The following is a 142,738-nucleotide window of genomic DNA, read 5'->3' as shown; positions in this document are numbered from 1 at the left end:
CCAATCTTCTGCTTTCCCACTGTTCTTAGCCACTTTATAGGATCTCTCTTTTTCTTTAATACATTTCCTGACTTCCTTTGTCAGCCAAGGTTGTCTAATCCCTCCCCGTTTAATCTTTCTTTTCTTGGGAATGAATCTCTGTACAGTGTCCTCAATTATACCTATAAACTCCTGCCATTTTTGCTCTACTGTCTTCCCGGTTAGCCTCTGCTTCCAGTCTATTTTCGTCAGTTCCTCTCTCATGCTCTCATAATTACCTTTATTCAACTGTAACACCATTACATCCGATTTTGCCTTCTCCCTTTCAAACTCCAGACTGAACTCTACCATATTGTGGTCGCTACTTCCTAAGGGTTCCCTTATTTTAAGATCTTTTATAGAGTCTGGTTCATTGCAAAGCACTCGGTCCAGAATAGCCTGCTCTCTTGTGGGCTCCATGACAAGCTGTTCCAAAAAGCCATCCTGTAAGCATTCCATGAATTCCCTTTCTTTAGATCCACTAGCAACATTATTTACCCAGTCCACCTGCATATTGAAGTCTCCCATGATCAATGTAACCTTGCCTTTCTGACATGCCTTGCACAACCATTGCACTTCAGAGTGTGAGCACGAACTCTGATGCCTAGCCCCCATCTCTGTACACAAACATGATTTTAATATTTATGTGGAGGTGCCAGTGTTGGACTGAGATGGACAAAGTTAAAAATCACACAAAGCCAAGTTAGAGTCCAACAAGTTTATTTGAAATTACAAGCTTTCGGAATGCTGCTCCTTTGCCAGATAGCTATTGGGCGGGATCATAGGACATAGAATTTATAGTAAAAGATCGAGGTGTCATATAACTGATACTATGAACTGAATAAATCTAGATTGCTGTTAATCACTGAGAATGGGGGTGCAGGTTTCGATTGATTAATATAATCAGGTAAAGCGACGCTGCTTCTCAAAACTTTCATGACACATTTCTCACCTTGTTGAGGTGTACTGTTGTACCATGGATAATGATTGAAAATCACTGGACTGCCAAACTGATATGTCTCCTCATAAAGTTCAACGATTATGACTATGAACTTAGGTACAGCCAGGATGGTCACATAAGTTGCACCTAGCAGGCTTCCCAATCTGGTGAAAACAGAAGATATACCCTTAAACATGTAAACTAACATTATTGACATCAAACTTGCAGATGTTCTCTAAATTGACCTGATATATTTTCTACAGCACATATTCCAGGAAATCAAGAAGAAACCGTAGAAGTTTCTATCGTGGAAGGAAAAGAATAATAATTGCAAGTTAACATTTTGATCTTACATTTGAAGCATGCAAGCTGAGTCAGACCAGTTTGCCATTTTTACCAGTTCAACTCTTTCTTTCTTTCTGAGATGCTACAGAAACTATGGAAAAACATTGCTGAAGGACGGTTTAATTCAACTTAGTATATCCACGTGAGATCATATTGTTCTTTCTGGGATGAGCTCGGCATCTCCTGAGGAGTCACTTATTTTTATAGGTATTTTTATAGAAAAAGAAGATTTTTGAGATTTTTTACAAAATTACAAAAGTAGTACAAACTAGTGTATTCCACTTTACCATATAATAACAACACCAGTATAGAATTTTTAAAAAACTACTAATCTATTCTACAGACAACCATAACATAAACTAGGATATCATACGTTACTAACAATAAACAAAAGGAGAAAAGAAAACAAACAAGTAAATAATTAACTAAATACGTATTCAAAATAAATTTATATCAAATCATAACAAGACCCGTATTTATACGGGATTCCTCCTCCTGGGAGCCCCCAATAAAGCTAGAACCATTACCACGGCTAAGCAAAGCCCCTGAATAATATGGCCGAAATATCTGTGTCAATGTAGTTCAGAAAGGGCTGCCCTTTTTTTGGTGCACCATATTCATAAGGAAGTCAAGGGGGATATATTCCATGACTATTTTATGCCAATTTGAAAGTCCTGGGGGACCCAATTCACGAAAATATTTTTCCTCGCACAAAAGGAAAGGATAGTGAATAATTTCCTCCCGTATACATCCAAAGAGGGGAAGTTTGGGGAGCCCAAGAGTAAAGACATTGGATCCAACCCAATCTCTGTCCCCAAAATCTTTGCCAAAGCAATCACTACTCTGTCCCAGTACCTGCAAATCTTATGGCATGTCCACAGACAATGCATGAGAGTACCAACTTCTATTTTGCACTTAGGACACATTGGAGATGCTCCTGCCTTGAACTTTGCAAGTCGCTCAGGTGCCTGTGAGCCCTGCGAAGTATCTTCAATTGAGTAGCCTGAGTTCTGTTACAGATAGAGATCTTCCTGGTGTTTTCCCAGACACCCTCCCACATCTCTAAGGAGATTTCCATCCCCAATTCTTAACTCCAGGTTTTATATAACTGTTCTATGTCCTTTGTCACCTTATTACATAGTAAGTGATAGAGAGTACTGACAGAGGGCAGACCCATCGACCGAAGCACTCTCCTTTCCCTATCCAATTTATAAGGATTAATTATCAATGTGGTCTTCTTTTGTATAAAGTCTCATATTTGAAAATATCAAAAAAGGTCCTTGCCATGCAGCCCAAATTTGTGACGCAGCTGCTCGAAGGACATCATGACCTCCCCATCGAACAGATCTCCCAAACAGGAGATACCTCTGGACTTCCAGATTTTGAATACAGCACCAGTCAGCCCTGGCTGGAATCCCAACGTTCCCACTTATAGGAGGAGTATAAGGGGAGGTTTTTTGTAGGTTACCCTCATCAAGTCACATTATCCTCCAGGCTTTGATTGTATTTAATACAATAGGGTTTTTGCAATAATCTGTAATAACTCTCACCTTGTCCATAAATAGTAGTTTGATGAGGGGACATCTTGCTTGGGAGTCCTGAATATCTAACCAGACTGATTGTGGGTCACAAGAGACCCAATCAGCTACATATGATAACAGGGAACTCAATTGATACCTCCTGAAATCCAGAAGGTCCAGCCCACCCCTTATTTGTGGAAGCTGCAGTTTTTCTAATTTAACAAGGGGCCGTCTATGACTCCAAATAAAGGAGCCGAGCCAACCATAAAGCTTACACAGTGCCTGTCTCGGCAGCATCAAGGGGAGCATTCTCATCGAGTATAAAAGAACGAGGTAGAATATTCATCTTAACTAAAGCTATTCTACCTAGCAAGGATATTGGGAGATCTTTCCAGCATTGAAGGTCCTGTCTTATTTTCTCTAGTAAGTGTGTATAATTGGCTTTTTATAGCTGACCAAATGTCGGAGTAATAAAAATATCTAAGTAAAGAAAACCTCCTAGTGACCACCAAAAGGGGAAACAGGATCAATCCGGTAAATTCGATACACTGGCAAAACCACCCAGCAGCATGGCCTCCGACTTCGTAAAATTGATTTTGTAACCTGAAAACATACCAAATAGGTTAACCACTTGAATTAAGCGGGGCACAGATGTCAATGGATCATTTAAGAAAAGGAGGACATCATCCACATAGAGAGTAATTTTGTGCTTGCCCGATCCAACCTCTGGAGCTGTTGTATTAGGGACAGCTCGTATAGCTTCCGCCAGTGGCTCAATCACTAGCATAAATAATAATGGTGATAGAGGACATCCCTGACGACAGCCTCTGCCAATGCTAAAACGATCCAAACTTAAACCGTTGGTAATCACCGCTGCTTTGGGATCATTATATAATACTGCAACTCATTTAATAAAGACCTCTCCAAAACCAAACCGTTCCAGCGTATAAAAGAGATATGGCCATTCTACCCAATCGAATGCCTTCTCTGCATTTAGGGAGACAACTAATCCTGGTATCGCTCTCTGCTGGGAGGCTTGTACCATATTTAGGACTCTTCTAACATTATTAGTTGATCTGCAACCATTTATAAACCCCGTCTGGTCCTCTTTTATAATGAATGGTAAAACCCTCTCCAGTCTTAATGCCAACATTTTTGCGAGAATTTTAAAATCCACATTTAACAAGGATATGGGTCTGTACGAAGAGCAGTCATCTGGGACTTTTCTCTTCTTAAGAATGAGAGGAATATTTGCTTCTCTCTGAGAAGGCAGGAGGCAGGCCTGACTATGTGGGTAATTGTGCATATTTATAAGTGGCCTGACCAATTCCCCTATAAATTCTTTACAGAACTCAGCCTGGAATCCATCTGGTTCAGGCACTTTGCCACTTTGACACTGCCTCACCACCTCCTGTACATCCTGGGTTGCCAGGGTCATTCAAAAATGACACCTGCTCCGAGATTAGGCCCAGGAGGGCCAGATTGTTTTAGAAAGACTCCATCTTTCTCGTTCTATCCTCACAATCCTGCGACTTACACAATTCGAAATAGAACTTTCTAAGGGCTGCATTGATCTTTTTACGACCACAAGTCAGGATACCAGCACTCTCTCTAATAGACATAATGGCTTGAGGAGCCTTTTTCTTTCTGGCAAGGTATGCTAGAATCTTGCCAGGCTTGTCACCGTATTCAAGTAGTCTCTGCTTCGCGAATAATATCTCCCTCTTTGCTGTTTGAGTAAGTGCAGTATTCAAAGTTGCCCTAGTAATGGAGGGCCTATCAACATACGCTGTTTCAGCTGCCTTCAGGCGAACCTCGAGCAGACGCTGTTGTTATCACTTTTGTCTTTTCCAGTCGCAGGATATGAGATAACCAAGCTCGTGCGTATGCCTTAGCAGTCTCCCACATTATCAAAGGGTTACTGGGCATACCTGAGTTGATATCCCAGAAGGTTTTAAATTCCTGCAAAAAATATTTTATGAACTTACTTTCTTTCAATAGAAAAGGGTCCATACACTAATGTCGGGAACCTATCTCATCATCACTAGTCTTAACCTCCATATATACTGCAGCATGGTCAGAAATAGTTATATTACCTATTTTACAAAACAATATCAAGTTCAAAAGGGTCGAGTAGCCAAAAAACATACCGATTCTGGTATGGCGCTTGTGTGGATTAGAATAGAAAGTAAAGTCTCTCCCCTCAGGATGAAGACACCTCCACACATCTACCAGCCCCAACTCCCTATTCAGATCCGCCAACTGCCTAGATCTCAAAGATATGCCTGCAGAGCTCCTAGGTATCCTGTCCATCTCTGGGTCAATGATACAATTAGAATTTCCACCTGTGGTTGTATGGCGCACCCCAAGAGCCATCAACATGGAGAATGCTTCCGTTACAAATTTAACAGGGTGCACTGGGGGCAATAAAGATTCAAAATTCTGTATTCCTCTCCATGTATTAGGGCTTTAATTAATATATACTGTCCAGACTCATCTTTTATCTGGCTTAGCATTTGGAAGGGAAGATTCTTCCAAATAAGAATGGCTACTCCCTTACTTTTTGAGCTGAAAGATGAAAAGAACACCTGGCCAAACCCACCCTGTTGCAGCTTCAAATGATCCTTATCAAGTAGATGTGTCTCCTGTAGAAGGTCTACATCGACCCTTTCTTTTTTAAGACTTGATAATATATTTCTCCTTTTGATTGGTGAGTGGCTCCCCTTGACATTCCAGGTGCACCACCTAAACCGAATGACTAGCCATGATCATCCAAGCAAGGCCGAGACCTCCCAAGAGGAAGAACCTTGCCCAAAAGACATTGAATAAAAACCAAAAATGATTCACGTATAATAACACTCCTTAAATCGGCTAAATCAAACAGCTAAGAACTACTCCTAAATACAAATAACATAAGGCATATTTAAAAGGAGACTTTCCCCCTTGCTCACAGGAGGCACTACTACCTTCCAATAATCCCGCCATAACACCTCCCAGCTAAGGCCATGCCCTCAGCCCAGGCATTACAAAGTAGAGTAAATAAATTCCAATATTTTATAAAACAGGAGTTAAAAGTGGGCGACACCTCCCCCCACCCCCACACTATCACCTAGATATACTTGACAAAGCAATACAAGATAAAAATACCTAAGGTTACAAAATTATAATCCCAGCAAGTATTAAACAACCTTCTGCAGCATGACCGAGATCGAATTCCCGGGTCTCTTCGATGGACTCATCAATCTTCTTTCGGAGTTTAACGAACTCCGAGATCAGGCTCGCCTCCGCAGGTAAGTCCCCGGGGCAGCCGCGGATGTCTCTGTTGCTTCAGGGTGGTGGGGAAGGGGTGCCTGTCTGCTGCGAACTGCGAGAGTCTTTGCCTTTGGTCTTTTTAGAAAGCATCAAACTGTTAAAGTTTGATGCAGAATGGCCAACGGTTCTGGGCAAAAACTATTTTTAGCAATTTAGCAGGTGAGGTGAGGGTGGGCACCCCACTTTGCCTAAGTCTTGGGCAGAGCTCTGCAGACTCAGACCTACTGGGTCACTGCCATCTTAGATCTCAAGGAGTCACTTTTGAAGATAATGTCAGGTATCAGACCGGGCCTCCCCAAAATAAAGTAATGAGAAATCCTAGATCCTAACTTTTACATTTATTTATCGGCAAGTGTAAGGTGCTGTGATTCAATTGGACCACCACTAGGCTTTAATCCAATCACACTTCATTCTTACACACAGTTAAAATACAAACAAAAAATGTATTGACATAACTTTAACTCTATTGAAATACTTAATAAAATAATATATTATTTAACTACTAATCATCAATTATTCCAATATAACAGCATCTCATAAACACACCTTTGGCAAAGGCAAATTCAGCAAAACAGATTTTCTTCACATGTTATCTCCCTTCTGGTCCAGAGAAAAGGAATACCAAAAGAAATAATCTTGCAACAGAGGGAGAACTCAAGTTTTTTGCTGCAGCAGAGGGAGAGCTATATCTACCAGCTTCAATAGCCAAACACCCTAAATGAAAGCACAACCAAAAGTCTGGGTCTTTGTGAATCTGAATCCACCTACGCATGCTTCTTTTATCTAATTAACTAAAAAATCTCAAGGAGCTCAAAGCTATTTACTCACTGCTTCTGAAGTAGACATTCTGGCACTACTGCAGCAACACCTCTCTGCAAGAGAAACATCACAGAACAAATCTCTCTTAAAGGCACAGTACCATCACAAAACACACATCATCAAGCCAGAACTTTTTGCGAATTGATGTTCTCCAATAACTTAAATCATTCACGCAGGAGCATTGATCAGACAAGAAGATTCACAATAGAGGTAAAATATTGGTTGGATATTAACACTGATATTAAAATCCATATTAAGAACTGCAAGATATGTCAAGAGCATGTTTCAAGTTATTATAAGGAATTACTGATGCTGCATGAAGTTCCTGTCAATCCTTGATCCAAAATTGCATGTGACCTTTTTGCCAAGTTCCTTGTCACTTGTTTTTCTAATCAACCTGTTCAGGCATGTTTATCCAAACCTCTGGAGGACATGGGACTTGAACCAGGCCTCCCAATCCAGGGATAGGGACACTATCACTGTCCCATAAGTGAGACCATTAAGAATAACAGTCCACAATTTATTGGCATGTCATTCCAGGGCATGTGTGAGAAGCATGTGTGGAGCATTAATGACATAATTTCTTTTCTACATTATCTGATATTCAATAGTTTGGCTGGTTGCAGAAATCAGTCAGAAATCTAATCCTGAGATGTAGATAGATCAACTAAGACTTACAAATTACAATATTACATTTGAGGACAGCGTCTCTGAGCACAACTGTTCCTCAAGCAGCAGGCTCATGTTTGGCAGACAGTAAGACTTATGAGTAAAAGTAGGCCAGTCAGCCCATTGAGTCTGCTCCGCCATTCAATGGGATCGTGGCTGATTGGATAAGCCTGAACACCACTAAGCTGTCTTTTCATCATAACTCGATTCTCTGACTGATTACGATTACGAGTGTATATCAATTTATTGACTCATACACAAAATACTCCTTTTGAGACTTAGCTTGTAAATTTACATGAGAAGTTGATGAACATGTACAATGAGGATATGGAAATGGAATTGCCAAAGTTACAAGTGAAATAAAAAGTTTGCATCAACGACCACATAGAAGATATACGACAAAGAGTCAAGATGAGAAGAATGTACTCAGGACCAAGAAGCCAAGAGGCCCATGCACATGATGGCACAATGCTGAAACAGAACTTACAGCAAATCAGATCTGTTTCAATTTCCCATCTGCTCCCAATATTATTGCATTGTGTCCAAGATGCCAAACACAAACCGGCAATATTATAAATTGCTGTGGGAAATTAACAGCACCTTCAGGCAAAATCACCATCATGAGATGTGAATGTATCAGCAAACTATTGTGTCTTATAAACACTCACAGACTCACAAGTTAACGTAAATAACTGAACAATCTTTTGAAAATAATTTTGTATGTATACCTTTCCTTTAAGAGAATTTACCCTTAAGGACTCCATATGTTGCATGGAGACAATAGTGAGATTCTGCTTGGCAGTTAGATGGCTGTGATCTGCAAGCTGATCATGCATAGAAATCAGTTGGTTGTATAATATCTGCTTCATAACCATAAGGTGTTTTCCTGTATTAAATACAGTTACATTGCAGGGAGTTAATCAATCTCTTTTAAATGATTAAGACAATTAATGCATGTAGTATATTAGAAATGTTAACAGCTTTCGTCATGGATGTTGTTGTATGTTTATAGTTTACAGTTTTTGTTTCAGTGTCCTTGGATTCCAACTTTTGAAGTTCTTTTTCAGGAATGTAGCTGTTCATGCATAATAAATAAGGAATGCTAAAATTAGTTTTATTGCATATTATCCAAATTTTGGTTACATTCTTGTATTAGACAGAGAAAAATATCAGTGGGAAAAAGTGGACCTAAAAACCAGGGGAAATTAGGCAAAAATCATAAACCACTTTTTGATATTTTGAATACCAACAAAACTAAATGAACCAGCAAAAGACTTCAAAATGATACAGTGAAGATAACTGACAATCCTCAATTATTTACATCAGCCATGCACAACACAGGGTTCACAACTGAATCCTTCACTGATAGTACTCTCACTTCCCCCACCCAATATGCATTTTTCCAGTTGTGGCTGTGCCAGTCAGACAATTCTTGTCAAGATAAGTGATCAGTGGACTCAGAAAATGGCAACCAGAAATTCAGGACAGACACATTATTATTGAGAAATTACTTAAAAATACAAATGGGTTTCCAGGTGTGAAATCACTGTCTGCACGAGCTCAATGGAATAGAAATAACTGCAAGATCTATTGGGGCCTGACCATGGAACATCCAACACGGTCTCTCCATAAGTTAATCATGACTGGCATAATTGATGGAATATTAATCATCCTCCCCAATACATCAATCACATTGGCTTAAATCCATTATGTGGACAATGGGAGGTACCAAAATTTACCTACAAACGATCAGAACGAGCCAAAGGGAATTCAAGACCATATTAATTTACTGGGGAATGCAGATGGCAGGCAAGGACTAATTAAGACATAGGGATCATCACTTCACCAGCAAGAAGGAATGAACCCTCTCCAAAGAAACACTCAATTCAAGTAGTGAGCAGATGGGGTAATTTGTTTTCATTTGTAAGATTATATTTCTTTTCTACAGAGGCATTGCCAAAATGTTTTTGGAAACTTGAAAATGTGCAACTGTCAATTATATTTTAAAGGACGAGGTGAAAAAAAAACCTACAGGCTGCAACATTTTAATCTTAAAAAACTGATTGAGGACACGTGATATGTTTCTTTTTACTCCAATTACTCTATTAATACCTAAGTTCATGTATCATCTCTCAAACTCATTTTTTCTCATGCGTGTGTATGTTTAAGGGAGTCAGTGTTTTGTTGCATTTACATTTTGGATTTTGGGTAATAAATGTTTATATTATCCTTTGACTTAAACCTATTAGAAATACTATCCTATCCTTGAATTGTCACAGCACTCAAAAGGTTGGAAACTCTACTTCCTAAAAAATATACCTTATTGCGAACAAGAGGCACAGAAAAAGGTGAAGAATTCTCTCACTACCTCATTCCATTGTAACATGCCTCTTTTTATAAAGCCCCAGCTAATGTATGGCAGGAAAGCAATTACATCTTGTTCTATCTCAAATTAAACATGATATCAATTTTCACAGATCCACGGCCACTAATAAAATTATGGAATTTATCAGTCAACAAAGCAATAAAAAGTCTTGAATTATTTCTAAATATTAACTGTAACATTTATTGATACCTACTTAGGAAACATTTTGTCATGCATTTTGTAAAGATATGATATGCATAAGAGTATGGGAGAGAAAATGGGATGGAAGATTCATAGAGTTGTTACAACAAAGAAAGAGACTACTTGAACCACCAAGTCAGTTCTCTGCATGAATAATATAACCAGTTCCACTTCTCTGTGTTTTTAACTGCATTTTGTTTCTCTTCGATCTAATTCCCTTTTGAAAGCCATGATTGTATCTGCTTGCACCATTTTCTCAGGTAGTACCACCTGTGATGTGAAAAAACGTTTTTCTTCTTTTACCTTTGGCTCTTTTGCCAAGAAATCAATTTCTCTGGTTCTAGACATTTTTGCCAATGGGAACAGTTTCTCTCAATTTACTATGTCCAGATCTCTCCTGATTTTGTACACTTCAAACAAATCTCCTCTCAACTTGAAGAATGACCCAGCTTCTCCCAAACTGCCACATAAGTCTCTCATCCCTGGAATCATGTTGGTAAATAATTTCTACACCTTTCCAATTTAGGAGGCAATTATTTAATGATATTGTCACTGGACTAGTGATCCATAACTCCAGGTCAATGCTCTGGGACATGGGTTTAAATCCCACGATGGCAGATGGTGAAATTTGAATCAATGACAATCTGGAATTAAAAGTTAGTCTAATTGTAACATTGGCATGAAACATTTGGCACAGAAAGAAATCTGCTGCCTTCACCTGGTCTCGTCTCAAGAACCATAGCAATGTGATTGACACTTAACTGCTTTCTAGATAATTAGGGATGAGAAATAAATGCTGGCCGAGACATTCATGTACATTAAAAAAAACTTTCATAAAATGCAGTACCCAAAATTGGACACAATGCTTTGAGGCTGATTGTAATTTTCATGTTTTTTTTAGTTGATGACCCCTATTTACCGATTTTTGTGGAGGACCAAACACCAGAGAGATTTGGGGCTCAGTTGCAAGCACAGACAGGTGGTAGAACCCTTTTTTATTCATTTGGGAAAGTGGGTTTCACTTGTTGGGCCAGCATTATCCTTTCCAGTTATCCTTGAGAAGGTTGTAGTGAGCCGCTTTCTTGATCTGCTGCAAGATAATGCTGGCGTATTTAGACCCAAAATGTCATTAGGGAGGGCATTTCCTGATTGTATGAGTAAGGACTGATACGGAGCCAACAGGGTAGGGAGCTTGCCAACTAAAAGTGTATTGGTCCAAGTGCCTACTTCTTGCACTTTTAAAGGAAGATGTGCAAATTCATACATATCATAGATATAGACAAAAAAGTGGTGGCTATCAACAACACAAGAAGTGGAGAAATGTTTTTTAAATGATAAAGGGGTAGCACAGTGGCTTAATGGTCAGTACTGCTGCCTCACAGCACCAAGGACCCGGATTCAATTCCAGCCTCAGCACATTCTCCCCATGTCTGCATGGGTATCCTCTGGGTGCTCTGGCTTCCTCCCATAATTCAAAGATGTGCAGGTTAGGTGAATTGACCATACTAAATTGCCTGTAGTGTTCAGGGATGTGCAGGTTACATGCATTCATCAAGGGTAAATGTAGGATAAAAGGGGAGGGGAATGGGTCTGGTTGGGCTACTCTTTGGAGGGGTTGGTGTGGACTTGTTGGGCTGAAGGGTCTGTTTCCACAATGTAGGAATTTTTTAAAAAATAGGCTTACTTCACAATTCACCAAAGCCATTTTTTTTAAATCATCAGAGAAGTAAGAGGTGACTTGCTTCAACAGAAAGAAGGGAGGAATGGCTGGAGGTAGAAGACATTGTAAGCAGATGAGTAATTTCGACAAGAACCTGCATCCAGTACAGGAGGAGATTTAATGACTTCCTGCTTGAGGAGAGATCAAGAGTTGCAAACTGGAAGCCCAGCCTGGATTAGAAGGCACATGTGAAATGTGAGGCCTGCTAGCCGATCTATGCTTGGAACACATGCTTCGATCATAGTACACCAAAATTCCATGCTCAGTGAAGAGTGAAGGCTGACTTCCTTTCAGCATCTCAGAATGCCTGTGTAGATAGAACATAGAATATTACAGCGCAGTACAGGCCCTTCTGCCCTCGATGTTGTGCCACCCTGTCATACTAATCTGAAGCCCATCTCACCTATATTATTCCATGTACGTCCATAAGGCTTGTGTGAAACTGCACTTGTCTGTTCCTGCATATGTGGATGCTTTTCAGCACCGTACTGTCAGTGAAAGACGATGAGGAGGCCATGGACAGCAAATGAATTGCCGGAAGATAGCCTGACACTAAGCAGTGTGGAAGCAATGGAGAGTAAGTACAGCGATGGTTATGTCCATCGTTCCTTTGATCATGTTTAGCCTGTAAGGGCCTTCAGCACCACTAGAAGTCCTTGACCAAGGGAACATACCTCATTGATTGAAGGATCAACTATTTTATTTAACTGATTTCTCTCCAGCAGGAACAGGAGCAGATGATATCAAACAGAGAAACTTACAGAAAATAGACCATGACTCCAACTACACTGGAAAGCTCAGAAGCTGGAAAATCATCTTGATTCTGCATGACTTTATTCCAGCATGCCATTCACCTGAATGGTTATTAATGGATTTTGTTGTGTCACCCATTCTATGTTCAATAGGTAGATGCACAGGACGGGGTAACAGAGGAAATGATAACTTGAAGGAGTGAGGATCGGCTGACCGATGCTCAACTTCATGCAGATGTGTCTTCAGCAGAGAGGCAGATATTTCACAGTACCACCAAATGTCTGTCAGTTTCTGCCCTTGCATTAACAATGGAAGAGTTTATCCATGCCATATTTGGTGTCATTTCTCTGGCATGTTGGCATTTAGTGACCTTTCTTGGGAAATCACAGAGTTTTGTGGAGAGTCAGGTGGAGTGGAGCATCAAGTGGATGCAGGGTGCCATAACTCTGGGACAGATCTATTCCAATTCATCTAAAATTGACCACTCTTCAAAAATCTACATTTTACTATAGAATGCTCATTAATCTTTTGTATAGCTATGTTGAACCTTATGATGCATTGGTCAATGTTCTCTAAGTGATATTCTGCTGATAGTTGATCCCCCCACGTTATTTGCTAGATCCAAATACCGTAATGATTGGGCCAGAAACACTGGTCTGGTACAGACTTTCCTTAAAGATGGGCCCTGCAGGGACAGGAGTGCATTGACATGTTGGCAAATAATATTTCATTTTAATTTAATTTTGATAAGTTTCCTTTGTAAAGATATGATGATGTATAATCAGACGTGGTTAAATGATGCCAGAGTAAATGATCCCGTTGGAAACAGAAACATGTTGAAATTTAGCATTCAGTTTGAGAGAGAGGAAAGTGAGTCAGAAGCAACTGTCCTAAGCATTAATAAGAGTAATTGTAAAAGAATGAGGGCAGAGCTGGCCAGATTTAAATGGGGAAGAAGGTTAGCAACAAAGACAGTTGAGGATCAATGGCAGATGTTAAAGAGAGTAATTTGTGGCTCACAGGAAAGACATGTTCAAGTGGGGAAGAAGGATTCTGGGAAGAAGATAAGTCAACCATGGTTAAGCAGGGAAGTTGAGGACAGCATCAAATTGAAAGAAAAACTTACAATGTGAAAAAGGTTAGTGATAAGCCAGAGGATTGGGTAAGTTTTAAAAACCAATAATATATGATCATACAAAAAGGGAGAAAATAAAATGTGAGGGTAAGTATACAAGAATCTGCATCAAGGCAGACAGGAAGCTCTTCTTTAAATGTGTAAAGAGAGAGAAGACAAAGTGAACACAAGTCCCTTAGAGGATGAGGCTGGGGAAATCAGAGGCGTAGCAGACAGTGAAAAAGGTTACCTCAGAGCACAACAGAATCTTGATCAGATGGGCCAATGGGCCGAGGAGAGGCAAGTGGAGTTTAATTTAGATAAATGTGAGGTGTTGCATTTTTGAAAGTCAAATCAGGGCAGGATTTATACTCTTACTGGTAAGCTGATTGGGACTGTTGCTGAACAAAGAGACCTTGGAGTGCAGATTCATAATTTCTTGAAAGCGGAGTCACAGGTAGATAGGATAGTGAAGGCGGCGTTTGGTATGCTTTCCTTTATTGGTCAGAGTATTGAGTACAGGGGTTGGGAGGCCATGTGCGACTGTATAGGACATCGGTTAGGCCACTTTTGGAATACTGCATTCAATTCTGGTCTCCCTGCTATAGGAAGAATGTTGTGGAACTTGAAAGGGTTCAGAAAAGATTTACAAGAATGTTACCAGGGTTGAGGGTTTGAGCTATAGGGAGAGACTGAATAGACTGGGGCTATATTCCCTGGAGAGTCAGAGGCTGAGGGGTGACCTTATAGAGGTTTATAAAATCATGAGGTGCATGGATAGGGTAATTAGATGTCTTTTCCCTTGGTGGGGAGTCCAAAACTAGAAAGCGTAGGTTTAAGGTGAGATGGGAAAGATTTAAAAGGAACCTAAGGGATAACTTTTTCACACAGAGAGTGGTGTGTGTATGGAATGAGCTGCCAGAGGAAGTGGTGGAGGCTGGTACAATTACAACATTTAAAAGGCACCTGGATGAGTACAAATAGGAAGGGTTTAAAGGAATATAGGCCAAATGGTGGCAAATGGGACTAGATTTATTTTGGATATTTGGTCAGCATAAACGGGTTGGACCTAAAAGTCTGTTTCTGTGCGGTTTATCTCTATGACTCTAAATAATGATGGAGAATTGGGAAATGGCAGAGCAGTTGAATCAGGAGTTAAATCTTCATCAGTAGAAGACTCTGATAGCATCTCAAATTTACTAAATTCAAGGGGCAAAAGGAGGAGAGGAAAATAGTTTCATAACCATCAATGGAGAAATAGTGTTAGGGAAATTACTTGAACTCAAGTCTGATAAATCCCTCGGACCTGATGGGATGCATCCCAGGATACTAACCGAAGTAGCTACAGAGATAATGGATATATTGTTAGTGAATTTTCTGGAATCCTAAGGTTCCGGAAAAGTCGCAGAGAATTGGAAAACTGCCAATGTAACACCTTTATTTCAAAAGGGGAGAGAACACATTGGTAACAATAGGCCAGTTAGAATATCTGTTGTTGGGAAAATGTTCAAGTCTATTTCAAAGGATGTAATAGGATAGCATTTATAAATGCATAATAGGGCAGACTCAGCATGGTCTCATGACAAATTTATTAGAATTATTTGAGGAGTTAAAAAGCAGGAAAGATAAAGAGGAAGCAGCGGATGTGATATGTTTGGATTTTCAGCAGTTTTGGATAAGCCACCACACATACTGAATTAAAGTCATAGAATCATAGAGATGTACAACATGGAAACAGACCCTTCGGTCCAACCATGCCGACCAGATATCCCAACCCAATCTAGTCCCATCTGCCAGCACCTGGCCCATATCCCTTCAAACCCTTCCGATTCATATTCCCAGCCAAATGTCTATTAAATGTTGCAATTGTACCAGCCTCCACCACTTCCTATGGCAGCTCATTCCATACACATACCACCCTCTGCGTGAAAACGTTGCCCCTTAGGTCTCTTTTATATCTTTCCCCTCTCACCCTAAACCTATGCCCTCTAGTTTTGGACTCCCCGACCCCAGGGAAAAGACTTGCCTATTTATCCTATCCATGCCCCTCCTAATTTTGTAAACCTCTATAAGGTCACCGCTCAGCCTCCGATGCTTCAGGGAAAACAGCCCCAGCCTGTTTAGCCTCTCCCTATAGCTCAAATCCTCCAACTCTGGCAACATCCTTATAAATCTTTTCTGAACCCTTTAAAGTTTCACAACAGCTTTCCGATCGGAAGGAGACCAGAATTGCATGCAGTATTTCAACAGTGGCCTAACCGATGTCCTGACCAATACTCTGACCAATAAAGGAAAGCATACCAAACGCTTTCTTCACTATCCTATCTACCTGTGACTCCACTTTCAAGGAGCTATGAACCTGCACTCCAAGGTCTCTTTGTTCAGCAACACTCCCTATTGAATTGAATTTATTACTCTTCACAACTGTTATTATTGACTTCTTTCATTGATATCTCCCAAGACCTTTCCCAGCATGGAGCCAGTTGATTAAGGCGCTTGTGTATCTATAGGACAGGATCTGTGGTTTGCAAACTAAATCTGCAGATGTTCCAAACATCATTGGGTAAACTTAGTTATGTGATAGTGAGCTGTGTATCTGTCAAACTCACAACTTCAGCCCTGGACGGAACTCGGAGGGTCAACCTTGGTACCCCCTCCTGCTTATGAAAGCTGGTTTGACTGGATGTAACAACAGTCCCTCTTCTCTCACTCACGCTCTGTGCAATTGTCCTGTGAGTGCAATCACTTCAAATCCCAATGACTGGCAGATAGAATGTCCTAATGTTGACTACCTCAGTATTGATATAATCATCGTAGAGGTGTTTATTAAAAGAATAAATCTGAAATACCAATTCTTACTAAAAGAGTTAAACCACAAGATCTACAGTTTAACCAAAATAGTGTTAATGAGTCCAAAACTTAGAATCTTCAGAAATTAAACATGAATTAACAGGTGAATTGCGATTGATTGTAAACTATAAATTACATATTGAGTTGGCTTGACAGTTCACTCAGCATTTATATCATCAATCTCAATCACAAAGTCTCCCTAATGTTATCATCCTTGTGAATTTCACTCTTCCCTTTCTAAGATTTAGTCTAATTCCCAGCTGATAGCAGCAACAGCCAACACCACATTTCCTAGGTGCACTCTTCTGTAAGGGCATGTTCTGTGTTCTTTCAACCAGTTTGAGACCCCAGAAATTTTGATTTCCAATCTTTTAGCTTCCTTATAAAAAGAACATAGAATAGTGCAGCTGAGGAACAGGCCCTTCAGCCCAATGTGTCTGCACTGACCACGATGCCATTCTAAATTAATCCCATCTGCCTGCGTGTGGTCTATCCCTTGTATTCTCTACCTTTTCATGTGTCTGACTAAATGCCTGCCAGAGAAGGTAGCAGAAGCAGATATAATTAGCTAATTGTATCTGCTTCTGCTACCTTCTCTGGCAGTGTTTTACAGGTACCTATTGCCCTCTGTAAAAATAAACTTGCCTTGTGTATCTCCTTTAGACATGCCCTCTCTCTCTTTAAATCTATGCTCCCGAGTATTTGACTTTCACCCTGGGGGATAAAGCTCTGACTATCCATTCCTTTCATTTTATATTCTTCTATCGGGTCGCCCATCAGCCTTCGATACTCTAGCAAAAGCAATCAAGTTTATCCAACACTCCTTGTAGCTAATACCCTCCAATCCAGGCACCTTCCTGGTAAACCTCTTTTGCACCCCATCCAAAGCCTCCATGTCATTCCTATCGTGTAGTAACCAGAACTGCACCTAATACTCCAAATGTGACTTGATTGACGTATACAGCTGCAACATGATTTACCAAATTGTATACTCAGTGCCTGACCGATAAAGTCTAACATGCCATTTGCTGCCTTTACCACCTCATCCACTTGTGTTGCCACTGTCAGCTCTATGGACTTGCATTACAAATCCTTTCGTGTATTAATGTCCCTAAGGATCTTGCCATATACTATACTTTCCTCTTGCATTTGACCTTCCAGAAAACACCACTTTTTCACGCAGAGGGCGGTGTCTGTATGAATGAGCTGCCAGAGGAAGTGGGGGAGGCTCATACAATTACAGCATATATCTGGGCGGCATGGATGAGTTGGACTGAAGGGTCTGTTTCTGTACTGTACATCTGACTCTATGAAATCACACTTGTCTAGGTTAAACTCTTGAGTGGACTTCCTTTCTCTGTTTAACTTTTCAATTAGGGTCTGTCTCAAAACAAGTTTTGAAACCATAAATTCCATCCTGGAATATTGTGAAAATAACTTTTATTTGAGGGATGCAGCATTGCAGGCAAGTTGACGGTTACCACATCTCTAAATGGCCTGGCAAAGATAGTATTGAAAAGTTATCTTGGATAGCTGCTGTCCATAATGTGTAGGTACAGCCAGAGTCCTGTTCCAGGATTTTGACCTAATGACAGTGATGAAATGACAAGATAACTTCAAGTCTGGGTGAAGGTGGTGTTGTTCCCATGCGTGTGCTGCCCTTGTCCTTCTGGATAGTAAAGATTGTAGGATTGGAAGGTGCTGTAGAAGGAACTCTTAGTTGTTACAGTGCATCTTGTGGGTGTTGCCATTGTGGTGGAGAAGGAAGTGAATGTTGAAGGTGATGGAGAGGGCACCAATCAGTTGGACTGCTTTGTCCTGGGTGGTGGTGTTTCTTGTTTTTTTCAGCAGTACTCATCCAGTCAAATGGAGAATGTTCCATCATGCTCCTGACATGGAAGTGATTGATTTTATATTCAGTTTGAGGGAGAAAAGATTGTTTTTAAACTTAAATAAGGGAAATATGAAGGCAAGAAAACAGCTGAATTGAACTTGAAAATTAGGTTAAGGTGTCACTAAAGATGTTGTGGCAAATATCAGAAAGGATGTTGCAGAATACACAAAATCAATACGATGAGAGGACACATCATCTGTGGTCAACTAAAGTTTCAAAACAGTATCAAACACATGGAACTGTGAACTTGTTAGGAAAAATAAAAATAAAAGTAACAAGGTCTAAAGAGTTCTGAGATGCAGAGGGATCTGGGTCTTTGGACACATGAATCACCAAAAGGTTAGTATGCAGGCACAGCAAAGTTTTAGGAAACTTCATCGAATGTAATTTATTGCAAGAGAGTTAAATAGAAAAGTAGGGAGATCATGCACCAGGTGCACGAGGCACTGCTGAGACCAGATTTGGAGTACATCCCAATGAAGAAGAAACATTCTAAAGGGAGGATGAAGCAGCCATGGCTGACCAAGGAAGTCAGGGACAGCATAAAAACAAAAGAGAAAGCAAACAATGTCATAGAGTCACAGAGATGTACAGCATGGAAACAGACCCTTCGGTCCAACCTGTCCATGCCGACCAGATATCCCAACCCAGTCTAGTCCCACCTGCCAGCACCCGGCCCATATCCCTCCAAACCCTTCCTATTCATATACCCAGCCAAATGCCTCTTAAATGTTGCAATTGTACCAGCCTCCATCACTTCCTCTGGCAGGTCATTCCATACATGTACCACCCTCTGCGTGAAAACGTTGCCCCTTAGGTCTCTTTTATATCTTTCCCCTCTCACCCTAAACCTATGCCCTCTAGTTTTGGACTCCCTGACCCCAGGAAGAAGACTTTGCCTATTTACCCTATCCATGCCCCTCATAATTTTGTAAACTTCTATAAGGTCTGGGGGATTGGGAAACATTTAAACACCAGAGGATAGTTTTTTAAAAAAGCAATAAGCAGAGCGGTGGGGGAGAGATAAAATTAGAGTAATATCAAAAGAATATTAAAAGTAACTTGCAAGAGTATTTTTTGATAGCTAAAAGGTAAGAGAGAGACAAGAGTAGACATTCCACATTGGAAAATATGGCTAGAGAAGTAGTAATGGGAACTGAGGAAATGAATCGGTACTTTGCATCAGTTTTCACAGTGGAAGACACAAGCAATGTACAAAACTTTGAGAGTGTAGTGCCAATCGCGAAGGAAAAGGTACTGGGGAAGCTGAAAGTCTGAAGGTGGATAAATCACCCCAGCTAGGTGGACTGCACCGAGTTTTGAAGGAGATAGCTGAGGAGATTGTAAAGACATTGGTGGTGATCTTTCAGCAAACGCTGGAGTCAGGAAGGGACCCAGAAGAGTAGAAAATAGCTAAAGTAGCATCCCTGTTTAAGAAGGGAGGGAGGCAGGAACCTATAGGTTGGTAACTTGACTGTGGTCCATAGAACCGTAGAAATGATACAGCAGAGAAGGAGGATATTCATCCCATTTTATTCATGCTGTCCCAAAGACAGCAAAATGCCTTTTCTAATCCCATCTTTCCTATGGAACACAACTTGAAACAGCTTTCCAAGGGCAGCTATTGGATCCATTTGGCATATTACTCTGTATCCCATGGGCTTTTACTTTTTTGACAGGCAAACTTCACTCATTCATTTAATGAATCAAACTGCATTCATTCATTCATTGAATCAGACTTAATTCATTAATTCAAGGAATCAAATTTCACTCTTTCTTTAATGATGCAAACTTCATACATTAATTCAGTGAATCAAACTGCATTCATTAATTCAGTGAGTCAAACTTCATTCATTCAATAAATCAACCTTCATTCTTTCAAGTCAATGAATCAGGCACAACTCATTCGTCAATGGATCAAACTTTATTCATTCAATCATTGAATGCAAATGCTTTTGTTCATTCATTGAATCAAAGTTCATTCATTCATTCAATGAATCAAACTTCTCAAACTGCATTAGTTAATTCAGTGAATCAAACTGCATTAATTAATTCAGTGAATCAAATTTCACTCATTCAGTGATGCAATCTTCATAATTTCATTCAATCAACCAAACCTTATACTTTTAATGTATAAAACTGCATTCATTCATACAATGAATCATACTTCATTCGTTCATTCAATGAATCAAACTTGGCCCATTCGTTCATTCAAGGAAGCAATCCTGATTTTTTTTTCCATTAATAATCTGACATGCCTCATTCATTCTCTGAATCAAACTGTATTCATTAATTCAGACTGTGGGATCTTATCAAAAGCTTCACTAAAATCCATGTTGACAATATCCACTGCATCATCGATCCTCTTGTCACTTCCTCAAAAAATTCTGTCAAATGCATAAGGCATGATCTTTCTTAACAAAGCCGTGCTGACAATCCCCAACTAGTTCATGCCTTTCTAAGTGACAGTTTATCCATTTTCTCAGGATTGATTCTAACGATTTGCCCACCACCAAAGTAAGACTAACTGGTCTATTACTGTTTGGCATTTCCTTTGGACTTTGTTTAACCAACAGAACTCATTTGATTGGAAATTAATCCTGAAAGCAACTGCTATTCCCTTCCAGACCACCTTCAACATGTGGGGAGTAATCCACCCCGATTACTCTACTTGCATGAATTCAAATGAGGGGCATGGATAGAATAGACAAATTCTTTTCCCTGGGGTTGAGGAGTCCAAAACTGGGGGCATAGGTTTAGGATGAGAGGGGAAAGATATAAAGGAGACGTAATGGGCAACATTTTCACACAGAGGGTGGTACGTGTATGGAATGAGCTGCCTGAGGAAGTGGTGGAGGCTGGTACGGTTGCAACATTTGAAAGGCATTTGGATTGGTATGTGAATGGGAAGAGTTTGGAGGGATATGGGCTGGGTGCTGGCAGGTGGGACTAGATTGGGTTGGGATATCTGGTCGGTATGGATGGGTTGGACCGAAGGGTCTGTCTCCATGCTGTATATCTCTATGACTGTATGACGTGTACCGAGGCACAGTGAAAAGCTTTGTTTTGCGAGCAATACAGGCAGATCGCATAGTTAAATAGCATAGCTAAGAAAATAATAGGCAAACAGTGGCAAAAACTAAAACACAAGTACAGGCGAATGCTAAGAGTTTGTGAGTCCATTCAGTATTCTAACAACAGTAGAGTAGAAACTGTTTCGAAACCAGCTGGTGCGTGTGTTCAGGCTTCTGTACCATCTCCCTGATGGTAGAAATTACAGAAAAAATTGCCAGGGTGAGATGGATTTTTGAGAATGCTGGCAGCCTTTCCTTGACAGCGGGCCTGGTAGATGGATTCTACAGATGGGAGGTTGGCCATTGTGATTGTCCGCACCAAGTTCACCGCTCTCTGTAACCATCTCCGATCTTGAATGGTATAGATGCAACACCAGGTAGTGATACATCCAGACAAAATGCTCTCGATGGTGCACCGATAAAAGTTGGCAAGGGTATTTGCTGTCATGCCAAATTTTCTCAGCTGCCTGAGGAAGCAGAGACATTGTTGGACCTTTGTAACCAGTGCATCCACATGAAGAGTCCAAGAAAGCTTATTGTTGATGACAACTCCCAGGAGTTTGACATTCTCCACTCGTTCCACCTTTGTGCTGTTAATGTGTAGGGGGGCATGAGTAACATCCTGCCGAAAATCAATAATGAGTTCCTTGGTTTTGCCGGCACTGAGAGCTACTTATTCAGTTTAAAGCTTATGGTGCAGAATAGAGGGTAGGCTAAACAATAGCAGACGGAGAATTGGGATGAGGAGGGCCATTTAGAGGATGGCAACTAGTGGCGTGCCACAAGGATCCATGCTGGGTCCACAGTTATTGACAATACATTCTAATGACAGTAATGATGAAAGTGAATGTCCTCCAATTGAGTCTGTGAATGACACACCAGACAACTAGTGAGACAAAGAGTCTGCAGAATGATATATTATGAGGTTAAGCAAATGGGTAAAACCTTGGTAGGTTGAATATCATCTTTCCAGACAGCATAGATGTAACATCATTTTATACTTTTTAAAGCTGAATTAAATAGATTCTTAAACATAAGGGGGTCAAAATATACAGGAGTAGTCAGGAAAGTAGAGGTCATGATCAGACAGCCATGTTCTTGTTAAATAGTAGAGCAGACTCTGGGGGCCAAATGGCCTCCTCTTGCTCTTAATTTTGTATGTTTGATTACTTTGTTGTCTCAGATTGCTTTGCAGCCACTCAGTGACATCCTGGATCCCAGAATCATATCTTTGGCTGCAGAAGCGATTGCTGTTCCCCTACGTATAGAATCCCCGTCTGTATTGCTTTCCAAATCTTCCTATTTCAACATAAACCTGTAAAGCTGTGCCAAGTGTGATAACATTGGCTATAACTGTATCTCATTGGAGAGGCATCAGAAAAATGTGAAATCAGCAACTTAAGTGTCAGAGACATTCTGTTTTGAGAGTTGGAAGGCAATTGGAGTGCTTGTGAAAATAGTGATCTTGAATCACTTTTGTTGCAAAATATAGCTGAGGTACAATATGGGATCGATAACCTACCACCCAGCACACTGTGGTCCTCGCATGCGCACCTTTCATACCCTTGCCCCTCTTTCGGATCGAAGCTCACGGTTGCCGGCCTCCGCGTGCGCACTAAGTTTCCCCTCCGCGGCTCTTGCCGGTGTCCGCATGCACACGAAGCTTCCCTGCACGACGGTTGCCGGTGTCCGCATGCGCACAGTGCGCCTTCCCCATTGCAGGATGCAGACGGTTGCTGGCCTCCGCATGCGCATGGAGCGCCTTCCCCTTGCCTGAGAGCAGACGGTTGCCGGGCGCCACTGGCAGATCTATTCCCAGCAGACAGTGCGGCGATGTTGTGCAGCCGCCGCCATGTTGACTGAGGCGCGTGTGAAGCAGCTTTGGAGGTGAGAGCCGGGACGGGACGAGACGAGACGAACCGAATCGCGCCGCAGGAACCCGGTTAGGGCCGCAGCCGGAGCTTGGACCTCTGACAGAGCAGAGTGAGCACGGTGACCCTTCCCCCCCTTCCCTCCCCCGGCACCGGCAGCATGGAAGCCGTCAACGCCTTTAACGATGAGGTGAGTGCGAGCAGGAGCCGCTCGGCTGGCCTTTATCTCTCGTCTCCTCCCCGCCGCTGGATGGGAGCAGGGAAAATGTCAGCCGAAACCGAGCTTTATTCTCCTTCTCCCCTACTCTTCCCCCCTCCCCTTCCTCTCTCAGTAGGCCGTCACATTATTGTCTGAGTGGAGGAGCTGGGTGGGAATAGGCCCGGTGTTGGTGAACAATCAGAAGATGGAGGCGGCGGGCTGAGCGCGGTGCGCCATGGCGGCGGGCCCGCTCTGCGGCGGATACGTTTATTTCGATTGAAGCAGCCATATCACCCTCAAGGGCGGCAGCCCGGCCTCTTATTTTGGGCTGGGGAGCGGGGCGAGGCAGGAGTGTCGGCCAGACATTCAATCCTGTCCCCATCTCTCTCTCTCTCTGTGTCTCTTCCTCCGCTTTGCGGTGCGGCATTGCAGCCGATCGCTGTTGCCAGGTCAAGCAGGGCGACAGGCGGTTGGTTGCTATTGTGTTGTCCTATTTGTGTGTGTGTGTGTGTGTGTTTTAGCGAAAGGTGGAGTCCTGTCAGGCCCGAGAACTGAGTGAGGACAATGTCTCCCTCCGCTCCCTCGACCTGGGCTCAGTTCGCGGTTCGAGGAAGCTGGATCGCGGCCTACACAGCGCCGCGCCAAACCATTCCGTCGACCCTTTTTGGCACCCTTCAGTTTTTCTCAAAAAGTTAGCTTATTTTTATAATTGGTTTGGACTTTCTACCATTCGTGTCGTTTGTTACTTCAAACGCGACATCGTTTGAAGTCTGATTTACTGCAGTAACGCATTTTGATCTCTCATGGTCATCAGTCGATAGTATTTACCAGGATTGAACAAAACACCTCAACCAGTACTTGTCAATTTTTGAATTTTAGCTTATTGTGTAATTTTTCGATGTTCATGGAAGACAGGCTATTTAGTTTTAAATAGCATGTATAAGTTGACGATAAGTCCGCTTCTTTAGCACCTCTTTCTTTGGTTTGGAAAACACAATTATCGAGATTTCTTTTGTTTGCAGTGTCTCAAATTATTAGGTGATATGGGGGGGGGGGGGGTTTCTATTATTTCTCAGTGGCTTGATCATTTGGTCAGAAGCTGGTGTTATAAAATGGAGGGACTAATACATTAAATCAGTCCTTGTTTTCCAAATGTATTAGAAGACTTTTATTTTACCGTTAAAATCATTAAAACAAAGTTTACTTGTGTTTGTTTCAATATGCCATATTTCAGATCTGACATTTGTCCCCATTCCAAAACAATAATTTGACTGTGAGCATGAAAGCAATACACAGATAGAATTTGTAGGATATCCAGTACTGCTAAATACTGATTTCTTTTTTAGCTGCACCCCCTACTATGTTTGGATTAAAGGAGCAGTGATCATCATTGGTATTTGCTTCTGGTATGTCCTGGATGCAAATTAATATAAGCAGGAGATGGAGATTAAATATTAGGCAGAAAGGTGTAGATTGTGGAAGTGGCAAATAAATACTAAGAATGAGTAGAGTTGAGAAATCACAAGATTTGAGTTATTATTGTCACATACCTAGGTACAGCGAAATGTTTTGATTTGTGTGCAGTACAGGCAGGTCACACCATACAAATGCTTTTAGGGTAATAGAATAGAGCAAAGAATACAATGTTATGGTTGCAGAGAAGGTGCACATTAAATTTAAAATTTGAGGTCCATTCAGAAGTCTAATAACAGGGAAGCAGCCGTTCTTGAATCTGTTTTTACCTGTATGTAAACTATTATATCTTATGCCGGAAGGAAGAGAGTGGAAGTGAATATAACCGGGTTAGGAGTGGTCTTTGATTAAGTTGGCTGACTTCATGAAGCAACGAGAAGTGTAGATGGAATCAACAGGTGGAAGGTTGGTTTGTGGATGGATGAGGCTGCATTCACAATTCTATTTTTTTTAATGGGTCTGGGCAAAGCAGTTGCCATACCAAGCTGTGGTGCATCTGGATGGAACTCTTTCTATTGTGCATCTACAAAAATTGGTAAGAGTCTTTAATAGATATGCTGAATTTCCTTAGCCTCCTGAGGAAGTAGAGGCATTGTTGTGTTTTCTTGACTGTTACATTGACGTGGGTGGACCAGGAGTGATTGGTGATCATCACTCCTAGGAACTTGGCACTCCTGACCACCTCCATCTCAGCACCATTGATGTAGACACTCCATCTTCCTGAAGTCAATGACCAGCTCTTTTGTTTTGCTGATGTTGAGGGAGAGGTTATCTTTGCACCATATCACCAAGAACTCTCGCTTACAAATGTGGTGTTGTCAGCAAACTGAGTTAGGATGAAATTTGGCGACAGCCGTGTATATATGGAATATAATAAGGAGCTGAGTATGCAGCCTTGCAGGGCATTAGCTTTGCGGATTATTATGGAGGAAATGTTGCCTATTCTTACTGTTTACCTTCTGTGGGCCAAGCAGTCAATGATTCAGTTGCAGAGGGCAGAGCAGAGACCTAGATCTTGAAGTTTGGAAAGAAGTTTGGTTGGAATTATATTTTAGGTGGAACTGTTGTCAGTAAGTAGGGAGTCTGACTTTGGTATTCTTGTTATCCAGATGTTCCAGGAATGAGTGGAAGGAGAGAGTGGAAGAAAGTTTGATGGGAACCTAAGGTGAATGTGGATAGGCAGGCTGAAAGCTTCAGGATAGGAATGGAGAGAGTTGGTGTTGAGGTACAGCTGGATATACTCATTTGACTTAAAACTGAGTGTTTTCACATGTTACTGGTGGTATCATGTGCAATAGAATTCAAGGATGGAACCTTGCAGGATGCCAGAGGTAAAAATGCTGGATTGAGAAGAGAAGCCTTGAAGATTTCTAAGTGTGAATACTGGAGAACTTCTGAAAGGAAACATCGTGCAAATAATCTTATAAAGGTTATTGAGATCCCAATAGAGATCTCTAATGATTAGAGAAAATAAAAATCCACGTTCATTATTCAAAGAATAAATCCACAAGGTTACATATTTTTCAGTAAACTTTATATTCAATGCATTAATAAAGTAAATGTTATAACTTAACACTCTAGTTAAAGAGGAAAAGGCCACTTGCTCCCTTGAGCTAACCCTGTCATTCAATAAGAACATATTTGATTCTTCCACATTACTGCCTGCTGTGAAAACCTTTCATTGTCTTGCTTACCAATAACTTATCTACTTGATTTATTTATTGTCACACGTACCGAGGTACAGTGAAAAGCTTTGTTTGCGAGCAGTACAAGCATATCATAGTAAGCAAGAATGTACAGATCGAAAGACTTAGACAGAGGCATACAGATTACATTGAGCAGATTGTGTGCTAGGCGAGATCAGCTTTGTCAAGGTCAGCATTATGTGATGCTAGAGTGTCCATTCATCAGTTGACTAACAGCTGGGAAGAAGCTGTTCCTGAACCTGTTGGCGTGTGTTCAGACTTCTGTCTTCTGCCTACGATGGGGTCTTTGATGATAGTAGCCTTTCCGCAACAGCGAAGCATGTCAATGGAGTCCGTGATCTTTGCCCACCTACTTAACCCATGGAGTCAATTTCGTACTCGTGACCTTCACACTTGCTTTCCTGACTTTCTTGGTATGATCACCAAATTTAGCAGCCATACCGTTAGTTAGTTCTTCCAAGCTATTTGTGTAAGTTATTAAATGTTTAGGTTGCACCTTTTATTCCTTTTGGCGCACCACTTATTATATTAGCCAACCAGAAAATAATCCATTTATGCTACTGTTTCCTATTATCTAGCGAATCTTCTATCCATGCCAATATGCTAACCCCTACTACACGAAGTATTGTTTTCTGCAATCAACTTTAACTTCCCAGTTTAAAAAAAAACACATTGTAAATACACTGGTACCCTTGTCCACAGCACACATTATGCCTACTTTAAAGAATAATGGTGAGAGTGGAGATAAAAGGGTCTTTTCTGAATGGAAGCCAGTCATAAGTAGTACTCCACAAGGACCACAGCTTTTCCCTTTGTACATGAATGATCTGGATGAAGGAAATGATGGCATTCGGCCTACGTTTGCAGATGACACAAAGATAGGTGGAGGGGCATGTAGTATTAAGGAGGCAGGAAGGCTGCAGAAAGATTTCGACAGGTTAGGAGAATGGGCTAAGAAGTGACATGAAATACAATGTCGGAAAGTGTTTGATCATGCACTTTGGTCGGAAGAATAGAGGCCAGGAATGTACTATTTTCTAAACGGGGAGAAAATTCAGAAATCTGAAGTATAAAGGGACTTTATATAGTCTAAGCATCTGTTAAAGTAAACTTGCAGGTAGAGTCAGTAATTAGGAAGCCAAATACAATGTTGTCATTCATCTCGAGAGGGCTAGAATGTAAAAGCAGGGATGTACTTCTGAGGCTTATAAGGCTCTGGTCAGGCCAGATTTAGAGCAACTTTGCACCCATGTCTCAGGAAGGATGTATTGGCCCTGGAGCAGGTTCACGAGAATGATCTCTGGAATGAAATGTTTAACATATGAACCTTGCGACCATACTCAGTGGAGTTTAGAAGGATGAGGGGGGGATTGAAATGAAACTTACGGAATTCCTATTTGGCCTGGACAGAGTGGATGTTGGGAAGATTTTTTACCGGCAAGAGAGAATAGGACCTGAGGGCACAGCCTGAGAGTAAAGAGAATACCCTTCAGAACAGAGATAAGAAGAAACCTCTTTAGTGAAAGAGTTGTGAATCTGTGGAATTTATTGCCGCAGAAGTCAGTGAGGTCAGGTCATTAAGTATATTTAAGGCAGAGATAAATATGTTCTTGATTACCATGGGGATCAAAGGTTATGGGGAGAAAGCAGCAAAATGGTATTGAAAATCCTATTAGCCATGATCGAATGGTAGAGCAGACTCAGTGGGCCGAATAACACAATTTCTGCTCCAGTGGTCTTGTGAACAATTCCAAAATATTCACCTCTCTTTTTGGAAGTATTTTCTGGAATTGACTTTTCATCCATTTTCCAACTATTCTCCAATGCAGCAAGGTCATGGTGATCATCAGTTATCGTTTCAGGTTTCACTTGGCTAAGAGAACCTCCAACTTTCCTTCAACACATTGTGACTATGGGCTTGGGTTTGACTACATTTGTGGTTTGAAAATCAGGGACATCTCTGATTATTTATTGTCTGTTTTCTTTGTCCCAACTAGGCACAGCTCCTAACAGACACTGTTTGTTCCCCGCCCAATCTCTCTCCCTCTTTCTATTTCCTCCCCCCCCCCCAACTTCTGAAAGCTCATGATGGTTACTGTAGAAATTTTCTTCTAGTAACAACCTTTGAATTCTTTGAAAAGGTGACGAAGGAGGTTGATGAGGGGAAAGCGGTAGATGTGGTATATATGGATTTTAGTAAGGCGTTTGATAAGGTTCCCCATGGTAGGCTACTTCAAAAAATACGGAGGTATGGCATTGAGGGTGAGTTGGAGGTTTGGATTAGGAATTGGCTGGATGGAAGAAGACAGAGGGTAGTAGTTGATGGCAAAGTTTCTTCATGGAGTGCCGTCACTAGCGGTGTTCCGCAAGGATCTGTTTTGGGACCATTGCTGTTTGTCATTTTTATAAATGACCTGGAAGAGGGGCTAGAAGGTTGGGTGAGCAAGTTTGCGGATGATACGAAAGTCGAAGGAGTTGTGACTGCCAGACTCGTCCCACGCAGACACACACAGATATACACACACACACTGATACAGAGATTTAGAGAAACTCATTAATACGCAGAAACTAATACAGACATGGAATGTCTGTCGGTATTTCTCTTGCTCCAGGGTGACCTTGTCAGCATTTCACTTGCTTTGTCTGGTGGGTGTCAGTATTTAAGTCTGTCCTCAGGGAGTGTGTGAATAGTGCACTTCCTCACAATAGTGAGTGAATCGGTATTTCTGTGTGGTGTGTGACTGTAGGACAATTTCAAAATATGCAGATACTAAACCTGGAAGAATTATAATGTTTGTGATGGACAGTGTGGAACTCCAACAGGACAGTGACACATTGGTGTAGTTTTCAGGTTTATGGCAGATGAGGATTAATGCAGAGCAGTGTGAGGTGATGCACTTCGGTAGGAAGGACATTGAAATACAGTATAAAACAGGCTGTAAGGTTAGCAGTGGTGGACTCTCCCTCTTTATGGGCATTTAAGCGGGCATTGGATAGGTATATGGAGGATAGTGGGTTAGTATAGGTTAGGTGGGCTTGGATCGGCGCAACATCGAGGGCAAAGGGCCTGTACTGCGCTGTATTCTTCTATGTTCTATGTAACCTAGGTAAATCTTTGTCTCCTTTTCCTTCATGAACATGAAACTTGAGTTCCCACCTGCATTCTAGTGTTAACACTGTTAGTAATTTTTTCTGCTTAAGGTGCAGGATTGGCTAACATGTATCCTTTTTGTCCCTTGGCGCAAAAAGCTGCAACTATCTCTGTTCCTAAACTGAACTACTGACCGTCTTTTTCGGAGGTGCTAACACATAAATTCAAAATTGAAAACTCGCTAACCCTGGCAACCCATTGCATTGCAATATGGCATGCATTGCATGTTCCAAATAAATGTAAACCATCTGTTGCTTTCAAAATCTAGCCTTCAAACTCTGGGCCATTCAATAATTTACATTTCTAATGATGTCAGGACAATTCTTCTGACTATTACTGATTGTACCCTTATTTACAAGATTGCTTTTAATTTTTTAGCTGTGAGCTTCATTTTAAATTTTTCTTGAGGTAAATGTAGGCCACCTGGCTCATCACAAGACTTGAAATGTCATTTATCAGTGAAGTTGTTTTTTCTAATTCTAAGCTCATCAAATACTCTGAACTGTAAAGTCTGATGAGAGTACCTCAGCCAAGTCTCCAGTTAACGATAATCCCAACTTTCTTTAATGCAAAACTATTGACTTAGAATAAAACAACATTTATTAAATCAAGATGTAGAACTGGTTAGCACGTAGTTTGCATTATGAAAGTATAAATGCTTATCCCTCTAAAGAACCGAAAGCAGACATACGTAAGGCAAACAGCAATAAAAAATGATTTCTCTATGTTGTGATTCATTTCGGAGGACAAAACCTTATTGATCATTTGTGGTTCATTCTGTTAAGGAGCGGAAGAGGTAAAGTCTGATCTATTCAGGTGGTTGTCAATCTGGTGTTTTGGCATACACAGGTCACGAGGTGCATGCAGTTGACTGTGGTCTTGGCAGGTGCAGCTTGTAGAAGAACAGCCATCACCAAGTCTTCTACATATCCTTTAATGAGGACTATCTGGATTCACATTGGCCACAATAGGGGTGTTTCAGAAACATAGCAGAGATGAGCCTTTCCTCAATAGCTCACTTTTCAGCTGGGGAAAGCCTATCTGCAGGTAAAACACTTGAAGAAAGGCCATCATAAAATCCAAAAGATGATTTCTAAGAAGTGAGTGCAAGCAATTAGCTGAAGTCAGGCAATTTCCCATTTTTAAAATAAAATGTTCTAATATGTTGTTTAATTGATCTCTGAAAGCGTCACCTCCATTGAACGTGATATGAATAAGATTTTCCATAAACTCAAAATTTGTTTTCAAAGATTTAAATGTGAAGTCTGCTGCATCGCAGATGTTTTTGCCATTAGATATTAAGGGCCTAGGTGGTTATTTAGTATTTGAGTTTTCTGATACTTTGCAATACAGCTGGAGCATTTCAAAATTTTGATTGTTTAATGACATATACAGGTTTGGACGCTGGTTATTACTCCATAAAGTTCTGACTTCTGCATGATTGAAATGATATTCATACTTGTAGCTTATAGACAGAATGGAGTTATTTCAGAGTCATTGAGCTAGCAAAAAAAAGTAACATAAATGTACGAATATCGCTATTGCTGGAAGAACAAAGAGGAATGATAGAAGGTATTTTAAACTATGGAATATATTATCACAACAGGCCATAACAGTCACTATTATATTCAAAAAGGAAATTTGATAAATATTCAAAGAAAGAATTGAATGAGTTGTGAAGAAAAGGCAAGGGATGATACTAGAACAAGCATGAGCTGTGTGTGTGCATGATGGACCAAATTGGTGTGTTCTGTTTATTGGGAAAAAAAACTACTTGAAGTGTACACAAATCCTAGACTTGTGGATCACAATCCTTGGTACGAAAGGTTTGCAATGATTGATAAATGTTGCTAAGGAATGTTTATAATATTGTGATATGTTTTTAAAAACAATTCCTGGGGTGGGGCTGATTCTAGCAATACTACATTTCTTGTCCATCTAGAGTTTCCTTGAGAGTTGAAAAGATGCTTCACCATTTATCATTGTGATCCTTCCCTATGAAACATTCTGATCTGTCTGCGTGAGCTGCTTTTGACATCAGTGAAGGAATGTAGTTCTGTTATGTTGCAATATATGTTACAGGGTGGTACTTGCTTTGAACAGTTGTATCCCGAAGGTCATACATGCCACAACGCACCACTGACAAAGAGTTGATATTGAATTTGACTACATGGTGGTTTAAAAAAAATGGATCTGTTCTGTTCTGGTGTGTTGTAGCTTGAATTTTATTACATTCCTGACTTGGATCATCTTGGTTGCGGAGTCTTGCAGGATTGGGACATAAACCATTGGTGCAAAATACACTGCCTCTGGTACTCCTGTAGCTGTGATGATATGGCCAGATCAGTTAATCTTCTTGTGAACAATTACCTGTGCGATGTTGAGGCATTAGGCAATAATATTGCTGTTCATGATTGTGAAAGATTGTTTAGCCACTGTGGGTCATTTTGTCTGCCTGTCTGTGAATGGAGCTGAACAGTGGAGCCACCTTAAAACAACCTGATGTGATGCTATGGTGAAGGAAAGATCTCAACCATCTTCAGGTATTTCAGAAATGGGGTGTGAATTCCAGACATCAACATTAATATACAAACTCCTGATCACCACTCTTGCATTGTAGTGGTATTGAGATGAGGTAAAACACTGCAAGGAGAGATCACCATTACAACTCACTGACATCCCAACATATCTTCACTATTTTAGCCTCTTGTGGATAAAGGGCAGCCATTCCATTAGCTTTGATTGCTTTGGTACCTGTTCCCATCCCGTCCTTTACAAACTTGGTTGGGCAATTGTTACTTTATTGACAGTTGTTTTCTGAAGCTCTAGTTCACAATGTTTCTTTGAATTTGAAAATGTTTTATTGATTATCTTATTTTCCTCCAAGCAACCGATTACAATGCCCTGTCACACAGCCTCCTCCAATTCCATGCCCTTTCATCATTGATTCCTTGTATGGCATCTTAGCAATTTTTAAAAATTAAAGTCCACGTATACAACATCCACAAGACTTGCCTGATACAGAGTGCTTCTTTCTCAAAAAATGCAGTTTGATTAATCAGACATGACCGATTTAGATAATCATTTGAGTTCTCATTCCCTCAATTTGGAATCATTTTTAACAATCCTTTGAAATTGTATAGTTCCTGCTGTTGGGAAAATTAGGATTAATGCATTTTCAGTTTCTTCCTTTTTTTTAAATACTGAAATGAAATTAGTTGTTCATTAATTCACCTGCCTCAAATTGAATCCTCTTTAAAATTTTGCAGTGGAAACCTAAGTTCTAGGATGCATGTGCATCATTGTTTATGATACTCTTGCATATACTGTATTTCTAATTAACTAACGCAAATAGACAACATTTTAAGAGTGCTCACAACGAATTTCCCAAGATGAGTAGGTGTCAATGAGCAAGATGGTTTTTTGAAAGTAAGCAACAGACTGAAATGGCTTTTTTTAACCATTACAGCATACCATGGAAATGTTAACAGCTTTTTAAGGTCTCAAAGCATTGTGCATCCTAATGTGGTCCATGGGTGCCATAATGCCAGTATGAGAAATAAAATGGAGTTGCATTTGAGGTGTTAATTTTATCAAAACAACTGTAGTTGTATTTTCTAACTTCATTTTTAATCTTTGTATGTTTCCGCAGGTTTTCTTGTCTTGCCCTTTTCCTGGAGGTAGGGATTCACGATGGGTGAAATTTCATCAGGGTAGTGTTTACCCAGGTGCCTTATTAATTTGTCATATTACTTGTGTTTAAGTCAGGAGTGAGCTTGGTGGGTTGATTCATTGAATTTTTGGAGGCTGAGCATGACTCTCTTTCCTATAACACACAATGATGTGTCGTTCGAGGAAGTAATCTGAACACTGAGGAACTGAGAGGCTGTGTGCCAATGACTGAGAGTTGGATTGTACCATGCATTTATCCATGGGATTTTGGGGGGGAAAACACCAAGTTGACTTAATTATCCAATGTAAAGATTTACATTGGAGTCTAATTAAAATTTTATTTTACAACAGGCTGTCGAAAATAATTGGGCACAATGTTCCATTTAAGTCTCATTTTGTGTTTCCATTACTTCTATACACATAATTCGAACTTTCTCAAGTAGAGGAACAGAATCTACACTTGATGCAAGTTTGTTTTAAACCTGCGTTATAGTTGAGTTGTATAGATCACTTATAAACGACTAGTGGCGCATCGTGTGTTAAAATAGAATGATTAACAGCTCATGGCCAGACATGGTTCAGTCTATGGTATGAAATTTTTTAATGTTCAATTTGTATCAGTGATTTGTTTTGGTCAGCATAACCTGGGAGCTGCCATATTGTTTCCAGTTCCTGGCTCCAGCTGGCTTGCTGAACTTCAAACCTTGCTGTTTCTGGTTTGTTTGGTGGGTATAAGTAGGGAGATAGCACAGAGGAGAATTAAAACATGAAGGGGGAGGCATACGACTTGGTCTATATAGATTATTCTTGTTCTTGACTTGGAGAGCAACTCTAGAAAGAGTTTGTTTTGACTTGTGGGTACATCCAGCTATTGCACAGATTAAACTTTAGGTCTGCTTGCTCCTTTGTGGAGTGTGGTAGTTATTTTTTCCTCCTTTCAGTCTCATCTTTAATCCCATCTCTTAAATAACGAGATGAAGGCTTAGTTTCTTCCCCCACTAGGATTTTGTCAAAGGCATGAATGTTCAAGTTTAATTCTGTGAATTGACATTCTATGGGAAATCAGTATGGTTAGATCAGGAGTGATTATGTTTTTGAGTGCCATAGAGCTGCAAGTAATGGTTAAATGAATATCTGTGTTATTTTTCATTATTTGAAACGGTAGATAACAAAATTCGGTGCTCTGATTTAGGATTTATGCACTAATTAAGACCTCTTTTCAAATCTTTGAAGATCCTAATGTTCAGTTAGGACAATCTGGCAATATAAACGGAGTTGTCTACTTTTGTGGGCTGATTTGGTAGGATTTGTGGAGGACAACGTGATCAACAAGCAGCAATTTGGTCATGAGTTAAATTGGATTTGATTTTCACATGCAATGTCTGGCTTAAGTATTCTGAACACACAGGTGAGGTAATTGTGACTACAAATCTATTGCTTAGTGAACTTGTTGCAATGTTATTTGAAGTTAACAAGTTTTAAGTATGTGTGATATTTTGTTTAAAATCCATACCCAATACTAAAATTGAAAACAATAGTAAAATTACCAGAAAGATATTTTAGTTAACCATAATTTAATGAGGAATATCTTCAAACTTGACGTTTCAACATGGAAAGTGCCTTTCAAGTATCTAAAACTGATGATGGGGGAAATAGTGATTTTGTGTGGTTTCTTAAATGTTTACAATGACTTGATATAAGAGTTATTTAGTGCTTGATATAATTATGGCAGCAATGAGTAATCGATTAATGGCAAATAATGAAGGCTGCAATATGTTTGTACATTAATTTGGTTAAATTTTAAGGGAGGTGGGAAGACCAAGAAATAGAGGTATGATGTAGTAATGCTTTTAATACTTGGAGAATGATAGATATTCCAGACTAGTTTTCTTATTGTTTTAGCTGAACGTTTGGGTCAAGTGTCATAATGTGCTGGAGTTTTGTTCTTATTTTTGATTTCAGTTATGATTAATAACATTGCAGTACAGCTAGCTACATGTTGCTTTAAATAATAATTGGTCTCCTGTGAATCAGATGTCACATTGTTTGCTGTGTATGGAAGTAGAAAGATGCATCCTGAGACAATGTCTTTGTATTTGGAAACTAAGTGCTTACTGGCAGTGAAAGAAGTGAGCTTTGATTTGCTGGAAAATATTTTCTGCTTCATTTGACTATTGTTTTCTACCTATTTTGCACTCCCTTTCAACGGGGCTCTTTGGTGATCACTTTATCCACTGCAGGTAGATATATAGCTGTGGCAGAGAAATTAAAAGAATATGAGCATTTATATGGAGCTTTTCAAACCCATTGGAGATTTCAAATTAGCTGACAGCCACTGAGGTAGTTTTGAATTGTAATCACTTGTAGAAACTTTGCAGACAGCTAGCTACCAAAAACAGCAAAGTGGTAATGACTAGATAAATGGTTTTACTCTAAGATAAATATTAGACAATGCAGGTATTAACTCCCTTCCTGTCCTTCAAAATAGTGCCACAATATCTTTTATGTCAATGAGAGATGAGATTGGACCATGGTTTATTATCTATAACCCCTCCAGCAACAGAGCTTACCCCCACTGGATGTCAGCCTTGATCTTTGAATAGTACTTGAAACCAGAACCTTGTGACTTAAACAAGAGTAATACTAATTCAGACACTGGTGAAATCAATTCCAAAAATAAATCTGTCATTTTGAACCAAAGATATCAGGTGTACATTCTTAAAAACGTACATCTCATAAGTACCAAGAATTAAAATTCTTGAAAATTAAGCTATTTTGCACCTCCGCTAAGTTAACAACTGTATTTAAGTGTCACAACATTGCAAAGCTTGTAAGAGAAGTCCACCATTGCGCACTGAAAGCCTGTGTTGTCATAATATGTCTATTTGTCTACCTCACCTCAACTTTCCTACCCCATGATACCCATATTGTCCAAACATTTCAGTCTTGAAATTCCTCAAATTCTGAATGTATTACTCCCTAGTCCTGGATGTCAACAAGCTGGTGAACCAACAATATAAGCTGAAGTATTCCCCTGGGACCGTACCAGGTAGAAAAATATAATGCTCTCATATTACACGTCACCAAAGAAGGATTGACATTGTGATATAGAATTAAGGATCGGATTGAAATTTAAGTTTTCAGATAACATTTTGGAATTTCTTGTGAAGTTGAGGAATTTAAAAATGAAAATCAGTTTTTCAGAAGCAAGGTGATTGTTCAGCAAATGTGAACTTAGTAAACCATTTTAAAAGCTCATCAGTACTTCATTGAACAAACTAGTTTTTTCTGTGTGTTTTGGACAAAAGGATTAAAATTGAAAATTCTTGACAGTTCATGGATTTCACATTGTGACTACCTGGAAGTACCAAGAGGGCAAATCTATGGAGGAACTGAACAGATATGATCACTGACAGTAAATTTTGGACGTCTGCATTTAACTCTGCATGTGCAACTCCAGAAGGTGTTGTCAGTTTGAGAAATATTGGCAATTTTAGCAAATCTGCCTCCGCAAAATCTGAACTATGACAATTTCCAGCAGTAAGTCCATGGATAACAATTCGAATCCAACGGACATTAAACATACTTTTGCAATACCTGGAATAGCTTACTTTCCATTTAATTTTTACTATAATTTGTTGACTACCTGTTTTAGATTTAAACCTCTTCAGTTTTTACCTGTTTCACATTCCTTTTTACCGTCCCTGTTCATTGTTTTGTTTCCTTAGTGCAGTTCTACCACATACATCGGGCATGTTTGTGCCAACATGCTTTTCCCATGATTATAGGGTCATAAAACCAAATCAGTGAATCTACTTGAAATCTTCACTTTCTGAATGACTTTCATAATCAATAATACAAATCATAATTTGAGCTATCTTAAAATTTTCACTTACACTACATACAAACATGACAAGTTATAAAATGCTCCTGAAACTGCATGAAATAAGTGGCACACAGCTTTATTTAGCAGTGTCTCATTAAATATTGTCAGGTATTGGCAGTGCCATTTATCCAATTGCAGGTGGTTTCTCATGATCAGTTTGAAAGGTTTGTGATGGGCCAGTATTTAAGATTTTGACTTGTAAAGTTCTATACAGTGCATTCTGGTATAATGCAACAGTTTCGTTTCTCTGCAATTCGCACTATAGAAAATGCTACAGAGAATTTCACTGTAGAAGATAGCTATAGAAAATTGCTATACCTGTTCAGTAGAAAGTTCATATTATCCAAACAGCTTCCATAATTTGTCAGTCAAGTCATAGTCAATTCGCGTTGACCAAACACGTGTTATACCCGAATGGACTGTATTGCATATCACTTTGCCATTCCCTGTCATCTCCCCATTTAATGTATACCATTTCCCATTTCTGAATTGGCCTGTACTCAGTATTACAAGCATTCGCTTGCCCTCGTGTTATTCAAAGGATTACCTCACAAGAAATCTATCTTGTGGGTGCATGTTGAGTTTCAAAAGTAAACTTTGTGTTACATTTCTAATATTGCATTGATAAAATATTGATGTACCTCATCTGAGTAGGTCGCAGAATTATCTGTTTAACTTGAATACAAGGATAAAAATCACCACTCAAGAACTATCAGCAAACGATAAAAACAATCAAGCAAAAATTGTCAGCAGGTGGCATAATATTTTGAAGCTTCTGTCATCTTGCATATCACTGACCTACAAGTGCATAAAGAAATGAAATGAGGTAATCATGACAAGCATGGAACTTTCCTGCATACATTTTGTTTGAAATCGCCAGAAATATTTCCTCCATGAGTTTGCCTTGGTTTATATACCTCCAATTTGAAATTGAGGTACTTGACTGATGGAGCCTCAACAGTTGGCAGATTGAAATCAGTGGAATACCTCAATTTGATTCTGCAGCTCTAATTGAAATCCTGAGGAGACAACATAGCATAACATAGCTAAAGGTTCTCTTAGTGAAAGCAGCATTGTATTTTGTAAGATAAACTGTTATGCTGTGTGTTTTTCATGTTTGTATATGAATATTCATGCCTGTGTATTGTGTGTTTTGAATTGTGATTTTGGAGGAGGCTGACTACTGTAGTCATTTTGTCAGAAGTTGAGGATTGGCACTTTTCGATTGGTCAATGGTACTTGTGAATAGATTCTTCTTTTAACTGCCTTTTTTTTCAAACATAGTCTGGGGTTCCTTTTAAAAATGATTTCATGTAAATATACTGTAATTTAGGTCTGTATTTCTTCAGGAATTTATAAGACCCATTCTTTGAACCTATGAAGAAGGAATTTAAAGATGAAATTTCTATGAATCATTTAATTATTCTGTTGGGGTGAGTCAGATTTTGTTTCCAGTGGTATAGCGGGGTTGCTTTTCACTGACCTCAAATAGATTTACACATAATCCTTGTGGCATGAGATTTAAGACCGTGGATCATAAAATTTGATTGCTCAAAGATACCCACCTGGTGTGAAGTGCAGCAAGGCAGAGCAGTCATGGGTGGGGCTTCCAGTTACTGCACCACATTCTGTATATGGCAGGCTGCTGAAGGGAATTAGGAAGTCTGATTTAGGAAACATGCATCATTGTAGAAAATTTAAACTGTTTGTAGAAGTATTTTTGTAAAATTTAAAATAAAGGTTTTCTGAAATTATTCCCAAATTGGCAGAAAGACCCCAACTGAAAACTAGTGTAATGAATGATAAAATAGCCCAAATTTATGCTGGTCCCATATTTACCTTTTTAAAGGTAATGTTGATTTCACATTCTGTGCTGTAATGTACACTCGACAAGCTGTGGGGTCGTCTTCATCTCATAACAAGCACTAGATGCATCTCATAGATAGTGTAGATTTTGGCCCATTACATTGTTCATTTGAATATAGTAGTTATTTATGAAGTCATTGTGTTGTACAAAATGGAAACAGACCCTTCCCTCCAACTCGTACATGCTGACCAGCAATCCTAATGTGCCCTCGTCCCATTTACCAGCATTTGGCCCATATCCCTTTATATCCTTTCTGTTCATATACACATCCAGATGCCTTTTAAATGGTGTAATTGTACCTGCCTCCACCACCTCCTCTGGCAGCTCATTCTATATATTCACCATCCCCTGCATGAAGAAGTTACCCCTTAGATCCCTTTTTAAATCTCTCCCCTCTCACCATAAACCTCTGCATAGTTTTGGACTCCCCCACCGAGGAAAAAGACCACAGCTATTCACCCTATACATGCCCATCATACTTCTATAAATCTCTATAAGATCACCCCTTAGCTTCCAGTGCTCCAAGAGGGAAAAAAGCCTCAGCCTCTCCCTCGAATTCAAACATTCCATTACTGGCAACATCCTTGTAAATCTTTTCTGCATCCCTTAAGTTTAACAACATCTTTCTTATAGAACAGCACCAAGAATTGTGCACAGTATTCCAGACTTGGTCTCACTCGTAGAAAGTGAGGATTGCAGATGCTGGAGATCAGAACTGAAAATGTGTTGCTGGAAAAGCGCAGCAGGTCAGGCAGCATCCAAGGAGTAGGAGAATCGATGTTTCGGGCATGAGCCCTTCTTCAGGAAAGAGGAAAGTGTGCCCTCCTCCTGACCTTTTATCTTTGCCTGCTGGGCACACTTTCCTCATTCCTGAAGAAGGGCTCAGCCCGAAACATCGATTCTCTTGCTCCTTGGATGCTGCCTGACCTGTTGGTCTCACTTGTGTCCTGTACAGCCACAACATGATGTCCCAACTCCTGTACTTAATATTCTGACTAGTGAAGGCAAGCATGTTATCTCTATTCTGGCCAAGCATGGTTTTGTAGTCAGCTGATGAGCATAACCCACCCAGTATTTTCTCAAATGCTTTTCCTTTGTGACCCCATTTCAAGTTTTCAAAATTGTGCATTCCCTCATTGAGAACACATAGAACATTACAGCGCAGTACAGGCCCTTGATGTTGCGCCGGCCTGTGAAACCAATCTGAAGCCCATCTAATCAATTCAATTCCATTTTCGTCCATAAGACTATCTATTTAAATGTCCTTAAAGTTGTCAAGTCTACGACTGCTGCAGGCAGTGCGTTCCACACCCCTACAACTGAGTAAAGAAACTACATCTGACATCTGTCCTATATCTATCACCCCTCATTTTAAAGCTATGCCCCTTCATGTTAGCCATCACCATAGAGGAAAAAGGCGCTCACTGTCCACCCTGTCTAACCCCCTGATTATCTTGTGTCTCAATTAACCCACCTCTCACCCTTCTTCTCTCCAACAAAATCAGCCTCGATTCCCTCACCCTTTCCTCTTAAGACCTTCCCTCCATATTGGGCAACATCCCAGTAAATCTCTTCTGAACCCTTTCCAAAGCTTATACATCCTTCCTATAATGCGCTGACCAGAACTGTACGCAAGACTCATTCAAGTGCAGCCACAGCAGAGTTTTGTAAAGCTGCAGCATGACTTCATGGCTCCGAAACTCAATCCCTCCACTAATAAAGGCTAACACACCATATGCTTTCTTAACAACTCTGTCACCCTGGATGGCAACTTTCAGGGATCTCTCTGTTCATCCAAGCTACCAAGAATCTTACCATTAGTCTAGTACTCTGCATTCCTATTGCACCTTCCAAAGTGAATTACCTCACACTTATCTGCATTAAACTTTATTTGCCACCTCTCAGCCCGGCTCTGCAACTTATCTATGTCTGTCTGTAACCTACAACATCCTTTGGCACTATCCACAGTTCTACCGACCTTCGTGCCATCCTCAAATTTACTAACCCATCCTTCTACACCCTCATCCAGGTCGTTCATAAAAATGACAAACAGCAGTGGCCCCAAAACAATCCTATCTCTTATAATCTTTTCCAACACTTTCTTTCTACAACTGAAGTAAGGCTCACTGGCCTATAATTACCAGGGTTGTCTTCACTCCCCTTCTTGAATAAAGGAACAACATTTGCTATCCTTCGGCCTTCTGGCACTATTCCTGTAGACACTGAAGTAAAGATCAACTCTTCGAGTGGGAGGACAGCTGTTATAATTTGGTCAGAGCTCCACAACAGTTGTGATTGCCTTGAATCCATGGCCTCACTGTTGGTCTTGATCCCCACTTTGGAAGGCTGTGCCTATTTCCTAACAGATATCATAGAAAAGTCCATCCCTGGCATTTCAGTTCTTTGATCTATGACGAATATAAGTGCTTGGAAAATATTTCATATAATTGTATACATTGCAGTCTTATTTGTAAGGGACCTGATTATGTCAACTTAATGTGCAAATATGCAACGAAATACTCCATGGGCAAGTTTGAAAAGCTGAGAAGCTTTGTTGATAAAATGAAATAAGGTTGAGAGGCTATGGAATGAATTGTTTATTACTGGAACTTCAATCTCAATATTATGGTTATGTAAGAATATTAACACTTGTTTGCAATTAAGAACATTTACTACACACTGAAGTGTGCTGGTGTTGACTGGCTTCTTCATCACTATAAAGTGTTTTTGTACAGATATTTAAGCAGAGTATCGTAATTATATAATTCCTCAAATTATGGTGTTTGAATGATTACGTTGCTTTTGCATTCCGTCTTCCATTGTGTATTGTGTGAACTTTTTATGGCATTAAGACTTTCACTGATCATCTTGCAGTGCTGGGAAATGTAGCTTGCTAGTTATTGATCCCTTGTAAGTACTTGCACAAGAAGAGCATTGCTATACCCTTAAGAAAGAACACGTAGGTGTTCCGACAGCTAGCAACTAACAATACAAAACACATTGAATATTTATGGCTGAAAAGTTTCAACTATTCCAAATAGAATATACAGTGACCATATCAGAAGCATGCTATTCCTAATTGGTTAATAAGAACTTCAGTTCTTAGAACACATGTACTGAACATCCTGCTCCATATTTTCTTTGTGTGATAAAGATCTTTTTCACAAGATTGAGATGATCCTATATGACCTTGATTCATTTTGTCCACTTAGTGTGTTTGTTTGGCAAGACTGTTGCTTTAATGTCAATCTTTAATCTAACTGTAGAGTCCAGATTTTAATTGATTTTTCTTCAGTATACCCTTCCTAAAATTCTATTTTTAAGTGCATGAGGGTTGAAATCACCCCATACCTTGGTAGTTGTTCCCAATTTCAACAATGGCATTTAGAATGCCATCATTAACATGAAATAATAAGATACATTTTGAACCAATGATGAATTTCAAGATCTTGCAATGGGTTTGAAGACTAATTATGCAGGTAAATGCTGCTACTACCTGCTGATGTTTACTCTGCATGAGTGCTAGTGTGCTTGTTTTTTTATTAAAGGCAAACGTTTAATATATTTGAAACAAAAACAAAATTGTTAAAGAGACAGATCAGGTCTGGCAGCATCTGTGGGAAGAAAGCGGAATTAATGTTTTGAGTCCCGTGGCTCTATCTGCTGAGTTTCTCCAGTAATTTCTGATTTTGTTCCAGATCTCCAGCATTTGTTGTCCTTTGTCTTATTTAGTGTATTTGATAGCTTTGTGCATGAATTTAATTCTTCCTCCACTTTGTTCATACAAACAATGCTAATGTAGTGTGCCAAAGGAAAAGCGGAATCTGCTTGCTAGATCTTATTATGTATTGGATCAATAGTTTATGTAGAACATGTAAAATTTTCTTGTTAGAGCCTGATTTTGCATTTCAGCATTGGTCCTTTATTTGTTGAGTGAATATTGCAACATATAGTCAGAAGATTACTGTTTTATACACTTATGCTGATTCAGTGTCTTCTGCGAAATGTCATGTTGATCTTGACTGTTAATATTTTCAGTTTATTTTAGTTTAAAGGTTAAATCTTGCAAGGAGCATGCTGGGAGCTATTCAAGACGAGAGTAGAGCTGCCTCAGAGGCTTAAAGTTCTCTTGAGATATTGCTAGATGTTCATGATTCTGTTTTCAAAGTAAGACGATAGCTAGGGGGCAGTATCACAATTGCTGATAAAATATTAGTGTGTGTTGTGGATGCTGTTTTGGTAGTGCAGAACAGGAGAGGCACCAAAATACTCTGCCAGCTTGCATTACCCTGAAGTAGCTTTCAGTGTTGCCAGAATCTGGAAGGTAAAAATGTGAAAATGCAATAATTTGAATCCAAGATGTTCCTGACAGGGAGTTATACTTGCATTGTATCAGATCAGAACATACCTGAAAGAAACTGTCTATAGTTTGCTTACTTGAGCATTTCTTGGCATAATCTTGCAACTTTTTTTATAGCAGCCAAAAAAAGTGTAGCTTTATGACCCATAATGATTCTGACTTTATGTGCTGAAATCCTTTTTCAGTACAGGAAAATATGCAACTTAGGACCACACTCTTGTTTCTTGGTCATGATGTAGAGATGCTGGAGTTGGTCTGGGGTGGACAAGATCAAAAATCCAACCCGGTGTTGTTTGATTTCTGACCTTGTTTCCTGGTGTGTGATTATTTGGATTAGCATCATCCCTCTTAAGTTCTCCAGTATTTTTGTTGGATTGGAATGAATTATTGTAATTTCATGCAGATCAGTATTGTAGTAATTCACTGCAGATTTAATTAATTGAAAACCAATTCTCTCATTGCCTTTGTAGAGTGAATAAACCAAAACCTTGAGCTTCGGTTTTAAACTTGACAATGTAAATACATTTTTAATTGTTCTTGCCTTTTATTTAGAATACACTTATTATTAAGCAAAATTTATCTTTATATATAAAGCTAGTTCATCTATCTCTGTGTATAGTGACAAGACTGTCAGGCATGATGTTTGTGATTTTATGAGCTGTTGTAGAGTTCTTATGGTATATCCCATTTTAGTTCACTGATGTCAGTGTTATTTTCCCAACTCTGACTTTAAAACAACTTTTTATGTTATTTTACCATAAGAATAATACTGACACTGTGGAACAACACTTTGATAATGGGATTTTCAACTAAGGTTGAATCTCAATCAATCTCCCTCCCCAGTTGCTCATGCCACTAAAGTCCATGGTTCCATTGCCATTAACTACTTTGATCTCAGTAATCCATGCTGTCAGGTATGTCGAGTCCTGCTTTAGTAAATCTGCTCCAGTAAACGCTGGGTCTTTACTTTGTGCAGTTTTAGGTATGTCAAACTTTAGATGATGTGTGTTGTAACTTTGTCTCCGCACCTTATGAGACATATTGACAGTCAAACTATGGGAGCCACCATGTACCTTCTGTCTTTAATTCACCTGCCTGCAAATAGCAAGCAGCATGTGATCTGTAGCCTGCGCTATGGGTTAACCTTTGAATGATGTTGCAAAAGGTTTACTGAATATCAGTATGACTTTGTACCCATAAAGAGATATGCATCTACACAGAATAAAATATTAACTGGACGTTCAGTGGTTCTGTACTGTTTCTCTCAGCTGTGGGTGCCTGGGCATTATGTACTGGGCACTGTATTGATGATGAGACCAAGATTCCTTAAAGGAACTGTTGAAGGCCTTAGCATGAAAGTAAATTTTTAAAGCATTAGCAGATTTCCAGCATTTGCTGTTAGCTGGAAATCAAAATCCTCAACATAGTTTCCTGAAGAGGGTGTCCATACCCAGTTGACATTCATTTGTCCCAGTGCCTAATATATGTGGAATACATAAACAGTCTTGATTCTAAATATTAACTTAACAAGAGAAAACTATGAGACTACTTGATGTATTTAAACTGGATGAGCAAGACATGGTTAGATGCAACACACTAAATCAGCATGGCATTTAAATCTGTCGAAGGATTACCAAATCACATGGAATCTTAATTCCATTTACGAATTGTTCAAAAATATCAGTTCAAGTCACAATCCAGCAATTCGAAAAATTTAATTAAGTTAATTGAATAAAACCTTGAATAAAAAGCTGCCATCAGTAATGATCATGTAGCTAATAGATCATGATTAAAAGAAAATTCACATCCAAGCATAGAAAATCTAGTGTCCAGACTTCATTTGACTGATATGATTCTAGACCCAGCAACATAGTTGACTCTTAACTGCCCCTTTTTTAATAGATAACAAAGTTACAAGAAACTGCAGATGTGGCTTACAGGGCTTGGACTTTAACTCCATTTTCCCACCCACTCTTCATGTCTCTTGATTTCCTGAGAGTATAAAATACAAACTCAATGCTCTGTTGTATTCATTACTATCTTCCCAAGGACAGTTGGTGTCATAAAATGCTTACTATAGTCTTAATGAAAGAAAATTTCTTGCTACTTTGAGAATTCACTGGAGAATGTCGTTCTTAGAATGCTATTTGGTGGGATATGTAGAGCCAGGAAGGATGCTCAAGACATTGGCTTTTACCTTTAAACTTTGTAAATTGCATCTTCATCAGCCACTCTGTCTTTTATTGTTAAATTTCCTTTGGAAGCTCTGCTGCCTGAGAAAGGAATATATTAAGTGATTGTGATTGTGCTATCTTTGCAACCAAACAGAAAGTTGCTTTTCCCCAGTATTTGCTACCCACAGCAAGTGTGTGAAAAAGGGAAGGTGGTCACCCAATTTTGTTGAACTAGTAAATTGAGGAAATGGATTCAAATCCCACCATGACCACCATGTCTTTTAGGGAAGGAAATCTGCCATCCTGAACTGGTCTGGCATACATGTTGTAATGAAATAGCCAAAAAGATTGATGAGGACAGCATGGTAGAGTGCTGGCATTGACAAGGTTCCACATGATGGACTAACTTTTATAGAAAAGTTAGATGAGATTCAGGGTGAGCATGCCAATTGGATACAAAATTGGCTATATGGTGGGGGACAGAAGGTGGTGATGGAGAGTTGTTTTTCGGACTGGAGGCCTGTGACCAACTGTCTTCTGCAGGGATCGGTACTGGTCCACTTTTATTGATGTAAATGATTTGGCTGAGAATACAGGTTAGAGGTTTGTAGCTGATACCAAAATTGGTATAGGGAACAGTGAAGAGGGTTATCTAAGATTACAAAGAAATTTTGCTCAGTTGAGTGGCAGATAGATTTTAATTTGGATAAATGCGAGGTATTGCATTTTGGTAATACAAACAAGGCAGGACTTGTAATTATGAGAGAGCTCTGGGTAGTGTTGTAGAACAGAAATGCCTCTGGTTTTAAGTAAATAATTATTTTGTCACAGGTTGCTAATTCCACCTGTGTCAAGGGTAGGCAGGGTGAATAAGATGGTGTTTAGTATGCTTACCTTCCTTACCCATACCTTTGAGTACAGGAGTTGGGAATCATGTTGAGATTGTACGAGATGTTGGTGAGGCCTCTTCTGGAGTAGTGTGTCCAGTTCTGGTGGCTCCATTATGGGAAGGATATTATTAAAATGGAGAGGGTTCAGTAAAGATTTACCAGGATGTTGCCAGCAATGGAGGGTTGAGATAGAATACTTGAATATAGACTGGAAAGACTGGGACGTTTTTCATTAGAGCATAGGAGGCTGAGGGGTGACCTTATTGAGGTTTATAAAATCATGAGGGGCATAGGTAAGGTGAATGAGAAGAAAGGTTTACAAAGGCCATCAGGAGCAACAATGTTTACACAGCTCATGTTTGGAATGAACTGCCAAAGAAAGTGGTGGATGCAGGTACAGTTAGAATGTTTAAAAGACGTTTGGATAAGTTCATGAATAGGAAAGATTTGGCGGGACATGGGCCAAGTGCAGGCAGATGGGACTTGTTTAGTTTGGGAACATGGTCAGTGTGATCTGGTTGGACCAAGGGGTCTGTTTCCATGCTGTGTGACTCTGACTCTGTGACTCCAGACCCACAGCAGTATAGTTGATTTTTAACCCATAAACACATTTTTAATAAAAGAAATTCTTGATTTATAATGCCTTGAGTAATTCACTGGTATTGTTCTGCTTAAGGTGGCCAATTTGAATGGAATATGAATAACTAATACTCAAACATGATGACATGTAACAGTTTTATTTGCATTTTCAGTAATTTGGGAAAAATTAAGGTTTGGTACCTGACAATTCATGCAAAAAGAACGTCAGATTTGTTATTTTTGTTCTTGCTTTATTATTGAATGCAAGCTCATGACTATTTTCACACGCATCCTGTCCAGCAGAGCATAGAATTATGACATTTTTAAATGGCTAAATTAACATGAAATTTGGCCTCTAAAGTTGTACTGTTTTATTACATGGGTTTTTATTGTTCCACAGGTCTGAAACATTGGAAATCATGAACACTTCGGTTATCGCATTTTAAGTGTGGGTTTTTTCATGAGATTTTGTTTGCAGGTCTTGCTGATGGCTAAACAGTAGCCTACATATTAAATACCAGCTAAACAATGAACTTTAATCAGACTTTTGAATGGACCTCTTTAATGTAAATGTTGATCTCTGCACCTTTTCAGCAGCTGTAACATTGTATCCTCCACATTTCTGTAATCCTAATGCATTCATAAAGTACGATCTGTCTGTAAAGCATGTAAGACAATGCTTTTCACTGTACCTCGGTACGTGACAATAATAAATCAAATCAAACAATTTATTTAACTGTGAGCTGTAACTACAGCCTTAATATTGAGCTAGTTTGAATCTGATGATTGATTTAACCTTTTTTGTCTGCATTGCCACAAAGAGGTATAGTTTTATAAATCACATGTTTTGATTCCAAATGGCTTTCTTCGATTCAAATTTAAATTTTTGGTGCTCCCCTTGGGTATTCCTCTATTAGTTTTCACAGGACTCATAATTGTCATTCCAGAAGCCCCTTCAGTGTTATGGGAAGCAAGTAAATAAAACATGGCAATGCCATGTTTCAAATAATCTAATAGTGTTAAGGCATTTTACTTGTACTGTACTGGCATTGCTGTTACTAGTCACTGCTCATCTGTGCCTTCTTGAAGATACCTCTTCGCTTAGCATTAGTCTTTCTGGTGTGTTCCCTATCTATGCATTGTGTCTATTCTATTACATGGATCTTTAATGTAAAATTTATTTTTCTGCTTGAGGCCATTAATTTTAATTTAAAAAAATTCAGTCTGTCACTTTATTATTCGTTTCAGTTAATATATCACAAACAAGATCTTCACTGATCCTTCAGTGTGCTGTTCCTGATTCTGTCCTTTCTTATTAACACATCTAAGCTTGGCATCTGCATCTCCATATCGAGTCATTGTTCCCTCGCTGCCCAAGTTTATGCACTTTACAACAAAATTACTGAACAGTTGCCTTGTGTGTTGTTTCCTCTTCAGCATTATTTATTTTTGGTCACAACACTACAGTTCTTTCATTTGTTCCAGTCAAAACTGATCTATTGCTTGTCTTCAATTTCCATACATTCCATCTTCTACTTGAGGTTGCTTAGTTTCTCCCCTAATATTTACACCTTTAATCTGATATTCTTCCATGAGCATAAGCTGACAGTTCATAAATTGGGATGTTCATTCATAGATCTTTGTATGTCTGTCTTTCTGTTTTACCCCAGTTGTTCAGATATGGTGATATATTCCAACAACACCACATAGATTAGTGTCATCTGCAAGCATCATTGAGCAATGAGACAAAGTATCATGGTCATTGCGAGCATTTTAGACGTTGAGGGAAAGAAAAGGCTCAGTGGTAGTCTTTGGTGCATTCTAACTTTAGCTTCACCAACATTGCTGCTTGTGCCTGTCTACAGGCCTACACATGTAGGAAGAATGCTGCTCAAGGGCTTCACAAGTTACAGCACCGTTCCAAATTGCTTTCCTAAGTACCTTCTTTAGATCACTGAAATTAATCCTCATGTATAGTGAATAAAGATTGCTAAATTCACCAAATTACTTGAATTGGCATGTTATTTTGATATTGCCATCTTAGCTGTGTTGGTAATTAATAATATTTCACCTATGCACTTCAGATGACCAACTTCTTTTCATGGGGATTTGGAGCCCTTGAGTATGTGGGCATGATTCAAAAAGATTATTTCTGGGATGTAACTTTCAGTAAATATTCTTTTTACTAAATTGAAAGAATAGCTGAGATTGTAAATCTGTCCATACAGGCCAGATTACCTTAAAATAATTGCATTCCACTGAATGCTTGTATCTGAGATATGCTAAGCAATCTCTCTGAGAAAGCACAGTCATCCATTGATATTGTCATATGCTTTTAAATGCCTAGCAGACACTTTCTCTGCAATAACTTATTCAAAATTTTGCTCATAGCTTTCTTAACACTAAAGAGGATCTTTTTCATCAAGAAAGGTTGTGCATAAAATAACTCTTTTAAATTGGTCTCTTGTTGAACATCTTCCTGATTGGCCAGCTGCTGCAATTTCATCAAGCACCTTGTCATGTCACTTCTATTTGGTACAGTATTCCGCTTCCTGATTGAAAATTATAAATATAACTGGTATGATTGACTGCACTAGTATTTAGGTGATTAATTGGTTACCAGCAACCTTCAACTAATCAAGGTGTTGACATGAAGTAATTAATACTATACTTTGAAATCTTTTAAATTATATGATACTTTATCATGTGCTTGATATTTTGCAGTTTGTTGCCAGGCAAAGTTGCATTCCTTAGCTGGTAGTTAATCCTTAAGCTTCTTTTTGCCATCAGATTTCTGTTTGTAACAATCGATTTTAGAAAATGACTGTGCTTATTCTATCAGTGTCCATTTGCCTGGGCTATGTGATGCATTGATGTTTGATTATGCCAACATTTTCCAAACCACATTTGTTTGCAAGGTTGAGGAAGAATTTTGCTGAAAAAGCAATAATAATACTGCTGTCTGCCTGTTGTTTCCCTTCACAGTTAAGACAAAATTTGAAAAAATATTTAACTGAAAATATTTTGTAAAAATCACAAATGTTATGCAACATGGATTTTGAAATTTAAGAAAGCGCTACTGGCCAAATTAATATTGTTTTTATAAATTTTGCACATCTTAAAAATATAATTAACAAACAATAAATAAAAGGTACTGCACAAGGGTCTTGAACTTGTTTTGAGAATTGTTTTTAATTGTATGTTTGCTGTTTTGCTGATATTTTGTATAGTTTAGACATTATATTGCTGTTAATTGGCAACTGAAGTGTGAAGAACGTGGTGACACTGGTTAATTTAGGCTCTAGGGTGCCTTGGATTGACTGTCTGGATGAAGGGACCTTCTTCGCTGTGAATTTTGCCAATATGAACTCAGCTGGATGAGCATCAAAAGCATGTTTCAGAGAATAGACTCTTTTAGAATAAACAAATGTAAAATTATTACAAAGTCATGTACTCATGTGTTGTCCATGGCTTTGTTGGTTTCCTGAAACAGCTGTAAATGTTTATATGGTCGTACTTTGCATGATAATGTATAATTTGGTTTAAAATAAAAATATTAAAATGAATCTGCTGTCTTTATTATAACTATCTACTGAAGATGCAGTATACTTTGAAGCAGTTGTGCTAAAAAGGTATGTCTTATTACATGCAAAGTTCGTTGAATACCTTTGGGAATTAAGCAGTCTTAGTTCAGGTGTAAGGGATGGTTCTAATTGAAGTTTGCTATCATAAATTCAGGTGTGAGGAGCCCACACACATTAACTTTGATATGAAAGGTGTTTCAACGTCAAATCATATTTATTGGGTTACTATTTTTATTCACTTACATGGCACTCTAGTTGGTTTAGTAATGCAACATAGTTTATTGTTTTTAAAAGAAAGTGCGAGTGCAGAGCCAGTCATGGTATATTCAACCAGTTATTAGTACCAGGTTGTAAACACTTTTAATTTATCTTTACAATTAGTTCTAGAGTTTCTTGTTTAAAATTCTATAATGATTTTGCAAGTGCATCCATCAAGTGCTTTTAATATTGTGCATTCTGATTATTAAATTGAAAAAAATGGTGATAGCCTTATGTTCCCTGCAGATCTTAGCAAAATAAGCAACACTAGCAATCTTAATGATACATCTTCGCAATACACAAGTGTTGCATCAGCCATTTTAAATTATGCGATTACAGTTCACTTTTTTCAGGTGAGGAATAGAAATTAGCCCTGTTGTGACATTGGTAGGAATCATTCAGAGCTGTCTTTTAAAACAAGATTTATACAATATCTTAATCTTCATTAGCAGCATCTATATACCATTTATTATAAGTGTCTTACAGGAATATTTGGGATTAATTTTGTGACTTCTATCTATGTCTATATAGTCATTTTTAGCATAAAAATTACTTCATGTGTGAATCAATCACTCATTTGAATTAAACACTAAATAACTCTGAATTTGGTCCAAAATAAATTCAGGCAGTAGCATTTGAGATTAACTTAAAAGGAACAGGCAATTATTAGCAATCCTTTGTATAAATATCTTAACGTAAACCTGGAATACAAATTATCCACAGTACCGTCAGTGAGAAATTAATACAGCTGAGCGATTGACACTTGTTTTTTGATTTAGGGTGATTAGAAACCATTTAGTCTTCAATTTTGTTGTGGTATTGTGTTATCTCAACCTATTAACGGGATTACTTACAATTGTACTGACTGTCCATTGATTTCTAGCTAAATAAGGAAATTATGATCTGGCCAAAGGAGGAAAAAACATCTTTACATGCACCAGATGATCTTTTGAAAATTCGTGCTCAACTGACTGATTTGGTTGGTGTTGAAGTCAATATTTTTTTATAAAAATAGGATGTCACAAACTGTTTGTGTTCCATTTTGTTCAATTTTGGTTATCCTTTTGAACTTAAATGCAATCATGTGCATATCACATCTTTATGATTCTGCTGGTGAATATATTAACTGGTTTGAAGAAGAGTTACAAGTCAGAGCACTCCATACTTTGCTAAATGAAACATTGTTTGAATGCATGCTTTCTGTTTTGAATGTAGACAAGCTGAATATCTGCACATCTTCTATATTTGTAGACCAGACATTTAGATAACCATTCTGTAGTTTTTCACCTGACACTTGAGATCTAATGTCACACCCCATTTGCATCCTTATTTGTGTAGTCACACTACCTGAATGAAGGAAATTGTGCTTTGAATAAAAGAATATTTCTTCATCAGAAGTGGGAAAACGGGCTGAGTCCTCGTTACATTTTTAACTTGTGTGCACAAGTTGCTACTAATGCAAACAAACATAGGCTGCAAAACCAAATATATTCCGATCATAACCATCTACACCCAAACTGTTAATATTTACTAGACCTATATTCACAGATTTCTGAAGCTGTTATGATGACAGCTGCAAGATTTGTAGATACAAAAGTAAAATGCCATAAATACGGATTAAAAACAGAAAATTCTCAACAGGGTTGCCAGCATTTATGGATAGAGAAGCAGTTCAAGTTTCAAGTCAATGATTAGAAAGAAGACCATTGCCCTGAAACATTAATTCTCTTTGTCTCCACGGATCCTCAAATGAAGTAGCATTAGACGCATTCTGATATTCTGAGGTTGATGTTGCAAGTAAGAAAGATTTATATACAACTTATTAGAAAGATACTGATATGAACAGTTCTGACAGAATTCTAATCTTAATGGTTTTAGTCCCTTGTAAGTGATCTTGAATGCACCAACATGACATCATTTTGAATTGTGGATGGGAGAAAGAAGGCAACACTTGCAAGATACTACACTACTAAATTTTCAACATTGTGCAATGGATAGCATTCATTGATATGCCCCATAAGAATTAATGGGAGATTTTGACACACAGGTTAAAGGTGTGTATATTTTGAAATGGGTTCATTACATATAGCACATACAATTTAATTGCAGCACTATTATTTGAAAATGAAATGCAAATAAAGGAAGTATAACGTTTCATTGGTCGTTTGTTGCCATTTGAGCTGGGAAATTACTGTATACCTTCACCTCTTAAAGAATATATCCTGTGATACCAGAAGGTATTTTTACAGCATTTTGGTCTTGTGCTTTTAAAGAAACATGTCAGAATGCATACATTCATCTTAGCAGCTGATCATACAGGGATTGTTGATAATGTGGCTTTGCTGATGAAATGGCACATCCTCTTACTTAACTGTTAAGAATGCCAAAAGTGAAAAGTTCATTTGGAACTTAGATTGACTAGTCTTGTGCTCCTCACGCCATGAGAAAGTCAATGCTCTAAAGTGACAAAATATGTCTGTTTCTATGTTTGACACAGCTTGTAGAATGGCCACAGATGAGTAATTAACACACTCGCCAAGAGCTGAATCCAGTTTTTCTGTTTAATTTCCCATTCTATTTTGTGTATAGTTTTCAAGGGATATGGATGTTGCTGGCAAGGACAACATTTGTTGCCCATCCTGATTGCTCTTGACCTGAGTGACTTGATAGGCCATTTCAGAGGGCCATTAAGAGCCAACCACCTTGTAGGTTTGAAGTCACACAAGCCTGGCAAGATAACAGCAATAGATTTCCCTCCCTAAAGGACATTTGTGAACCTGGTTTTTTAATACACAATTAATGGTTTCATTGTCACTATTACTAATGCTACATCTATGTTTCACATTTATTTGAACTGTTCCATCAGTGCCAAGCACATTAGACTGCTGCATGACTAGTCTGGTGACTATTCAGAGATGTACTGATACTTTTTGACCATGCCAGTTCAAAACTTCACCTTCATAGCAGTTTGCAGTGAGTAGTATGCTTTATTACGGGTTATGTATAGCCACCATGTCAGGCACTAAAGTTCTCAATTCTGCCATCCAGCAACTTTTCCTTATTTGTGCTTATATTTCACATTTTTCAGTCTGTTTTAATCTTGCACCCTTGAAGAATTGGAATGGGCTACTTTTCATACTCTGGCCCAGTTTGTGGCTAGCTCCTTCATTATAACGTCAGCACTTGTTAATTTAATCTGAAAGTATATGGAAATTAAGTTAAACATTCAACTGGTAACTTCCACAGCTTCATAATATGGTTTTACTTAAGTAGGTTGTAGGGTATTTTGAGTTTCTCAATCTCGAAAAAGATGACTGTCACTACTTTGAAAGCTCCTGAACAGATTTAATTTAATTGAACTGAATCATCACCATTTCTGCACTTTTAATGTGTGACTGAGTGGTTTTAAGCTATACAAGATGAGGTGCTCCTCGATCTTTTGGAAGCTGTGCAACTGGCTTGTGTCCCTCAACCAAATAAAAGCAAAATTTCTGTTTGCCATTCTGCATGTCTGTAGGCTATGCAAATTACAGCTGTGAATTCAGCCTCAACTGTCTTTACTTGAAAAAAGCCATCTTGATTAAGAGACATGAGTGTTGGCAGGACATATGGAGAGCATACTAGCATTTATTTTCTCATAGGTAAGGCAGGAAATTGAGTGGCAGAGTTTAAAATTATTTACTATAAAAGTAAAACCATAAAAACCTCTTTGCTGTTTGTCATAAACTACTTTACATTGACCAATGATGCTGTATCCATTGTCAAGTACCTGAGGAAATGAACAATGCCTTTGAACATCACCGTCAATTATTGGACATGATTCTAATAGCCACTCGAGTTAGAGCGCTTCCTGGTCACACAGTAAGTCTGGAAATTTAGGGGTTTTTTGCCTACCAAATGGCTTAATTTGTAACAAATACAATTTACTACAATTAGAACAATTGAAGGGATGGATATTTCTGTTAGATTAATAGAATCAACAACCATGGTGTTTCCCATTTTCAAATGGTTAATATAATTATTTCTTCAATTTGAAAATCGATATGAAATTTTCTGAAACACTTCAATATTTTTAATATTAAACATTCACTGGTACGGAGGGATTTTAAAGAATTTTACCTTTGTTATTCTTTTGATTTTGAGCACCAAAGTCAAAAATTAGAATGTAAACCCTTTTGAGAGACATTCATTACTCTTGGGGAGCATAAAAGGTTTCCAGCAAAGAACGCTGCTCATCCAAGCATGACATTTCTCATCTCATTGCAGTAAATCGCTTTTTGGTTTGTCACTTTGGTTGTGATTGATGTGACTCCCCATCTCCATGAAAATATTTTTGTCATAATTATCTAATTCACATTCGGATGCCACAATTCTACCTCACTTTACCGTATTCTGAGATCTTGCATCATAGATCTTGACTGCTCACTGCATGAATGTTTTTGATCTTTTCTCTCTTGAATCTTTAAATTTGTACCCTCTGGTTCTTGATTTTTTCAACAGCAGTTTTGTCCCCTTGAGATCTCGCATCCACACCCACACCCAAAACCCTTCAGGCCAACTTCATTAATCTGACCTTATCTAAAGTTTCTCATCCCTGAAATCATTTTCATGAATCATCATTACATCTGTCCAATACCCTAGAATTTTAATTGAGGCTGAGCCATTTTCTTCTGTACTCCAAGCTTCCATGTATAAAAGCCTAATATTCTGTTTGCATGTCCATACATTCAATGATGTGAAGTAGAAAGGTCTACTTGCTCTATCTGTAATATCATGGATCTAATTCACTTGGTTTTCTTGAGCAACGGACATAAGGTGGAATGAAATGGATTTGTAAAAATAAATAAATTTACATAAATCACTGAAGCTCACATGGAAAGATGTACTACACAGATGGAAAATAACTGTGCATCTGAATTGACTTAAGTCGATATGCATGAGTAAGAAACTATGATTTTCAAATTTGCACCGGAGGTGTGGTGTTCTAAACTTCATGCTATCACTTTTAAGACTTTCACCACAGTGGATTTGTCCTGCAAGTCTGCACCCAAGGATACTGCTTATACATCCAGAGCTACATGGTATTTGACTAGACATCGTGATGGAGAAAAGTGGAACCAATGCATACCAGAAGATTTGACCTAATTAAATGAGTAAATAAGATGCAGCATAAATCAAAGCCATATTTGTATTTCATAATCTACTATAAAATAGAAAAATATAAGCAACCTTATTTTTCTTTTCGATTTGACGCAGAGCTTGTCACAACTCTTGGATGTTTGTTGTCAAATATGCACACTTGGCAGGTTTAATTTTCCACGTGACTGGTGTCCTGTAGTTTTAGTATTGCATTAATGTCATATAATGTGGAGTTTTAATAAAGTCTTCTGATATTCCACATTTTGAATATATCTGCTTCATTTAATTTCCATAACTGAACATTTTCAGCAATATGGGCAAAATAAAGATTTTTATTGCATAAATTAGCTCTCTATGAAACATTTATTTTCATGAATATATATTGATCAATGGCACAGTGCTCTCTTAAAATTACTGTACGTTTTCATATGCCTTGATCCACATTTAACAATTGTCTTGAAGATTAGTTCTGAAATTGCATTTCAGTTTCTCTGCCTGAACGTATTGAACAGTGAAAATATTGTTGAGGCTTAAACCTGCTACACCTCCTCTTCAGAACAGATTATTTTGTAAAACTTAATTAAATTTGTTTAAATTAGACAATGTATTCCCATTTAATAAAGTCTAGGTTTTTCTAACAGCATTTGCATGGTTGGAATTTAATCTCTAAGCATATTTAACTGTATATCAAGTGAATAACATTAAAGAAAAAATAGCTTTTCCCTTTGTCTCTGCTGTGGAAATTCAGAAACATTGCATATTATGCAGGTTTATCACAAAACAATGTTATTTAAGCATGCACTTAAGTCCATTGACTATCTGATCAGTAATTAGTTACATTGGCAATATGCCCAAAGCAAATTTTTGAGTTATTTTTGTTTCTCATTTCACGTATCCAGTATCTGTTTTGTTTTCAGGTGGATAGGATTATGCTAACTGACAATTCTTGCCATTATATTAGTTATATTAGTAATATGTCCAAAGCAAAATTTTATTTTTAAAATGTTTAGAAAAGTATTTCTGATCCCCATTTATCTCATCCAGTATCAGTTTATTTACACGTAAATAAGAGTACGCTAAATGACACCTGTTGCAGACATGGATTTTTTCAAGTCTTATAAAACAGGATTAAATGTGTGTTCACTTAGCACTTTTTAAATGATGAAAAATGGGTCATAGGAAACACCAGTTTCATTGCCATACATCTTTATGGTAAATTATTCTTGGTAATGCTGAAAGCAAAATCCTTTCCTGTTTTGGGTTTTAGCCTGTGTCATTTATTTGTCGGATATCATGTTCATCTTGGAGAATCCATTATAGTTTTCAGAAGATCTGAAGACTTTCCGTGTAATAACCCTAGTTTCTGCAGCTTCTTACAATTCAGTTGTCTAACCCCCAACTATTATCTTAGGAACCAGTGGAAGTCTTTTTCATCATAATGTGACCTGAATTATAAATGTTTGCCATTTAAGCGAAATTCTCCATTTCACATCGTTTTTCTTAACCCTTCTTTGTGGCCATACAAACACTTTCTCCATCATTCTACACGTTGAATGGTATTTGCAACCAGCTAGTCCATCTTCCTGATCTAATCTAATTCATCTGGATTTGATACCTTTGTTTCCTGTTACTCGCAGTCGCTCTTGATATCTTCTCCAAATTTGGAAAACTTTAGTTCCAATGCTCAATTCAAACATATACTTTGTAAGTAGCAACAGTGATTGACATTGTTAATGAAGTCTTGTGCCAATAGAGCCAATGTTTGCTTCTTTCTCTTGAGCTAATATTTGACTAATTTCTGAAGCACTCCACCCACTTACACAGTGCCTTCAGGTTTCGTGGGCAAGATGACAGGCATTGTTAATGTCTGTGCCTACTATGATTACGAAAAGTTTTTATTCCAACTCACTTGTTTCTAATGAAACTGCTTCCCATTTGAATTTGTCATTGGATTACCTTTCCTTGCCACTCCCCTCCCTACAAAAAAAAAGCAAGATGAAGTTGAAGTATCGTAAATATACAATAATTATAAATGTGGATAATTAGCAGTTTGTAATGAAGACATAAAGTGATGTCTGAATTACATCTGCAATCCCTAGTCTGTAACCCTGTTTCATTTGAAGATGATATGGTATTGACTCCTTGTGCAATGTCTTTTAAAATGGGTGTCAAAATATTATAAAACAATGGGAAAATAATTCTCCTGATTTTGAGAACCAGGCCTTATTGATTTAAAATCTTGGCCTTGTTAATCTGCTTCCTTGCAGATCGTACCTGAGCAGTGACCTTAAAGGGGTGAGTCAAGTGATGCACTTTGTCTTACTCCAGTAAATCTTGCGACTGTTTTCTAAGTCTTAGAGTTAGTTTGAGTAAGAAGAATATGACGACTGTCTTTCATTTTACCAACAATTTATATTAAAAATATTCAAGTATTCCAAGCAGTGTGAATCTCTCATTTTAATAGTGCAGCAAATCAATTCCTTATCAAAATACCAGTATTAAGCATAAAAAGGAATGCACAGTATTTTTATATGATAGAGTAGAATGTTGAACTCTGCAGATTCTCAAGTAACAGGACCAGCCAGTACAGTTGTGGGGAGGGGGGGGGGGCTGTTGGGGGAGTATCAGATTTAACAGGTCATGGCTTGGGCTAATAAATGTTATCATTCACTGATTTCATCTGGGGCATCAATTAGAGTGCTACAATTCCACTTTACTGAGAGACAAGCGTTGGCAAATTTCATCATAACTGCTTCACTTGATTGATGACAACAGGTTTGTTGTTGAAAATGTTGGAACAAGTTTGTGATTGGCTATTTTGCCTGCTCTGATCTGAGGAAAGTAATAAAAATCTGCACATGCTTTTCAATTAACTACATTTACGCCTTGCATAACAGCATTGGAATATAAAACTGTTTTAGATGTACGTGTATACATGTAGATGTTTGTGTTGTATTTTGTTTCAGATTTGCTGCTATTCGGTAGTCTAGATTTAGATAGTTGTTGATGATTGAATCATTTGTGTGTTAGGCTTACCTTAGATTAATAATTTGAGAATAGAGTAGTTTTTTCTGTAAGCAAACATAACATTTTATTTATGGAATTTAAATAAAAGTTCCAAGTTTCACCCAATTAATTTTTCTTTTCATTTTTCTAGATGAACTTACCTGCAGTTAAGTTGTGCTGATTTTGTAGCCAAAATTGAAACAGTTTGCTAATAAAACAGTTGATTAGTTAGATTTTTCTTGCAATAGTTGTGAACAGAGAATTTGAATATTCTTTCCTAAATGTTTGATGGGGTACATAATTTATTAAACATAGTATTCAGTTACATAAATTAATTTTAAAAGTGTCAACCTTATTGAGATATCTTCATTAGAAAAATGGTTGTCCTGTCAACAAGCTATGTGAACCCTATTCATTGGCCTGCTTTTGCAAATGTTTTAAATTCCATTCAATTAAGTATCAGAGCTGTGACTGATTATCAACTTCACAAACTGCTTGTGAACTCCTAGCCTGTTGTTACTAGCCGGCAGATTCATAATCCTTAAGCTTTTGGGGCGGCACGGTGGCTCAGTGGTTAGCATTGCTGTCTCATAGCACCAGAGATCCAGGTTCGATTCCAGCCTCAGGTGACTGTCTGTGTTGAAGTTTGCACATTCTCCTGTGTCTGTGTGGGTTTCCTCCCACAGTCCAAAAGATGTGTAGGTCTGGTGAATTGGCCATGCTAAATTTCCCATAGTATTAGGTGCATTAGTCAGAGGGAAATGGGTCTTGGTGGGTTAGTCTTCAGAAGTTTGGTGTGGAGTTGTTGGGCCGAAGGGCCTGTTCTACACTCATGAATCTAATCTAAACTAACACCTCGTGAAAAAAAGTAATATTCTTGCAAACATGGCAATAGACTTTCATGGTCAATCGGTGAGTGTTAAGTAGGAAGTTAATACCAACCTTTCTTAACTGCTGCTTGATTTAAAGACTTACCAGAGGTAATGGTACTGTTCTGCAACTAAAGTAATGGATCGAATCATAGACCTTAGACAAGGCCCTTTGGACAAAACTGTGTGAACACTACACTCATCTGATTTTCCAGCAATTGGCCCACAGCTTTGAATATTATGACCTTTCAAGTGCTCAACCAAGCACTTTTTAAAAATGATGAGGTTGCTCGTCTCTACTAATTTAGCAGGAACTGCATTCCAGATCTCCAACACTCTCGATTGAAATGTTTTTACTCAACTCCCTTTCAATCTCCTGCCTTTCATCTTAAAATGTGCTTCCTTGTTATTGACTCTTCAACGAAGGAAAGCAACTGTTTTCTGTACATCCTGCCCATACCCCTCAAAATCTTACACAGCTCCATCAGGTCCATTCTCGATCTTCTCTGCTCCAAAGAAGAAAAGCCAAGAACTTACTCAACCTCTCTTTATAGCTAAAGCACTGCATCCCAGGTAACATCCTGGTGAATCTAAAGTTAAGTTTATAGAAAATGCTGTTTCTTGTATACCTGAGATGATTTAAGCAATATGGGAAAGCTGACGTAGAAATTTTGTGAAATTTGAACTATATTTGTTGGTTTTTGTTAGCTTATGAATTCTAGCCAGTGGAAACAGTGGCCATACAGTATGACACTAATGTCAATGTATACCATATCCTAGGATAACTTAAAAGAAACTTGAGCTTAAAACAACAAATACTAATTGTGCTTTTTTTTTGTGCATTTCAGCTCTTTTCACTGATGGAACTAAAGCCACCAATTTCTAGGGCAAAGATGATTCTTATTACTAAAGCTGCCATCAAAGCTATAAAGGTAAGAAAGTCACATATTTGCTGTACTTCATTGTTTGAGCTATTGTTGTTTCTTGCTCCTTCCTTCCTTCTGTGTATCCCTTTCTGATTATGGTATGGAATAGGAGAAATTAATTGTGTATATGCATGAAATCCTGCTGCTCTCCCCCGTAACTTCAACAACTAAGCATTCACCAAGATGAATAGCAACTTTTCTGAGTGGTAGAAATGTTTTCTTTTATGTTGAGAATCTGCCAAAGATAAATAGAAAAATTAAAATTTGCAATTAGGAAAAGCCCAAACGCCAGTTAACTGGGTCATCTTGCAATAAGGTTAGGGTTGAATCTTTCATAACTTTTTTAAAAATTTGCATTAACAATTTGCTTGTAACTGGCCTAATTTCCAAATAGTATTAAAATTAAGATATGAGTAGGGGACTGCTGAATCTGAAGGGAGAGCCAAGGATTTGTAAAGTAGGTTTGACACAGGTAAATGAATCAGGAAAAGGTGGCATTTTGTATTTTTGTGTGAAGACATTAGAAAAATCCAATGTTTAAACCCATCCCTAATTACCTCTGAGAATGTAGAGAGAGTGAGTTGTCGTCTTGAATGCTTCAATCCTTGTCAGATAGGCACATAGATCAATATATTTTTCATGGTAGGGGGAGACCTATTGACCAGAAAGTGCTCTGCATTCAAGAACAGATTTGGAACTTGACAGCAAATAATTCACATCCTTACTGCCCAAAACCTGCCCACTTTCGATAAAGAACAAGTCAAAATTTAATTCCACCACCAATGTGCCTGCAGTAGTGTTCATGTACATGATTCAATGACTCATTAAACCTCCAAATCAGAATTTGCTTGCAGGTGATTGACCATTGTTGAAGCATGGCTTGCGTTCGTGATCTACTCAGTTGTTTACCAATACGTGTCCTGATTATTACAGGATGTCTGGTCTGCAGACTCACTTCCAGAGCTGTCTGCCTGTTTGATTATATGAGGACCTTTCAAATGTTAGAAGGAAACTGAAAATTCAGGAGGGAGAATATGACATTTGGTTAGAATTCATCTCTGAACCACACAGTGCCAATTCCTCATGACAAAGAAATATAATCAAATTGGAAGGTTATGGGATTAGAAGTTCACATTTGTGAAATCAGGCCTTGAGGTCACAAATAGTCTGGTTTAACCTCAGACGGAAAGCGGGAAATTAAGTTTATGAAGAAGCATGTTGGTGAAAGCTTCTGTCTTCCAAATGCTAAATTATAAATAGGTGTGCTTTATTCAGAACTGGATGTCACATAAATAGCCTGTGAGACAGGCAAATTAGGGGCCAAGGGAATATACAGATTTCTTGTGCTACCTGGATTTCAGTACGAAGATTCTTTTTCTCAGTGTTATCTAAGCTAATGTGATTCTTTTGCATATTTGATTTGTATAGTGAGTTCAGCTATAGTTATATCAAGGGAGTAGGAAAGACTGAATGGCCTGTATCTTAATTCTAGGACTATTCAAATTTAGGCAGGTAAGTTAAAGATATGGATTGAAATGTCAAAGTGTTATATTATTGCTGTCACAGGTGTGCTTGAGGAAGGGCCAAGATTTGCAATTTAACATTTGGGGTGTAGAATTTTCAGGCAGGTCAGGGGGGAGTGCAAAAGTGGAGGTAGCATTGAAGGCAGTGATTAGTTCAGGAGTCAGTTACTGCGGTATGGAGGAATGATAGCTTGGAAACGTCATCAAATGATTTGTGGGTAGAACTTAAGAATATAAAGGGCGTAGTTACACTGTTAGGAATATAATATAGGGCCCCAAATGGCCAGTGGACAATTAAGGAGCAATATGTAGTCAATTCACTAAGGTATGTAAAAATAGTACAGCAAGAGATTTTAAGTTACCCAAACGTTAATTGGGCCAATCTTACGATAAAGGGTTTTGATGGCTAAATTTCTTCAGATGTACATGAGAGCTTTTTATGTGTCAATGACCCTACGAGTGATGGTGCAGTGTTGGATCTCATTCTGGAATGAAATCGGACAGGTGTTTGAGATGATAGCAGGGAGGCATTTTAGAGATAGTGACCACATCACTGTATGTTTTCAGCTCATTATGGAAAAGGAGAAAGATGACTTGCAAAAAGGGTTTTGGATTGAGATTATGTATATTTTATTCAAATAAGGCAAGATCTGCCCAATTAGATTTGGAACTGCTACTTGAGGGTAAATGTATGGTAGAACAATGGGAGGTGTTCAGCATGGTAACATGGTATGGGGGCATACAGATTAGATTAGATTAGATTCCCCACAGTATGGAAACAGGCCATCCAGCCCAACAAGTCCATACCGACCCTCCAAAGAGTAACCCATCCAGATCCATTCCGCTACCCTACATTTACCCCTAACTAATGTGCCTAGTACTATAGGCAATTTAGCATAGCTAATTCACCTGACCTGCACATCTTTGGATTGTGGGAGGAAACCGGGGTACCTGGAGGAAACCCACGCAGACGCGGGGAGAATGTGCAAACTCCACACAGACAGTCGCCCGAGGCTGGAATCGAACCCGGTCCCTGGTGCTGTGAGGCAGCAGTGCTAACCACTGAGCCACCGTGCTGCCCCCAACATGTTTCCTTTAGGGTAAACTGTTGAAGCAACAAACCCAGAGAACCATGGATGTCTCGGAATGGTCAGGACTGAATGCAAAGGAAAAGAAACTATAACATTTAAAAAGGGAGCAAGACGATGGAGGCCCTAGAGAAATATAGGAAGTGCAGGAGGGTATCTAAAGAAAGCAATTAAGGAAGCAAAGAAAGGTATGAGAAAATGCTGATGAGCATGATCAGACAGAACCCCGTGATATTCTACAAATATATCAAGGGGAAGAGAATAATTATGGAAAGAGTAGGGCCTTTTCGGGACCAAGGGGACAATGTGCATTAATCTGAAGAACTTTGGTTGAGTATTAAATGAATACTTCACATCTGTCTTCTGCAAGATCAGAGTTTGAAAAGTTGGACCGTAAACTTGTGCCGATTGTTCTAAGAAGCAAGGAGGTATTGGAGATATTAGTGGATTTAAGTAGACAAAACCCCAGGTTAGATGAGTTGGTGATGAGGAAGGAAATTACAGGGTCCTGACCTAAATTTTAAAATTATCTTTGGTCATGAGAGGAGCCAGAGGATTGGAGGACAGCTAATGTGTTCCATTTTACAAAAAGTTTGTTAGGTTTGGTAGGAAACGATCAACCAGTGAGTATAGCAGCAGTGGTTTTTATATACTTTTAAATTCATTCCTGGGGTGAATATAGCTGGTCAGCATTTATTGCCTGTCTCTAGTTGCCCTTGAGAAGGTCATATGAGCTACCTTGAACTGCTGTAGTCCATCTGCTTTGGATTGACCCACAATATAGGAGGAAATTTCCAGGATTTTGATCCAGCAGCAGTGAAGTAAGTGATATGTTGTTAAGTCAAGATGGTGAGTGGCTTGGACGGAAGCTTGCAGGTGATAGTTGTCCCATGTATCTGCTGCCCTTGTTCTTCTAGATGGTAATGATTGTGGGTTTGTAAGATGGTGTCGAAGGATCTTCAATGAATTTCTGCAGTGGATTTTGTAGATAGCACACACTGCTGCTGCTACTGAATGCCGATAGTGGAGGAAGTGGATGCTTGTGGATGAGATCTCAATCAAGCAGCTGCTTTTTCTTGGTGGTGTCAAGCTTCTTGAGTGGTGCTTAAGGTGCACCCATCCTGGCATTTGAAGAGTATTCTGTCACACTCCTGACTTGTGCTTTGTAGATGATGAACAGATTTTGGGGAGTGAGTTACTCTCCACTGTATCCCTAGCTTCTGACCGCATCTTGTAGCCACTGTGTTTATGTGGCAGGTTCAGTTGAGTTTCTGGTCATTGGAAACGCCCAGGATATTTCTAGTGGGCTATTCAGTCGTGATAACACTGTTGAATGTCAAGGGCATTGATTAGATTATTTCTTATTTGAGATAGTCATGGCCTGGCATTTGTATGGTGTGAATGTTAATTGTCACTTGTCAGCCCTAGCTTGGGTATTGTCCAGATCTTGTTGAATTTGAAAACAAATCACTTCAATGCTGCTGAACATTGTGCAATCATCAGCGAACATCCCCACATCTGACCTTATGATGGAGGGAAGGTTGTTGATGAAGCAGCTGGAGATGGTTCGGCCTCGGACACGACCCTGAGGAACTCCTGCTGAGATGTCCTGGAGCTGACATGACTGACCTCCAACAACCACGATGTCTTCCATGTGTGCCATGTATGACTCCAACCACTAGAGAGTTTGCCCCTATATCCTAGCTAGTAAATCTAGCTTTGGTCAGTGATGGTTCACTATTGATTGCAGCCTTGATGTCAAGGACTGTAACTTTCACCTCACCTCTGGAATTCAGCTATTCTGTCCATGTTTGAACCAAGGCTGTAATGAGATCAGGAGCCTTGGTGGAAACCAAATTGGGTGTCACTGAGCAGGCTATTGCTCAGCTGGTGCTGCTTAAAAGCTCTTGGTGATACTTTCCATCACATTACTGATGATCAAGCTTCGACAGATGGGACATAATTGGCAAAAGCCCTTCATCGATTTTCCTGCACCTGGGATGCTGCCTGCTGTGCTTTTCCAGTACCACTCCAGCCTTGACTCTAATCTCCAGCATCTGCAGTGCTCACTTTCGCCCTATTTTCCAAATTGTCAGGTAGATGCCAGTGTTATGGCTGTACAGGAAGAATTCAGCCAAGGGAGCAGCAAGTTCCGGAGTGCACTCTTCATTACTATTGCCAGAATGTTGTCAGGGCCCATAGTCTTTGCATGAAATGAATCAAATTGGCTGAAGACTGGTATCTGGGGACCACTGTAGGAGGTCAAGATGGATCATCACTTCTGGCTGAAGATGGCTGCAAATGCTTCAGTCTTAGCTTTTGCACTATTGTCTTGGGCTCTTCATAAAAATTCCCATTCTCAATGATGGGAGTCTCCTCCAGTGAGTTGTTTAATTGTCCACCACCATTCCAGACTGGATATGGCAGGACTAGAGCTTAGATTTGATCTGTTTAGTTGTGGGTTCACTTAACTCTACCATTTTCTACTTATGCTATTTGGCAACAAGTAGTTCTGTTTGTTAATTTCGCCAGGTTATTTATTTTTAGATATACCAGTTGCTGATCCTGATATGCTCTCCTGCATTCTACATTTGAAGTAGAGTTGATCCCCTGGCTTGATGGTAATAATTGAGTGGGGGTTATGAGGTCAGATGTTGCTGGTTGGTAAACTAATGGAGAAAATAGTGAAGGAGAAGATTCACCTCCATTTAGAGAAGCGAGTTTAATCAGGGGTAGTCAGCATAGCTTTGTCAGAGAGAAGTCAGGCCCAACAAATCTAGTGAAGCTTTTTGAGAAGTTGGCCAAGTGTTGAGGTGAGGACAGGATATTTGATAAAGCTTTTATGGAATTCAGCAAGACTTTTGACAAGGTTCCACATGGTAAACTGATAAAGAAGGTAAAAGCTCATGGGATCCAGGGTAACTTAGTAGTTTGGATCCAAAGTTAGCCTATTTGCAGGAGATGTTTGTGGTACAAAACTCTGACTTGTATCCTGGAGTATACTACAGAGATCAGTGCATGGTCCCTTATTGTTTGTGATACTCAAAAGCTATAGGTGAGAACGTAGGGAGTGATGAGTAAGTTTGTGAATGATAGAAAGATTGGTTCAGTGATTGACAGTATGAATGTTTTACGTTATAGGAGAACATAAGTGAATTTGTCAGATAGGCAGAATATTGGTCGATAGAATTTAACCCAATAAATTTGAGGTGATGTACCTTGGCAGGAGAAACAAGATCAGCGAGTAGTTCAATGAACAGCAAGACAATAGGAAACTTAGGGGAACAGAGGGATCTTGGTTGCTTGTCCACAGGTCTCTCTGAAGGCAGCAAGACCTGTTACTTGATTCGGCAAGGCATATGGGATGTTTGCCTTTATCAGTTATGGCATAGATTTTAATGGCAGGGAGATCATGTTGGAACTGTTCAGTAGTTTGGTTAGGCTGTAGCTGGAGCATTGTGGTCACCTCACTAAAGGAAGGATTAATGCACTAGAGAGGGTGCAAAGGAGATTCACCAGGATGATTGAGCATTGCATCTGTGAAGAAAGGCTGTATAAGCTTGAGTCCAATGTAGACAAGCAGGAGGCTGCAAGAACACAGCAAGCCAGGTAGCATCAGCAGGTGGGGAAGTCAGTGTTTTGGGTGTAACCCTTCTTCAGGACTGGAGGTAGGTGTAAGGGGAGCTGCAGATAAGGAGGGTTGTGGGGGCAGCTCGGTGAGGTAGGGATGGGTGAACATAAGTAGAGAGTACGACCTGGGTGGAATGAATTCGATTGGTGTCTAGAAGGAAGGGTCGATGAGCTGGCTGGGAGGGGAGTCAGGTGATGGGAAGGGAAGATATTTGAAATTGGAGACATTGAGTTCTAGCCACCAACTGGATTCATTCTTCCCATTGACCAACCATCAGGTACCCTCTACCTGTGTTCACCTATCCCCACTTCACCACCCTGTCTCCCCCACCCCCTTTATTTGCAGATCCCCTTATACATACACACACACACACACACACCCGTCCCAGTCCTGAAGAAGGGTTACACTCTGAAACATTGACCTCCACCTCCTGATACTGCCTGACTTGCTGTGTTCTTTCAGCCTCCTGCTCGTCTACCCTCAGTTTTATTTAGAACAGAGAAGTTTGAAGGGGATCTAGTAGAGTTGCAGAAAATTCAAAGGGGCATGGACAGTATGAATAGAAAGTCTAAGGGGCATAATTTTCAAATGAAAGCCAGGAGATTTAGAGGGGATTTGAGAAAAACATTTTCACTCAGATGGTATTGAGGATCTGGAATGCACTGCCTGGAGGTTAGTTTACGCAGGAAACTTCAGTCATTAAATCAGCGCTTGAAATATCAAAAATGGAACTAGTGTAGATAATGTATTTTTGGCAGGACAGATTCTGGGCTGAATGTTTTCCTCTGTACTGTATGATAAGCTGTTAATATGTTCAGTTATGTTCAATATGCATACATTAACTGATGCAAGTATGCCTGCTTCGGGTGTGGGTCTGCTTAGAAGTTGCTTATATTTGACAAAACACTGTAATAGTTATGTAATTAGGTTGACTTTCGTGTGAGTAAAGAGGATATTGAGGTGGATAAGTTGGTCAACTGTGTGACAGGCTGCCAACTGGTCCAGGACAAGGTTTCTCGCACATGATGTCACTTCGAGTGTAGCACCCGTGGCAAGAGTAGAAACCTGATTAGAGGCAACCAAACGTGGTATTCTGGGAAAGATGAAACTGAATTTGAAAGGCAGCAATGTGTACAAAACGTTTGGAGGGGAAAATGAAATTGAAGATGGGATGTAGTCTGCGAAGTTGGGGGGTGTCAAGGGTTGATACCTTCAGGAATGGAATAATGATAGCACATTTGAAGGTTGGAATGATAACACTAGGAAAGCAAAAATCATTTGCAATATTGGCTGACTTTAAGATCAAAAGAAGAGGTTGGGTGATCGGCAGTGTGATGGGAATAGAATGAAGAGAACAGGAAATGCATCCCATGAACAATATGCGATCAGAGAGTACGAGGGAGATGGAAGCGAAAGATGCAAAGTCAAGACCAGGGCAAGGAGGAACATTAAAGGACATTGGACCGTACAGCAAGTGGAAGATAGGTGCTGTGGTCAACACAGCTGATTGAATTGTCTAAATATTAATCATGTCTTTCATGAGCTCCTTGTCCTTGAGGGTAAAAGGGAATGATTTGCAATTGAGAAAAGTGGGAGATCATCCCTTTATTTCTGGATGATTTTGAATAGTGAGTAGTTTGATGAGGGAGAGGAGGATCTAGTATGGTTTTAAGTGGATCAGACAGGTCTGCTGGTGGATGGCTGAGCCAGTTGTGTGCAATATTCTTTCCAATTAAGACTTGATTACTGAAAATGAGGGCCACATAATGGGGATTGGGACAATGATACTAAAAGTGGATGTGGGCACAAAGCTGAGCAAATCGGGAGCTGCAGAAATGTTGTGTACAGAGGGCCAAAGACTAGATAATTATGATTTTGAAAATGAATTTGTTTGTGAATTGGGTGATAGTTTTTTCCAGGAGGATGGAAGTGATAAATGATGCAAATAAGATAGCATTCTCTCTCTTTGCTGTTCAATATTATGTTCAATGCTATCATATAATTTTTCAAAAAAATTGAAAATGAAATTTGACTTTTCCAAATTGTAGGATGTGCTAATTTTGTTCTGCTTAGATAATTTAGGCACACATTGTTTTCTGTCTTTAAAAAAGAATGTAGAGTAAAACATATAAAAGATAAGATTAAAAACTTCACGAGATATTTCCCATTTATGGAAAATTCAAATCTACTTTCCACATGAATTTTAAGGCTTTGTAAGACCATTGTATTGCACTTAGTTCCAAATGATATTGTGTATTTCAACATATTTATAATTACCAAAGGTTAATTGTGATTTGAGTCAAAAATTTCAATTGTAATAAATTACTGTGCAATATGTCATTTTTCAGCTTTACAAGCATGTTGTGCAGATTGTAGAGAAGTTTATCAAAAAGGTGAGCAACTTGTTAAAGTGTTTTTCTTGGAAGTTGAATAGTTAATTTGTAGTAACATTTACAAATTTTTTAATAATTTACTAATTCTCCCTTTTAAACAATAATTTTATAGTGCAAACCAGAATTTAAAGTTCCAGGATTGTATGTGGTCGACTCTATTGTGCGTCAATCCCGTCATCAATTTGGAGCAGAAAAAGATGTATTTGGGCCGCGGTTCAGCAAAAATATTACTGCGACATTCCAGTATTTGTATAAATGTCCATCTGATGAGAAGGTAAGGACATTGAATAGGCAGCAGATTGATGTACTGGAATGTATTACCTTTGGGATGGTTTTTGAGTTTTCTGAAAATGAAATTCTCCAAGTTATGATCCACTGCTAATGTTTCAGTAAAACATTAATGGTGGGTCGGTAAAATTTTAATGCCATGATTGTTGGAGCCATATTGTATTAATACAGTCAGAGACCTTGTTTCTGAAGTTTGAATTGTATCGAAATAAACTAATTAAATTAGGAAAAGACAGACGATGTGCCATTACAGGGAAATAGTAAATGAATATTGTTGCACAGTTCAAACTGTGCATGTGTTTTTATTTTATATTGACATTTATTTTTGTTTGTTCTGGGAATGTGTATGTCACTGACTAAGTCAGTATTTATTATCCATCCTTAATTACTCTTGAGAACATGGTGAGCTGCCTCTTGAACTGCTACAGTTTATGGTGAATAGATGCACACTCAGTGCTTTAGTGAAGTGCGTATTGAGGGTTTTGACCCAGTAACAGTGAAAGAAAAGAGATAGGATTCCAAGTCCGGATGGTGTGCGACCTGGAGAGGAACTTGTAGAGGACAGTGTTGCCATGCATCCACTGTCAGTGTCCTTTTGAGGTGATGAGGTTATGGTTTTGGATGCCAAGGATGTACTGCAGTACATCTTGTAAATAGTGCACACTGTTGTCACAGTGAAGGGAATGGATGTTTTAGATATTAGGTGGGATACCATTCAAGTAGGCCTCTTCAACCTGGATGATGGCAAGCTTTTTGAGTATTGTCGGAGCAGTATACTTCAAGGCAAGTGGAATGTATTTCATCACACACTGATTTGTACCTTGTAGATGGATAGACAGGCTTTGAGGAGTTGAAGTAAACTACTGAGCACTTAGCGGCCCCTGATCTGCTCTTGTAGTCATGATGTTTAGATGACTGGACCAGTTCAATTTCTGGTCACTGGTAACCGCCCCCCCCCCCCCCACACAGGATATTGCTACTGGGGAATTCGGTGATAGCATGCCTTCAAATGTCAGTGTGATGGTTATCCCTTGGCACTTGAGTGGTGCAAATGTTACTTGCCACTTATGTCCAAGTCTAAATGTTGTCCAGATCTTTCTGTGATTGAACATAGACTGTTTCAGATCTTTAGCACTTGCAAATAGTGCTGGAAGTTCTGCAAATAGGAGCCAGCATTCCTGCCTCTGATTTTTTGTTGGAGGCAAGGTTACTGATGAAGCAACTGAAGATGGTTATGCCTTGGAGACTACCCTGAGGAACTCCTTTGCGACAGATATAACAATAACCAGTGGAGAGTGTCCTCCATCCCTGATTCTCATTGATTTTAGTTTTGCTAGGATTCCTTGATGTCACGGTCTGTCAAATGCAGCCATGTTGTCAAGGGATGTCATTTTTGCCTTCTGTTTGGAATATAGCTCTTTTGTCTGTGTTTGAACCAAGGCTGAACTGAGGTGAGCAGCACCTGCTGTTCACTATTCCATTGTATTATCCATGTTTTCGCCCAGAATCAAAATTACATGGTTAGCAGATGAGGAAGTTTTGAGTTGGTGTGATACATCAATGGGGCAGTGAATGCCAACTAGTGAAAATATATGAAGAGCAGAAAGCCACATTGTTAAATCATGACTTAGAGCTAAATGACATGAATGAATGCATCTATCTAAAGAATCGTTATTTGTTTGTATTTAAACAGAGCAAGATAGTTCGTGTGCTGAACCTTTGGCAAAAGAACTGTGTTTTCAAGATTGAAGTTATACAGCCATTATTAGATATGGCAACTGCAACATCAGTTCCACCTGCACTGGAAAATACTGATAACAATACTAGTAAGTATAATTTTTGTGCTGAATTGTCAATTTTTAAAAAGAAAAGTAATGAGCGTTATTGGAACATGAACTGTTCATTTCATAACAGGTTGGTTATTTGACTGCTCTGCAGATTGTTTAGTACTTGAATGAACCAACCTCGTGTAGAGAGATTTTTTTTCAATTCTTAAGTTGGTCATTAGATATGAAATCCATTAGGACTGAAAGCTTGATTCAGCAATTGGCAACACTTTTCAACTTGCCATGAGGATAACAGCTACCCACATAGTTTGTTCCATGTACCAGTGCTACTTAATGCACTAAACCAAGTATACATTTTGTTAATGGAGAATGGTGTACTATAAGTGGAGCTGCTTGAGCAACTTCTTCCATTGTTATTGGTATTGCAATATAAGAGTAACATTTTACATTTGGTATGCAACATCAAAAGTTCCAATTGGGAGCAGGACAAGAAAGCAAAACATTGAATGCTAGAATACTGGAACAAAAACTAAAAGTGCTGGGAATACAAGTAGAGAGAGACTTTTTTTTCTCTGCTCAATAGGTTTTCATTAGAACTACTGTCAAGGTACATAGTAAGCTACAGCTCCGGAAAACAATCTTTAGGGCTGATAACTTTGGCGCTTTGCTCAAGTGATATTTATTCAACTTCTGATCCTTGCACTTGAGTTTCAGAAAGCTCTTGGATTTTGGAATGTTTCTTGCATAATACCTGTTTGGTCCATGAGCAGGTTTTCACATTAGCACAAATTCTTCAGTCACCGAATAAAAAATGATCAGGCATTATTTCCCTTTACCTATGCGATGGTCAAAGTATGCTCCTTGATATCTGCTGACTGAGGCATTGATTGAGGATTAAATCTGGGAACTCCATGGTCTGTGTGCTACTCAGCGCCTTAATCAGAGCGCTGAGTTAGTGGGAAAATGGGATATTAATGTTTTAATGTAAAGTTTCATGTTCATGACTAGATCAAGATTTTGGGGTAATCGTTGCATTTCTGAAGTCTGCGTAGAGGCATTAAGTAAATACTGCAGAGAAATATGATTGTGGTATCTGAGTGTATTTTTATTTTTCCTAGGTCCCCCTGTTGTTCCTCCGACACCTGCACAAGCTCCTCCGATTACATCTGATTCTTTGTCTGCGATACAGCAGCAACTACCCAACTCTGATGCATTTGTAGCTGTAGCACAGCTTTTTCAATCGACACAAGGAGCACAGGTAAAATTTAAATTGGTATGTGTTGTTTGAGTTCGAAGCAATGTAGTAATGCCAATGACTGTATCAGCACTTTACTCAAGAAGAGATTGATACTTTGTGTATTGCCACTGCATATAGAATATTGATGCATGTTGCTGTGGATTAGGAAGAAACAGGTACAGTTTAAATCCCCTCATTTGGAAGATGGAGGCTTCTTATCCTTAGTGATTTACCCACAATTGTCCTTTTGTCTTGCTTGGTATAACAACATGAAAATTACTGGCAGGATTAGGCCACTTGTCCCCTCAAAGATAGCGCTGGTGAGGACAGATTCCCTATTTGAGAAAGAGAAGCTTGTGAAGACTATAAGACCCGAGAGTTGCCAGAGGCTTTCTCAACTTGTCTTAAACAGATGACTCGTTATTAATAAACAATGATCTCTCAATCTAGGTTCTCCTACAAGAGGAAAAACCCGTTCCACATTCACCCTGTTAAGATCCCTTAGGATCCTACGTTTTTGTCAAATCCAACATCCACACCGCAGCGCACACAAGTCCAGTATATCCGTTTTTTTTCTTCTCCATACGTTAGACTAGTAAACCTTTACTGAACTGCTAGTGTATTTACACCCTTCCTTAAATAAGGTTACCTATGCTGTAGACAGTATTCCAGGCGTGGTGTCACGAATGTCCTGTATAACTGAAGCAAAGCCTCATTTTCTTTTTGTTTAAATTTTTCTTGCAATGGACAATTTCAGATTTTCCCATCTTGTCATCAATTTGCCAGATCTTTGCCAACTCACTTAACCTATGCACATCTCTTTGTGGTCTCCTTATGTGCTCTTCGCAAATTAATTTACCTATGTTTGTGTTGTCAGCAAATTTAGCAACCAGATCTTTAGTCTCTTCATCTGATCATTTTCTATGAAATGTGAAATATAGTTCATCACTCATTGCATCTTACCAACCAGAAAACAGTATACTTATGCTTACTGTTTCCTGCTAACTAGCCACATTTCTGCCTATACAATGTTAACTGCACACCATGAGGTTTTATTTGCCACTATAGCCTCTTGATATGGCAGTTTATCAAATTACTATTTGAGATTTAATACTGTACATCCACTGATTTGCCTTGATCCTCAGCACGTTAGCTCTTCAAAGAGCTGCAGGAAATTAGTTGAGCATGATTTTTCTTTTCACAAAACCATGTTGATTTGCCCATATACCTTGAACTTATCCAAGTGCCTTGTTATTAGTCTTAAATAATAACTTATCACATCTCCCCTATTATAAGTATTAAGCTAGCTTGCTTTTAGTTTCCAGCTTTTTGTCTCCTTTCATTTTTGAATAAAGGAGTTACATTGACTATTTTCAAATCTAATGGAACCTTCCCTGAATCTTGGAAAAGTATCTCATTTAGCCACTTCTAAGAACTTGTCAGCCTTGCAACTTTGCAAATTTTCTTGAGTTAATTCCATTCCATTTCCTTATTTCCAGTATTTGTGGGGTATTACTATATCTTCTGTTGTGCAAATTATCTGTTAATTAATAATGAGCTCCTTATTTTTCCTTAGTTTCCCCATACTCATTTTTATAGCACCACCATTCACTTTGTCATCTTGTTATTAAATGTCTATAGAAACTTTTACTAATGTTTTAAAACTTCTTGCTGGCTTTTTCTTGTACTCTAATTTTTCTTTCCACGTTAATCATTAGTCTTTTAGCAATGGCGTTCTTCCCCAAATTTCTGACTTTGAAAGCCTGCATGCAGCAAGGCATGTTGCCATCTTTGTTTCAAGGTGTTAAAATTTGCACAATTCAATGAATTTTGTTGAGTTTCTTTCTTGATAACAAGCAGAATGAGTTTGTTGCAGGGCAGACTTAGTATAAGATCACATCTCCAAGCTACTCCATTTTAGCCTGAATTAAAGGAGACAATGTAAAATTTAACCATCTTAGGAAGCCTAACATTTTGTAGCACTTTAGTATGGTGATCAGATTTTGAAAAATTATGGTTAGGTTGGGGCTCATGATAATTGCAATGTTCTGCAATCATTGGTTGAACTCTGGGGAGGGACAGATTTTGATGGGAGGTAATGTGATGACAGTTGTCCTATCAAAGTTAGCAATCCTGTTTCATGGTTTCAAAGGCATCATCAGCATTGAAGCCACTGGCATTAAAATGGTAGCTTTAGGTGGTGGGGCAGCGATATGGTTCGATTGCCCAAAATAGTCTGCGGTGCAGTGGGTGTTAATGGAAAAGAAAAGGACAAAATCTTTCTCAGATTTTCTCCCTCCTTGTTTCTAATTGACCAAAAAAGGGGGCAAGTGAAAACTGAGATATTTGAAACTTTTTAAAAAATTGTCCGGACATGGGAACATCTAATGAAAATCCGAGGCTGGTGTAATTGCAACATTTAAGAGGCATCTGGATGGGTATATGAATAGGAAGGGTTTGGAGGGATATGGGCTGGGTGCTGGCAGGTGGGACTAGGTTGGGTTGGGATATCTGGTCAGCATGGACGCGTTGGACTGAAGGGTCTGTTTCCATGCTGTACATCTCTATGACTGTGTTCTATGGAAAATTTTCTTAAAGTATTACATAAATATATTACTGTTCCTCCAGATATAAATTGAGCCATTAACTGTCTTTTTATTCTAAATTTTTCAATTTTTGAGATCAGATCTAATTCTGAATTTCTTTTTAATGGTTCATAATTATACTAGATTTCATTTTTTACATCAGATACAACAGATATTACAGAATTTCCAGCAGGCTCCAAAGCCACAGTCACCAGTTGTAGACAATAGCATCATGTCCCAGGTGGAAGCCTTAACAGCTCAGTTGAAGCCACAGAGTACACAGCCTCCAGAGCAAAAGGCTGCCTTTGATAAGGTATGCAGAAGCAGTCAATAATATTACAAATCGGAAGTTTGTGTTAGTACACATTAATACTTGCCAACTTAAGTCACAGTCCCTCATATTCTGCAGTTTAGTAGCTGATAAGACTTGTGACACTGGTAGCTCAGTGAGTTGATGAATTGTTCATGTCAATTTTACTGCAGAAATTGCTTGACCGCTTTGATTATGATGATGAACCAGACCAGGTTGATGATGTGAAGAAGGAAGAAGAATCCAGTCCACCACCTTCTCAGACTTCATTGTAAGTGCTGCAAACCTACTGGACTGAAGCAATTAAGTTCTTTGTGATAATCCTGCTTAAAGTTTACTTTGTCCTTGTGTCAAAAATTTTCCAAAATTTGATAATTAAAAATTGTAATTGAAGTTTCACTTGTCACTGCAGTTGTTTTACGAAATTAGTATTATTGATGGCAATTTTTGGGGGGAAAAATATGTAAGATCCTTTAGTTTGTGGTATGTTAGATATATTGCCTTTGCATTCTTTGTGAGTATATCAAATGAACAAATTTTTGAAATATTTTATCTCTTTAATGTTAGTGGCTACTCTGGAGAAGGTATACAGCCACCTATGTATCAGCAGCTTGGAATTCGACTGCCAAATATGGAACAATTTCAGCAGACCTTGATGGGACTCCAGCAGGAGACATTGCAACAGCAGGTTAGAAAATGCAAAAGACTTCATTTCCGTGCAGCCTGTCTGAAATGTGGAATGATATTTGCCAGTCAAATATTTGGACATTGCATAGGATGTACACTTATGGAGAATATTAGATGTGATACTGATTGAAATTTGAATTGCACTAACCAGAATAGATATACTAACTTGTAGGTTTTCCCTGTTTTAACCTATATATAGCTCCATGTTCATGAGCTCTCATCTGACCAAAACCCACATTTTCAGTGTCTCTCCTTTTATATAATAACAACAAAGCAAATCATATAACCAATATTCAAGTCACTTGTCCAGGCCAAACTTTCCAAATCAACCTTCAACTTCTTTCAGGTTTTCATTAGCGGGGTGTGTTTATTTAACAAACTTACGATCATATTATGAAGTTGCCTTAATCTACCTATTGGATAAGTTGACAGTGTCTACCGCTTTCATTCTTAGGCACTTATAGGTTTCTGCACTGTTCACAAGGAAGATTAAATCCTTTAATACTATGGAGTTTACACAACAAATCTATTTGCTATGTTGTAGTTACTTTTTTCATATGATGTGAGTTTCATTGGCTGGGCTACTATTCAAGGGATTGACCTCGAACAGTCACCTACTTTTGTATCAGTATAACTCCAGCAATAAAGAGTTTTCCTCATTACTCCCATTAACACCAGTTTTGCTGGGGCTCTATGATGCTATATATTCAAATGCTGCCGTAATGTCGAGGGCTGTCACTCTTAGTGCACCTTTTGCGTTCAGGTCTTTTCTCAATGTTTGAACGAAGACAGTAATAAAGTCAGCAGCTGAGTGGACCTGGTGGAACCCAAGCTAAGCAGTAGTGAACAGATTATTGTCAGCAGTATTGACAACACCTTTCATCATTTTGCAAATGTTTGAGAGCAGACTAAATTTTTCCAAGCATAATGTCATCAGTCATCAAGTTTGAATGGAGATCATTGAGGGACTTCAGTGATCATCTGTTGATAAGACTCTTACGAACTTTTATAGATGCACCATAGAAAGCAACTTTTCTAGGTGCATCGCAGTGTAGTATAGCAACTACTGTTCACAGGACCGCAAGAAATACAGAGTTGTGAATGCAACCCAGTCTATCTCTCACATCAGCCTCCCATCCATTGACTTCATCTATACTTCCTGATGCAAAGGGAACACAGGCAACTTTCCCACCCTGGTTATACTCTCTTCCACCCTCTTCCATTGGGCAGAAGATGTAAAAGCTTGCATACATGTACAAACAGATTCAAGAACAGCTTCTTCCCTGCTGTTTTCAGAGTTTAGAATGGACCTCTTTAATGTTAATGTTAATCTGTCTCTTTGCACCTTCTTGGCAGCAGTAACTCTTCTGTTACCCTGATGCACTTGTATAGTATGATCTGCCTATGAAGCACATACAGCAACACTTCTCACTGTATCTCCATGTACACTTGACAGGAATAAATCAATTCAAATAAACTGAAAAGGTCTTTTAGATTTGAGGCACGTGGGTGTTGGACTGAACAATTTGATGTTGAAGGGCATTTAATGATGATGTTGTAATTTTATTCTGTTATACCATATATGAGTGGTATGGGTCTGGTGCAAGTATTTGCAAGACAGGCAACCTGATTACTGAGGAGAAAGTGAGGACTGCAGATGCTGGAGACCAGAGTTGAAAAATGTGGTGCTGGAAAAACACAGCAGGCCAGGCAGTATCCGAGGAGCAGGAGAATCGACGTTTCGGGCATAAGCCCTTCTTGGCAGGAATGAGGCTGGCATGCCAACCGGGCTGAGATAAAGGGTAGGGGGGAGGGGTGCTGGGAATACAATAGGTGGAAGGAGGTGTGGGTGAGGGTGATAGGCCTGAGAGGGGGTGGGGACGGAGAGGTCGGGAAGAAGATTGCAGGTCAAGAGGGCGGCGCTGAATCCGAGGGTTGGGACTGAGATAAAGTGGGGGGAGGGTAAATGAGGAAGCTAGAGAGATTTACATTCATCCCGTGTGGTTGGAGGGTTCCTAGGCAGAAGATGAGGGGCTCTTTCTCCAGGCGTCGTGTGGCCAGGGTCTGGCGATGGAGGAGGCCAAGGACCTGCATGTCATTGTGGAGTGGGAGGGGGAGCTAAAGTGTTCAGCCATGGGGCGGTTGGGTTGGTTGGTCCGGGTGTCCCAGAGGTGTTCCCTGAAAGATTCCGCAAGTAGGCGGCCTGTCTGCCCAATGTAGAGGAGACCACATCGGGTGCAACAGATACAGTAATATGATTAGGGTTAGTCAAGGAATGTAGTAGGAAGTTGTGCATGGAATTCAAAGAGATAGGAGAGGTGCTAAATGAATTTTTTTTGTCAGCACTCAGACAGGAAAAGGCAATGTTGTCGATGGTAAGATTGAGATACAGGTTATTAGACTAGAGGGGATTGAGATTCATAATGAGGATGTGTTAGCAATTCCGGAAAGTGTGAAAATAGATAAGTCCCCTGGGGTGGATGGGAGTTATCTGAGGATTCTCTGGGAAGGTAGCGATAAGATTGCAGAGCCTTTGACTTTGATCTTGATGTCACCATTTTCTACAGGAAAAGTGCCAGAAAACTGGAGGTTAGCTAATGGTGTCCCATTGCTCATGAAGGGGAGTAGAGACAACCCTGGTTATTATAGACCAGTGAGCCTTACTTTGGTTGTGGGTCAAATGTTATAAGAGATAGAAATATAATAATCTCAAAAGGAATACTTTGATTAGGGATAGTCACCACGGTTTTGTGAAGGGGAGGTGGAGCTTCACAAACATTATTGGTTCCTTGAGAAGGTGGTCAAATGGTGGAAGAGGGTAAAGCAGTTGCTGTGGTGTATGTGGATTTCGGTAATGCAGGGTCTGGTGATGGAGGCCAAGGACATGCATGTCCTTGACGGAGTGGGAGGGGTAGTTAAAGTGTTCAGCCACGGGGTGGTTGGGTTGGTTGGTGCGGGTGTCCCAGAGGTGTTCCCTGAAACGTTCTGCAAGTAGGCAGCCTGTCTCCCCAATGTAGAGGAGACCAGATCGGGTGCAACGGATACAGTAAATGATGTGTGTGGAGGTGCAGGTGAATTTGCGACCTGATTACTGAGGTTGATAAAGCTGTCATGGTAGTAATTCTCACATAATTTAACTGGACAGCAATTAATTTGGAAAGCAAACTTAATTGCCATGGGGGAATATAACTACTACATTGTAGAATGCACCAAGCCAAATACTATTATCAGTTTAGTGACTCTGCCATTTCTGTGCTTCCCGCTATTCATTCCTCAGTCTCATCCTCCAAGAAACCAATGTTCACTTTTGCCACTGTCTTCTCTTCTATGTACTCATAAGCTTTTGCTATAAATTTTAAAATTTTGAGCTAGTTTTCTTCCATCATTTACCCTTTTGCCTTTTTATGCCTTTTTTTTTCCCACCTTTGCAGTGTGGTCTGCCTGAGTGTTGTCTTTCTTTATCTTTAACTTACTTAGCCATGGATGTTTATTCCTCCTCTCATCTTCCTTTCTGGAATATATTTGAGTTGTGAGCGATGAGTATCTCATTAAGCATTTGCCACTGACTATCAACTGTCCTATCTTTTAGTCTTCCTGCCCAATTCACTGGGGCCAGATCTGTCCTCATGGGTACATTGGAGTGAGAAGAGATTGTAATCTTCAATTATGGAGCCTTTTCCATTTTAAAATTTTCCTCATTGTTTATCTTGCTTCTCCCATGCACATCTCTGCATTGATCATCACAAGACTACACTGTTGAATCTAATGTTAGAATTTTCTTTTAGTGTAAAGTGTTTCTTTCAGAATATTTTTCTTTCTTTCTTGTTAATATTTAGAAATACTAATTTATTTCAGGTTCCCCCACCTCCCAATGGACAATTACCAACATTTGGCATGGTTCCTGTTCATCCATATGCAGCTATGCCACAGCCTACCATGCCTCCAGCACCACCTATACAGCCTGTTTTTCAGCAAGACTACCATACTCCAAGTGAACCACCACCATCGCAACAGCAGCAGCAGCAAGTAAGCTTTCACATAATATATTTTGTAATGTGTGATCCCTTTTGTAGATCGTAATCTAATAAGCGTAATCTTTTGATTTTAAGGAAGTAGATATGGAGATTGAAAAACCTGATACACGAGAAACAAAACGTCGTAGTGTTGAAACTAGAAGATCACGCACTCGGTCTGGATCAAGGTTAGCAACACGAGAATACTGTGCATGAATTCAATCTGAATGTTTACATGAAGCATCATAAGTTCAAGTTTACTAAAAGTAGGCAATTGGTTTTATATGTATAATTTCTTATTTATTTTCCCCTCACCTAATAGTTGGTTCATTGTATCCTTGATAATCACTGTTGAACCAACAGTGATCTGCAGAACATTTGTGGTCAAATTAACCTACTTATCTCACTCTGTCATCCCATCCACCTCTCCTAAGCAATCCCTCGCATATTATTCATATCCTTACAATCTATCCATCCCATACCATCTGTATCCCCTGCCCCTCTATCTGGGGTAATTTTGTTGAGCACCCCTTCTATTGCAGTGTTTAGTTGCTCCGCTAACCCTGCTGCTACTAACCACTGGAATCCACAAATAAAACGCATGCTCCAGCCCTCTGTATGCCTTGCAAGCCTCTGGATGCCCAAGATTCTGCCCACCAACCCAACCCACTGACCAGTCTGAAAAGTGCAGGTAAATAAAAACTTACTATAGGTAGGAACTGCACCTTTTCAACAAACAGTCACATATTCAAGTCATTTGTTCCAAACATGTGGACTTTACACGTTGAGAAAGTTTTGGTTATTCACTAACATTTTCATACTTGACAGTATATCAATTGAGCGGAACAGTAATGTAACTTGGAAGAGATAATAGCATGTCTTAAAAGGTAATTTCCAGATTATTTGGAGAAATGTAATCTATGAAATTACAAATTAATTTACTTCATATTAGATATCTGAATGAAAGAAATTGTTATTACATTGAACTTCACTGTTGGAGGGTCCTAGGATAGCTGCTGGACGCATTCGTTGGCTCCAAGAAGTATAGAGCTGGAGATCACAGTCTATGCACCTAAAGATAGCAAATATGACTGTAGAAAATTAAATTAGATTAACTAGGGAACTGCTAAATTAATTCGTACTTAAAAAGTACAGTCTGTTATAAAGTTGTCACATGTTGAGAAAATAGTGCATTTCATTAATTCCGAAAAGAGTATTTCATTTCCAGAATATTTAAATTGTATATTTTTCACAGATCACCAAAGCGAAGACGTTCTCGGTCTGGATCTAGGTCAAGAAGGTCAAGACACAAGCGTTCTCGATCACGATCCAGAGAAAGACGCAGGCACTCTCCTCGTTCGCGATCTCAAGAGCGACGTGAAAGAGAGAAGGAGAGAGAACGCCGTCAAAAAGGACTTCCACCAATTAAATCAAAAATTGTTAGCGGTAGGTAGTTAGAATCTAGAATAAAATCCATCATATCATATTAGAATATGTCCTATTTTTGAAGGAGCATTTTGGCATGACCATAATTGTTTAGAATTGGCATTGTCCCATTAACAACAAAATAAATGTTGTGTATATAATTTTATGATGGAAATATTTTAAAAATTGTAAAGATGACAAACTGCTCATTCAACAAAATTCTTTGCCTAAAGAATTTACTCTCATTCCCTGATTGGAAGATAAGCAAGTCCTCTAACCCTTAAATCTGAGATTCTTACTCCATTCCTTTACCCCAAAATCTATTACTAACTATGTTTTAATTGCTACTAAAATAAAGCATCCTGATCTTAATATTTTCAACATCATGTTCACAGTTTGCAGCACAACCCTCTGGATAGGACAATTAGACAAGAGGGCAACGCAGCAGGATGTTGCAAATCTTCTGGAAGAATTTGGCCAAATCGAATCTTTGAATGTGAGTATATTTTATCCCTAGTTAAAAATTGTTTTGTGACATTGGATTAAATATTTGTCAAGTTAGTGTAGCTTGTTGTGTAAGTGTCATTGTTGTCCAGAGTTGAGACATTCAGAATTAGATTAGATTAGATTATGTTACAGTGTGGAAACAGGCCCTTCGGCCCAACAAGTCCACACCAACCCGCCAAAGCGCAACCCACCCATACCCCTACATTTACCCCTTACCTAACACTACGGGCAATTTAGCATGGCCAATTCACCTGACCTGCAGATCTTTGGACTGTGGGAGGAAACCGGAGCACTCGGAGGAAACCCACGCAGACATGGGGAGAACGTGCAAACACCGCACAGTCAGTCGCCCAGTGTTGAGCACCCAGTTTACTTCAGTACCTGTCGGTGAGGGGAAGAGTCTGAAATTCAACCATGACTTTTTTTCTTAATTTAAGTATATAGTCCTAATGGAAATAGATACGTTTGAATGTTAAGTGTGACCAAAATCTTTCTTGGTTAGCCTGTTTTGATTAAACACTGAGTGCTGCATTCACTGTAGTTCGTTTGTGTGAATTGAAGAAGTTGCTGACAGCTGTGCAACAAAGGGTTGGAAATCAATGAGCATTTAAGGGCATTTTAAAGTTTCAAAATGTTGATAATTAGCTTATATGTTTATTCTGAGCTAATTTCATTCCAAACATCATGTCTTCGTTTTATGGCACTCCAAATGCAGCAGGTGCTCTCAAGTCCAGGGCTACTCTGCCAGATGAAGAGCCCATCCCAGTATGACTTCCCGTCACCTTGGAGCACAACATACATGGAAATTGTTACAAAAGGAGAAAATGCTGGAAATATGTAATAGGTCAGGCAGCGCATATAGGGGAGAAAAGAGCAATGAATGTTTGACCTGTCATCAGAACGTGTATATTTAATTTGATTTTGTGTTACTTAGTCTGGTTCTTAATTTGTGATTCTGTGGTCTATTTTGTGTTCCATTGTAGATGATTCCTCCAAGAGGATGTGCTTACATTGTGATGGTGCATCGACAAGATGCATACAGAGCCTTACAGAAGCTTAGCAGAGGGACATTTAAGGTCAATCAAAAGTATATAAAGGTATGTCCTGTAAGGGGTGCTGAGTTTTAGAAAATTGATATTTTCCTTCTCTATGCACCAGACTATACAGCTGACTTTCCATTCACCAAACTTAATGACCTATTTTTATGTTGTGCTCCTCCTATAAACAAATTTACTGTTGGGTTACAACATTTAGAATAAAAATTGAAATAAATTTCCTTTTTTTTAACACAGATATGCTACTTGTAATTACACTTGTTTATTGAATTATAGAATTTAATACTGCGCTCTGGGAATGTATATCCATTTTGGAGAATTACTGAGAAACCCAATGCCATCTTGTTTTGTTTGTATTATTGCTTGTGCCTGAAATAGTCTTTCAAATGTTTGTGCAGAAGAAATATTAGCACACTAGTCAGGGTTACTTTGTGAGAGAGAAATTGGATGCTATAACTTGTCTAATGTGACAAATCAAGAAACTGCTTTTGGGCTAGCTTTATGCGTATCAAGTAAGGTTATTTGTTTTTCAGATTGCCTGGGCCTTAAACAAGGGAATGAAAACTGAATACAAACAGTTTTGGGATGTGGAGCTTGGAGTAACTTACATTCCTTGGGACAAAGTTAAACCAGAAGAATTGGACCGTTTGTGTGAGGGAGGAATGCTAGACAATGAAACACTTTGTCCAGGTAAGCATCGGCACCACAAACATATTTTGGTCTGTTCCTTAAATTTCTTGACGTATATGGTGTTTTTTTTTAAATCTGTGGTGGTAGACCAAAAGATGTATGAACTAAACCATTCAGCCGATTGAATCAGCTCCACCATTCAGTGAGATCATGGCTGATCTGATAACTCTCAACTACTTTGCTGCCTTTTCCTCTGACTCTTGATTCATTACTAATTAAAAAAAGATCGTCTATCTTAATGATCCAGCATAAACAATCCTCTGAGATAAAGAATTTCACAGATTTACTATCTTCAGAAGAAATACCTTTTGCTCTGTCCAACTGGGTTACCCCTTGTGCTGAGATGTTGGTCTCAGACCCTAAATCTTTCTCAAGGGGACACAACCTCTCCCCATTGACCCTGTCAGTCCCACTAAGCATGTTATGTGTTTCAGTGTGGTCTTCTGAATTCCAAACTGTACAGGCTCAACCTACAGAACTTGTACCACCCTCTGCGTGTAAATGTCTGGAATGAGCTACCAGAGGAAGTGCTGGAGGCTGGGACAATTACAACATTTAAAAGGCATCTGGATGGTTTTATGAATAGGAGGAGTTTAGAGAGAGATGGGCCAAATGTTGGCAAATGGGACTAGATTAATTTAGGATATCTGGTCAGCATGGGCGAGTTGGACCAGAGGATCTGTTTCCATGCTGTATAGCTTTATGATGCTATCTCTCCTTAGGTAAGGGGACCAAAACTGTTCACAGTATTCTTTATGCTGTCTCACTCTTGTTTTGTGTAGTTTTAACAAGACTTATGTAATTTTATATTTCATTGCCTTTGAAATAAAGGCCAAAATTCAGTTGTCTTCCCAACTCCGTTTGTATCCCTTTGCACTGGGTCATCCTCACCACTTGCCTTCTCACCTATTTTTGTGTTGTCTACAAACTTGGCATTTGCTTCCTTCATCCTGGCCAGTAATATATGCTGTAAATAAGTATGGCCATAGTATTCATCCTGTTGAAGTCCATTAGTGCTCCCCAAAGCCAGTACACCATCTGCAAGGCAGAAGTCTGTTAGAATACTCTCCATTTGACTGAATGCATGCTGCCCATTGTCATCTAAGACAAAGTAACTTGGTTGATAAACATCCAAGTTGCCACCTTAAGCATTCACTCTCTGTCACTGGTACATGGTGGTGGATACTATTCACTGAAGTAACTTGTCAAGGCTCCTTTAGCAGTACCTTCTAAACCATGACCTACTACCCAGAAGCACAAGGGCAGCAGGTGCATGGAGACACCGCCAGCAAATTCCCTTCTACGGTGTAAATCTTGGAAATAGGTGAAAGTAAATTCTGCAGATGCTGGAGATTAGAACCGAGAGTGAGGTGCTGGAAAAGCACAGCAGATGAGGCAGCATTTGAGGAGCAGGACAATAGACGTTTCAGGCAAAAGCCCATCATCAGGAATGGAGTTCCCTCCCTTAGACCATGTAAATATATCTACACTAGAGTCTGCAGTGGCTCGCAGCTCGCCATACTTTCTTGAGGGTAATAACTGGGCTTCCTAGGCATGCTCCCACGAAGGCATTTGCATTGAAATTTAAAATTTCTTATTGGCTTGGCACTGTGGAAGGTGAGAATGTTCCTGCTGACAAGGGAATCTAGAGCAAGAGGTCACAGACTCTGAAATGTGCTGATCATTCAAACTGAAGTTAAGAAATTCACTCAAATGTTTGTGAATCTTGGGAATATAGTAATCGCTCAGTGAGCATTTTAAAGACATTGATACATTTTTTTGGTATAGTACGGTGAAGTTGAGCTAGAAGATCAGCTATGAACCTGAGTAGCAGAGCAAACCTGAACAGCCATGTGGCCAGTTTCTGCTGTTTAACTTGTTGTATTCTTTATGAATTAGAATGGAAGACTATTACAAAGGCATCACCAACAGTTGTTGATACAGCTGAAAATGGTAACACTGCTGTGACACAACCAGAAGAAATGCCTCAAACGTCTTTGCCAATGCCTGCACAGGTAAGAATAAAAAAGTGAATTATATTTATCAAATAAATTAAATGATCCACAATGTTATCAGAGTGAAGAATCGACTTTGTATGAGCAGAATGCGTAGTATATTACGTTACCATAATTGCAATGTACCAAGTTATGACTGAAGTAAGTCTCCTCTTGCATCTTTATATATCTATGTCAGATAATATAACTGGTATAGGACCTGATTTAGTGCAGGCTTTTCCTCAAGAATAGTACCAGTTGTTGAATTGTTTATGACACATTTGACTGGTTGCTGTATATCACTTCAAAATATGTTTGCTGAAGAGAAGCACTCCATGTCCTTTCATGAAGCACTGGTCATCAGGGTGAGATACTGATTCAGTTCATTGTAATAAGAGCAAAATACTGCAGATTCTGGAAATCTGGAACAAACAACAAATGCTATAGAAACTCAGTAGGTCTGGCAGTATCTGTTGAGAAGGAAAAACAGAGTTAATATGTCTGAAAATGAACCTTCTAGCTCAGAGACAAAACTTACATCCAGGATCTCAACCTGAGCTACAAATCTTTTCAAAACTCACTAGAGTTAATATTACAGGTCCAGTGCAACTCTTCAGAATTCACATTCAGTATGTTGTGTTCAGAGTATCATCTTACAACAGTGCTTCACACTAGTTTGTTTTAGTGCCCTGGAAAAATCAAAAATACCCCTAGAAAAATTGTTTGGTGAAGTTCAATATGATATGCACCAACACGGCCTGCATTTTGTGCACCTCACCCTCTATTTGCCTTTTTAATTCCTGGCAGTTCTGTGCACTCTGGAACACTGAGCATTTCTTATTTCCTTTCCAGAATTCCATGTTTTAATAATCTGAATTTATTCTTTAAAACATATATTCTGTCCCAACTTTCCAATCCTCTGTAGAAAGTACCTTGATGTTTTCTATATTAAAAAAAATCGCAGTTATTTATTATGAATTTTAACTTTGCTCAGTACCAACAGTTCATCCTTTTACCCATAGTTCTTTCATTCTTTGTTTCGAATTATTCGATATTTAACCAGATTGCATTGTATTTGCTATCGTGTACCCAGTTTTAGAAAATGTCGGATTATCTCTCATTATTTGTACCACAGTAATACTGGCTCAGTAAATACATGTAAAATCAATTAAACTAATTCACTTGAATATAAGTTATCTGTTAGTAAAAGGCCTTTTTTAAATTTGAAATACAATTGAATTATACTCATTCTTATGTGAACAACAGACAAGTTGAAGAAGGTTAGCATTTACTTAAAGTTTTGTTTGAAGACAGTCAGAAAGATTGACGATATAGATATTCATCTTTTAGATCACTGCCTTCAGTGTATTTTGCAACCAAATATTCAATGAAAAGATGATTACTATAAAATTTGTTCTTGCAGATTCCTGGAGTTCAGCCAATTCCAGCTGTTAGTAGGCTCCATCCACCAAACTTTTCAACAATTCCACCACCTACTTTCAATCCTGGAGTGCCACCACCTCCACCTCCACCACCACCACCTCCCTTTATGCGACCTGGTTTCAATCCAGTACAGCCACCGCCTGGTATGTTACTTCACAGGACTTTTCATTTGTGTCATAATGTGTTAGCAATTGCAATTCCAGAAAATATTTCCATTTGACAAGACAAAGCAATAGCTTTAGGAAAATATATCTGCAACTAATACATTACTGATTTTTTTGGAATGCTTACTGTGCAATATTTTGCTATATGTAGAATAAACAGAAAAAGTAGCAATGGAAGTGGGCTAAGTGGTTACTTGGTCACTTAAAATAGCTTCACCATCCATTGGGGTTATGATGTGGAGATGCCAATGTTGGACTGGGGTGGGCAAAGTTAGAACTCTCACGACACCAGGTTATCGTCCAATAGGTTTATTTGAACTCGCAAACTTTCGGAGCATTGCTTCATTGAAAAAAGGAGCAGCGCTCCAAAAGTTTGTGATTTCAAATAAACCTGTTGGACTATAACCTGGTGTTGTGTGACTTTTTACTTAGGATTATGTCTACTTTTGGATCTTGAAATCTTGTTCTCACCTTCTTCTCATTTGCTTTGACTTCTTTTGCATGCAAAAAAAATTATTGATCTTAGGCTTGACTCAGTAAATACAAAGATCGAGAATTCTTGAGGTAGCGAATGTTGTCATATTCTCAGTTTGAATACAGAAGTTTATCCTTGGTTTAGGCTGGTATGCCTGTCCCTTTATTCAGAAACTATTCTGCCTAATTGTAGTCTCTGCGGTTCAAGGAAATGGTCTCTCAACTTGTACTCTATCAAGCCCTCAGAATTTTGTATATTTGTGAGATCCCGCTCCTCCTAACAACAGTAGGAGCTAATTCATCTCAAGTTCTCTCCGTCTCAGAATTTAGGCTAGTGAGCCTTCATCATGTACCCTGTTGATGTTGTACATCCACTCTTGGGTATGCTGACAAAGCTATTTGTGGTTTTCAGATGTCTCGCCAAACTTCTGCACATCGGAACAAGTTAACCTACCATTTGCTTTTCCACTGTTTGCTGTTCCTGGAAAGAAACTAGTGTATAAGGGCACTCAAAGCCCCCTCAGTGCATCAATATTTAATAGTTTCTCACCATTTCTTAAAAAAAATTGTCCTTTTTCTACCAATATGAATGAATGTTCTCACTGATCTGTCTTTCAAAATATAACCTGTCTGAGAAAATAAACCAAATGTTATATAAATGCGAGGAATTTTTATTACATCTTGGTTCCATCTTTGTTTCTAATACTAACTTGGAGCAATCAACTATTTAATTATTAACTTGTTTTCTTCCATGTTGTTAACTATGGAAGTTGTTAACCATGGAACTGCCTCAGGCGACTGACTGTGTGGAGTTTGCACATTCTCCCCCTGTCTGCGTGGGTTTCCTCCGGGTGCTCCGGTTTCCTCCCACAGTCCAAAAATGTGCAGGTTAAGTGAATTGGCCATGCTAAATTGCCCGTAGTGTTAGGTGCAGGGGTAAATGTAGGGGAATGGGTCTGGGTGGGTGCGCTTTGGCAGATCGGTGTGGACTTGTTGGGCCGAAGGGCCTGTTTCCACACTGTAAGTAATCTAATCTAACTAGTTCTGATTGTTGTCGAAAGGTGTGGCGCTGGAAACCACTGCAGGTCAGGCAGCATCCGAGGAACAGGAGAGTCAGTGTTTCGGGCATAAGCCCTTTATGAAGGGTGTGGTAGAGGGGGTGGTGAAAGTGGGTAGAGAGATAAATGGGAACATAGACCTACAACAAAGTCACGAAAGGAATGGTCTCTGCGGAATGGTGGTAGCATTGGGGAGGGAAGTATATCTCTGGTGGTGGGGTCTGATTGTAGGTGGCAGAAATGGCAGAGGATAGTGCACTGAATCAGGAGATTAGTGGGGTGGAAGGGGAGGACCAAGGGAGTCTGGAGATATATTTCCCTCCCCACTCCTATCTACGTTCGCAGAGACCATTCCATCCGTGACTCCCTTGTTAGGTCCATGCTCCCCACCAACCTACCCTCCACTCCCAGCATCTTCCCTTGCCACCGCAAGAGGTGTCAAATCCAGACGCATGCACGCACACAGACACACACACACACACACGCACACAGACACACACACACCTTGTTCGAGGCCCCAAAGGAGCATGAATAATAAAACCAACATCCAAAATGTAATGCAACATTCCATTTTCTGATTTGAGTTCTTGACCATTGGATTGGTGGATCAACATCACTACTCAATACCATTACCTTCACATTTAATTTTTTTGAAGTACAGCTATTTGGCGGGCTTTCTTAATTCAAACAGATCATCATTACAAAATTATCCAAGTACAAAGAATACATCATGCTAGTTAACATGTCAATATTTTGCTTAACTTGAACAAAATAGCATTTAACCATCTTTCAGTATTTCAGATTTATGTTTGTACAGAATTCTTCACAGCTTTCTATTTCATAAAATCGAGACCCTTGTAGAAATCAGAGAATGCTACACTGAGAGAGAGCCATTTAATCTGCCATTCTATTCTTTTGTATGTTCGCCAAAACTTTGTCCCCCTTTTATCTCCCTCCATTCATAAATGGAAATCAGTACTTTCTAACACAATGGTAAAGGTTTTTTATTTACCTAGACAAGTTTACTCATTGCTCATTGTTTAGCTTGTGGAGAAAATACCTTTAATTTAGCTTATTAACTACTTTGCTTCGAAGTTATAAAAGTACATGTAAAATATGCTTAATAAAACTAATTAAACTTTAAAATGCGTCTTTCAATTATTTGTGGCAGTGTTGCCAATACATTGTAATGTACATTCATCCTTAGAAATATAAACTAGGTTAGAAAAAGTGAACACTTTTTGGACTTGACAATCATCATTAAGTAATCCATTTCTGGATTATTATGCAAAGAACCTATTTTGATCCTGTAAATGTTCTATTATTTCAGGTTATCTTCCACCAGGGCCTATTCCTCCACTGAGTTCTGCAATGCCCATTGGGAGTTCAGGAACGAACATTCCAACATGCGAGTCTTCCCATCTTCCTGGTTAGTTGCTTTCTTGAATTTAATTTCATAACTTTGTGGCTTCAAGCAGATTGAAATATCTGTTGTTCAGTAAATAACTAAATGTGAATGTAAATAATAAATAATTCTAGATTTACATATACTGCCATTGTCAACCTGAAACAATATTTGTTTCTGTCTTGAATTTGCTGAGTGCTTCCAGCATTTTCTATTTTTATTTCAGATCTTGAGCATCTGCAGTGTTTAATGCCATGTAAATGTTTAAGTTAATTTGCTTTCCATTTGGAAGGTTTTCTTTTGGGGGAAAAATATCGCAAGGTTAGCTTTTTGAAGAGATTTTTGAGGCATAACGTAGTTCTTAGATAAGCATATCTCATGTCAGCAACCAGCAGACTGCACAACATGAGAAAAAAAAAGCACATAGTCGGCATCAGGAGGAATTTTCTTAAATCAGAAAAGCACTGTATGGCACTTAGCACAGTGGTTAGCACTGCTGCTTCACAAATCCAGGGAACCGCGTTTGATTCCAGTCTTGGGTGACTGGCTGTATGAAGTTTGTACATTCTCCCGGTGTCTGCATAGGTTTCCTCCTGGTGCTCTGATTTCCTCCCGGTGCTCTGATTTCCTCCCATAGTCCAAAGATGTGCAGATAAAATCAATTGGCTTTACTAAATTGTCCCATAGTGCCCAGTGATGTGCAGATTAGGTGAATTATGGGGTTATGGATTGGGTTTGGGTTGGATGCTGTTTGGTGAAACAGGTGGGCCAGGTGGCCTCTATGTGCACTGTAGGGATTCTATGATTCAGAAGTGTTGGCAGGCTGCTGTTATGTAAGGAATGTTTCTTTTCGATAGTTTTCTTCTTTGTCTTTTTAAACATCATGGCACTTTTCAAGAAACATACTAAGTGCTGTAAAAATCGTCAGTCAATATTTTTGGTATTATTCTGCTAGTTAAAATTTGCCTGGACTTAAAAATGCGAATGAAATGAAACATTTTCAGCTGCTATTAAAGGTTCAATCAGGCATACAGTTATGAAAGGAATTTGGTAAAGTAAACCACACAATTCCTTTTCTCCGTATATAGAGGTGAACTTCCATCACCCAAATATTGAATACACTATTTTAAAACAGAGCCTATGTGTATTGCATGCTTTCGTTAAGATAAAAGGAGTGCGTAGTGTGCTCTGATAAGAGGAAATTTGCAGAGGATCCAGCCAGGACAATCCACAATGGCAAGTTGGTCTGGGACTTGGTTGACTTCCTTTTTTAATCAGTTTGACTATGTGGAGACCTAGTAAGCAGTGTAAGGGAATTAGTTAAACCAGTGAAGACTGTGGCCATTTTAACTATATCCTCAAAGTTGAGGATGCTTTAGATTTTAGAGCATATTTCAAAATTTTAATAGAAGTTGTAATTTGGGAATTTTAAAATCCCTTTAAAGAAGTTTTAAAATATATATGAAAAAAGATCTCTTGAGCTTAATCAGCGTAAGAAAACAATATACTAATAGACTAGACTGGTGCTATAGAATGAGAGGTCTCTGAATAAATTCAGAAGGTAATGTACTTGATCTTATGACCGTATAGTCACTTAACACGTGCATGCTGCTGCTATGGGTGATGTATATGCCATTTGAAACAGATTTTGTAGTTAGGTTCATGGTGTTATTATATTCCTAGGCTTGAGCTTGGTGTGTAAAACTAATGTAAAAAGCAACAATGTACACTCTGCACCTGCTTTGCCTGAGCAATTATACCCTGTGATCACATTATTTAAATAATATTTGAATTAGAATTACATTTTAATATCACATACTCAATTATAGGAATACACGAGTACAAGGTTAGGAATGCATGAGTACAGTGCAAAGTTGCAGATTTTGAATAATAATTGTCATTAATTCTGCAGTTTCCTTCAGTCTGCGTTCTGCTGAATTGGCAGTATGTAGTTGAATTACAAAAACTAGGCTTTTGATGACTGGTTAGTCACTTGATTATTTTTCAAAAAGCTGATTGTAAACAAATTGAAAGGAACTACAGCGACAGGCTATTTTAAAGCCTTTTTAAAATCACCATTGTGTTGCTATGCCATATGTAAAGGCCAAAGTGTTAAAAGAATCTTCACCTTTTCTGCCTTAGGAATTCATTGTTCAAGGAAAGTGCTTGTGTCCAAAGTCCCCACAAGAGCATTAGGTAGACCCCTAATGGCAGTAATGTCTGTATCTTAAAATTTGGACGCAACAATGGAGGAATGTAGAAAATATAGATTATGCAGCTAAAAGGATGGCAGTTTGATCCAAAATGTACCTATGCTCCCTTTTTCAGCAATTGGTTGTAATTTGTCCCATCTCTCTCATAACCCTAATGTTTCTCACCTTTAAGTCCATGTGCAATTGCCTTTTAGAATTATTTATGGAATCGACTTCACAACATTTTCAATTAGAGCATTCTCATATCCCAAAAACTCTGAAAAATATTTTTCTTATTTCCTCGCGATCTCTTGCTGGTGAATTTTGACTGACCTTCGATTGTTTAACATTTTGTTGGAGGGATTATCTTCTCATCATTCTACTTGAAACTTCTCAACATTTTGGAAACCTCTAAGTTACCTTTAAATCTCCTATGTTCCGAGGAGAATAGACTTCACTTATTCAATTACTCTTCATGACTGAACTTTTCATTCCTGGATATCTAGTGAGCCTCCCCTTTGGTGCCTTTGCATTTTCTTGGTGTGATAACCCGAGTTTCCAAATGTCTGTCAATTTCATTATTCTGTCTGATGCCTAAAATTCTGTTTACCATAATGTACTACTTTGCAGTACATAGATGTACTGCAAACATTTGCTGCTCCCTACACCTGGATCTATGTCATTTATAACAAGTCGAAAAGAATAAACAATCCAAGTCGTTTTTTTCTTTCTCTTGGGGAATGAGGGCAATGCTTTTGATTGGCCTTCTTGAACTTCCAGCAAGGTTTTTGATAGATTCCTGCATTGGGTGGGGGGGAGAGGTTGGTAAGAGCCCATGGAATCCAAGGAAATTTGGCAAATTAGATGCACAGTTGGCTGAGTGGCAAAAAACAGAGGGTGATGGTTGTGGGATGTTTTTCCAACTGAAAGTATGTGTCCAGTGGAGTCCCACAGGGGTCAATATTGGGCTCTTGCTGATTCTGGTTTATATAAATGATTGGACTCGAATGTAGAAGAGTTGATCCATAAGTTCACAGATGATACAAAAAGTGGTGGCGTGATAAATAGTGAGGAAGATAGATGTAGCTTACAAGAAGATGTGAATGGGCAGGTTAGGCGGGCTATCAGTGGCAATTGGAATTGAATCTAGATAAATTGAAACTTTGCACTGGGCAGAACAAACAAGGCAAGGGAGTATGTGATGAACAGCAGAACCCTGGAAAATATACTGCCCCGTTATGGTATCAGGTCAGGTGGATAAAGTGGTTAAGAAGGCATGTGGTATACCTGCCTTTATCCGTTAATACACACAGCTTCAAGAGGAGGCAAGAGATGCTGGAACTGCATTAAAATGTTGTTTAGGCCACAGCAAGTGTATACAGTTCTGGAATCCACATTATAGGAATGCTAGCATTCAAAAAAGCACAGAGGAGATTTACTGGGGTGTTGGCTGTGCTGGTGAGTTTATGAAGAGAGATTGGAACTGAGGTGGTTTTTGGTCAAGCAGAGGTGATTGAGGTGTATAAAATTGAGTGGCATGGATAAGGTAGACATGAAAGCATTTTCCCTTGATGGCTGGACCAGTGGCATAGATTTAAGGTAAGGGGAGATGTCAGGAAAACCTTTTTCACCCGGGGGTGGTGGGAATCAGGAACTCACTGCCCATGAGAGTAGTAGAGGCAGAAACCCTCAAAACATTTAAGTATTTCAGATGCATCTTGTTGATACCAAGGCATACATGGCTTTTGAATCAAGTGCTAGAAAATGGGATTAGAATAGTTAAATTGTTGTTTTTGACTGGCTTGGACATAGACCAAAGGGCCTTTTTCCATGCTGTAGATCTCTATGACATTTGGAGGAGACCATTGTAACTCATCCTAAGTCTGAAAATTATTCATCCATTATAACTCTTGGCTCTCTTTCACAGCTAATTTTGAATCCATATTGCCAATTTTTTTCTTAATTCGTTACCCTTCTCTCTCTTTGATGAGCTTCCTATGTGGAATTTCTCAAATGCCTTCTGAAAATCCATATATACATCCACTGTATTCGCTTGATTAAACTGCGCTGTTATCACATCAAATTCAGTGAAGTTGGTCAGATTTCTCGAGAAGGTAGCAGTTGAGGTTCTACAGCCACAATCTATGCCTAGATTACATTTGTGAATGTACAAATGGTTTGTTGGAAAACTTGGCTTTTTTTCTAAGGTATAGTCAACTTTCACACAGATGTCATGATGTTCTGCAGCAATCTTTGAGGAGCAGGTTCACTGTTGACACTGAGTACCATTAGTTACAGGGAGACGGTGTGTCAGAACTGTAGCTAATGACAAGTGTTTGAAAATTAAGGCAGCACCACTGCCGCTTGTAGTCATTGTTTCCATAGCACTTTGGCTCTGCCAGCAAAAATAGTTGAGTGGATGTAATTTTAGGTTCATTTTCCAGTTTCAGGTAAATATATACTCTGTTGCACGAAATCCTCACAAACATTAGAAGTGATGCACTAAAGTACTTACCATTTTATGGTGACCATCTGTTTTCGCCTTGAAAGGCATCTGTACCATATCTACATGGAATAATTCAAACACTTTTTCACTGGGCATGAAAGCCATGCATCCAAGTCTGTTGCTGTTAGATTCAACTTGAGATTAGCTCAGTCACTTTGTGGAGGTTGGAAACCATAGTTGTAAATGATCTTGGGACCAGAATATATGTTGGGGTAAAAGAGCCAACTCCAGATTGGGTGGAAGTCCCACCACACCAGAAATATGCCACATTCCGAAAATCCAGGTTGCTATCTTATGTTTTTATATATATATATATATATATATATATATATAATATATATATTTATTGTTGGGGAATGAGACAGCAGTTTATGTAAACATGCAGTATTCAGACAGGGCTTATCACAGTGGGAGATGGGAATCCCAAGTGGAGTCACAAACAGACGTTGAGTTTGGAGGCAGTAATTGTACCATGGAGCTCTTGACCAAGTTATAACAGCTGTGTTCTTGCTGTAACCAGTCCCTGCCCTCCCAGCCTCCCTACTCAACTCTTACATTTTTCATAGAGGGAACACAATGTTTTTCAAGTCTCTGTTGGGTCATAACGGAGGGGGAGGAGGGGGATAAATTACAATGCACTGAATTAGGGACTTAAGTTTGAAAGTTATCTGATAGAAAATTCTGGGCATGTTTTATGGGTTTTATTAAAAGTTTAAGGGTGTTTTCTCATCTTTCAGAATTTGAATGGTAAAGTGCGACTGTGGTTGCAGGATGTCAGTTCACATTTTACATGATTTCGTTGAAATTAATCTGGTGATGAAGTAGAATTGTGTTGCTGTTACCTAAATGCTTAAGGTTGGAGCCATTGCATAATCATTGTTTCATAAAATGGTGATCAATGTTTCTAAGATTATTCTAGCCAGTCTAGCCATAAAATATTTAATATGAAGTATAATTTGTAAAATTTCTTAAATAATTTGATTTTTATCTTATAAATGCATACTAATAAGATGTAATTTTATCCAGCAACACCACTGGGTTCCCAGGAAGATAGTGCAAAGAATTCCTCACTGAGGAACCCGACCCCTACCTTAGTGTCTACGCTGAGAAACAGTGAGGACGTTACAGATGGTACTAAATATTTTGGACCTGTACAGGGACATAACCCTGGGCTGGGAGGTACCAACGTACCATTCTCTACAACACAAGCTATGCCTGTCATTGGTAAGCCCTTCCATCTTGGAATTTTAGAAAGGGTAGGTGGAGAATAAGGGGAATATTTATAAGCAGGTCGTATTTAAGGTTGTATGATTAGATTTGAAACATATGGATCTGATCTTGTGTTTGCTTTAAAAGACTTAAAATTAAGCAACAGATTAATTATTATTCTGAATATTCAAAGTGACAAGTTTCATTTATGTTGCATTCATATAATTATTTAGAAGTACATGCACACTACTTATCATCTGATAGATTTTCCTATTCATTTAGTGTGTCCAATAATTGTTTTGTAATGATTTTTTTGAGAAACATATGTCAGTTTGATAGATTCCTGCACTTGACAATGATAGTTATGCAAAATTCCAAATTAAATCGTAAGATTATTTTTTGAAGTACTCTTCGGAGATTGACATTGGAAAAAAATTGCATATTTTTAACGAATTGTAATGAACTTAGGTGTACTGAACTCTCAAAAATGTGGTTGTCCAGTCTGGTTATATACTTGCCTATCACATTGAAGATGCTTAAGAAGGACAGATAAGTTATGATACCAGACCAGCAACTTTGTTACAATTTAGCTAAAGATCAGTGATCTTTATTTTAAAAATAAAGCTAAGGTCAAGGGGACTGATTGAGACATTAAAGACACAAGATTTCATAGTTTAATGAGTGATACAATCTCCTGTACACCGGCAACTTATTTCTAGCATTTAGAATTAAGCATGGGTAAACACTGTGATTGAACACCTCATTGGACACATCACCTGCAAACAAAATACATTACATGCGATTTCCCCAGAGATTAGTTAACATTATTGTCTCACAGTGCCAAGGACCTGTGGGTGACTGTGGAGTTTTCACATTCTCCCCATGACTGCATGGGTTTTCGTAGTTTCCACCTGCAATCCAAAGGATGTGCATGGGAGGTAGATTTGAATGTACTAAGTTGCATTATAGTGTCCAGGGATGTGCAGGCTAGGTGGGTTAGTTATGGTGGCTGCGAGGTTATGGGAATAGGGTGGGTCTGGGTGGGATACTCTTCAGAGGGTCACAGGCTCGATGGGCCGGTTGGCCTCTTCACTGTAGGGATTCTATGATTAATGACACAATGTCATCGAATGTCATAAGTAATTACAGTTCTTACGCCGATCTGGCAACCCACCCAAGTGCAGTTCAGTGATGGATTGCTCTAATTCTAGTTAATCACCCTCTTGGCATGGGCTCATGTTCCCCTGGACTCCAAAAAGTACACTACAGTATTTAGTCACAGGCACAACTCCAACCTTTCTTTGAGACATTCCAACAGGACCCCACAAAATCATCATTGTGTGTATCATACTTCCCATTGGGATCAATGGCTGTGCATTTTGTCCAGCTTCTAGTGATGAGCATATGTTGCTTACTTATTGGAAAGTGAGGACTGTAGATGCTGGAGATCAGAGTCGAGAGTGTGGTGCTGGAAAACCACAGCAGATCAGGCAGCGTCCAAGGAGCAGGAGAATTGATGTTTTGGGCATAAGTCATGATGAAGGGTTTATGTCTGAAACATTGATTGTCCTGCTCCTCGGATGCTGCATGACCTGCTGTACTTTTCCAGCTGCACACTTTCGATGTTGTTCACTTTGTAAAGGAAATAGGCTTGTAAATAATTTTTTAGAATAGTTTAGATTTAGATAATTGAATCAAGCAAAATAAGAGGAAAGCTATTTGGCTTATCACATCCATTCTGCTATTTGATATGCTTGTGTCTGATCCAATGCCATACTCCTGTGATCTCCCAATACCCCTTGACACCTTTAGTTTCTAGAAATCCATTCCTGTCTTGAATGTATTCAGTGACTTTGCCTCCACAACGTGTGTCGAGAATTTCACAGGTTCACCACCCTCTGAGTGAAGAAATGTCTCCTTGCTTCAGTTCAAAATGGCCTACCTGGTATCCTGAAACCATGATCAATTATTCTGGATTCCTGAGCCAGGGAGCACATTATCCCTGTGTACAGTTTGTTCAGCCCTCTCAGAAGTTTATACATTTTAATGAGGTACCTTCTCGTTCTTTGAAACCTCAATAAATACAGGTGCAATTGGCCCAGTCTTTCCTCAGATGGCAAACTGGCAAATCCAAGAATCAGTCTTTTGAACACCCTATGATGCAAATATGTCCTTTCTTGGATAAGGAGACCAAACCTGCATATGATACTCTCAATGGATATTCTACGAGGATACCCAATGCCCCTTTGTATGTCAGTCTTTGGTAATCTATCATTATTCAAATAAAACTCTGCCCAATTGTGTTTTTTGCTATTGAACCACTTCACATTCCTCTTATGTTATAGTGCATCTGCCATATATTTGCCTACTCATTCAACTTCATTAAATTACCCTGGAACTACTTGGTTCTCTTTATGACTCTTAATTCCACCTAATTTTGTATCCTCAGCAAACATGGCAACTTAATACTCCATTCCCTGATCTAACTTGCTAATATATATTGTGAATAGTTGGGGCTGAAGCATTGATATCTGCAGTACCCCATTAGTCAATGCCTTCTAGTCTGAAAATGACTTATTTGTTCTTGCTGTGTTTCCTGCATGATAATTTTTAATCAGTGAAAGTGTATTACCACCAATCCTTTGTGCTTTGATTTTGCATGCAAAATGGACTTGATAAATTCAAGTTGGTAGTATCAGTTCATCAACTTGAAGTTTTGCGAGAATTTTTGTCTGTTGGTTCAACAGAGTAGGGTTTCATTATTTTGGAGGTTTCTCTTTGTAATCTGATGGTTTTTATGAATACCTTTGCTCCAGTTTATATGGCTGATATTGTTGCGTAAGCTATTTTTGTGGGATTGAGATCTTGAATCTTCAGTTTACTGTAGTTCTTAGTCATTTCAAGCTTCTGCAATGGATTACCTTTCATGAGATGATCCTTTTAGCGGAAATAACAACGCAAGTTCATTCCATTGAGCAAAAATAAGGACATTGTATTTATAAGGACATGCATTCACCGACTTAGTACTTAAATAGACAGTCATTTTTGATTCCAGTTATATTCAAGCAGAGATACCTGGCGAGCTAACTATCTTTGTTAATCTCCTTGACAGGTCGTAGTAGACTTTCAATTTATTTCCTTATTTTGTGAGCATTTATATGCCTTCATCATTCAGAGGTAAAAGTAGGTTATGATGCAAGCCCAAATGATTCAGTTGTTAAAACTGAAAGTATTGGGAATGTTCAGCAAGTCTGGCATCATCTGTGAATAGAGAAAATCTGAGAGCTTCATTTTTGTTCCACATGTTTAGCATCTATAGTCCTTTGCTTTTATTTGTTTTTTGGTGTCCAAAGATGCTGACAGAACTGCTGAGTTTCACATCTCCTCCATTTGCAGTATTTTGCTTTTATGCAAATCATTCACCAAATTACAGAATCCCATTTTATCTGAATGCTTGAAAATAAACGAAATCTAGAAAGTTTCACTTGTTAAAATTAATTTATGGACATGGATGTCACTGGCTAGGCCAGCTTATATTGCCTTGAGAAAAAGTGGTGGTGATCTGCTTCCTAGAACCACTGCTATCTCAAGATGGTTAAGGGCACACACCGCTTTCGGGAAAGAAGCTGCAGGAGTTAACTCAGCAATAATGGAGGAAAACCAGAGCTATTCTGATGTGGGTAGCATTGAGGAGAACTTGTAATGATGGTGTGCCCAGGCATCTCTTGTCTTTCTGATTGTATTTGTAAATTTAGAAGGTGCTGTCATTCTATCTTATAGATGCTAAGAATTGCTGTCGCTCTGATGGTGGAGTGAGTGGATATTCAAAGTGATAAACGGGGAGCCAGTCAAATGGACTGCTTTGTTCTGGATGCTTTGAGCTTTTTGAGTGCTGTTGGAGCTGTGCCTGTCCAGATTTGTGCAGGATATTTCTTCACACTTGTGCCTTGATAGACAGATTTTGAGAGATAGAAGATGAGTTAATTGCTAGATAATTCCTTGCTTCTGAGCCATGATAGCCATTGTATTTATATGGCTGTCCATTTCTGTTTCTGTCAGTGGTAATTCCCAGGATTTCACTAATGGGGGTTTAGCAATGATACTGCAACTGAGTGTCGTGGGGCGATAGTTAGCTTCTTTTGTTAGAGATGGGCATTGTCTGACATTTGTGTGGCATGATTTATTTGTTGCTTAATCACCCCAAGTTTGGATGATGGATAGGTCCTACTATATTTGAACATGGACTGCATTAGTATCTGAGGAGTCACAATGAAAATGGTGCATTTCAGTGAAGACTATGCTACGGTTTCCTTGACAGTTGGTTTAAAGACCAAGTTTACTAGGTGCCAGATACTTCTGTTGCTTTTCGTAAGAAAGAGATTGCCTGAGAGAGGAGAAACTGTTTAGCTGAAGGCTGTTGTGGGATCATAGGAAATTATCTTATAATGGATTCCTGGATCTTCACAAGTGTGTGGTAGATCCAGAGATTGCTAGGATAGAGGGATTTGGAGTCCTTGTGCAATATTCACAAAAAGTACAGTGGGTAAAATAAAAACAGAATAAAAGCAGGAGTAAGCCATAAGCCTTGTTCGCCATTCAGTATGATCATGACTGATAATTGCAGCTTCCATCCAATGTCCTTTGATCAATTTAGCCCCAAAAAACTATATCTAACTCTTCGAAGGCATTCATTGTTTTGGCCTTAACTACTTAAGAGAATTCCATAAGCTCACACTCACTGGATGAAGACACTTCACAGTCCAAAAAAGTCCTATCCCATTTCCATAGACAATGTCCTTGGTTCTGGACGTTCTGGTCATTGGAATATTCTTTCCTGTGTTTACCCTGTCTAGACAAATTAGAATTTTATAGGTTTCTATAAAATCACTCCCATGTTCTTCTGAACTTCAATTAATACAGTAATTCCCTCGTATCTGCAGGAGGTACATTTGAAGACCTATTGCAGAAACCTGAAACAGTGGTGTAAACCCATTTGTTTCAATGGGAAATTTACCATCCTGGCAGACCCCTGATCTGTCTCTGTGTGTGTCTTTCTCTCTCTGTCTCTCCCTCTAGGTGTGTGTCTCTCCCTCTGGGTGTCTCTGTGTGTGTGTGACTCTCTCTGTATGTCAGTCTCTCTCTCTCTCGGTGTGTCTCTCTCTGTCTCTGTGTGTGTGTCTCTCTCACGCTGTGTGTGTGTCTCACTCTCTGTGTGTGTGTGTGTCTCTCTCTCTGTCTCTTTGTATGTGTCTCGCTTTAAGTGTATCTCTCTCACTTGCTCTATATGTGTGTGTGTGTGTGTGAGAGAGAGAGAGAGAGAAAACATGTCTCTCCTGAACTGGTCTCAATCAAACTGAAGCATCTCTGCATCTTCTTAACTGCTCAATTTCCTACCCAGCGTTGTCACTTGTTCACTTCACTATATTGCTTTTAGTTCCCTCCTCTAAATCACTTATGTATATTGTGAATACCTGGGATCCAAGCACTGATCCCTGCAGTATCCCACTGGTCACTGAGAAATTGGCAGGTTTATTCCTATTCTTATCCCATGTCACAAGGAAGACAAATGGAATATTGATCTTTATTTCCAAGGGAATTGAGTATAAAAATAGGGATGTGTTGCTCAAACTGTGCAAGGTACCAGTCAGACCACAGCTGGTATACTATGAACAGTTTTTGCCCCTTGGTTTAGCTGGCATTGGGGGCAATCCAGAGAAGCTGCACTAAATGAATTCCAGGTATGGAGGGCCTGTCATATGAGGAAGGTTTAAGTATTTTCACACTCCATTGGACTTTAGAACAACAGGAAACACACGAGATTCTTGGGGAACTTGACAGGGTAAATGCTAAGAGGTTATTATCTCTTGCGGAAGAGTCTAGGACCAGAGGGTACAATCTCAGAATTAGGGGTCACATGATTAAGACATAAGGAATTTCTTCTCTGAGGGTAGTGAATCTGTGGAATTCTTTACCACAAAGGGCTGAAGAGGCTGGGTCATTAGGTGTATTCAAGACTGAGAGATTGATCCCTCATCATTTAGGGAATTGAAGATGATGCATGTAAGGCAAGAAAGTGGATTTGAGACTTACAAAATCAAAGTGGTCATTGAGTTTGGCAGCAAGATATTGCACAGTTTGAAGTTTCATATTTAAAGTATTATGATGGATGAAAATTGGAAAAAACAAACTACTGTTGTTTTTGAGTCTGCTTGCTGAGAGACTCTAAGTCTGCATTTGATAAACACGCTGTTCTTTTACATTGAAATACGTCAGCTGTATCGCTTTTCTGAGTGTGTAACTCCTGACCTACCTGAACATCGTAATTGGGGTTTGAATGGCAGGGCTAACCAGTCTGAGCCTGATCACTGCTATATTTTTCAAATATGTATTTATTTTAGTGTAGGCATTTTCAGGTTAATTAATAGCTTGTTTATGGGCTTGTTATGACTGGGTCAGAAGGGAAAACATGAATTTCAGTTTAACACATTGTCAAAAATCAGCTTTCAGGTTGTTATCTTTTGTCATGCTATTGAAGATCTAATTGATGTGGATATTTTTGTGGAAAATATATATTGTAAAAGATTGTACCATCTGTTGGTCAAAGATATTGCAGGTGAATGACCATCTTTCTGTAAAATGGAAGAAGAAACTTCTTTTAGTTTTCATCTAAAATTTGTTGCCTAGACTGATTCCCAAACGGACATTTGAAAAATTGTAGTTGCTTATCCGTTGTGTATTATCACGAGTGTTGTATGCAAGAGTCATGGATCAGCTTACTTCCAGTCAGTGACTCATCTCTCTGATATATAATCTAAATTTTCGGTAGTGTTGTTCAAAGAAGGCAACAGTTTTGAAACTGGAAAGTGAAACATCTCCCATTCTGTTAGAAATTATGATGATCTATGGCTAAAGACATGTCTTTGCAGGAATATTCCAGTTTGGTTGGGAGGAAAAACCAATCCTACAAATTTCTAAGGTACTCTCCAGACAAGGAACAAGTAAACTTCCTGTATACTATCCCTGACTGATTTTTTAAAAAGCACATTAATTTCAAAATACAAGGTTTAGTCTTCTCTAATAACAAGTCCATTATCTCAAGAAACTGTGGCATAAAAGTTATGTTTGTTACTGCATGCATCCTGACACATTTACTGGCTAGTTTGTAAAGTTCTGTGATGGTACGATCAAAGTGATGTATGTACAAAGGCAATACTTGACTTTTGTTGAAGCTTTTCCTCATGCACTTGTCAGGTCAATTTGTGAGAAAGACTTAAGGGGACATCACATTTACACTGCATTAGAACAGAGTGCTAATTTGTTGGCAAATGAACTGTAGGAAAGACCTTGTCCTTTTGTTTTAGAAATATTCAAGATCTTTGCTACCAAATAATTATAGTCCAACTATTTGTTCAGTTTAATGACAATAATTATGGTGACAAAGTTAATTCAGTTGCTATTACATCAGATTTCAGTGTGTATAGGGGCAAATATAATATGAGTCTTAGAGTACATAGGGAAGGGTGAAGAACCACAATACAAATGTAAAACTATTGGAAAGTGAACCAGAGACTGGTTGAAGAAAAACATTTTGTGTTGAGTGTGAGGTCCTGGAAAAAATAGCCTTTGAGTGTGGTGTAGCCAGATTCAGTTATAGCATAAGGTGTTCCATAATTAGCTGTTGGGGTGAGATTTGCAATTCTGTGGAGAAAAGGCAAGATGAGTGGGCCGAGATGCATTTCTTTCCAAAGAACTGACATGAATGTCATTGACTGAATGGTTTCCTTTCAGGCTTTTCTATTATTGTAATAACAGCAGCTGAATAAAGTTGTCCTGCAAAAATTCCTTAAGATGAGGGCTTTGGTACTAATGTGCTCCAAACTGCTTTCAGCATTGTCGTAGAGCCATAGAATCATACAGCATGGAAACAGACTCTTTGGTCCAACCAGTCCATGCCGATCATAATCCCAAAGTATCATTTATAAAGAAATTTGAGCTCAAATAATTTATTGTCAAGCAGTAAAATGTTTGTTATCCCACTTTTGAATTCAGTCATCCTATATTCTGTCTCCATATGCAAGGCTATTTTTTTTAAACTCAGGAAACAGTTGTGGCCGCCTTGTGTTTAGTATCTTTCTTGTATCAACATGTCTTTCCATTACCGTTTTGTGTTCCAGAAGAGCTTATCCTGAATAGAACGTGGATGGTTATGTTCAAAAAATGACAGTGGTAAATGTATTTTGTTCTGTGTCTCCTAGATATTTCTGATGTATCAGACTAACAACATTAGCAAACAAATTTTGTAAGCTTTCTTTGTTCATTCTTTGGATGTGGGCATCACTGGCTGGCTAGCATATATGCCTGTCCCTAGTTGCCTTTGAGAAGGTGATGGTGCACTGCCTTTTTAAACTACTACGGTTCATGTGCTGTAGGTTGACCCATAGAGCTGTTAGGGCATTCCAGGATTTTGACTTGGCGACAGTGAAGGAACAGCAATATAGTTCCATGTTAGGTTGCTGAGTGGCTTGGAGGGGACTTTGGTGGAGATGGTGTTCCCAAGTATCTGCTTTTAGATGGAAGTCATCATGGGTTTGGAAGATACTGTCGAGGATCATTGAATATCTGCAGTGTATCTTATGGATAGTACACACTACTATTACTGAGCGTCGATGGTAGAGGGAGTAGATGTTTGTGGATGTGGAACCAATCAAGCAGGCTATTTTGTCCTGTAAAGTTTGGCAAATGTTGTTGGAGCTGCACCCACCCAGACAAGTGGGAGTATTCCATTACATTCCTGACTTGTGCCTTGTAGATAGTCAATAGGCTTTCAGGAGTTAGGAGATAATTGCTCACTGCAGTATTCCTAGCCTCTGACCTACCCTTGCAGCCACTGTATTTATGCAGCAAGTCCATTTGATTTTCTGGTCAATGGTAACCCCAAGGTGGTTGATAGTGGGGAATTCAGTGATAACACCATTGAATGTCAAGGTGCAGTGTTGAGATGTTGTCTCACTTTTCTGTGGCACAGATGTTACTTGCCACTTGTCAGCACAAATTGGGTATTGTCTAGATATTGTTGAACATGGATTGCTTCAGTATCTGAGGAATTGTGAATGATGCTGAACATTGTGCAATCGTCCCCACTTTTGATCTTATGATGGATGGAAGGTCATTATTGAAACACCTTAAGATGTTTGGGCCTAGGACACTACCCTGATGAAATCCTGCAAGCATGTCCTGAAAATGGCCTCCAACAAGTACAAACGTCTTCCCCACGTGCCAGGTATGACTCAAACCAGCGGAGAGTTTGTTTCCTGGTCACTATTGATTCCAGTTCTGTTCAGGCTCCTTGATGGCATTGTCAAGTGGAATGCAGCCTTGATATCAAGGGCTGTTACTCTCACCTCCCCTCTGGAATTCAGCCTGTTCTGTCCATGTTTGAAGCAAAGCTGTAATGAGCTGAGTGGCCCTGACTGAACCCAAACTGGGTGTTGCTGAGCAGGTGCTGCTTGATAGCACTGTTGATGAGACCTTCCATCACTTTACTGATGATTAAGAGTAGACTGATGAGGTGGTGATTGTCCTGCTTTTTGTGTACAGGACATACTTGGGAAACTTTCCACATTGTTGGCTAGATATTGTTATAGCTGTGCTGGAAGAGCTTGGCTACGGGAGCTGCATGTTTTGGCGCAGAAGTCTTCAGTGCTTTTGCTAGAATGTTGTCAGTGCCCATAGCCTTTGTCTCATCCAGTGCCTCCAACCATTTCTTGATATCACGAGGAGTGATTCAAATTGGCTGACGACTGGTATCTGTATTGCTAGGGACCACTGGAGGAGACCGAGATGGACCATCCCACTCTACACTTCTGGCTGAAGATTGCCTGAAATGCTTCAGCCTTTTCTTTTAGCCTTATCATTGAGGATGGTGATATTTGTGGAGCCACCACCTCCCGTGAGGCGTTCAGTTGACCACCACTATTCACAATTAAATGTAGCTGGACTGCAGAACTGAGATCTCATCTTTTGGTTGTGCGATATCTTAGCTCTATCACTTGCTGCTTGTAATGTTTGGTGTGCAGATTGTCCACCAATTGACATGTCACTTTTAGGTATGCCTGGTGCTGCTGCAGGCATGCCCTCCTGCATTGTCCATTGAATCAGAGTTGGTCACCTGGCTTGATGGTAATGATTGAATGGGATATTTAACTGGCCATGAGTTTGCAGGTTGTGCTGGGGTAAAATTCTGCTGCTGTTGATGGTCCACAATGCCTGATAGATACCCAGTCTAGAGTTGCTAGATCTGTTCAAAGTCTGTCCCATTTAGTGCAGTGATAGTGCCACACAACATGATGCAGGTTATATTTATTGTGAAGGTGGAACTTTGTGCTGGTCACTCTTACTAGTACGTTCATGAACAGGTGCATCTGCAGCTGGCAGATTTGTGAGGATGAGATCAAATACATTTTTTCTCTTGTCGATTCCGTAAACACCTGCAGACCTAGTTGAGCAGCTATGTCCTTTCGGACCCACCAGCTCAATCAGTAGGGCTGGTAACAAGCCATTCTTGGTTGTAGACATTGAAATACTGCACCTGGAGTACATTTCCACCCTCACAACCCTCTGTGTTCCTGCAACTGTTGTTCAAAATGAAGGGGTACTGATTCATTAGCTGAGGGAGGGCAATATGTGGTAACCAGCAGGAGGGCATGCCGGGAACGGCACCAGGCATACCTAAAACCATCTCTAATCTGCAGTCATCAGACTTCATGGGATCCAGAGTCAATGTTAAAGGCAACTTGGCTCCAAGAGTAACTCCATCGTGACTGTATTTCACTCTGCCACCAACTCTGGTGGGGTCTGCCTTGCCAGTGGGGTAGAACATATACAGGGAAAGTGATGGTTGTGCCTAGGACATTATCTCCAAAGTATGATTTCATGACTATTACTATCAAGCTGTTGCATGACTAGTCTGTGAGCCTCTTCTCATTTTGGCACTAGCTCCCAGATTTTAGTAAGGAATGCTCTGCAGAGTTGACATGGCTGCTTCTGCCATTCTCTTCTCTGGTGCCTAAGTTGATGCCAGCTGGTCCATTTGGTTTCATTTCTCTGAGACTGCATAGCGATTGATATAACTGGGTGGCTTGTTAGGCCATTTCAGAGGTCAGTTGAGGATCAACCACATTGCCATGGGGTCTCTGGTTACATATAGCCCAGACCAGGTGTGGATGACAGATTTCCTTTCCTGAAGAACATTAGTGAGAGAGATGGGTTTTCTGGCAATGGACAATAGTTTTCAGGAGATTCTTAATACCAGATGTTTATTGAATTGAATTCAAATTCCATGACATGACAGGTCTTGAACTGGGGTCCCCAGAACAATAATAGTATATTAATAATGGATTTAATAATAGATGAATAACATCTAGCGGTAATATCACAAGGCAATCGCCACCTTATTTCTTCCATGTTTTGGGCAGCACGGTGGCTCAGTGGTTAGTATTGATGCCTAACAGCACCAAGATCTCAGATTCGATTCCAGCCTCGGGCGACTATCTGTATGGTGTTTGCACATTCTCCGTGTCTGCATGGGTTTCCTCCAGGTACTCCAGTTTCCTCCCACAGTCCAAAGATGTGCAGGTCAGGTGAATTGGCCATGGTAAATTGCCCATAGTATTCAGGGATGTGTAGGTTACGTGTATCAGTCAGGAGAAATGTAAAATAATATGGTAGGGGAATGGGTCTGGGTGAGATACTCTTCGGAGGGTCAGTATGGACTTGTTGGGCTGTATCTACATTGTAGGGATTAAATGAAAATGTATTGATGTAATTATTTTTTAAACAGGTAGTGTGGATTTTGTATCTCAAGGTGGAAAACTTAGATGTTTTCACCTTGCAAATTGCACAGTAATAATGTATGAGCCATTATTACTGTTCAGTTTTTTTGTGTTCTACTGAATGTAGTACTCCATTTGGATGGCAAAATAGCTCTATATAATACTGAATGTTTGGTATTAGAGTATTAATATCCCATCAAATAATTTTACTTTTGTTTTCCACTACAAGTAAGTTAATGATTTTGCTTAACATACATCTTTGTGTTTATTCTTCAGGAAGTCAAAGTGGAACTGCAGCACACACTCCCTTAATGAGTGTACAGCCACCAAGCCCTGGTCTCTTGGGTGCGCGGCCTGGTTTAATACCGCTACAGCGGCCGCCTGGAGTTCCACCACCTCATCTGCAAAGGTTTCCTGTTGCTCCACCACGTCCTCTGCTACCACATTTATTACATAGGGGCCCACCACCTCCAGGGCCAGGAGGATATGGAGTTCCTCCACCTCATGCCATGCGTGGTCCGTTTCCACCTCAAAATGTTTTTGGTCGCCCTGGTGTGGCTGAGGATAGAGATGGAAGGCAATTTAGGAATGACCGACATGGATTTCCTCCAGGAAGGGATCGCGACCAGGATCAACGCTTTGGCAGATCAGATTTCAGAAATCGTCCTTTTGGTGGAAACCGAAATGAAAATGATCGTTATGGAAATCGTCATGAAGATAGAGATCATGATCGCCATAGTGGTGGACGTGATAGAAGGGAATGGGGGAGAAGAAGCTCTGAACGTGAGAGACACAGAGACTCGGAAGAAAGGAATAGACGATCAAGTGGACATAGGGATCGTGATTCACGAGACAAAGAATCTCGCAGGGATAGAGATATGGATCAACGTGGAAAAGAAAAGCCTGAAGAAACTGATGAAAGCATTGAAGAGCATCACAGATCTAATGGCGATACACAGGAAGAAATAATGAAACAGTCCGACGTGATCCCAGGTCCTGAATCTGCTAAAGGAGAATCTGATTCACCAAACATGAATTTGAAAGCTGCAGGAATGGTAGGATTGGAGCCTACCTCAAGTAATCAACCTGATACAAAAAATTCAGGTGCAGCTGATGAGGCTCAGTGATAGGAACTAATTGTAATAAAACACATGATGTGGTAGTAATTGATGTATACACCACATTATTGTGCTGTGAAGCTTTAGAGTTGTATAAAAAAATGATGTATAAAGTATTGCTTCTGCTATCCTACAGTCCTGTCTAGTTTTAAAGTTTTAAGCAAATTGTTTGCTTTCCCCAGTATTCAGAATGACCATATGATTTACTCCGAAGGCTGAACACCCAACAACCAGGGAAAAAAAAAATCAAATTTTTGCTGTACGTTTTTAAAACTTTGACATAAGGTAGAAGTGCTTTCTATTCTTTTTTAATTTAAAAAGATAACAAGCGATGAAAGCTCCTCCAAAAGTTGAGCTTAGGGATTTGTTTTTAATAAACTCTATTTTCTTAACAAACTTTAGAGCGTGTGATATTCTTCCTCGGACTTGTGGAGAAAAGAATGTCATGGGATGGAAGAATAAGGCTGATAAACACCCTAAAGTTTGATATTTTCTATATGGGAAGCAAGTCTAAATTAGACTCTCAGTATGCATTCTTTTAAAAAAAAAAATTGGAAATTGTTTTTCAACAACCAACTAGAACCCAAAACAGATTGCTTTGCAAAGTGTATTATAAAAATATTAGTGTATTTCACTGGTGATGTATAGAAAACTTATAAAGTTGCCCACTCAAGATCAGGAAACAAATGGTCTGAACAGTACTTTGTTTTAGAATGTTTCTTGAAAGTTTATTTGTTCTTTTCCCTTAAATACAGACTGTTTCTTAAAAGTAACAGTTATCCTGTTTTCTTCTGTTTTGGATGCTAATGTAGTTGTAAAAAGAGTATCACATGTTCACTATTCTAGCAGACATCAATATTATAGCTGGGTTAATGAATGTTGTTTAGATTTAATATATGGCTGTGTAACTTGCTTTAACCATAAAAAAAATCATGGAAATTATTCACCCACTTGTTTACGCAAAACAGCATTTTGGCTCACTTAAAGTTTCATGTTATTTCCACCTAATCTCAGGACATTCCCAAAAGTAAGATTTTGCATAGATTCTGTTTGAATTGTTAATGCTCCATTCATTGTGGGAAAATAAGTGCGTTTTTTTCTCAATGAAATGCTTTTGACATAAACAATTCTACTTTTAGTCAATTTAATCGTGTTCATGCAGTGGAATATGTGGATGATAATGGGTTTAGGTCTTCATGCTTGTTTTGAATACGAAGTTAGAAAATGGGAGTTTCACATATTCAAATTCAGTAAGCATCAGTTACCTACCTGATGATGAAAATCCATGGCAACTTAATACCTTGGAGGTTAGTATTACACTGTTTCATTTACATGCAGAATATTATCTTGGATTATAGTATTTTCTTATGTTGTTAGCAAGATCTTTCTTTTTGTGATATTACAATTGAGTTGGAAACTCCTTTCAAGGGAACCAAAACCATCATTGCAATAAGATACAGAGCAATACTCTGTCTGCTTTGCTCCATTCATGGAGGAATATTTCTGTTGCTTGATATTTTCATGAAAGAACATTTGCAAAAGATTATGAATACAGTAGGATATATTGGAACTCCTTTGGTTCCAGTCTCAAACATATTTATTCAATGCATATTGGAACTTGACTGATGGTACTCATGCTCCGAAGTTGAAGTTGTGGGTTGAAGCACCACTTCAAATCCTGATTATGGAATCTATAGTAACTTTCAGTGCAGCATGAGTGCTGGCTAGGGATTAGACCTGGTGTACTGTACAGGCCATCAGTTTTGCAGCAACCTCCACCAAAAATGGATTGTAATTCATGTACAAAATGGTTCTCGTTTCAAAACAGCAGTCATAATTTATATTACTTTGGGAACTCCCAAATATGAAAGACAATATATGAATGGAACTTCTATTAGGCATAGTGTGGCATCTGAGAATGTTGAGCATATGTTTGGTTCCATGTTTAGGTGGTATTCAAGGTAATTTCAAGCTAATATCTTTGCACTTTTAATCTGCCAGAGATAAAAGGCTGATATTGATCTTATGTATGTACTCCTAAGAATAGTTGTTACAGGGAAAAGAGACATACATGAATTTATTTAAATTTTGCATGTTTTACTCAACACTACAACTTGTGATTTTATTGCCTTATATAATCACTTTCAAAACATTGTGACTTTGTATGATTTTCATTGTGTTTTGGGTTTATTTGTAGGACTTTGCATGATTCAACATTCTGTAGGATAGGACACTTTAATTTGAATCAGAGAACATTTGGTACCAACTTCTGCAACAGATCATCCTGTTTGTAGACTTTAAATCTGGCCATGGCTTTTCAAACATGTTCAGGAGACATGGTTACAGATAAGCCACGAGGTAATCCCAGGTTAAGTTCAGCAAAGAGATGCTCTTCTATTCAATTTAGTCTGATATTCCCTGACAAGTAGTTTTGATTAGTCTGAAGCATTCTGAATAAAGTTTATCTCTATGACTGAGTCCACTGTCCACTGAATAATCCTAATCTTATTAATCATTCTGACAATATATTTCGATCCTTTGCCAAAATAGTTCAAGATTTCCATGGATTTCCCTTTTAATTCCTTCTCCATTTTGATCAAGTTGATAATTATTCTTGGAATTATAACCTTTATATTTGTCCTCTGTTTTACTTTGTGGATATCACTGCCGAGGTCAATATTTATTGAATTGAGGTGATAGCTTGGCCCTCTTGAAGCAGTTTAATACAAAGATATACTTACTCAGTACCAACAACATGGGCTTTCTAAAAAGGTCCTGCAGCAGGAACTGAAGTGGTAGATTAAAGAGAAACACTACTAAAATTGTAATCTCCAGATTACTTCTAGTGCCATGTGCTACTGAGTATAAGAATAGGAAGATAGGCCAGTTAAAAACAGATGACTAAAGGGATGGTGTAGAATGGAAGGCTTTCGATTCTTGGATCATTGAAGCTTGTACAAGCTGAATGGATGCATCTGAACCAGAATGGGTCTAGTATATCCTTGTGGGAGGTTTGCTTGTGCTGCCAGGGAGGTTTTAAGCTGATATGGCAGGGGGAGGAGGCAGAGTAGATGTGAAGGTAGGAGCAAGGTTCAATCTGATGGAAGGAATGCTAGTATGCTGAGGTACTGTATTATTGATTTAAGGAAACTATCATAATGAGGGAGGACATCCTCAAAGGCTCTTCAAATGGGTATAACTTAGAAATAAAAAGGCCAATTCGGTCTTCCAATATTTGAGGGAATTAGAGGAGCAGATGTGTGTGCAAATCAGAAGACGGTGTGAGACAAATAAAGTTATAGGTGTAGGGGACTGCAAGTTTGCTAATGTTAACTGGGATTGCCTAAGTGTAAAAGGATTAGATGGAGTGGAATTTTTAAAGAACACCCAAGAGAGCTTTTTTTTTGTGCCAGTATTTAGATAGTCATGCTAGACCTAATCCTAGGGAATAAAGCTGGTCAGGTGATTTGTCTCAATGGAGGAGCATTTTGCAGATAGTGACCATAATAGGTTTTAAAAGTCATTATGGAAAGGGATAAAGTTAATGCAGAGTTAAATGTCGAAATTGGGGAAGGCCACTTTCAAAATCATGTGACAGGATCTGGCAAACATGGACTGGAAGCAGCTACCTGCAGGTAAGTCTGCATTTGGAAAGTTCCAGTATAGTGAGAATTTAGGGCCAGTGTGTTCCTCTTACAGGTGAGGGCAGCAAGTCCAGGGAACCCTGGATGGCAAGGGATATGGTGAGTTTTATAAAGAATAAGGAGGAAACAAATGGTAGGTAGAGCACATTAAGGGGGCCCTTCAAAAGTTTGAAGATTGCTTAAGAAGGAAATTAGGAGAACAAAGTGGGGTCACAAAATATCTTTTGGCAAATGCGATCAAAGAAAACCCCAAGGCTTTTTATAAGTATATTAAGAGAAAGAGGATTACCAAGGAAAGAATGAGACTTATTAGAGACCAAATATGTGTGGAGCCAGGGGATATAGGTGAGGACATAAATGATTATATCTCATCTGTATTGGTAGAGGAGAAAGACCATGTAGCTGAGGATTTCATTTGGGATGGTGAGTTTCTAAAACACTTTTAAGATTAATGAGGTATTCAATATTTTAGGGGCCGTAACAGGTACTTAAATCCCCATGGTCTGATAAGAAGTCTCCCAGACTAATGGGAAACATGGGAGGAGATTGCTGCAGCCTTGGCAGATAACTTTTAACACTTGGTTGGCCACAGGCGAAGTGACCAATGACTGCAGAATAGCTAATATGCTTCCTTTATAGAAGGGCAGCAGGGGTAAACCAGGCAAGTAAGAACCAGTTAGTCTGACATCAGTGGTAGAGAAATTATTGGAAAAAATTCTGAAGGATGTAATTAACCAATTTTTGGAAGGCAAGGGGACTATGGATAGTCAACAGATTTGTTAAGAGGGAAATCCTATCTAGTTGATTTTTCTTTTTGAAAAGGTGACTATATTGATGAGGATTGTGCAGTTGATGTGGTTTACATGGACTTAAGGCCTCACTTAACTAAACCCTTGTGAAGGTCCCACATGGAAGACTGATCCCAAAGGTACGAGCCCATGCAATTTGAGTAAGTTGGTAAACTGGATCTAAAATTGGTTTACGAATACGAGGCAAAATTATGGTGGGCGGTTGGTTTTGAAAATTGGAAGCCTGTGACCAGCAGTTTCCGCAGGATGCAGAGTGGAACCTTTGCTGTCATTAACAAATTAAGCTTTGAATGCACAGGTAAATTAGCAAGTGACGCAAAAATTGCTGGTGATAGTGAGGAGGATCGTATCAGGCTACAATCTGATATTGATTGGCTGGTAAACTGGACACAACAATGGCAGTTGGAATTTAATCTTGACAAACGTGACATGATATATTTTGGGAGATCCAACAAACAAGGATGTACACAATGTATGGTGGGTCCTAGGGAGTACTGAGGAACAAAGATCCCTAAAGGTGTGAGCACAGGTGGACAGGGTGGTGAAGGAAGCATCCGTTTGCCAGGGCATAGAAAATAGAAGCAATAACTTTATAAAACATTGGTTAGGCCACAGATGGAACACTCTGCAGTTCTTGTTGTGGTTCTGTTCGCTGAGTTGGGAATTTGTGTTGCAGACGTTTCGTCCCCTGTCTAGGTGACATCCTCTGTGCTTGGGAGCCTCCTGTGAAGCGCTTCTGTGATGTTTCCTCTGGCATTTATAGTGATTTGTATCTGCCGCTTCCGGTTGTCAGTTCCAGCTGTCCGCTGCAGTGGCCGGTATATTGGGTCCAGGTCGATGTGCTTATTGGTTCACCAGAATGTTGCCTGGGAAGAAAAAGCTATTAAGAGGACAGACTCGATAGGCTAGGTTTGTTTTCCTTGGGGCAGAGGAGATTGAGGGGATCTGATTTGAGATATACGGAATTATGAGAAGCATAGACATGGCAGATGAGTCTAAGGCCGAATGAGTTGAATGTTAGTAGTACATGGTTTAGAAGAGATCTAGGAATGTTTCTTTCACCCACATGCTACCTGAGAAAGTGGTGTAAACAAGTACTCTAGTGACATTTCAGAAGCATTTAGATGTGTACTTAAAATACCAGAATATGAACCAAGTGCAGGTAAATGGGATTTATACAGTTTGCTGTTTCTGGTGTAGGAAGGGTGAATGGAAGGGTCTGTTTCTACACAGTATGACATTGATCAGACTGCATTATGATTGCTTTTACCATTCCTAACTAACATTTTAAAAAGAAACTGAACTCATTCATGAACAGGCATGACAAGGTTTAATCTGTTTCCTGGATTGTTAGTCCAGTAATGGGACAGCTAATCTATCATATGGCAAAATAAATGTTAAAAGTTGATTTTGCCAAGTTCTCCTCTCTTTGGGTATCAAATAAGGCTTTCTATACTTATGGTGCTATATTCATCTTGCATCTACAGGATGATAGCATTTTTTGGTGTGCTGTTCAATTTCTGTAAAGGAATGCATTGTTTCTTATTTGCTGTGTTTATATCCCAAGAAAAATGATCACTCTTCAATCTAAGATTACTGTTAAAAAGTTACAGAAATCACATCATTATCCTCATCATGAAAACACATCCATGATCACCAATACAGCTTCATACAACATGAAATGATGTAACTGTGGAACTTGGGCTTGAACACAGGTTTGTTCTTGTTCTTGATGTGTTAAAGTCACTGAATACACATGAACAATTATAGATGTTTTCCTTTTCCTAAAGCTATGTCTATGGACTCCCAATTGAAGATTTATTGACTAAATGCCAGTATACTTCTCTTCCTCTAACTACCCCTTTTCTAATTCATTTTTAATTGGTCTGATTTCAAATTGAAATTTTAACTGTTGCAGTTATGTTATTATAGATGTTGATATTTTTTAAAAGCATTTGTGGAAGTTTTCTTTTGTCCTCATGACAGTAATTGTATGAAAGTATGTTTTAAGTTCTTCAATCTTGTGAGCAAGCATTTTGAGATTTTTCTCCCAAACACTTTACAAGAATTCAAAGTTTGTGAGAAGATTTGTAGCTCAGGTGCTCGTTGTTATGGTTCTGTTCGCTGAGCTGGGAATTTGTGTTGCAGATGTTTCATCCCCTGTCTAGGTGACACCCTCAGTGCTTGGGAGCCTTCTGTGAAGTGCTTCTGTGATGTTTCCTCTGGCATTTATAGTGATTTGTATCTGCCACTTCTGGTTGTTAGTTCCAGCTGTCTGCTGCAGTGGCCGGTATATTGGGTCCAGGTCAATGTGCTTATTGATTGAATCTGTGGATGAATGCCATGCCTCTAGGAATTCCCTGGCTGTTCTCTGTTTGGCTTGTCCTATAATAGTAGTGTTGTCCCAGTCGAACTCAGACAACAACTCACCAGGACGAAGGACCCGATACCCAGCATGAGCAAAACCAATGTAGTGTACAAAATACCATGCAAGGACTGCACAAAACACTGCATAGGACAAACAGGAAGACAACTAATGATCCGCATCCATGAACACCAACTAGCCACGAAAGAACACGACCAGCTATCCTTAGTAGCCACACACTCAGATGACAAGCAACATGAGTTCGATTGGGACAACATTACTCTGTTTGGCTTGTCCTATAATAGAACAGCCAGGGAATTCCTAGCATGGCATTCATCCACAGATTCAATCAATAAGCACATCGACCTGGACCCAATATACCTGCCACTGCAGCGGACAGCTGGAACTGACAACCGGAAGCGGCAGATACAAATCACTATAAATGCCAGAGGAAACATCACAGAAGTGCTTCACAGGAGGCTCCCAAGCACTGAGGATGTCACCAGACAGGGGACGAAACGTCTGCAACACAAATTCCCAGCTCGGCGAACAGAACCACAACAACTTTACAAGAATTGCAACTAGAATAGCTAATTTAAAATTTGGTCAAAGGTCTTGGTCTGTTTTAGGAAAGTGTATGCTTTGTATTTTGCATGAGTCCCCTTGCTGGATTTAAATAGGTTGCTGTTTTTGCCTTATCCTGTTGATATACAAGCATTACTCTTATAGGGGAGGAAGAATAAATTGGATTGGGAGATGGGGAAGGGATTGGGATTGAATGATCAAAAACTTAATCCTGTTTAGAATTTGAAATTGAACAATGTCACATTTTCTAATCATATTTTGTAACTCAGCCATTTTTGCTCAAGAGTTTTGTCCAGTATACAGTTGAGATTTATGTTCTTCCGTATCATGTCCTCAAGCTAGAAGTGACATTTCAGTTGCAGATTATTTATTTTGTGGGAGAATCAAAGGTTGTCTGTTTCCACCTACATAGTATTGCGTGACTTTTCCCGTCTTAGCTCAACTACTCTAACATATTTAATACTGCTAGACTCGACTCTTATAGCATAGCTCTTAATTTCCCACATTCTGTCTTCCATAAACTTGATGTGGGAGTGCCAGTGTTGGTCTCGGTGGACAAATTTAGAAGTTATGTGACATCAGATTAGAGTCCAACAACTTTATTTGAAATCACAAGCTTTCAGAGCACCAATCCTTCGTCAGATGAAGGGGAGGGAAACAGGTCTATGGGCGATCAAAAGTTTTTGGTCAATTTTTGACTCTTGATCATGTGCAAAGACAAGGAATTTTCTTGCAATGATGTCTCCAACTATAAATTCTGTGCCTGTGTGCTACCCTCCACTTCACCTTCTGAAGGAGCAGTACTTTGAAAGCTTGTGATTTCAAATAAATCTGTTAAACCATAATCTGGTGTTGTCACTTCTGACTTTGTAAAGTTGAGATATTCACAAATGCTTGAGTTAAACTGCATCAAGTGCCATTCATCTACTGCATTACTTGCTGACTTGCATTGGCTCCCAGTTGATATCTTCAAAATTCTTAGCTGTTTACATATCCTTCTATGCTTTATTGCTTTACATCTGTAATTGCTATAAGTCCTGTAGTCCTCTATTTTTAGCCTTTTGTGCATTCCCAATTATCATTTCACCATTCATGGCTGTACCTTTAATTGCCTAAGCACCAAGTTCTGGAATTTCCCTCCTTTATTTCTCTGCTTTTTCACTTTCATTGTCCAACCTTTTGGTCATCTGATTGATCTCCTTTTATGGCCTGGTGTCAGTTGTTTTTATAATTATCCTCTGAATCATCTTGAGATTTTAGTTATATAATGTTTCCAATATACAGTATTGCTGAATGACCAAGAACTCTTATGATTACAGTTGCCTGGTTAGGACAATGTATGATTTAAGTACAAAGCATTTTTTGTGTTTCTGATTCCATTCTTCCTTCACTACCTTGGCACATGCTGACGTGATTTGTTGCTGTATGAGAATGAAACTCTTGAATTCGGGAAAAACTAAAAGACCTGAAGTAGCATCACTGGACCCAAATGTTAAATCTGATGTCTCTCCACAGATATTCTAGACCTGACATTTTGCAGCAATTTCCATTTTTGTTTTGGATAAGGAAATTTTGTAATTTCTAGGCAATTGTAGGGTTAATAATTTTGTGCTTGCAAGGTGAAATCTAATGTGAGAATATCATGAGTTATAAATCGGTCTTTGTTGAAATTATGTTAACTGAGACTTTCTTGAGTGATTGGCAAATAGGAGCCAGTTTGACTAAGTTGTTGCTACTAGAATTCTAATTTTTAATGGCAATTTATTGCTTTGGAGTTTTCTTAATGATACAATGTATTGAACTTGTGAAATTGCATGACTTTGCAAAATTTTTCCCATATGATTAAATATATATTAACTCCACTTAATTTAAGCTTGACCAAACCCAAGTTATCTGCATTTCTAATCTTGGCTCAATTTGAAAACTGTAGGTTCAAGTCTCACCCTAAAACGTAAGCACAGAGTGAAGGTTTGCACTACCACTGAGGAAGTAGTTAAGTGAGTGTTGCACAGTTAGAGGTGCTAAGTTATGGGTGATATGTTAAATGGAAGCACAACCTACCATCTGAGGTAGAGGTCAAGACATATTTTAAGTCATGTTTCTATTGTGCGAAAATTAGCTGCAATATTTCTTATTACTGTTGTGGCACTTAAGTGCTTCATTGGCTTTGGAATGACTTTTGAAATGGAAGGTATTATCTAAATGAATCTTTTATGTCAAACCTTTAGTGTTTTACCTTCATTTGCTAAAGATACCATAGCATATGGATGGTTAGCAGTATCAAATAATGATCCTGATAATTTAAAATTACTTTGTAAAAATGTGAGAACTAAGTAGGGCCCAGCTTGTTTTCAAGAATTTAAGATTAATGGTCTCAAATAATTTTAAGTCACCAGCCTGCTTTACAATTCTTTGAGAAATATTCTGTCAATTTTTATGACAAACAAACTATTTTCAGGACATAGCCATTCACTAGAAGATGTATGCCTTTAAGAGCAAACCAGAATTACTTTCCTTTTGTGGTACTACAAAACCTGAGTCCAAAAGATCTAACAGGAAGGATTGCAGAGTCCTAGAAAATATTCTTGCCCCAAAGGTCAAAAGTCATTGATTCACACCATACTTTATATATAACCTAAATTAACACTTCAGTGTAGTTCTTGGAGGGCTGCTCTGTTGGATTGGCATCTTAAAGGAGATGTGCATTTTCAGGTGTACAAAGCCAAAAAGCATAGAAATTCTGATGAGTCCTTAAAAAAAAAGATTTTAATTAACCTGTTCAAAGATACACTGCTAGAGGGGGTGGGACTTGTACCCAGGCATCCTGATTCAAATGTCAGGCCACTATCACAAAACTGCTCACATCCTCAAAATGGACATTACATTTCCAACAATATGATGAGAGATGAGGTAATTACATAATTTTTTTAAGTCAACATATTTTATCTATAGGATATTTTAAAAATGGTGACTATATTCAGAAGTACATATATCTGATTAGTTTGGAAAAACAGCTGACCAGTTCCACCTGCTTTCAATTCTGATGCAGGGCTAATAGTTGCATGTGTTCAGATCATCCCAAATAGAACAGGACCTGGGGAGCTAGGTAATGAAAAAGGAGGAAGGTGTTCATGCTCTGAATTCTGTGTCAAGCCCTGAAGGCTGTAAGGTTCCCAAGCAGGAGATTAGGTGGTGTTCCTCCAACTTCCACTGAGCTTCACTGAAACAGGTCTGAGACAAATTCTGGCATGGCAAGCAACTGGAAACATGGGTCATTTTTAGAGATAGGTCAGGTGTACAGGGTCAGCCAGTCTGCATTTTGTCGTCAGTCAACATAATGACTGCACTCCTTTATCTGTTTTCCTTTTCTCTCCTGGCATGTCTCCATCTATTCTACTCATGTCACCACTATTTCCCAGATGCTTTCAATTCTAATGAAAGGTTACTAGCCTTGAAACATTAACTGTTTTTCCCTCCACAGTTGTTGCCATTTCTGCTGAATTTCTCCACCTTCTAAGGAAAAGTCACTCAATCCTAGTCTCAAAGCTCTCAAGAAATTCAACCTTCCAGGACAAAACTGCCTATTTCCCATCCTCTGTGTTTGCTTTCTACCAAGGCTGCAATATGTACCATCCACACTATGTTCTGCAACAACACCTTCCAAATCCAAGATCTCTACTGCATAGAAGGAAAAGGACAGCAAGTATGTGGAAACATCACCATTTGGAAGATTCCTGACAAGTAGATTTTCCAAAAGTTGACAGGATTATGTCACATCCAGAGGAAACCTATTAAAAAGGAAAAGATCTAGATGTCTGATATCAAAATGGTTTCATACACCATATTAACCAGTGCTTTGCAATGGGGGGGAAATTAATGTAATTAATAACTATTGGATATGTTTAAATCTTGAAATTAGCATTCAAGAGAACAAAGCACTAAAAAACTTAATGAGGTGAAGAATGACAGATTTCACTCCATTTTCAGCTAAAGTGAGGATATTAAAATTAGTTGTTCCAAAAGAAAATAAACTGCCCTGGATAATTTCCTCCTGCCAAAACCTTGCAATTTACTTGTGCTTAACTCCAGCCAAGCAATTTCAAATATGCAATCTGTAGGACTGTATTAAGATCTCCATTAGCAATTAATGCCAGCATATTCCAAAGCAGCTTTCATATAGATGGCAGGAATGATGAAGGGTGACAAATTCTGAAATTAGTAATATCTTTGTAGTGTAATCTATTGAAATTGCTGACTAGCTACTACTTTCAGTACTGAATTTCATTTTTGCTGTTTCCACTTTGCTTCAAACATTTAGTATTATTGGATGAATATGAAAAAAGGTTGTAGGTTACTTATACACTAACGGATGAAGCCCAAAATTGCCAGTCTCTAATACACTACTGAAGGATTGCTACATGATCAACAATGCTTTCTTTTGGAGGCAACGTTAAGTCCTGTCAAGTTTACATAAAACAAAAGAATCCACAGCAGTATTTTGAAGATGAGCAAAGGGGTTTTCCTTTTACCTGTTTAATCAGTGCTAAAAACAGATTCTCAAGTTATCTTAAGGGTATGTTACATTTCAACAGGGATTGCCTATCAGTGGGACTTCAAGGTTAATGGAAAGCACTTTACATTTCTGCAAATTATTCACTAAGAAAATGTTTTATCTATACCAGTCTATTCTAAAGTAGACTGGTTATTAACTCAGTTTTAATGACAGACTGAATACACATTCTTTTGCAACAATATAAAAACTTAAAGGAAGTTCAAGTCCCATCTGCCCCGGAGGTATATAACAACATTCCTGAAGAGGCTGATTAGAAAATACCTAGAAATGTTAGAGAAGTTAAGAGAACAAAATGCGAGAGAATACCAAAGTTAATTGTTTCAAAAGAAAATCAGCAGCCCTTTTGACTGAACAACAAACTATATGCGTAAGTACACGCAGTGCGCTGACCAGATGAAATGCAATCTGCAGTTTAAAGCTTTGATTTTTTTTTAATCCATATCTTAACTGAAAGGGAAAACTAAAGCTGAATTCTTGACTTCACAACTGCAAAGAAAGTGCCCTAGACTTTCTAGTTTTTTTTTGGGGGGGGGGGGGGGTGTGTGGTGGTGATGATGGAGTGTTACAGGGGTTAGGTCTGTAAATATAGCAAAGCAAACCATTGACCAAATTACTTTCTGCATTTGCATGTTAACTTTTTGTGACTTGTGTACATGGATTGGTATTCTGAAATGCTCTCTTTCAATGTTTTTTCTTCCTCACACTGAAGTAGATAGATGTCAAGAAATGAGGTTGACTATCTATCTCTTTGTAGCTGCTTTGTTTCTTCTGACAATTTCCTTTCCTATCTACCTTTATATCAGAAACAAACTTCACAAGTATTTGTTGTCTCTTGTTTTACAGAGATATGCAGCGGCTAATCTTTTCAAAATTTTACAAATAATAATGAAATAAGAGATTATAGCAGAATTGTAACAGGTGACAATATTCCACAAGTCCTACCTTTTGCATCTGGAGCTCATCATTAACCATCAGACCACCTTCACCGGAAATTCTACTTTAAGTTCATATTTTACCAAGTTATCACCTAGCCAGATGGTCCCCAGATCCAACAGTTATGTAAAAGTAATGTACCAGAATGTAAAATAATTGCATTAAGCTTTGTTGATTAACATAATTTATGACAAAGGCAGGAAGAAAGTATTCAAATTGACAACAGTCATCAAAACTAAAAAGTAATTTATGTTCACTTCACAGCCCAGTAAAAGGTTTGGAAACAAAAGTTGCAGGGAAAGCTAATAATCTGAGAAAAGAATTGTTACAATCACACATCTAAATTACTGTCATGTGGCTTGAAGTCTATTGATGAACTTTAATTTTGGCTTATATGGGGAAATAGTAGGCACTGTTGAACTTTCACTTTTAAAAAAGTTTACATTTTTAAATACAATACTGTTAAATGCTTGGTAAACACTGTAATATTAGTTTAAGAAATACAATGAATTATACATGGCTTTTCCAAATTGATTTAATAGGATGTATCACCACCTCTTAAAAATAATTAGAAATAATTATGATTAAACTGTGTTGACTTTTTATTTTCCAGTGAATCCTCAATGCTGAGCGACTGGTTTGGAAGTCACTTATTTCTGACAGTATATTTAAATTACTCATTGATACCATTATTAACCTAGGTCACTTCAGTTTTAGAAATATATCAATTCAGATCTCTTGAAGTGCTGGACTCAATAACTCATCCAAGTCATCCTTTGATATCAGTATTCAATGTTTAAAGAAAAAAATTAAAAATGCTCAAAGCAACAAAAAGCATGTTCAAGTTAGCCCCAACTTTAGAGGTAACATTTGGACTTTTAAAAACAGGCCCTAAAGATTAAGTTCCTGACATACAGTTTATAAGTGCATGCACGTTGTTGGAAACAATACAAAATTATGCAATTGCGATCTATAACAATGACTAGAGTTTTAGGTCTATGAGATCAGTATCGTGTCTCTAACCAGAATTCTTTGCTAAATATTTACTTGGGGTCTTCATCTATTCCAATTATACCCCAGGCTACACCTGCTCCATGGTTTCCTGATTCAAGACTTTCGTTGTCACCACCTTTGCCCAGATCATCTTCCTTTTCATTAACCTTAAAAGGAAAATATACATCACAATCAGTCCACACTAGTAAACACACAAGACTTAATGCAAGTAAGCTGCTTTACAAGATATTAATTGCTCTCATGGTCCCAAATACCTAAAGAGTTATTGAAAATTCAATTAAAACATGTACTTCAATTAAAACAAAAGTACAATTTTGGTTACAAGTTAATCTGAAGTATGTTTATGAATGTGCAAAAAGTACACTTCTGTTGTATAGAAATGTAGTAAGGTTTGAGGGCATGTTAAGTTATAGATTTTACATACAAGCTACATTACATTTCAAGACTATGGATGACTACCCTTTATATCTTTGAAAGAAATCTAATTTTCACATCAAAGTTCAAAATGATCTATATCAACTGAATTTTTAAAAAATTCTAAGTGGTACTATTTGAAACTTTACAGTTCCACTCCATCTAACTTTCACAGAGCCCTGAATGACAGTGGGTTATAGTAAAATCATGCCAAGTTGTCTGGTGAGACCTACCTTGATGTTGAGAAAAAGTTGTTGCATCTGCAGTGTGGCAGTTTCTTGCTAAGCAGTGGTCTGTTGTCAATTAAGGAGAATTACTGTTCATTAAAGATGCCACAAAAATGCTACAACTCACTCACCTCCATTATTCTGCTTCCTAAAACGTACCAAACAAATTCAAAGTCAAACACTGTCAACATGGAAGTTACAGTGGGTATCCAGAAACTTCCGTTCAAAAGGACTCAGTGTTGCACACTCAGCACCCACACCTCAGGTAATATTCCACAGGCACCAGCCATATGCACATCTCCCATATGCTTACAGTCAACCTCTGCACTTCAAAGTGGCATCTCAGGCTGAACCAACAACTATCATTGTATTGTTGCTGCAAGGACACTACACTTAGGGATAAGCGCCACTTTGTGGTTTGGATCAGACTGCATATCCAGCCTGTTTGCTTTCTGTTAGTGCTCACTCACTCTGACCTATCTGGATGCTCTCAGCATCCTTATTTTGACACCTCAGCTGCACACAATTCAGTACTGCTGACCAAGAAGCTTGTCGTGGGTGTCAGTTGTCTTCAGTGAAGCCAAGGGGGATAACTTTCAATCAATTACAATGTTCAAAAGACATTTGGATAAGTACATCAGTAGGATAGGTTTGGAGGGATATGGGCCAAGAGCAGGCAGGTGGGACTAGTTTAGTTTGGGATTATGTTCAGCATGGACTGCTTGGGCCGAAGGGTCTGTTTCCGTGTTGTATGTCTCTGACTTTATAACAAACTAAGGATGGCACAGCCTATTAATCCTGGTTGAGAGGTGACTAAGCGAGTAGACAGCACAGATGGCATACAGAGTTAGTGATGTCAGGCAATTTGGGTGGGTAAGGTTGCAAGGGAAGACTTTGGAGGCAACCATGAGCATAGTAGAACACGACTTAGTGGGTGGTGGATTTAGTAGTACAAGATATCAGAGAGAAGATGGTGGCACTTAAGATGGTAGAAAAGGCCACTGGCTTTCTTTCTACATAGCTGAGACTGCACTGGGTCACACATTGGCTCAGGCTCGCAAAGTCTAGTGTCATGGACACTGCTCAAAAATTGGGCCACCATATTTCACTTCTCTGCACAGTGCAATACTTTAGCATTTTAAAGATGGATGCTAGTCAATTCTGGGATATCCTGGAAGTGATAAGTTGTTCATGGGACTGCTTATGGTAAGATGGGTCCAGAATCCTGTAAGATAGAGGTATCATAACAGCAGAGTAGATAATTAACAAGATATAGTAAAGATTGATAAGATATAGTGACAAAATTGGCTCAGGCTCGTGGTGGAAAAACACTCCAAAAATTCATCGCAACTAGCACTTATTCAAACAAATGTATAATTCAGCCCATGATCTTTCCTTCGCTTTGCTGACCATCTTATTTTAAGGTTTTGCCCACAGAATGAACCAATGATAATTAAACCTAGTAGCAGCACTGCAAAACAGCCTGTCAAGTTTCCACTAAATTCATTGACTAGTAACAATATAAATAAAGCAACAGTTATGCATGTAGTAAAAGAGGTGCATAAAATGCAAGTTCTTCAATATTAAAAAATCTTTACAGGAATATTAATCTTTACATTCAAAGAATCCCAGTAAGCTACAGCTCCAAAGATTTGCCAGATTATAAAAGGTTGCTGGTCCTGTGGAAAGAGATGATTATTTTATGGAAATTTAACAGCACTGGATGACATGAAGAAGGTTACCTCATGCAACAAAGCTACCATGAACTTAAATTTCACAAATAATGTGAATACATCCCAGTTACATAAACACTGGTGGTATTTGTCTTAAGAACTTGTACATTCAGACAAGTTTAATTACTCTGGGCAAGAAAAGATAATAGCACTGAAGATTAATAAATGCTAAGCATATGATGATTTCTACAAAGGACTTAAAGCTATTAGATGAGGAAATTGCAAATGATTTTGCTATTACCTTCCAAGCTCAAACTATCCCTTTGGATTGGAAAACTACAACTGTCATTAAGAATGGTAACAAAAAGGAACCAAGCCGTACAGTCCTGTTTCTCTACTATATGGAAATTATTGCAATCTAATTAGGAACACAAGGTGCACTTAAAATTGACATGATCAGAAAGGCAATATGAATTTGTCACATCTAACAAGACTATTTTTTTGAGCAAGTCAGTCATAACACATAGAAACTGACCCTTCAATACAACTCATCACGCTGACCATGTTTCCCAAGCTGAACTAGACCCACTTGCCTGCATTTGGCCCATACCCCTCTAACTCTTTCCTATTCATGTACCTGTCCAAATGTCTTTTAAATGTTGTAACTGTACCTGCATCTACCATTTCATCTGCAGTTCATTCCATATACAAACCACCCCTCTGTGTGAATAAGTTGCCCCAGCGTTTCTTTTAAATCTTTCTCCTCTCAACTTAAAAATAGCCCCCCTAGCTTAGAAATCACTCACCTACCCGAGGGAAAAGACCTTTGCTATTCACCTTATCAATGCCCCTCATGATTTTATAAACCTGTATAAGGTCACCTCCAACGTCCTACACTCCAATGCAAAAGTCTCAGCCCATCTTTACAACTCAAAACTCTCCAATATGGCAACATCCTGGTAACTCTTTTCTGAACCATTTCCAATTTAATATCCTTCCTTTAGTAAGGCGACCAGTATAGCACTCCAAAAATGGCCTCACCAAAGTCCTGTCCAACCTCAACATGACATCCCAACTCCAATACTCAATGATCTGAGCAATGAAGGCAAGTGTACTAAATGCCTTCTTAACCACCCTGTCCACTTGTGATACAACTTTCAAAGAACTATGTACCTGAACCTCTAGGTCTCTGTTTGACACTACTACTCAGGGTCCTATCATTGACTGTACAAGTCCTGTTCTTGTTTTTTTTTAAAACCAAAATGCAATCCCTCACATTTAACCAAACTAACAAGAAGCACAGAAATGGGAATGTCTATGGAAATGATGATTGTGCATAGATTTATACAAGGCAATTCAATTTTTTAAAAAATCAAACCATGAAAATGGTTACAGCACAGAGGAACCATTTAGAATAGACTAGAATACCCTTTATTGTCACATAACCCACTGTGTGTTGGCTCTCTGATGCAACAACTCGGAGTGTCATTTCTTCAATTTTTCCATTTAGCCTGCAGATTTACAAAACAAAAATCCAAATTCCTCTTGAGTGCCTTGATTAAACCATACTCATTACATTCTGAATCTTAAACACTTGCTTATGAAAAAAGATTTTCATTGTGTCACCTCTATCTTTTACTTTAAATCTTTTGACTATGTTTGAATATTTGTATCAATCTCTCAATCTTCTGTTCTCCAAGGAAAAGAATGACAATCTGTACATGTATCTGAAGTCCCCCCCCCTTTAGAGGACCATTCTTGCAATTGTTTTTTCTGCACCATCTCTAATGTCTTCACATCTTTCTTAAGTTGCAATGCCAGAACTGCCTGAAGAACTTCAGTTGAGGCCAAACCAGTGCTTAGGATAAGATTAACATAAATTCCTTGCTTTTCCTTCAAGACATAGAATCAGTCTGGGTAGAAGAAAGAAACAGCAAGGGAAAAAGGTCCCTGAACAGGGTAATTTTTAGGTTCCTAAACAGTAGTCCTGCAGTGGAGTGGAAATACTGGGGGGTTGTAACAAAGGTACAGCAGTGATGATTGATGATTTTAATCTGTATTTAGACTGGATTAATCAAATTGACAAGAGTTGTCTTGAGGGAGAGTTCATTGAAAGTATTAGCTATTGTTTCTTGGAGCAATATGTTGTAGAATCAATCAAACAGGTTATTCTGGATTGGCTATTGTGTAACAATGTGAGACGAATGAATAATCTCATTGTAAAAGAATCTTCGAGGAAAAAGTAACCATGGCATGCTCAAATTTCAAACTTAGTCGAAAGACAAGAAACTGGAGACTCACACTAACATTCTGGAATCAAATAAAGGTCGTTATATAGTATGAGGACAGATCTGGCACTGATAGATTGGGCTGGAAGACAAGAAAAGTAGGAGAGTTAATGAACAGTGGCATGTATTTGAGGAAACACTCAATTTCTCCAAAGTAAAATATATTCCAAAAAGGAAGGAATATTGTAAGAGGGGAAACAAACATCCAAGGCTTAGCAAGCAAGTTAAAGATAACGTAAAGATAAAAACTAAGGCATGTCATATTGCAAAGGCGAGTGGCAGACTGGAAGGTAGTTGATCTTGAAAAGTTTCCCAAATGGTTACTAAAAATTCAAAAAGAGTAAAGGCAAATTATGAAATAAACTAGCACAAAGCAATAACTCATAATAAAAACTCATACAAGTATATAAAAGGGAAGAGAGTAGCGAAAGTGGGAAGAGAGTAGCGAAAGTGAACACTGGGCCCTTAGTGGATGAGACTGGGGATTAATCATAGGGAATACATAAACGTTGGAATCACTAATTCAATATTTTGCCTCAGTTTTCATGAAGGACACTAATATTATCCCAACAATAACAGGTAAAACAAAAATTATAGAAATGGACGAACTTAGAGCAACCATCATCACTAGGGAAAATTCACTGTGGTATGAAGGTGGACAAGACTTGATAACCTACATCCTAGGGAAAATTCTGGGTTTCTGCCCCTTATCTATTACTTTCACCCTTCTCTTTGCATAAAACCTATCTATAGGCGCATTCATGTTACCTATTTCAAGCACTTGGTATGGTAGTGAATTACATTATTATTCTGTATTTCACTCAATGTTTTTATCTGATCTTTGTTATATACACAAACTATAAACTCACAAGTTGGGATTTTAATTTTGGAGTTAAAGAATGGTGGGTGTCTTAAATGACATAATATCCATTATTGCCTGTGATGAGTTTTCATCATCTGTTTTTCAGCTTGTTTTGAATGCAAGCAGGTTCCATCAAGACAAACAAAGTCATCGTCCCAGCTGGTGCACTTACTACACATTCAGTTCCTTTCTGATATTGAATAAGGTCCAGTGAACTTGTTTTCAATGATTCCCCAGGACAGGTAACAGCACTAACACCTTATCTCTTGTCACAATATTTCAAGCTTTGGCCTTTCCATCTGCTTTATTTTATTTGGTTATGTACCTTTTAAAAACTTTTTAGCCAATTTACATTATATGATCAAATTGTCTCCAAACTTTGAAACATCAGCTAGAAGCATAGTTTGAGCTTCAGTTTACTAACTTCTCCTTAACTAATTAAGTGGTCCTTTTTTATTCACTCTTGGGATGTCACTGGCTGGCCATCCCTCGGTGCTCTTGAAAGGTGGTGGTCAGCTGCCTTCTTGACCTGCTACAGCCTATGAACTGTAGGTATGATCCTTAGGGAGGGAATTCCAGGATTTTGACCCTGTGACAGTGAAGGAACAGCAATACATTTCCAAGCCAGAATGACGAGTGGCTTGGAGAGGAAGTTGTAGGTAGTAGTATTCTCAAATATCTGCTGTATGTCCAACATAGAAGTGGTTGTGGGTTTGGAAAGTGTGGAGAAGGATATTTAATGAATTTCTGCAGTGCACCTTGTAGACATTACACATTGCTGCTGAGTATCATAGGGATGTTTGTGTATGTGGTGCCAATTATGTGAGCTGCTTTGTCCTTCATGGTGTCAGGCTTCTTGAGTGTTGTTGGAGCTGTATTTCTTCAAGCAAGTACATCACACTCCTGACTTGTGCCTTTAGATGGTGGACAGGCTTTGGCGAGTTACTCACTGCAGTATTTATAGCTTCTGAGCTGCTCTTGTAGCCACTGTTTTTACATGGCAAGTCTAGTTGTGTTTCTGGTCAAAAGTAATCGCCAGGATATTGGTAGTGGGAGATTTAGTGATGGTAACACATTGAATGTCAAGGGATAGTGATTAGACTAGCACTTATTCATGAAAGTCATTTCCTGGCATTTGTGTTGTGCAAATGTTACTTGCTGCTTTTTACCCAGTTCTGAAAATTATCTAGATCTTGTTGCATTTGAACATGGATTGCTTCAGTATCTGAGGAGCCATGAATGTTGCTGAACCTTGTGCAAACATCAATAAACATCCCAACTTCTGACGTTCTGATGGAGGGAAGGTCATTGATGAAGCAGCTGAAGATGGCTGGATATAAGACACTACTCTGAGAAACTCCTGCAGAGTCATCTTGGACCTGAGGTGACTACCTCCAATAACCACAACCATTTTCGAATATGCCCAGCATGACTCCAACTAGTAGAGAATTTGCCCCTTGATTCCATTTTTGCTAGGGCTCCTTGGTGCCACATTCAGTAAAATGCAGCTTTAATATCAAGGGCTGTCACTCTCATCTCACTTCTGGAATGAAACTCTTTGTCCAACTCTGCATGAGTTACCTCAAGTCCAGATATTAGTTCAAAATCACATCCCATGGATTAATTTGGGCAAATAGTGACAGAAAAATTCCAAATCAATTAGAATGTTCTTGGCAATAAGCTCGAATGATATCTTCTTTCAAATGCACCTTGTAATAATGGGTGATGAGCAGATATAAATTATTCCAAACTATTCATAATTTCTTTAAATATTTAAATCTTCATCTGATTGCATGTCTTTAAATAATCCATATTCTTGTTTAAAAAGAAACTTTGAACTAACTTTTTCACCACGACTTTTGCAATAATTTTCCCTGAAGGCTCTGCTTCAGGAAATCTGTGGAAACATTCATAATTGTTCAAAAATGCTGGTTCCCTTCCTAGTTATAGGCAGGGGTCTAGACAAACTATTACATGGTTCTTCAAAAATTGGAATTAAAGTTAAGGTCACAGTTTTAATTGAGAGCTGGGTTTTCCCCATTATCTGAGCTGTAAGTATGTCTGAAAATGTAACTACATTGTTATGTAGTCCAGACTAGTAAGTAGGTTTTAACATTTTAGCCTGTGTTTTGCTAATACCTAAGTGATCAACCATCAGAATTTTGAGAGCCACGTGTAAAATTTCAATACACTACTCTGAACAACACTGTCCATTCATTATCAGGGTCGTTGAGGTGATCTCCACTTAATCATTAACACTTCATTTTTCAAATATTAACACACCACCAGTATTGTCTCTGATCCAACTTCCAAGGATCCTCAATTATCAGAAGAACACGAGCAATGCGTATTTCATTCGGTTAATCGAATTCCAGATAATTGAATGCTGGATAACATAATTTAGCCAAGGATCAGGACTTTGCGATCTTGCCAGATAATCAAGGTTCCTTTTTTTTAATTTGACATCCATTTGATGGATTACTATCAAAACACATGGGCTAAATACATCAGTCTCATTTTTTTGCTTTCAGTCATTTTGGTTAAATTTCCAAATCCACTGTTTGTTTAATAGACTTTTCTTCCTGTTTAATTCTATGGGCCTGAGATCCGGTCACAACAGAGTCTGAAAACAATCCAATACGTTCCTCTTATAACAGTTCAGCATCTACTAGCTGTTCCATCATTCTTGGTGAAGCCAATATTCTTGAACCTACAGGTTGTTTCCCAAAATAAAGGCAATTTCTACTATATGAATTTATTTTAATACTCATTTAATTTAATTAACTTTAATTCAACTGTACAACAAGACTGGTTTGTAAACGTCTTGTGAACCTCCAGTTAATATTACCTTCATTAATCTATCTAGAAGACAAGTATCATTAAGCCAGTTCAGTGACTGATTGCTTAATTCTCTCTCAATATAGGATTACCTCCTTGATTCAAATTATTAGGAATGGGTTCCCTTTTTGAGATCTCTTTTAAAACAATCCTCAATCTCCAATTGCCTGATTATCCCTGTCAATACTTTACAGAAGAATTTTCATGCCTGTCTTGAACCATTTCTACCTCCTTAGTATACCATAAGTAAGCACATTCATACAATCCCTACAGTACAGTTCGGGCTATTCAGCCCATCAAGCCTACATCCCACCTGACCCCATACTTACCATGACTAACCCACCTAGCTGACACATCCCTGGGCAGTATAGGGCAATTTAGCATGGCCAATTCATCTAACATGCAGATCTTTGGGCTGTGGGAGGAAACCAGAGCACCCAATGGAAACCTGTGCAGACATGGAGAGAACGTGCAAACTCCACACAGACAGTCACTCAAGGCTGGAATTGAACCTGGGTCCTTGGTGCTGAGGCAGTAATGCTAACCACTGAGACACAGTACTATATTCTTTGTTCTACTGCTAATGTTCTATATCTATTTCCTTTCCTATGTCCCTTCTGAAGATTCCTTAATTATTTCTACTACTCCAATTGACCTCCCATTTAAATTCCAGCAATTGGCTTTGATATGTATGATATGTCCAGTCTTATCAAAATGGAAACATATCAACTTCTATTACATTTCTATAGCCTTTTTCCTTTACAACTGAGGCATTCTTTTTTCTGTTCTCTAAAATGTGTACCTCTTCTCTTCTTTGCTCTAAGCTTTTTCATATCCAAATCACTTTCCTTAATTCACCATCCCTTTTAAGGCACAAGGTTTGTTTTTGAAATTCCATCTCCTTTTCCATTTATCTTCGTTTTTCTGTGTCTTCATTTTCCTCCTCTGGTTATTGCTCTTAACAGTCTGTTTAGCTCTCTTCTAATCCAATTTTTTTTCATTTCTAACTGTATCTTAGCTAATTCCAGTTTATGACATTGCAATTTCAGGTTTCATTTCTTCCAATTCTAAATACTTTAAAAAGGAAGGCACATATCCCGCTCAAGAACAATGAATTCAAAAATCCTAAGATTCAGCTGATGTGCCTCTTCACCTGCTTGTGAACCGACACCCTTTTCATTGCTTCAAGTCAGATTCCTCTTTCTGCCTCTTCAGACCCAAACCCCTCCAGCTCCCCAGGAGACGAGCCACCTTTCCCCTTCCAGACTCTGATCAGTCTTCAACATTTCTCACCCCCAAGATTGGGTCTCCACTTCACCTCTTCCAGAACCAACTCCCCTTCAACCCAACCTCCTCTCCTTGAAAACTGTCCCAATTTCATCCACTTGAACTGTTGTCCCTTAATTCCCCAAGGAGTTGACTTCCCTTCATCCACTCTGGACCAGATTCCCATGCTATCCTGCTCCCGCTTTAGACTTGGTTCTCCCTTACACACTCTGAAACTGCTTCCCCCAGACCATCATCCCGTCCAGATCCAAATCTGCCTCCCACCTTGTCCTCGGGTAAAGTGATTCTTTTCTCTGTTAATAAATGGAAATAGTCAGGCTCTGGAATTTAGTCTGCATGTTTGGACAAGGCATTAAACATAACTGATTTTCTGAGACATTTTATTGAGAGGTACCAACAATTTAACAAATCATCCTGAACATTAATGGCTGCTATTATCCAAACAGTTATTAATACTAGTTCATAATAGACATTCAGATTTCATGGCTTTGGAATTGGATTCTAAAGAATGGTTGTGAGATGAATTTGAATATATCATAAGTACATTTAAATGGAGGAAACTTAAACACCACTGTATGTCATGGCCAAAGCATCAGAGACCATTAGTGCAGGCAATGACACAACGATCATGAGAGAGGAACCAGATTTCTGATGTTTTAAGAAAAGTGGTCAGAGACAAAGAAACAGAATGCCAGAAAAGCAAAAGGAACTGAATGCAGCTTAAAATCCAATGACACAAAATTCATGCTGGCTTTCATCTACTGATCGACTATACTTCATCTGGATTGAAACCCAAGAAACCAGTCTTTACAAGCAGTAAGTTACTACAAATCTTCATAACTGTCTTTTATTTCCTTAAAGAAGGGAATCAAAAAGATTTCAAGACCTCATCTCAAAACAAGCAAATATGCTAGTGAATGGTTATACTTTTAAGTGCATGCTACTTCTTTTCTCATACCTCTTCCTGTATATGGACGTGCACGCTATCGCATTTGTTGAGCTATTTTAAAAAATCCTTTCGAGAACAAAGCAGAAACATTGTAATTTGTCTATTCTTAAGTTACAGCACTCAGTGTTAGAACACTTTTTCAAAAACACACCTGCCTTCAGTCAGTCAGAGGTCATAAAACCAGGGACTATTCTATCATCTCTCCACATCTGTAATATTAACTTTGGTTATATCTATTTTGCTAACATAAGAAACTGTGGGAAGAAGGCTGCTTCTTCAAACTGCGCTATAACCCAGTGTACTGGTACACTACTTGACAGTACAGCATTAACACTTACCACCAAAGTACGTCCAATAACAGAATACTTTCCAGCTAGGCGAATAAGTCGGTCTTCCATTTCAACACAGGCTACTCCATTTTCATCAGCTTCTATGTTGCCCAGGTCGCCTACATGTCTATATGGATTTAAGAATTGGGATTTAATCAGAATTAAACATATTATTATTTAAGCCATGTAGCTACCAAGGCCTTTACTTCAATTCAGCAAAGCATCACAACTAATGTCAATGACAAAATGTCAGAATTTTCCAATTTAATTGCTTCTAGACTCAAAGTATGAAAAAAGTGATAAAATTCAGTAAATAATGTATAAATAGTTCACCTTTCACATCTTTATCTTGCCATTATGGACACAATTTTATCTAGTCTAATGCAGTAGCAGCTCCTTTCAAGCTGAATCTAGTTGTTCAGTGGTTATGGTGAGAGTCTAAATTTATTCATGACAAGTTTCAAAACTAAATTTGATACACCTGGTTCACATTCAATGTCAGTTGCCCACGATGTGATTGACTTCCAATGGTCCCAAATTGGCTTACAAGTTATTCAGTGGGCCTGCCATTGAAGATTTGTGTTTGGGTTTAAAGGTGACGTACAGTCACACTCTTCCTCCTCCTTGATTATCTGTGCAGTCCTCCGCATGAGCAGCCATAGACATTGAGTAACCAAATGTCCTCCAAACTAGACAGTTCTCATACATCCGAAGGCAAAACAGTAACAAATGATGATTTATCTTGACAGCCGTAATCCCTCTAAGAAATAGTTGTTAGAATCACAAAGTACAGTGCTGTCCCTGGAATCCAAACGCCCTATTGTTCGAACAAATTGGAATCCAAACAATTATTTCGGGAAAATTTTGCCCTAAAATCCAAACATATTTTCAGAATCCGAACACCATGTACAGTTCAGGTCGCACATTGTTTGTTCAGTTTGTCCCAGGAAGTAGTCGTGAAAGCATCTCTCGTGTGTCCATCACTAGTTTACCTCGTGTTTTCACCTTGATTTGTGCTGAGTTTTTTTTTTAAATTATCACCCTTGTGCATTCACCATGGCACCCAAGAAGAGCAGTGAAGCAAATAAGAGTAAGAGGAAGTCCTTCCTCCTCTCCAGCTTCCACATGCACCATTAGCACTCCTCACTAAGGTAAATTAAGTTATTTTCATGTTAATACATTTATTTCTTGTTTTTATTATTATTACTAGATATTTAGGTCATTTACTCATCTTATTTTACCTTAACCATGTGTATTTGCAGTCAACAGTGTCTTGAAAATGTTTTTTTTGGGTCCAGAAATGGATTAATTCACTTTCCATTATTTCTTATGGGAAAATAGTTTCAGAATCCGAACTTTTCGCAATCAGAACAACCTCCTGGAACGAATTAAAGTCAGATTCCGAGGCGTCACTTTGTATTAATTTGTATTGGTAATAATATGGAGAATTAATTGCTGCGATTCACAAACCCGACCATGCAGTCCCATTTGATTGTGATAATTTGATGGACTTACAGAGAGGGTGGTTGGTGAAATGTGGATCTCATATTGCCCTCTGAATTCTGAGGAAAATAATAACATGATGGAAATGAACAGTTCTTTCATGCTTCTATTATATCAGAATGGTTACTTGTCCTAGCTCTCCTAAACACAGCACTGACTGCCTTGGGAATGTTGGACAGGATAGCACTCTAACTGCTGTTATAGAAGGTCTACATACAATATCAAACGAATCAGTGGCATGAAAAATTAGATCTGTACCCAGCTTTGCTATAAGTTGTCAACATGTTTGACTATTAAATCAGGCATGGAAGTTTAACATGTAGAAACTAGGTTAGCTGAGGATTCCTTTGTGAACCTAAATATGCAAAACAGTTCCTCACTTAGAATCTCATGGGCCTGAGAGACAGTTTGATTTAATCCATTGGCAACACTGCCACATTTAGCTCCCTTTTTCTCTCCTTTTCCTCTTTCATCAATATCTCAAAAGGGGAATATCCACTAAAACCTCTGTGCCTAAAAAAACCCTCTGTGGTTATTACTTGTAAATTAGTCGAGGGGCAGTTTCCTTGAATATGGCAATATAATTCACTGGACCTCCAATATAAAAATAAATATAATCAAACCAGAAAGACGAGCAAACATTGTCCAAATAGCATCTTTAGATGTGAAACCTCTGCCAAGTTCAGCTGAAACTATTAAAGCATATCACCTGATTTATCTGGTCATAAGTTAATTTGATGTATTGCAGAACAAGTCTCAGGTTATTACAGAAAGGGAAAAAAAAATAAGCCAACCATAATTAGAGGAACTAACTGCAAAACAAACCTACTGCCAAATGAGCCATTATGCCGATCAATACATTTCTACTCCAACAAGTTTTCAGCAAAGTAAAGGTCCGTGAGGAAATCCTCAAAATTTCAACTCTTCTGCTGTCAAGGGGATACAGTCTAATTTTATATTTTAAAAGAACCGCACTTATGTTGAACTGTCATGTCCAAAAAAGATGGTCATCATTAAACCTTTGGAAGAAGAGAACTAATGTAGAGGGGTTAATATGAAAATCATCAGTCATCAAGGTAGAATCTTAGAAGTGGAAGGAACAGTCAACATGGAACATTCCATTTAGGGAATTTCAAAGGTCAGGAATATAGTGACTGAATGAATATTTAACAATAGTAACAACTAAGAAATGCAAGCTGAAGAGAAATCTACTGTGAGAGTGAAAAGTATAGTTAGGGAGGTAAAGCAGGAAAACATTAAGATCATAAGCCACTGGAAAACAAGTATAAAGTTTTAAGCTTCTACTCATTAGGACACAACAGCCGAGGGAGCTTGGAGGTGATGGGGCTCACAGAATTGTATACAGTAGACAGCAGAAATTTGAATGAATCAGAACTGTCATTAGTCAAAACACCGACCATTTCAATCCAGGGGATTCGCCACAGTCAGTCAAGTATTGGTTCTACTGTGGTCTGGTAATCAATGTGTTTGCAGCCTGGGAATAAGGCACGATCAGTTCTGCAGGTAAAGTGCAAGAGATTACAGGTACATGTCTCAATTGGGATGAGACATCAGTATGGGAGGTGAGCCATGATCTCAGGGCATTCTGCTGAGTCAATCCTGGGGTGGAGCACGGTCGATCATTGGATTTAGGTCAACAATGGTCAGGGGGTTTATAGAGGCAGGACTTGGAAGTCCTGGAGAAAGTGTCAATTCATGTCTGGGATAAATTTCATTGTTGGAAATGTGTTGCTGGAAAAGCGCAGCAGGTCAGGCAGCATCCAGGGAACAGGAGAATCGACATTTCGGGCATAAGCCCTTCTTCAGGAACCTTCTTCCTGAAGAAGGGCTTATGCCCGAAACGTCGATTCTCCTGTTCCCTGGATGCTGCCTGACCTGCTGCGCTTTTCCAGCAACACATTTCCAGCTCTGATCTCCAGCATCTGCAGACCTCACTTTCTCCTCATAAATTTCATTGTAATGGGTGAGAGAAACAGGAGTGGACTGGGAGCGAAGGTGATGATCGTGGTGCCGTTTAAGCAGGTCACAGTAATTCTTGTGCCTACATGATGTAGATGTGTAGGGCCAGTAAGTGCATAAAAATTTCAAGGCATATTTATAGTGATGCAAAAGGGCTCGACCAAAACTGGGGGTTTGCTGAAAAGTCATATGACCATAGGTACAGCAATAGGAAAAGGGAACATAAAGGATTTTAGGAAAACAGTGCATCACAGGTGGACCCTGCAAATCACTCTCACTAATACAACATCATAATACTATTATGCTAGATTCAAAAGCTAACTACACAATAACTTTACAAAGAATGGCCAGGTGGTTGACGGTGAGGAAGGAGGTTGTCTTTGTTACAGGATTATATAGATAGATTGGCCATGGGCAGATCAATAGCAGATGAAACTTAAACCTAAGCAAGAGTCACAGTCATAACAGCACAGAAATAGACCCTTTGGTCCAACTCATCCATGTCAACCAGGTATCCTAAATTGAACTAGTCCCATTTGACTGCATTTGGTCAATATCCCTCTTAACATTTCCTACCACGTATCTATCCAAATATCTTTTGAATATTGTAATTTTACCCACGTCTACCATTTCCTTTGGCAGCTCATTCCACAGATGCACACCATGTATGTAAAAAAAGGTGATGCACTTTGCAAGATGTAATAAGAAAGAATTCAATGAATGGCAGGACACTAGGAAGCTCAGAGAAACATAAGGATCTTGGGGTGCTCATCCACAGATTCCTGAAGGCAGTAGGACAGGTTAATAGGGTAGTTAAGAAAGTGTTTGGGATGCTGTCATGATTAGTCATGGCATAGATTTTAAGAAGAGAGAAGTTATGCTGAAGCTGTACAAAAGCCACAGTTGGAGTACTCTGTGCAGGTCTGGTCTCTGCACTATAAGTAACATATGATTGCACTGGAGAGGGTGCAAAAGAGATTCACCTGGATGTTGCACAATTTAGTTCAGGTTGTTTTGTTGAGAGCAAAGATGGCTTACAGGAGGTCTGATTGGAGGTATGTAAGATGATGAATGGCATGGAGAGGTGGACAGAAAGCAGCTGTTATCCTTAGTTGAAGTGTCAATAGCAAGAGGTCATAAACATGTGGAAGACTTAGAGGGGATTTCAGGAAAATAAATCTCACCCAGAGGGTACCGGGAATGTGAATACACTGCCTAGGAGGGTAGTTGAAGTGCAGAACCTTGAAACTTTTAAAAAGTACTTGGATGAATACTTGAAATGTCATGCCATCCAAAGCTATGGATGTAAATGTACATTTAAAATAGATTTAATTGGTGCGGACTTGATAGGCTGAAGAAGTGCCTCTCCTGTACTGTATGATTTATGACACCACAGAAAGTTCTGGAATTCAATACATTTCATCTGCCAGACCGTCACACCGATTTATAAATAGGGTACAGCAAGGGTTATGATGCGGAAGGGAACCTTTTCTTTCTTGGGGAGGTGTGTCTTTCGTGGTGAATAATTGAATAAAGAACTCTATTCCCAATTTGACATTGAAAACTTTTGTTGTCAGACATAACTATTATTGAAGCTTAGTTTTTACTGAGGCTTAAGTATGATCTCTTTGGAATGCCTCAGTGCTGTTCATTTTTATAGATGTGAGAACTCAAAAGTTCTTTATTTGAAATTGCAAATATTCCTGACATTTCCCACAAATTCTATGCTCACAGAGCTCACGTGGATAACTCCATCATTGGAGTCATTGCAGCTTTGCTGATTCTGAGAAGAATACAATACAAGACAACAATTAGAATATATTTAATACACCAGCAATAACAGCAGCTGTAACACAGCCACCAGAGGGGGAAATAGCAGCACAGTATCAGGAATGATGTGGAGAAGCTGATGTTGGACTGGGATGAACAAAATTGAAAATCACACCACCAGGTTAAGATCACATAACATCAGGTTATAGTCCAACAGGTTTATTTGGAAGCACTAGCTTTCATAGTGCTGCTCCTTCATCGGTAGCTTCATCAGCTAGTGCTGCCAAATGAACCTGTTGGACTATAACCTGATGTTGTGTGACCTCAGCCCAGGAAGCACAGGTAAATTAGATCCCTCATAAAAGACCTCAATGTCACTTTCTTCAACTGTTTGACATTGCAAGTGCAAATTGAGAGTGCCTCACCCCCATTATCTCTGAACTATACCAGCTTTCGCAGGGGGACTTCTGCTCAGAATAACTGGCAATCCCACCCTATGACTGCTAATTATTACAGCAGTCCTGAACTTTTATGGACAGGGCTCATTACAGGGAGCACTAGGGGATTTGTGTGGCATTTTCCAATCCACAAAATTACTCTGGGAAGTTACTGATGACAAGATTCATTTTTGCCATACACCACCTCTTCATATCCTTTCTCCTTGCCAATGGTAGTGAAGCAGCTATGGCATTCGTATTCCCCAAAGTGCAGGGTGCTATTTACTGCACCCATGTTGCTCTAAGAGTGCCCTACAGCACTATAAATAGAAAAGTTGAAACGGTTGAATTGCATGTGATTGTTGTGTGGTGTACACTATAGCTGTGTTACAGTACGAGAAGAAAGGAGGGAGGCAGAAGTATATAAGCTGTGTACTCTTACCGTGTGCTTTTTTCAGAAAAATATTTATTCATAAAACTGGTAAAAGTAGATTACAAACTAATTCCATTTGAAAATTTACAGACTTTACATAAGAAGCTCAACTTGTCTCTAGATATCTCGTTGCACTCTTAGGTGCCTTACTATAATTGTAATAGCCTTAATACTTACAATATATATTCAATGACTGGTATAGTCCTCCCAGCTGTACCTAAGTGACAGGAACATACAAGGTAAATGTCTGCTATATTCAATGTAATCCTCTTGGGTACTGAATTTGGTATGCTTCACAGCACACATCTTGTAGTTGAACAGGCATTTGTATTCTGAAATTCTTGTGGTATTCACCCACGATTGGTGACTAACTATATTTGTGTACTTGTATTTCATTAATGCCCCAAATCCCCCTATTTACATCCACTTGCAATTTTTCTCTCCTCCTGTATGAAATTAAATAGTGCAAAAACTGTGTTTGACAGATCAGACACAGCTGCAGCTTGTTAAATGCCTCACCCAGACTTCATACAACTGGTTCATCTGCATAATGCACCTACGTGCTCCATGGCCACCATCCTCCTCAACCCTTCATCCATGCAGCTCATCATCAGCAAGTCATCAGTCTCACCACACTGAGCTTTGCTCGTGGAACAACTCAGCCAACACTTCATGCCTACAACACTTTACTTTGGATCTGGAGCTGACTTGTGTGCTTCCTCCAGGTTGCAATGTGTGCAGGGATAGTCATGCATTTCATGTGTCTACACAAGAAGCTTTTACACTGACATAGTCACAAGTATCTTATGCCATTTAGCTTGCTTTCTTAGCACTCACTGACTCTATTGTGGAGTTACAGGCTGCCAGTTTCTACACTGCTTTGCTGGAGCTCTCGGAGTTCAGCACTTATTTGGAGGCTCCCAGCCTTATTGCCTTCTTAGTTCACAATGTCTTGAGCACATATTTACAGGCTGTCAGCTTTTGCAGTTTATCTTGATTTTCAGCATAGAAGCAGCAGGCAACTGATAACAGTGGGAAGTAGGTCAAAGGACGTGTCCTATTCCAGTTCTTTGGATTGGCCTTGGTCAGTCAGTCACTTGGTCCCATGCAAGTCTCTGGATCCAGATCCTGATCCTAGACACTGTCAGTCAGGTTATCATTGTGATATAAGTCTAGGGGATGGCATGATTACTCATGGCTGTCCTGTTAGGTTAGTCCTGGGGTTTGGTCAATAATGGTCAGGGTTCATCAGAAGACAGTTCAATTGGTCCTAGAGAAAGCAAGTCTGGGGAGGGCCTCATTCTGGCATAGTTTGTCCTTCATAACTAGAGCTGAGAAAGTTGGGAAATGTCTTGGATGCAGAAAGAATCGTGGAATGAACAGCAATATTCTGAGCATGAAGATAAGGATCAGGATCAGGATCATGATATTCACCAGGTCAGCCATCCATTGAGTACATAAAAGGCCAAGAAGCCATCAAGCCAGAAGATCAGAGACAGCCTTACCTCCAGGATGAATAAGTTGGGCTTTAACTTTGTTTAACTAATTGCAATTATTTTGTTATACTAGCAAGCGGCCCTTGCTTAGTAAAATTAGTGATCGTGTATGAGCAGGAAAGACAGTGAGGTGTCCCCACTGAGTAAGTAGAATGTGTAGAATGCAATATGGATTGAGTTTGGAAGGATACTGGAAAGTGTAGTTCATCTAACTTGATGAGATGCCAATCGAGTGGTAGAGTAATAATGTGAGCAATACATTCGAGGATGAGAAAATGGTGGCACTTACCCTCTTGTGACACTACTTTTGGCATACTGAAACGTTCGTCAGGCTGGCTGGGTGTATTGATTTGGCCGTCTGTGATGGTCAGCAAAGACGTTGGCTGCTTCTTCCCTATGACCTGTCTCCCAGCAACTTAGGAACTCTGTCTTGGAAGTAGGAAGTAGGCTTGGCCTTCTTTGGCACAATATGCTGAGATTTCAGAAATGAACACCACAGTGTGAAAGGTTGA

The 142,738-nt window shown here is 38.9% G+C and overlaps 2 protein-coding genes and 1 long non-coding RNA gene across 7 annotated transcripts in view; 2 read left to right on the top strand and 1 right to left on the bottom strand.

Annotated features, from left to right (window-relative positions):
- The first annotated feature begins 23,321 nt into the window (after nt 1-23,321).
- scaf4a (SR-related CTD-associated factor 4a) lies at nt 23,322-110,831 on the top strand. 3 transcript variants are annotated; one of them, XM_043700716.1, is made up of 21 exons: nt 23,323-23,655; nt 33,647-33,674; nt 61,127-61,210; nt 69,795-69,839; nt 69,952-70,113; nt 71,821-71,953; nt 73,033-73,172; nt 75,900-76,049; nt 76,220-76,317; nt 76,614-76,734; nt 80,589-80,759; nt 80,843-80,934; nt 82,002-82,192; nt 82,567-82,667; nt 83,662-83,775; nt 84,267-84,423; nt 86,323-86,438; nt 87,841-88,003; nt 90,887-90,985; nt 96,686-96,883; nt 108,976-110,831. In XM_043700716.1, exons 1-21 carry the CDS (start codon nt 23,651-23,653, stop codon nt 109,824-109,826), a joined length of 3,219 nt encoding a protein of 1,072 aa, XP_043556651.1. In that variant the 5' UTR covers nt 23,323-23,650; the 3' UTR covers nt 109,827-110,831. The 3 variants fall into 3 exon arrangements, with proteins under 3 accessions (XP_043556654.1, XP_043556651.1, XP_043556652.1); XM_043700719.1 differs by lacking the exon at nt 96,686-96,883 and having other exon boundaries at nt 23,322-23,655; XM_043700717.1 differs by lacking the exon at nt 33,647-33,674.
- Nucleotides 43,089-50,516, top strand: LOC122555064. The gene is made up of 2 exons (XR_006313149.1): nt 43,089-44,294; nt 47,823-50,516. It is a non-coding gene; the product is annotated as an uncharacterized LOC122555064 (long non-coding RNA).
- An 11,904-nt stretch (nt 110,832-122,735) lies between the features above and the next one.
- Nucleotides 122,736-142,738, bottom strand: part of LOC122555061 (superoxide dismutase [Cu-Zn]-like) — a 58,695-nt gene continuing 38,692 nt past the window's right edge. The window contains exons 4-6 of one of the 3 annotated variants that reach the window (XM_043700715.1): nt 134,617-134,734; nt 124,388-124,447; nt 123,801-123,886 (exon numbers count right to left, since the gene is read on the bottom strand). In XM_043700715.1, coding sequence (XP_043556650.1) covers nt 124,436-124,447; nt 134,617-134,734 — 130 coding nt within the window. In that variant the 3' untranslated portion in view covers nt 123,801-123,886; nt 124,388-124,435. Of the gene's footprint in view, nt 123,887-124,387; nt 124,448-125,246; nt 125,607-134,616; nt 134,735-142,738 lie in introns of those variants that run through there. The other 2 variants (XM_043700713.1, XM_043700714.1) reach the window with 2 other exon arrangements.

This window comes from Chiloscyllium plagiosum, chromosome 12 (assembly GCF_004010195.1).
Source record: "Chiloscyllium plagiosum isolate BGI_BamShark_2017 chromosome 12, ASM401019v2, whole genome shotgun sequence".
NCBI lineage: Eukaryota > Metazoa > Chordata > Chondrichthyes > Orectolobiformes > Hemiscylliidae > Chiloscyllium > Chiloscyllium plagiosum.
This window is presented reverse-complemented; position numbering and strand designations above follow the sequence as displayed.

Excerpts from the sequence above, each read along its gene's own strand:
- scaf4a (XM_043700716.1), top strand. Across the intron at positions 70,114-71,820 it reads AATGTCCATCTGATGAGAAG|AGCAAGATAGTTCGTGTGCT; the intron begins GTAAGGACATTG and ends GTATTTAAACAG. Across the intron at positions 84,424-86,322 it reads CAATGAAACACTTTGTCCAG|AATGGAAGACTATTACAAAG; the intron begins GTAAGCATCGGC and ends TTTATGAATTAG.